This window comes from Primulina huaijiensis, chromosome 12 (genome assembly GCF_012295235.1).
Source record: "Primulina huaijiensis isolate GDHJ02 chromosome 12, ASM1229523v2, whole genome shotgun sequence".
NCBI lineage: Eukaryota > Viridiplantae > Streptophyta > Magnoliopsida > Lamiales > Gesneriaceae > Primulina > Primulina huaijiensis.
Window position 1 is genome coordinate 336,001 of NC_133317.1, and position 116,052 is coordinate 452,052.

The 116,052-nt window shown below is 34.5% G+C and overlaps 17 protein-coding genes, 5 long non-coding RNA genes, 1 other non-coding gene and 2 pseudogenes across 32 annotated transcripts; 12 read left to right on the forward strand and 13 right to left on the reverse strand.

Annotated features, from left to right (window-relative positions):
- Positions 1 to 691: 691 nt before the first annotated feature.
- LOC140990780 (small nucleolar RNA snoR8a) lies at positions 692 to 782 on the reverse strand. Its single transcript, XR_012177706.1, has one exon. It is a non-coding gene; the product is annotated as a small nucleolar RNA snoR8a (small nucleolar RNA).
- Positions 783 to 3,063: 2,281 nt separating this feature from the next.
- Positions 3,064 to 14,845, forward strand: LOC140990562 (pre-mRNA-processing protein 40A-like). 4 transcript variants are annotated; one of them, XM_073460298.1, is made up of 29 exons: positions 3,065 to 3,218; positions 3,530 to 3,596; positions 4,040 to 4,108; positions 4,190 to 4,474; positions 4,553 to 4,747; positions 6,110 to 6,183; positions 6,478 to 6,547; positions 8,378 to 8,430; positions 8,555 to 8,612; positions 8,687 to 9,021; positions 9,100 to 9,172; positions 9,510 to 9,617; positions 9,693 to 9,761; positions 9,832 to 9,909; positions 9,979 to 10,065; positions 10,318 to 10,352; positions 10,428 to 10,533; positions 10,634 to 10,714; positions 10,779 to 10,871; positions 11,063 to 11,116; positions 11,200 to 11,316; positions 11,443 to 11,541; positions 12,370 to 12,417; positions 12,513 to 12,605; positions 12,913 to 13,020; positions 13,135 to 13,199; positions 13,326 to 13,428; positions 14,059 to 14,403; positions 14,515 to 14,845. In XM_073460298.1, the coding sequence occupies exons 2-29, from the start codon at positions 3,564 to 3,566 to the stop codon at positions 14,650 to 14,652; spliced, it is 3,072 nt and encodes a 1,023-aa protein (XP_073316399.1). In that variant the 5' UTR covers positions 3,065 to 3,218; positions 3,530 to 3,563; the 3' UTR covers positions 14,653 to 14,845. The 4 variants fall into 4 exon arrangements, with proteins under 4 accessions (XP_073316402.1, XP_073316399.1, XP_073316401.1 ...); XM_073460300.1 differs by having other exon boundaries at positions 9,519 to 9,617; XM_073460299.1 differs by lacking the exon at positions 3,065 to 3,218 and adding an exon at positions 3,291 to 3,315.
- Positions 14,846 to 15,535: 690 nt separating this feature from the next.
- LOC140990690 (uncharacterized) lies at positions 15,536 to 17,166 on the reverse strand. The gene is made up of 3 exons (XM_073460525.1): positions 16,583 to 17,166; positions 16,356 to 16,470; positions 15,536 to 16,164 (listed from the first exon to the last, which is right to left on the reverse strand). Exons 1-3 carry the CDS (start codon positions 16,967 to 16,969, stop codon positions 15,710 to 15,712), a joined length of 957 nt encoding a protein of 318 aa, XP_073316626.1. The 5' UTR covers positions 16,970 to 17,166; the 3' UTR covers positions 15,536 to 15,709.
- Positions 17,167 to 20,518: 3,352 nt separating this feature from the next.
- Positions 20,519 to 26,650, reverse strand: LOC140990689 (kinesin-like protein KIN-7N). Its single transcript, XM_073460524.1, has 18 exons — positions 26,444 to 26,650; positions 26,274 to 26,363; positions 25,750 to 25,868; positions 25,530 to 25,643; positions 25,371 to 25,452; positions 25,210 to 25,277; positions 25,000 to 25,077; positions 24,545 to 24,687; positions 24,374 to 24,476; positions 24,207 to 24,287; positions 23,806 to 23,874; positions 23,679 to 23,738; positions 23,450 to 23,602; positions 22,804 to 23,082; positions 22,206 to 22,292; positions 21,891 to 22,049; positions 21,535 to 21,807; positions 20,519 to 21,344 (listed from the first exon to the last, which is right to left on the reverse strand). The coding sequence occupies exons 1-18, from the start codon at positions 26,586 to 26,588 to the stop codon at positions 20,925 to 20,927; spliced, it is 2,523 nt and encodes an 840-aa protein (XP_073316625.1). The 5' UTR covers positions 26,589 to 26,650; the 3' UTR covers positions 20,519 to 20,924.
- Positions 26,651 to 27,352: 702 nt separating this feature from the next.
- On the reverse strand, positions 27,353 to 33,320 carry LOC140990346 (uncharacterized). Its single transcript, XM_073460001.1, has 12 exons — positions 33,121 to 33,320; positions 32,447 to 32,636; positions 32,295 to 32,369; positions 31,778 to 31,884; positions 31,563 to 31,623; positions 30,619 to 30,678; positions 30,457 to 30,531; positions 29,543 to 29,692; positions 28,810 to 28,864; positions 28,335 to 28,457; positions 27,917 to 28,149; positions 27,353 to 27,640 (listed from the first exon to the last, which is right to left on the reverse strand). The coding sequence occupies exons 1-12, from the start codon at positions 33,150 to 33,152 to the stop codon at positions 27,617 to 27,619; spliced, it is 1,185 nt and encodes a 394-aa protein (XP_073316102.1). The 5' UTR covers positions 33,153 to 33,320; the 3' UTR covers positions 27,353 to 27,616.
- Positions 33,321 to 35,676: 2,356 nt separating this feature from the next.
- LOC140990698 (protein PHLOEM PROTEIN 2-LIKE A10-like) lies at positions 35,677 to 37,536 on the reverse strand. The gene has a single exon (XM_073460533.1). The coding sequence runs from the start codon at positions 37,265 to 37,267 to the stop codon at positions 35,981 to 35,983; it is 1,287 nt and encodes a 428-aa protein (XP_073316634.1). The 5' UTR covers positions 37,268 to 37,536; the 3' UTR covers positions 35,677 to 35,980.
- A 2,021-nt stretch (positions 37,537 to 39,557) lies between these two features.
- Positions 39,558 to 41,097, reverse strand: LOC140989343 (uncharacterized). The gene is made up of 3 exons (XR_012177478.1): positions 40,485 to 41,097; positions 40,086 to 40,134; positions 39,558 to 39,999 (listed from the first exon to the last, which is right to left on the reverse strand). It is a non-coding gene; the product is annotated as an uncharacterized lncRNA (long non-coding RNA).
- A 912-nt stretch (positions 41,098 to 42,009) lies between these two features.
- On the forward strand, positions 42,010 to 47,824 carry LOC140990510 (WD repeat-containing protein PCN-like). Of its 2 annotated transcripts, none has more exons than XM_073460237.1 (11): positions 42,010 to 42,294; positions 42,377 to 42,520; positions 42,950 to 43,256; positions 43,352 to 43,415; positions 43,551 to 43,664; positions 43,763 to 43,925; positions 44,406 to 44,553; positions 44,674 to 45,275; positions 46,160 to 46,341; positions 46,507 to 46,764; positions 47,343 to 47,824. In XM_073460237.1, the coding sequence occupies exons 1-11, from the start codon at positions 42,133 to 42,135 to the stop codon at positions 47,644 to 47,646; spliced, it is 2,448 nt and encodes an 815-aa protein (XP_073316338.1). In that variant the 5' UTR covers positions 42,010 to 42,132; the 3' UTR covers positions 47,647 to 47,824. The 2 variants fall into 2 exon arrangements, with proteins under 2 accessions (XP_073316338.1, XP_073316339.1); XM_073460238.1 differs by having other exon boundaries at positions 42,011 to 42,294; positions 44,677 to 45,275.
- Positions 47,825 to 49,204: 1,380 nt separating this feature from the next.
- Positions 49,205 to 49,823, reverse strand: LOC140990569 (uncharacterized). The gene is made up of 3 exons (XR_012177672.1): positions 49,731 to 49,823; positions 49,506 to 49,566; positions 49,205 to 49,397 (listed from the first exon to the last, which is right to left on the reverse strand). It is a non-coding gene; the product is annotated as an uncharacterized lncRNA (long non-coding RNA).
- A 1-nt stretch (position 49,824) lies between these two features.
- On the reverse strand, positions 49,825 to 50,238 carry LOC140990034 (protein SOB FIVE-LIKE 5-like). The gene has a single exon (XM_073459619.1). The coding sequence runs from the start codon at positions 50,236 to 50,238 to the stop codon at positions 49,825 to 49,827; it is 414 nt and encodes a 137-aa protein (XP_073315720.1).
- A 2,057-nt stretch (positions 50,239 to 52,295) lies between these two features.
- LOC140990036 (uncharacterized) lies at positions 52,296 to 53,416 on the forward strand. Its single transcript, XM_073459622.1, has one exon. It carries the CDS (start codon positions 52,296 to 52,298, stop codon positions 53,370 to 53,372), a length of 1,077 nt encoding a protein of 358 aa, XP_073315723.1. The 3' UTR covers positions 53,373 to 53,416.
- On the forward strand, positions 52,486 to 112,689 carry LOC140990512 (zinc finger protein ZAT10-like). Its single transcript, XM_073460239.1, has 2 exons — positions 52,486 to 52,496; positions 111,652 to 112,689. Exon 2 carries the CDS (start codon positions 111,705 to 111,707, stop codon positions 112,476 to 112,478), a length of 774 nt encoding a protein of 257 aa, XP_073316340.1. The 5' UTR covers positions 52,486 to 52,496; positions 111,652 to 111,704; the 3' UTR covers positions 112,479 to 112,689.
- LOC140990511 (exocyst complex component EXO70I-like) lies at positions 54,653 to 55,814 on the forward strand (annotated as a pseudogene).
- LOC140990037 (exocyst complex component EXO70I-like) lies at positions 55,581 to 56,952 on the forward strand (annotated as a pseudogene).
- Positions 59,564 to 63,049, reverse strand: LOC140990729 (uncharacterized). Its single transcript, XM_073460567.1, has 6 exons — positions 62,427 to 63,049; positions 61,784 to 61,925; positions 60,906 to 61,065; positions 60,472 to 60,666; positions 60,172 to 60,221; positions 59,564 to 59,780 (listed from the first exon to the last, which is right to left on the reverse strand). The coding sequence occupies exons 1-5, from the start codon at positions 62,932 to 62,934 to the stop codon at positions 60,216 to 60,218; spliced, it is 1,011 nt and encodes a 336-aa protein (XP_073316668.1). The 5' UTR covers positions 62,935 to 63,049; the 3' UTR covers positions 59,564 to 59,780; positions 60,172 to 60,215.
- Positions 63,328 to 66,061, forward strand: LOC140990519 (uncharacterized). Of its 2 annotated transcripts, none has more exons than XR_012177660.1 (3): positions 63,328 to 63,532; positions 64,856 to 65,081; positions 65,895 to 66,061. It is a non-coding gene; the product is annotated as an uncharacterized lncRNA (long non-coding RNA). The 2 variants fall into 2 exon arrangements; XR_012177659.1 differs by having other exon boundaries at positions 63,336 to 63,532; positions 64,976 to 65,081.
- On the forward strand, positions 67,012 to 73,955 carry LOC140989523 (polyadenylation and cleavage factor homolog 4-like). 4 transcript variants are annotated; one of them, XM_073458734.1, is made up of 7 exons: positions 67,012 to 67,804; positions 69,238 to 69,339; positions 69,432 to 69,695; positions 70,624 to 71,154; positions 71,494 to 72,279; positions 72,364 to 72,912; positions 73,735 to 73,955. In XM_073458734.1, the coding sequence occupies exons 1-7, from the start codon at positions 67,451 to 67,453 to the stop codon at positions 73,777 to 73,779; spliced, it is 2,631 nt and encodes an 876-aa protein (XP_073314835.1). In that variant the 5' UTR covers positions 67,012 to 67,450; the 3' UTR covers positions 73,780 to 73,955. The 4 variants fall into 4 exon arrangements, with proteins under 4 accessions (XP_073314835.1, XP_073314836.1, XP_073314837.1 ...); XM_073458735.1 differs by having other exon boundaries at positions 69,432 to 69,686; XM_073458736.1 differs by having other exon boundaries at positions 67,013 to 67,804; positions 69,432 to 69,566.
- On the reverse strand, positions 67,968 to 69,168 carry LOC140989524 (uncharacterized). Its single transcript, XR_012177501.1, has 2 exons — positions 68,879 to 69,168; positions 67,968 to 68,724 (listed from the first exon to the last, which is right to left on the reverse strand). It is a non-coding gene; the product is annotated as an uncharacterized lncRNA (long non-coding RNA).
- Positions 76,881 to 82,176, forward strand: LOC140989377 (calcium-transporting ATPase 1-like). The gene is made up of 7 exons (XM_073458584.1): positions 76,881 to 77,327; positions 78,147 to 78,201; positions 78,282 to 80,221; positions 80,659 to 80,817; positions 80,947 to 81,118; positions 81,184 to 81,482; positions 81,641 to 82,176. The coding sequence occupies exons 1-7, from the start codon at positions 77,154 to 77,156 to the stop codon at positions 81,944 to 81,946; spliced, it is 3,105 nt and encodes a 1,034-aa protein (XP_073314685.1). The 5' UTR covers positions 76,881 to 77,153; the 3' UTR covers positions 81,947 to 82,176.
- On the forward strand, positions 84,577 to 86,960 carry LOC140990038 (uncharacterized). Its single transcript, XM_073459623.1, has 3 exons — positions 84,577 to 85,007; positions 85,128 to 85,254; positions 86,013 to 86,960. Exons 1-3 carry the CDS (start codon positions 84,577 to 84,579, stop codon positions 86,757 to 86,759), a joined length of 1,305 nt encoding a protein of 434 aa, XP_073315724.1. The 3' UTR covers positions 86,760 to 86,960.
- On the forward strand, positions 88,320 to 92,584 carry LOC140990465 (uncharacterized). Of its 2 annotated transcripts, none has more exons than XM_073460170.1 (13): positions 88,320 to 88,608; positions 88,858 to 89,026; positions 89,227 to 89,307; positions 89,913 to 89,995; positions 90,082 to 90,197; positions 90,287 to 90,397; positions 90,571 to 90,680; positions 90,788 to 91,097; positions 91,187 to 91,264; positions 91,342 to 91,392; positions 91,484 to 91,573; positions 91,990 to 92,067; positions 92,319 to 92,584. In XM_073460170.1, the coding sequence occupies exons 1-13, from the start codon at positions 88,599 to 88,601 to the stop codon at positions 92,361 to 92,363; spliced, it is 1,332 nt and encodes a 443-aa protein (XP_073316271.1). In that variant the 5' UTR covers positions 88,320 to 88,598; the 3' UTR covers positions 92,364 to 92,584. The 2 variants fall into 2 exon arrangements, with proteins under 2 accessions (XP_073316271.1, XP_073316272.1); XM_073460171.1 differs by having other exon boundaries at positions 91,357 to 91,392.
- Positions 94,120 to 95,419, reverse strand: LOC140990372 (uncharacterized). The gene is made up of 3 exons (XR_012177641.1): positions 95,020 to 95,419; positions 94,356 to 94,510; positions 94,120 to 94,255 (listed from the first exon to the last, which is right to left on the reverse strand). It is a non-coding gene; the product is annotated as an uncharacterized lncRNA (long non-coding RNA).
- On the reverse strand, positions 96,344 to 98,077 carry LOC140990041 (uncharacterized). Its single transcript, XM_073459626.1, has 5 exons — positions 97,472 to 98,077; positions 97,000 to 97,248; positions 96,750 to 96,815; positions 96,590 to 96,655; positions 96,344 to 96,478 (listed from the first exon to the last, which is right to left on the reverse strand). The coding sequence occupies exons 1-5, from the start codon at positions 98,075 to 98,077 to the stop codon at positions 96,377 to 96,379; spliced, it is 1,089 nt and encodes a 362-aa protein (XP_073315727.1). The 3' UTR covers positions 96,344 to 96,376.
- On the reverse strand, positions 98,740 to 99,684 carry LOC140990042 (glutathione S-transferase T3-like). Its single transcript, XM_073459628.1, has one exon. The coding sequence runs from the start codon at positions 99,682 to 99,684 to the stop codon at positions 98,740 to 98,742; it is 945 nt and encodes a 314-aa protein (XP_073315729.1).
- Positions 112,690 to 115,132: 2,443 nt separating the features above from the next.
- LOC140990220 (LOB domain-containing protein 37-like) lies at positions 115,133 to 116,052 on the forward strand. The gene is made up of 2 exons (XM_073459810.1): positions 115,133 to 115,428; positions 115,528 to 116,052. The coding sequence occupies exons 1-2, from the start codon at positions 115,245 to 115,247 to the stop codon at positions 115,908 to 115,910; spliced, it is 567 nt and encodes a 188-aa protein (XP_073315911.1). The 5' UTR covers positions 115,133 to 115,244; the 3' UTR covers positions 115,911 to 116,052.

The following is a 116,052-nucleotide window of genomic DNA, read 5'->3' on the forward strand; positions in this document are numbered from 1 at the left end:
AACAGAATCCATTCCAGGTGCGAGGTAGAAATAAAAGCAAGCAGCTGAAGATCTTTTAAACCAATCGATTAGTTGAACAAAACACCTCTCTTGGTAAGATAAAATAGGTCGCAACTTATAGAATATAATTCAATCATTGCACATGCATAACTGCAATCACCTAAACTCAATCCCAGATTCAAATTTCTGGAGCATTTCAAAGTAAAATTGTATCAAAACAAAATTAAAGTGGTTCATTTCATTAAACAAGACAATTTTTTTATTATGTGAAAGGTGAAGAGGCGCATTACTTAAAAATTACAATGGCACTTAATAAGCTTTTTAGGGTCTACTATCATCCACCGCTTTCTCATGTAAATTCCCTTTGGATGGGTTTATTAGAGAGTAGAAAATTTGGAATCTTTCATACAAATCCACTGTTTTATCTGAAAAACTTATATATACAGAAAGTAGAGATCCCTTGTCCGCACGTATTTTTCCTACCACAACAATGGATTTTCTCAAACCAAAACCTCTTATCCAAAGGTTTCAATCTCGTTTTCAACAGCATTATGTTCACAATCACCATTCTGATTGTCAAATATGACGCACCGTATTAAAGGTAACAAGAAAACATACCGACAAAACACACATGATATTCAAATATTCAAGAAATAAACAAAATATATAGAAAACAGATATATAAAAGGGTGGTAGCTCATATTCTATGGGTGTAAAAGAGTCTGTCAAGCTGTGGCAACAGCATTCAGAACGAGGAATTACTTTATAATCATCGCTACCCACCCTTGTTTACATCTCTAACATTTAAATCAAAAAAATGAAATCCGAAAGAAAATTAAATCCCGTCAAACAAAAAACTGAAATCGGAGAAGCAAGAGGCAGTAATCGAGCATAAACAAAGCTCACACACTTACAGAACGATGGCTAGAAAGAGGCGGCGATTAGTTGATTTTATAGGGGGGGGAGAGCGGCGTATCTCAAAACCCTAACCCTAAACAAAAAATCCAATTTTGTTTGGACCGTTTTACAAGATTCGTGTAACAATGACAAATATGCGCGAAAATAATAATAAAATACTTTCCGATCTAAAATAAGCCCAACAATGACCATTATCATTATCAATCTTTAAAGATATAAATATTAAGTTTAACCTCTACTTTTAAATCAACAACAAATATATATAACGTGATAACTTGCAGCTCATCCCTTGCTGAAACAATCTAGAGAGGTAGTTCATTAAAATGAATTCGAAATTCAACGTAACAAAATTATTTAGACGGTAACCTATGGAGTGTTTGAGCTTAATTCAAGCTTGTATTACAAATTTTTTATGTTCTAATAAAAAAAATATATATTGAAATTACCACAAATTCCGAATTCAATATTATTAAGACACGAGAGGCTGATGATTGGATATTGATTGAATCCACCAAATTTTGATCATATAGTTTACATGACTACTTATTGAATCTATTGTATTCTGTTAATATGGGATATATGGTTGCTTTTTCTAGTGAATCAAATTCCCACAAACGTCTTGCTGGTTACTTTAATCTTTTAGAGATTAATAAATTTACGTGTGTGTGTGGAAGTGTATGTACAAGGCTTTATGATTTTTCTTGGTTGATTTAATTTCGGCTATGTATTTTCTTCACCCACGATCAATGAAACTATGTCATTTGTATCAACATGGTTGAGTAATCATCGAAACTTTGATCTGATCATTCTTTAAATTATGAATAAGCGTAATATGTTGTTCGAAAAGTACAGATAAAAATATAATTAAGAGGTACAAAGAACTAATTGAAAATAATGCGTGTGTATATATATATACACATACTTTTGGTGATGACTTCAATCATCTCTACCAAACAAACTAGTTGTGTACTCATAAATTCACAATGGCATAAAAAATTAATTTGAATTCTAGTTTTTAAATTTTCCTAAATTTTTAATCAAGAACTCAATCGTATGTCATAGATCAAGTAGTTCACACAGACAATTTTTCCACGATACAAATTTGGACCCGAGACAACAAATTGTTGCTAAATTTTGAAGCTTAGGAAGAGCAAAGGGTAGTTTTACGACAAACAAACCAAATCATGCGTATGAATTATTAATATCTATGCACGTTGCGTGCCTACATATTTTTTTTATTTTAAATTTTTTATGAACGATTATTGTTTGAGTTAAATTAATATTTAGATTATGAAAAATTCGCATTGAAAATATTTGTAACTATTTTGTTATAAATTGTAAAATTATTGTGCGAATATTCGTAGTTTTTTTAATGCTGTAATTTTTCTGCGAGATTTGGGTGGTCTTGTAATTTGGAAAATATTTTGTTTAATGATGTAATTGTAGTATTGTCATTTAGGAAATGGACTAAATAAATTATTCATATATAATATAATTGAGATTTAAAGTTTTGAGTTCTTATTAAATTATTCGAGCTAGCTTGGCTAGTAACTTATCTGTGCCAATGTGTTGGTAATCTTTATTTATGCTAACAAATAAACAAAACGTATTGTACGTGCATAATATTTATTATAGATTACTTAGCAATTTATTTATTGAGTAAATTCATTGTAAAATTAATTTATAAAATTTAATCGATATTTACACACCCATACATACATATACACATATATATATATATATACATACATATTTATTATTTATATAGTAGGTTTATAAATATAAAAAATTAATATATATTCTTATTAAATAGATGAAATAAGTGTTTATAAAATTGACAAAAAAAAATATTGAAAGTGGTTTTTTAAATAAGGATATTTCATGAAGGCAAAAACTTGTGTGAGACGGTCTCACGGGTCGTATTTGTGAGACGGATCTCTTATTTGGGTCATCCATGAAAAAGTATTACTTTTTATGCTAAGAGTATTACTTTTTAATATGAATATGGGTAGGATTGATTCGTCTCACAAATTAAGATCCGTGAGACGGTCTCACATGAGACCTCCTCTTTATGAATAATAATAATCTGTTGTTATGCGGGTCAGAAAAAGGCCCGAATTCGAATCCGCACCGGCGGCCCAATTCATCCTCTATCCCAATCAATATACCCCTATAATAATTCAGCGTTTCCGAGACAGCGAAATCGACCCTCTAGGGTTTACGATAATTTTACACCACAGCCCATTTTTCTTGAAATTCTAGCGATCTTTGCGGTGATTCCTTACTCTGGTATATCGCTGGTAATTTCCGAACTAAGCTGCTCGCTTGTCCTGTTGGAAATTGAAAATTTCCAATTCGTCATTCTTTCAGTTCAGTTTCTAGCGTCTCTTTCTCATCGTATGCACCCCCATGGTTTTTCTACATCAGTGGACTATTTAAAATTTATTTAAATTTAATCATTAATTTTCTAATTGCTTCGATGATAGTTCGAATCGCAACCCTTTGAGGCTATGATTATGAATAGTTTCATGTGTTGTGGAGTTCTTTATTTGTTTTCCCCCTCTTTTTCTATTGGATGGTTACGAGGCTAAATAAGTGTTATCTTTTGCAGGTTTTGTGGGCCCTTCTTGGTTCTTGTTACAGGCATGGCAAGTAACCCTCCCTCATCTGGTTCTCAGGTAGAGTTTCTTTTTAACATGTGCACTTTATCCGATATTGGACTATATGACCTTGTTTTTTGGTTTTGAGGAATTTCTCATGGATTTTACATAGGAGAAATGGGGAAAATGTAATCTTGGTCAGATATGGCAGCTTGGTACAACAGTGAATTATTGACTTTGGTATCTAATTCATACGAGGACTAATAATATTGAGGGAAACAATTTGGAATTTGAGTGACCAAGAATAATCGGTGTTACAATTCTTCCATGTTGATTGAGGTATCTGAAAATTGACAATACAGTCTGGCATCAATATTGTAGTGCCTAGTGTGTACTCTCCGTTAGATTACGAATTTGATTTTTTTTTTTGAGTTGGTTTTCTTCTTTCTTTTATAGCAGAATTTAAGATTTAAATTAAAATTTGAGGTTCTAATATGTTTTGATGCATTTGTTTTCGTAAGTCACTCTGGCCACCTCCGGCATCTGGATCCATGAACTCTCCGGGTTTTGCTTCTCCCTATGCTATGCAAGTATGTAATTTGATTTATATTTTCATGCTACATCATCACTCCCACAAAGTGCATCACAGACATACTTTTTTCTTGCTACAGTTCCGTCCAGCTGCACCGGCACCACAACTACCGCCATTTATTCCTGCATCAGCTACTCAGCAATTTCATCCTGTAGGACAAGAACAAAATCTTGGGGTCCCTCATGGTCAAAATCATATGCCTCCTTATTCTCAACCAACCCAACAGTTTCTGCCACGGAGCGGTCAGCTTGGACTTGCGACGCCATCTTCATATGCTCAAACAAATATGCCTATCACATCAGGGATGCCACAGCCTCAGGCTAATGCTCACAGCCATGGAATCTCATTTTCATCATCCTACACTGTAAGAAAATTGGCAGATAAATTCTTCCGCTCATGTTGTCAAGAACAACAAATTTTATCGTCCTTTCCTCCCTTTCAGTTTGCACCATCTTCTTTTGGCTTGTCGCAAAACATCATTAACACGCCGCCCCAGTTCCAACCTTCATCTCAAATCACCGCACCTGTTGGTTCTTCTGCTGGACAACCATGGTTGCACTCAAGTCAGAACACGCCTCTTGTTGCACCGTTGCAGCAAGGTAGCCAGCGAGCCTCGGCTATTGGTGCCCCAATCACGGTAATTGCCCTTTTCTTGTTTCTCTTTCATATTTAACTTCTTGTAGCGCAGATACTTTTTTTAATTAATAATAAGGTCAATGGATTCTGAAACATTAAATCGAATTTTATTGTTGTACTTATTTTTTAGAAGAATGTGCTGCTCGAGTTTTTCATTTATTTCTCTTTCACTTATCACTTCTCGTGTGCACGAGACTATTTTAATTATTATACTACTTTTTCCCTCGCTTCTTTTTAGTGATTTGGCTACTTTAAAATGAACCTTACACAGGTAAAAATGTCTGTAGTCTGCTTAATGGATTTGATTTTAAAACACGGTTGATGAATCATTCAATAACTAGCACGCTTCTGAAAAGTGACCATCCAATTTTCGTTTTACTAACTTAATGCCCTAGCTTTTTGTTTATGCAATTTTATTGGCCGGAAGAATATTTTAGTTCAATGTCTTGTTTGAATGTTTTACTGGAGTCAAAGGCATTGGACAGTTGCAACTTTTTCCTGTATCAGATATCTTGGAAGAGGATGAATAGCTGCTTATGTATGCAATTTCCTGCTTTATGCAGAAAAATCATAAACAAGTATGGCTAGACAAAAGTTTACCTTGCATTTGATACTTGTACAATAACATAATGCGGACAATTTGATTTAGCTCTACCGGATCATTGATTATTGAAGTTGTGTTCTAGGAAGAAGAGAGAACAAGATTGGAAGTACCTGCTACAAGATTACTGATATCAGTTGAAAAGTTCATGCCATTGTTGACACTGCTAATGTTAGATTTTATAAAAAACCTGGAAATGTTGTCAATGGCTCCAGAATTCTTGAAATATACCAGTTTATGAGAATGATTTACATTATTAGATGTTCAATTTGGTGTAATGGCTGCAAACTCTGGGAACTCTATCGAGTATGTGAAGAAATTTACTCAAGAGCTACTCGCAGCATGAATATTGTTCTTTTTTTATTTCTTTCCATGTTTCCTTTTACCTGAAGTTTGTGTGATTGTGTTTGTGGTCATTGTTGCTCTTGGACAGAGAATCTGGAGATTAAATATTCTCAGGGAGGATCTTATCGTTGACTTGTCCTTCTGTATGATGTTTCATGTGAATTTTTTAGGAAATGGATAGTTTTATTGTATTAATATTTATATTTGTTTTTGCGCTAAGAATTCATATATATTTTTATTTTTACTTGAAATTGCTGACATTGGGTTGTCATACATTCTTGTCAAAATCTGCTAAGGGTTATGTTCATGTTATTTGTTGATGTTTAGATTTCAAAATGCGGTTGGCACTACTTCTCCATTCTATGTCATAGTCATTTTGCATTTCCTTTGTTAATTCTTTACTCTCCTTGACCGCAGGCTATTAGTGGGTCCAGTTCTTCTCAGCAGATTGGTTCTGATTGGCAAGAATACGAAGCTGCTGATGGTCGAAGGTAAATTATAGAATTGATTTGATTTTGCAATCTTATTATTCGCCTGTTAATTTATATTGCAATGCCAAATGGAATTTTGAAGGCAGATATGGCTTGATCTACTTCCTTTCGTCAGTGGAAGATAAAATTAAACTACTGGTTAATGAAGTTATACTTGTACACTGAGAGTTGGATTTTTTTCCTTAGCGTCATTTGTTATTTTCAACCCTATGACACTGTTGTGTTTTCTGTAATTCTAAACCCCAATTGTGTGGTCACAAATTTTATAACAATACAATTGAATTTTCTTCTCAGATATTACTACAACAAGATCACCAAGCAGTCCTGCTGGGAGAAGCCTCTCGAGTTGATGTCTCCTCTGGAGGTGTGTTATTTTCTCGACATGATATTCTCAAGTGTTGAGGATCACTTGTTTCTTTTGAGGCATATATTTTATACTGCTCTTAAAATGTGCAATACTATCCTATTCTGCGGTTATTAAAAAACTGTCGACTCTGTTTTATGCATATTCTCATTTTCTTTGCATGTCCTTCCACTGGTTTCTAGATGTCATGGCAAGTCAGGAGAATATAACAACTTAGCGACTGCTCTTTATCCTCACTTTGAAGGAGCTTTCACTTTCTCGAGGCAGGCCAATTTGCTATTTACATTTCACATGTAATGTGGGATTTAAATTTTTATGAACTAATCACTAAATGTTGTTGTCTCGCTTTAGTACATCAATTTGTGTGGGGTTGGGGATTGTAAACTTATGTTTAATTAAGTTGTTTGTTCTCATGTGGGTCTTTTTCGGTTAGCGAATATTTTAGCCGTATTTCACTTGAGTTATGGGTACTTTTCACTTTCCTAATTTATGTCTGGTTTGCCATGCAATTTATACAATTCATTAGTTAATTCCGTATTTACTTGATGTTTCATAAAGGTTTGAGTGTGGAATATATGTATGGTGTTTTATTTACCTTTCTGTTTCATAAAAATATTATACTAGTTTATTGGTATTTGGTCTATCTCTTTTCATTTTGGTGGTTCTCTAAGAGTTCTACAGGCACAGATTCTTAATCTCATTGTTGCCAGTATGAAATGGTACATGACATCTGGATGGAAAGTAATGATACTGAATATTCACCTGCTTCGACTGCTTGCAGTTTCATTGTAAATAATTTTGTTGCAATCCTGTTTTTCTTCCGGTTTTCATGTTTTTATTTGGATCTACCCGTCAAATTTGATGCCTTTTAAGGTTTTCTATGAACACATTGCTAAAATAATTATTTCGAAAGGTTCATGGATGAGATTACCAGGCTATGTAATCTGGCTACCACTTGACAGGAATGAGAGAGAATCTGCCTCAGGCAGTAGGCTGGTAAAGAATGCAGAAAACAAGGCTTGTTTTGGGCAGAAGTTGAGAAGAAAATTAGCAGAAATTCTTGAGTGTATGGAGACTGACATATGTATGACTGAATTCTAAGTATCTATAAGTTCTTTGACAGGATTACCCCTGTTCCTATGCTCTCATAAGCGTATTAAAACTAGGAAAGCAACTTGATCCAAAAAAAATTGAATAACCTTCTAGGACACTTTATTTCAAAATCCTAACGGTAGTGGGATTGTGTGTGTCGATCAAACTTGCTAAGCTGATTTTGCCAGTTAAGTTCTGGATTGCCATAGACAACTAACATTTTTCTATGAAAGAAAGATAAAAAATTTCATATTATTTCTCAGAGAATAGGGAGGTGGAGGGGAGAGAGTATACATTTGTCATTTATTAAACATTAATTCCAATTGGTAACATTTTTTATCAATTAGGCGTAAGCCAGTTGAAGAGGCTACTGAAATTTTGCTTACGCTTGTACTTTGTATGATTGTTGTCTCGTTTATCTAGTATTGCTCATTTTTGCTGTCTACCTGACATATGGGAGCATCTTTTTGTTCTTATGAGCTCTTGGACAGCCTTGTGTGCTGCATTCTAACTTTATCGCCTTATCAATTTTTTTGGAATGGCTAATCTAGTCTTTATCTTTTTCCTTCCAATATTTAAAGATACATTCATCACTTACATTCTAGCATTTTTTGTTACATTGGGGTTCTAACATTTTCTGTGTGTATAAATTTGACATGATTGTAGAACATAGTTGTGTTTTTCTGCCTTGAAAAGTTGTAATTAACTCATCTAATAGAGAACTTGTGCTTTGAACAGAGAGCTGATTCATTAACTGTCTGGAAAGAATTCACTACTCCCGAGGGTCGAAAGTGAGTTTGCTTGGAATCCTTTATAATTTGTTAAATGTATCCTTTGGAACGTCCCTAAGATATTATTTAATCTGTATGTCATAATATATTGATATAGAATGTTGACCCAATTCGACTTCCTCAGGTATTATTACAACAAGGAAACAAAGCAATCTAAATGGACCATTCCTGATGAGTTGAAGGTTTGTTGGAAGAGAATTCTCATTTAGGAGTATTTTTCCTTTCCTTGCACTAACTCTTGCGCTTCTGCTTCCAGTTGGCTCGTGAACAGGCTGAAATGACCGTGGCCCAAAGAGCTCATTCAGAACTGAATACTGAACAACCTTCTGCTGCAGTCAATTTGTCCAATTCCACTACGCCACCTGCTCCAGTTGTTGCTGCACCTACTCCAGTTGTTGCTGCACCCATTGGCTCAGATGCTAATACGTCATCTCCCTTAATTTCTGAACCACTAGGTATTCCTGCCATAAAAACTTCTCCCACTAGTGCGATTGGGATGTCAATGGGAGAAAATGTTAATATATCCCCTTCTGAAGTTCCTGGAAGTTCTGGCGTTCCAATTATATTGTCAAATGCCAATTCAACACCAACGTATGGAACTCTTCAATTGTTTACTTTTAACTGTGTTGCATTTATTGTTTGATCGATTCCTACATGAAAATGATTTAGTGCGAGCACGGAGAATCCATCATCCCATGTTGTCTCTAGTTCATTAGGTGGAGCTTCTGTCCAGGATATTGAGGTATGCTAGCTTGTCAATTGTCCATTTTACAATTCAGCAGTTCATCCAGTATTGGCCATATCTGAAATTTTAACCCATTGACGTTACTTTTCAGCTCAAATATGTCTTCAAACTTTACTTTGCCTATGCTATTTCATTCATCTCAAACATTTCATTGGTTTATCATTTTATTCAGCTGAAACACTTGTATGGTGACGGAAGCTTTGTTTCTTGTGATTTTATTCTACTCATTAAAACTTTCTGAAACTATCTTTAGTTAAAAAAAGGACATTAAAAGACTTTTTGTTGGATGGGCTGCAAACGATCACAAATTTTTTTTGAAGTGACGAAGTTTCAGTTATTTCAGGAGGCAAAGCGAGGGGTGGCTGTTGCAGGAAAGACAAATGTTACATCAGTGGAAGAGAAAACAGAAGATGAGGAACCTTTAATATATGCTAACAAGCAGGTGCAAACTTTGAGATGCTTTGTTTCTTGTTTTAACGTAAGGGAAGAATGTATTAATCTCATTACTTTTGTTCAGGAGGCGAAGAATGCATTTAAATCACTCTTAGAGTCTGCAAATGTCGAGGCTGATTGGAATTGGGACCAGGTGTGTATTCATCCGATCTTTTATTTTTTGTCTTTGAAATGCTGAATGATGATGAGTCATGTCACATCAGGCTATGCGAGTAATAATCAACGACAAACGGTATAGTGCTCTGAAAACCCTTGGTGAACGCAAACAAGCATTTAATGAGGTGATTATTTTCTACAATATTTGGTTAATTNTTTGACTTGTTCTTTTATCCTTCTTATTTGCGTCACAGTACTTGATGCAAAGGAAAAAGGTGGAAGCTGAAGAGCGGCGTCTCAGGCAGAGAAAAGCAAAGGAGGAGTTCATGAAGATGCTGGAAGTAAGCATCAGGCTTCTTTCAATATCAAGTCTTCTCTCTCCGTGTATCTCTTATTTTGCTTTGTTTTACTTCTACCGCCATTTTTTTCTGTGCCTCATATACGAGCTGTGGACAGTGTTTTTGTTTTGTACTGCTACTTTGCTTTAGTTTTTTACTTTTGGTTATTATACCGCTGGCGATTAAATGTTTTGGTTTGATTCTTCTTTTGCTATATGCCTTGAATGAAAGCTGATTGTAATGTTTTTCTGTTAGGAATCAGAAGAACTCACATCATCCACACGATGGAGGTTTGTTGCCAACTCTCTTTTTAATTAAATACCAGGCTAAGATTTTCTAATTTAAACATCTTGTGCATTCACCAGCAAAGCAGTGACAATGTTTGAGGATGATAAACGGTTCAAGGCTGTTGAGAAGGATGCTGAACGTGAGGATATCTTTAGAAACTACTTGGTTGATCTTCATAAAAAGGTCGACACTTGTTTTGTGTCCTTATTTTCTGTCGTAGACGTGAGATATGACATGAAATATTCTTAGTTTTCACATCTCTGCTGTCTTTTGTGTTGTTCAGGAAAGAGCAAAGGCTCAAGAGGAGTATCGGCAAAGTAGGTTGCAATTTCGGCAGTTTCTAGAAGCATGCAGCTTTATAAAGGTATAATGCCTTCTAGCACCTTTTTCTGCAATGCAATTTTGATTGACTCATTCGCACTATGTAGGTGGATAGCCAGTGGCGCAAAGTTCAGGATCTCCTGGAAGATGATGAAAAATGCACACGCCTTGATAAAATAGATCGGCTGGATATTTTTCAGGTGAACTTCCATTGATGAACGTCCTCAGCTACCCACACAAGATTATCAGTTCTTTTGGTTTCCTTCTCTTTCACATCATATAAACCTTGGGTCAATTAATTTGGGTTCGGATTATTCCAACTTTAAAGGTCAAACCAGTTCAAGCATGATCATGTTTTGTTGCTTGACTTTTATATATTCTGTTACTTCAGGATTATATCCGTGACTTGGAGAAGGAGGAGGATGAGCAGAAGAAGAGACAAAAGGTGTTCTTGGAATCAAACTTATTTGGTAATTACATCACAACCGTAATGTTTTCTTGATTGTCACTGAGATTTTTTACATTCAGGAACAATTAAAACGAGCTGAACGTAAAAACCGTGATGCATTCCGCAAGATGATGGAAGAACATGTTGCTGTTGGAACTTTTACGGCTAAAACTCACTGGAGAGATTACTGTCAGAAGGTGTCACTCTTTTCTTTTCCTTTGAAGAAGAATTTCTCTGTTTGCTAAGTGTCGATTGCTCCTTGTTTTTTATAATTGATTTTTCCGCGATTGTGCTTTTCCTATTTTTGTTGCTTTGATTTTCAGGTCAAGGATTCTGTGCCATATGAGGCTGTTGCCGCAAATACTTCGGGTTCCACTCCCAAAGATTTGTTTGAGGATGTTGCTGAAGAATTGGAGAAAAAGGTAATTTGATCCTTAAGGTTTGACAATGAGACCTAGCTGTATGATTTAGGCTGAGGCCTTGGTCCGTAGAGGTCGGAGGTTTAAATTTGCACCATTGTGTCCAACTAATGTTGATATGATTTTATTATTGAAAGCAAAATCAAATTATCTGCCTTAGGTCGTTGGTATTGCCTCCATATTTTATTGTTATTTGATGTTGGCACCATTTACTAGTACAAGTGACGTTTGTTTATCATGAATCAAATGAGGGCTATGTGTTGCCTTTTACTTTTTATTTGGACTTGACTCTGAGCTTTTTAGGAAATATTTGTATTGTGTAATCACTAATCATCATATATGGTGCATTTTGTCACATGCAAGTTTCAGTTTAGATACTTCCTGATGACCATCATGCCAATTCTTGCTTTGCATGCCATGTTTTTAATTTTGTTGATTGTGCCACCTGACTATAGTCATGTACTTGGTAATTTATGCCCATACTTCTTAGCATCATGATAGGCTCAATTTTTAAATCTTTTTATAACGTTATTTTATTTATTTTGGTAGTACTTCATCTCTTAAGTACGTGCTTTCAATTATCATTCTGCTCGGCCTCATCTGTTTGTGGTGTTGTCTGAATGATAATATATCAATTACGTAGCCAGCATTTCAAGTAAGATATTACTTTGTGTACTGAAAGTTTTTACTGATAGAGTCGTTATGAGAAATGCTTGCACACACTGTTTTGCATCTCTTAGTTATTCATATTCTTTTATGTAATTCTTTATTGTTGAGGTTCATTTGGCCAATGACTTTTCGCGTGCTGCTAACAATTTTTGTATTATGCAGTATGATGAAGACAAAGTTCGCATAAAGGACATGTTGAAGCTGGAAAAGGTAGGATTCTTAACTTATTCTCTCTTTCATCCCATGCCATGATATATTTGGTTTTCTGTTTCTGAAACTAAATTGTTTCTTATGCATATTCTCAGATCACTATTTCATCAACGTGGACATTTGAAGTCTTGAAGTCCTCTATTAAAGACAGCATAGGTTCCCCCTCAATATCTGACATTAATTTACAGGTATAGTTTTCATTTCCTTGTCCCGAAAAATGTGCGTGAGATTCTTGTCCCTTTCTTGAAAATAGGAGATTTAAAAGTTTCAGGGGCAAAAGCATTTCTCACCGGCCAAGTCACCATTCCTGCTTGTTGGTTGAATAAATTGTCATAAGCATGATATTCCCAGATTTTATACCCTAGGGAGATTTCAGATTTTCCCATTTCTTTAATCCTCCATGTTTAAGTCATGTTAATAAGGTTAATGGACTTGAATAATGACATGTGGAACTTGAGGTTAATTGTTGAGTGTGCTATTAATTTGAAATTGCAGCTCATATTTGAAGACCTAATCGAGAGAGCAAGGGATAGAGAGGAGAAAGAATCTAAAAAACGGAAACGTCTTGTCAAAGATTTCACTGACAAACTGAGCACCATTAAGGTATGTGAAATCAATTTGAGGGTGGAACAAGAGCTTTGTTATGTGTTTTACAATTTATCCAGCAAAATATTTTGGAACTGTTGCCTGATCTGCTCTAGTCTGTGCTTTTATCAGGAAATAAATGCATCTTCAAGTTGGGACGAATGCAAAGAACTCGTCGAGGGCAGTTCGGAGTACAGGTTAAATCTTTTCTCTATTGGATATTACATGTATTACAGTGTTTTCGAAAAACTTGAATATATGTGCTACAAATATGACGTGTACTGAAATTTTTTGGTTTGTTGTCTGACCTTCATATATTCTAGGTCAATGGGAGAAGAAAGTTTCTGCATGGAGATATTTGATGAATATGTTTCTCGCTTGCAAGAGAAAATTAAGGAAAAGGAACGCAAGCGAGAAGAGGAAAAGGTAATGAAATTCTTGATTCATCATTTAAATATATCATATATTATTTTGTGGCTAAATATCTATTATCTGTCATTTGTTTTATGTGTAGAACAACTCAATAGTACTTTCTAGAACAACTAAGATATTGTGGGGGTCTGTGAGTCTGTCTATGTCACATGATGTATAATAGCAATTTATCCTTGCCTGTTTTATCAGTTTATTGTTGGATGTATTTTTGACATCTGAGAATAGATTACACCAGTTTGATACCCCACCCGGCTTTGCATGATTTTTGGACTACGCAAATTCTATGGGTGCCAATTTTTACAATGATTTAATAGGGTATTTTGGCAAATACAGCAGATACTTCTGTGAACTATTTTGTCTTCCGACTCTAGTTTGTTAGGCCTTCCATCGGATATGGCTGAACACTTTTAGGGTACTTGGCCTCTTTGTATGCTTTGTACTTATGAATACAATTGCTTATTATGCCGAAATAGCACAATTGTTTTTTTCCTGTTAATTTCTTTTTGTATTGATCTGTGGCATGCTTCTTTATATTCACTCCACTGGATTTTAGCTTTCCACGCATTCATTTTTTAGGATTGTCATTGTCAACTATATTTTACTTTTTCTATGCTACATTTACAGGCCAAAAAGGAGAAAGAGCGGGAGGAGAAGGAGAAGGAGAAGAGAAAAGATAAAGAGAGGAGAGAAAAAGAGAGAGACAAAGAAGACCGAGACAAAGATGCTGATCGTGAGAAAGAAATGGACAAGGGGAAGGATTATTCCAGAAAAGATGAAGTCGAGAGTGAGAATATGGATGTTTTTGAAAGTCATGGACACAGAGATGACAAAAAGAGGGAAAAGGACAAAGAGCGGAGACATCGGAAGCGGCATCAGAGCCAAGCTGATGATGCCAGTTCTGACAAGGATGAGAAAGAAGAGACAAAGAAATCTCGCCGGCATGGTAGTGACCGTAAAAAGTCAAGAAAGGTGATTAAGTTCTCGTTTTAGTTTCTCCTATTTCAATGTCAACTTGTTCATTCTTTAATCCTAAACTAAGCCAGATGCAAAAAATTTACATGTTTGCACATTTCTTTTCAGCATAACTATTCCCCTGAATCAGATAGTGAAAGTAGACACAAGAGACACAAGAGAGATTACCTTGATGGATATCGAAGAAATGGTGGGCACGAGGAGCTTGAAGATGGTGAACTTGGTGAGGATGGGGAGATCCAATAGTTAATGCCATTTCATTTTGTTGTGCATCGATTTATAAGTTCACACAAGTAAATCGTGGTGTCTTGCGGCTCTGACAACTTTCTACATGCCCCTTCCCTTCCCCTGACCATAACGTGATATTTATATCTAGATGTCTTAAGAAAATTTTTCCGGAGGATTACTTCAAGATATGTGGTCTGCGTCAGTGTTTTTTTACATACCTGTTGACCATTTGTCTGAGAACACCCAAGTTTATTCTCTCTATAATCGCAGCAATTGGTAAATTCTTTACGTCAAACTGTTTTCACCAATCCGATAAATTTTGTTCTTCGGGACATACAATTTTATTTTGAAGGTATGCTCACATTTTTTCTCTGGACTCGAGTTATTTTCCTTCTACACATACGCCCGAGTCTGGTTATCGCATGTTCTAAAATGGCTAGGTCTCTGCCTCACCAAGTAGCTGCTGTCTTCAAAATCGTTTGTTTACAATTCAAGACCAATTTTTAGTTATCATAGCAAATGGTGATCCAAAACAATTGTAGGAGAAGGCCCCCATCACTTGACATGATAGCGACATTGAATTCTTGTTTCCATAAACTGTTAACAGAGGTGCGTGTAGTTTACAGAATACGTTCGTGCTCTGATTGATGAATTCCGTGTGTGTGTCTTCTTCTTGTCTATGTGGGGGACCCACTATGCACTAAACAAACTTTTTGAAAGATACTATATTATACTTATTACTCAAAACGCTAAATTATTTTTTCGATTCTTTATTCATGCACGAATCCCATAATCGCTCGTTGATTCGTCTCATTTCTTTCAAACTCGAGGGATGGAACGTATAAGCAGCAAATGGAATCTATGAGATAGATACTTGCCTAATTCTCGAGCAGTTCAAACATCAAATGTCATGCATTTAATTTTTCCATCTTGCCACTCTAAATACACTTGATATGCTAATGACATTATATTACAGTGTTTGAAACGGATAAAAAGGAGTGTTAGCTCTAAAATCCAAAAGCATATATCCTATATGTGTGAATTTTTGGAACTTCCGTAGTAACCTTCCCATTTTCTAGTATGCGACAATCTCGCTAATGACATCCTCCAAAATAGCATCTCCAACATCCATCCAAATTCCCTCTTTCTGTACCTCAAAATCAGCACTCCATTCTTCTGCAGAGGCCAAGAAATCATAATGCAGAAGATGAATTATGTTTGTTTCATGTATCGAATCTCGACTCCATAGCCATACATTTTCACAAACAAGTTTCCAAAGCTCCTCAGCTCCCAAGATTTTTTTCAAATGCTCTTGTTTTCGGTAGTTTTCAGTTACTTCTCTCACACAATCGATCAAAAGCTGCTTTGTTTGTCGCAACGCCCTCTTGTTTATGATGTGCTGGGTATACGGATTCGAGGCCGGTATCTGTCGCAATACTTGAGCACTATAATTTATTGGCTGCTGTGATATGAATGGAGATGCTGAAGTTGAGGATTCCGCTTGTGTTGTCATCTTGATATTACTTTGTTCTGTTCGAAGTTGGTCAAATAAGTGGGAGAAAAACGATGTCATGGTTCAATAATTTTAAATCATAATGGAATGACAGATACGTATAAATTACCTAAAAATTAAACTTATGGGATCCTTCTTTGTCGCCAATTAGATTGGTAGATTCTTTGTTATACAAATTATTTTACATTTTCAAGAAAATTTAACTTACTATAATGAAGTGGTGAAATTTCATCCAATTCTGCAACTTCTAGAACTGAGACAGGGCTGAGTTGCTGCCTGTTATCTTCCACACGTCTCCATTTCAACTTACCATCTGCATCAACCTGTTAGTGTCATGAAAATCGACACGTGAATCGATATTCCTAAATTTCTGATATTAGAAGAACGACAATTACATTTTGAAACTATTTGCTCATCAGTAAAAGGTAACTTCACCTCTTCTTCCAAGAAAAGTTTGCTGCTTTCTTCTACACAATGCGGAGAAGAATTTAACACGATTCTGCTACTTTTCGAAACGAACTTGTCCCTGCTTGCATTCTCTTCAGTAATAACTTGATCTCCATTGCTCAAATTCTTAATTTTCAGATTGATTGATACCGAACCGAGCTGTTTAAATACAGCCTTCACAAAATTCGAACAATTTGGTATCAAGTTTCTTCTGTTCTTTAGGCCATATCTCTTCAAGATTTTGTCGGAATTGAGAAAATGGGATCTTGAACCGAATCTTGGTGCACCTTTAGTACAGCCTCTTTCGAGAAGATAGAGCTTCAAAGAAAATGGCTCTTGTTCTTCTTGAAGGAATTCCGAAAGAAAATTTGGCATGGTTTCAACAAATGGTAAGATTTGGATGTAGCTAAGTTCGATGGATTTGGATGAAAGAAACGGGAGGGATTTTAAATTCGAGGACAAAGAGGTGTAATGATGAGAGAAGACAGAATTCTTGTTAGTTTTGATCTGAACAGTGGCAGTGGATTGGAGATTCTAATGACTAGAGATATAATTTGGAGCATGGGTTTTGTTGTATACATTTTTTGGAAGTTTTGGTGCTTAAATATAACATATGTACATACTCAATCGTTCTTGATTTTGAATTTTTATTTTTCATTATATTTTTATGATCTGGTACATACTAATAAATTCAAAGTACAAAATTTATTAATAAAAAAGAGCTTTTAACATAAGAAATTCACCACGTTGATTATGTGTTTTATTGTTGATATATTATTACATGTAGATTTGTTTAGTTCACTATTCTTAAATTGCCTCATTAGATTCCTGAGCCCAGCCCCCAGACATCCCAATTAGTACATAATCGTATGTTAAAAGGAATTTAATTTGTGTTTGCCCAAAGTGTGTGTTTTTATAAAAATAAAATTAAAAAAAAATTGAATAGATATATAGATACGTGCATGAAAGATGAAGTGTGGGGACCCGGGCTCTAACTCAATTCGTTTGGGAATTAGTTGGATCTTTGCTAGAAAATGTGGGTCAAAAATTTTCTTTTAACATACTACACATACATAAAATTTATTGCATTTCATTAAAAGCAAATACATATCTTATTTCATTCATACAATCAAACTAGTATTTAAAAGTATTAATACATGTCTAATACAACAACTAGTTATTCTGCTACGCCCGTGATCACCACGCTATCAACTCTGAATCATCCTTGTCGCGACCCTGATCCTGCCCCACCTGTTGTTATGCACACATACAGACACAACAACAGCCGGAAACTCCGGTGAGAACAAATCCCAGTATAAAACATGTATACATGCATGTCATGCAATTAAATACAAAATCATAACACATAAATCAGTAATTATGACACACTAGTGAATACAGATAAAACTCTTCGACTCTTATTCTTTGACTCGACTCATATCTAAGTCTAGGGATCCCGGTGTGAATAAGACGTAACAAGTCTCCCACCTACTCTCCCAATCGGGGTGGCGGTACGTCTTATTCCTAGACTTCGGTCCTGTCTGTATCGAATNCGATGTCGAATCTGTCAATATCAACTCTGAAATGATACATTCAAGATGCATTCTATCAATCTCTAACTCAAATCAACACATATATAAATCACTAATCAATCTCGATACGATTCGACGGCATAACGGCGTGATCTTGCAATACCGATCACTTCAAATCTCAACATATATCAATACTCAATAACAATCAATCCACAAGGCTCAAAATCTGTATATTTTCATACACATATAAACTGGAATTTCATAACAATCACATATCCTATCCGTTCTTCGATCCGATTGCGAACAACCTTTGCTTATAATCATAAGAACATATAATCTCAATCATATCCAAATTTCCCCAACATCTAAACTTCAAACCATCTAGGAAATGTATAAAACTTACATCCTCTTGAAGTGCTTGATGAGAGGACCACAATTCTTAACTCGGATTCAAATTCGGTTGGCCGGATCTTGCGAAACCATCAATCTAAGCTAGGATGCAACTTGAAGGAAATTCTGAAGCATTTCTTGTTTCTCTCTCGTCCATCTCAAGCTGGAAATGAAGATAACACATTATATATGCATGGCAAGGACACTTGGCTTATTTTTCATTCTGCACGTCTCGCGCATATGCGCGACCTCAACCGGCGCATATGCGCGAGACCTATTGTCTCGGCACTTAACAATTTTATCTGCTGGCGCATATGCGCGCCCCTTCTCGGCGCATATGCGCCCACTTCTCTGGACATCATATGCGCGAGACCTTCGTCTCAGCATATCTTGGACTCACTCAGCTCGCGCATATGCGCGTCCACCAGCCGCGCATATGCGCGAGACCTTCGGGTCTCACACATAATACTTGCACATACTCTCAACTCAACAATTCCAAGCCCATCTCGACATGCTCTGTCTATAACCATATCAATCAATCAATTAATAGTCTCAGATTAACAGGATAAAAAATCTCGGGCATTACATGAAGTAAAATGAATAGTGGTGGTACATGGCATAGCTGGATTTGTCTCTACTAAAAATGCTCGTACACTGTTTGTTACTTATAATTTGCAATGGTCCCTCCATATTATTTGTCATCGTATGCAAAAGGCCCTCTCTCATATTGTTATTGTGGACCAATGTTGGCTCCGGAAAAACTATTAGGGTTCACAAAAGGTATAAAATAATCCAATATTTAACTAATCAATACACAAATTTTTTTTTTTGGAATGATACATAAAATTTTGGGATACTTTTATTTGAACCAACGAGTTTCATTATCACTACTTGTCACTTTTGATCTATTTGAAATTGATAATGATAATTGGTACATCAGCAATATGGACTCATTCCAATATAGTGATATCTAGCACAGAGCTAGTTAATAAGTGGAAAGTCGATTGACTAATGCATAGAATAGGTTCATAATTTAAAATTTTTAATGTATGTTTTCTCAACAAATATAAACTTTGCTCCTTACACCTTGATGATCCTTCTCACCCTAAGTTTTGGATTTGGTTTTATTATAAGCCTACTAATTCAGATTTAAATGAACATCAATCAATTACAAATTCAGATTGTTTTTACAAACAATCGACAGCCTAAAAAAGATTAGAAAGGGACACCTTCCTATAAAATATAATATATTTCCCGTATTTTGCTGCAAAAAATTGGAGAATAACTTAGACCCTACTTTTCATGTATGGTAGCCTAATAAACAGTTGTATTATTGGAACGGCCAAACCACTTTTCTGAAACCTATCATGTTCTATATTTAGTCTCCATCACCAAGATTGAGAATTATCATTGAAGTCTTGTGGTTGTTACTGGATAAATCTTTTATCTAACAAAAAGATCTGGTGTGGTAATAATAACTGAGGTAGGGTGAGATTCTTCTTTGCTTATTGGCAAACTACTAAGCAGTAATTAATACCACCCAGAAGGGTTTAATATATTTTGAAATATAAAATTCATATGTTTTTTTTTCTAAAAAGAAAATCACATACAAATATATACACACGAGAAATAATCACTGTTACTTGTTGATACATTCACCATTGCTAGATTGTCTAAAAACTTGGAATTTTTTTAGTAGAAACATTCCCTGAGCAGATAATTTCCATTCATAAATAAGGGGTTCTGCTGGTTGGATAGGCCATGTTAAATAACATGGGGCATTTGTCATGACAAAAACAGCACAGGCCATGCCAATACTGTGGTCCTTTCATTTACACATAAAAGCATTCAAACAAATAGCCTACAATTAAGTTTCAATGCAGGCATATGTCTCTGCAGGTGCAGTGACATTTCAAAGAAAATGATAAAATAAAAAGAGATACATGCTTCAAGAAAGCTACATCGCATTCAAAAACAGAAAACACAGGCGCTCTGCTTTTGTCGCCATTTTCTGGCTTCCTTAATGAGTAAAAAATTTAAATAATACGAATATTTTTCCTATAAAATGTTGAATTTGTACTTCGAATTTACACACATAAAACTAAATAGTAAGTAGTAACAGCAGAAATCCTTCAGCAAACCTTCGGATTTTAAAATCTTTTCTACCAAAATACACACCCCCAACTCTCACATGTACCAAGAGACGCATCACCACAATTTTAAGTACTTGCACATTCCAATTCTGTGGGCATATCATAATCACATTCTATCGTACACTAAAATATATCTCTGGGTCTCCAACTATGATACAGAAGAAACATAAACAAATTATGTTGCTATATGACAATGATAAGTAATTTAGAACATGGAAATTGTACATGATACCGAAATATTAAATGTCTTCAAGATCAACGAGATTTGGATAATGAAGACTTCATGGTATCAAGTAAAGCTTTGAAGTCACCGTGGAAAGAATTTAATGACCGCTGTCGACCTGCAAATGCAATGCTAAACAATCTGATCTCTTCTTCGAGATTTTTCCTCCTACGAACTTCTGTTTTCAAATCCTGAAAAGCGTTATCCTTTTGTCCTGTTACTAGCTCGAGCATTTGAGATAAATTTAAAATTCGTTGAAGCAGCGCTTCTTTATCTTCTTTCAGAAGATGGAACTCCCTTTCCAAGCTCTGATATTTACCCTCAGAAATCTCAAGAAGCTTGTTGCATATATCCCTCTCATTTTCCAAGTCATTGCGCTTTTGTTTGATTGTTGCGACTTCATTTTCTACCGCCTCCTTCCAATAAGCAATTTGCTCTCCCAAGGTATTTAACTATTGTAAAATGTTGAGAGGGAAAACGGTAACCAAGAAATCCATCGTGAAAATATGAGAGACAAGAATTTGAAAGTCAATTGAACCAAAGATGGCAAGCAAATGAGAAAAAATAGAATCCAACTGTTAAGATAGAGAAAATTAAGAAAATTGGCTAGAGAAATCTTGATATAGATGCCAAGGAAGTTACCTTGACTGTTCTACTGCTAAGGGAACCCGTTGTATGTTCATCCTTTAGAGTTGATCCATCTGGTATTACCAATTTTGATATTGTGCTATTCAACCTCTTACAGAGCATACTGCATTGCTCTTGAACCGACAAATAGTCAATTGTGGGGGATGGTCCCTTGCCATCCGCAAATGTTGATAGATGAAATTCTAAATTTGAGAACAGGCACAAGCCAAGTTCACTTGTTGTCGATAGTATTTGTGCAGCCGCAGATCTCTCATCTGAAATGAAGTCCTGATCATGCCAAAGACAAATATTACCATTTACTGGAAGTATACAATTAAATGAATGATTTTAGAATTTTACGAAGGCATCACCTGTAAAATAGAAAATACGTCTTTGTAAATATCTTTACAATTCGTCATGAGCTCACACAGGTTCTGTGGAAATTCTCTAATATTCAGTACCTCTCGTTGAAGTTCAGATACCTCCCTTGTCACTTGGTTATTAAATGAAACTTGTTCAGCATATCTTCTCTGAGAAGCATGTAGTGAGGCATAAGATGAATATGAATTATACATACAATCAAGGTAATTAATTATAGGAACAAATTAGAATGTTATTTTCAGTGCATTCCATTTACACAGCCCTTTCTACAGATTTAGGACAAATTTACAGTTGCAGAAACGCACCTTAAATTCATCTCTTTCCTCAACCACAAGGTTTAGCTGTCTTTGGAGATTTTGAATCTCTTGACTGTAATTGTCCGTTGATAGATCCTGTGATAGATACCCAATATAAGAACATACTAGCATCTTCCCTAAGTTTCATAGATAAATGAGTTAGAAAGGTACATTTTTTTCAACTATAAAACATTATCAGCAATGGAACTCTCAAAATCAAATATGATTTCACAGAATTACATATACTCTTTCCAAATCCATATTCATGAGAAGCTCTAGGGAATAGGAAAACTCACTATATATTTAAGATTTAATACTATTTATTATATGTATTAGACCTTCAATCACAAGTTCTGGACAGAAATATGTCCTTACATATAAACTAGGTGTCGACCGATGATTAAAGTAGCCTGCCATCAACAATGCCCAGGACGGCTAATAGAATTAAAACACAGCATTGGCAAAGTTGGTGGACAAACACAGTCCAATCACTCGAGTCACATTTATTCATCAATTACATAACAGAAAGACAACAAATGATACGATAATTCAGAGCGAAACAATGACAATGAGATCAGAAATTAAGGCAGGCATATGAATACATTACCTCACTAGACGGAAATGATTGAACTTTCCTTGCAGGAGTCATGTGGAGTGAATCAAGGTCAACTATGAAACCTTTATTCATTTTCATCCATGTGTCTTCATCAGCAAAATTACTATATGTATCTGGAAGTGGGCTAAACTCGGATTCCGTCAAGTATTGTGACCTCTTAGCGACAAATACATTGGGAGCTGCTTTATAACACGGGGTACTAAAACCTTTTTGTTGGCTCATGCTGTTACTATCCATGCTTCCAACTTGAAGGCATATTGTGACATCATTCTGTAACCATTATTAGACGCTTGTTTGAATCAATAAGATTAACCAATGATGGGATCAATAGAAGTAAGCTAGAAAAAGAAAACAAGTAGACTGTTATGTGTTCATAATTACAAATAGAAAAGGAACAAGAGTATGTCATGAGTTCAAAATGACAAAAGACATATTTCCTAGGTTTGTGGTATATAATTATTATTTTGGAGCAGCTTCCAAAATTAATTCATTTAATGGCAATCAGAACACCTGCCAGGTGGATCTGGGGTGTGCTTGTGATAAATAACAAGGAGTAAACCAAGAAAAAAGTTAAAATAGGGAAAACAGAGAGGAAATGTTCTGAAAGTAAAACCTTAAGGGCATCTCAAAGTTTCACCTGGAAAGAACTTTTCTCCGAGTCTGACAAAGAAGCCAGATTGCTTAGATTTTCAATTTTCATGTACTGTTCCCTAGTGCACTGATCATGCTCTTTATGTGATCGCCTTTCCTCCTCCAACGCTGTAGCCAGCTTTTCCCTCTCCAATTCATACTGAAAAACGGTTAATGAATTTTATTGTGGGAAGATATTAAAATGTTTGTAACTCCAAAAAATGCAAAAAAGTTACCTTGAGCATATCGTTCCTCAGTTTCAGAATTTCTTGCTCCAAGACTCCTGCATGAGATCCCTGAAAAAATAATTTTACAGAGATTATTTGTCAGTCCACGTCAAATATACAGCAAAATCATAGCTACCTGAAGTTTCCTCCTTAGTTCCTCAATTTCTAGTTTTTGTCTCTTTAACAAGGCAGCATCTGTCAATATCTGATATACATCAACGAAAGATTAACTATACCATCAGGTTCAAATAAAGGATCCCAAATCAATCCGGGGTACTGCAATCCTGCGAAAGGGTACTTTATACAAGGGTCCTGTATACTAATATTTGATTCTCAGCCATATAGCACCAAGCAAGGGTCAGACAGAATCTTTCATAGGCAGGAATGAGAAAACACTAATTTGAAACAATAAAGCCATTATTATTAAGTAAAAAACTGATAGTCTATTCTGACGAGCCATAGCTCAATGATGGAAGGAAGGAAAAAAGACCACTGAAAATATTAATATTACCACGTTTACAAGACGTCTTTACATACCTCATTCACTTGAACACAATTGGTGATCCGTTTTGCTCTACTGGCAAACTGGAGAGTTCCTTTTGTTTCTTCTATGTGAACCTAGAGATTACAGTCGTTTTCCACAAGCAAAATTGATATCAAGTAGATGTAATAGCAACATGGGAGGAAAAAAAGCAGTTGAAGACCTGTTCTGGTGCAACTGTGCAAATTATTGAAGTTTTCGCATTACCACCTAGAGCAGGTTGAAGAATACGAGTTAGCTTGCTGTCACGATAAGGAATGTGACCTCTGCACGTGAAATTAGATGAGTTAATAAACATTTATCACTATATTTATTGACAGACGTCTTTGGCTACCTTAGCTTTCCATCCTCACTTAGTTTGTTAATAACATTACCAAGAGCCATTAAGCTCTTGTTAATGTGTTTTCCTTCTTTCAGACGAACCCCTCCAGCCTGAGTTTTAGCAACTCTTTCAGATCCAGCTAAGTCAACCAAGTTCTACATCGCAAAAATTAGACAAGAAAAATGGCGAAAATTAAGATACAATCATGATATATATCATGGGATATGAAGATCAAAATAAGTGAAAATTACCTTCAATACATTAGAAAAACTTCTCAAATAAGTTTGAAAAAAGATCGTAACTTCTTTTAAAACATTGGTAATAACTAGTTTGTGTACATTGGTAGTATGTAGTCAGTACTGAGGGAAATAAAGAGAAACCGTTCACTTTAGTAGACCAATATGTTTTGTCTCAAGTGGTATAAAAAGTTGATGCCTTTTGAATAGTTCTAGTTGAGGATCACGAACCAAGACCGAGACTCGAATAGCATCATCTGAACTTGAACCCTTACTGGAGTTGGTATCCTTTTGATTGCTCTCAATTACCTAGTTCATGATAAATATTTAAGATGATATAAGTGGGAATTGGGAGATACAAAGCTTTCATTTTAAGAAACAAACACGACAAGTAGCTACTCATAGACACAACGTCAGGGAATTCAAGAGCATAATACTTACCATTCTAAAAATAGTGTGTGATCTGCTACTGCGAGCATTCATGTTAGTATCACCAAAATGCCTACTAGCTGGAAAAATAAAAATAAACAACATTGGATTCGGATAAGTAAAAGGACCAAATTCAGTTCATTTTAAATCACACTCTGATCCAAAAGTTAAACCTTCTCCAAGTTGGATAAGACTAAGAACTTGATCGACGCTGTTTACAATTTCCTCCCTAAGTCCTGCAACAAATACCCCACGCTGGAGGACAAGAAAAATTAAAAACCATCATGTATTAAAAAAGTTGTTATGATATATGTTTTGTATCCATAAATCACCTCTAAGCTCTCATGAATTTGAAGTTTTTGATTCTCCACCGCAAAAAGGTCAATTATGTCTTCATTATAAATTTCCATGTAGGAAACTCGTATTAGAAACTCTCTATCAAATGTCTAAAACACAAAAGAAAATATTTCGTTAGATAATGGGAACAATTTTTATTGTTGAAAAAAATTGATTGAAACAATTTTACTGTTTGAAAAAATTGATCTTTATCACCTGCTGAATATTAGCAAAAATATCTTTTACGGCCCTATGGATAATTCCTGGATCATTTTCTGTGCCATTCATGGTAAAAGTCTTCCCACTACTTGTTTGTCCATATGCAAATGCAGTTCCTAAATTACAATTCGATTATCGTTATAACAGTAAGAACTTAAACTAGAGCAACATATCATAAACCACACTTGAAAGAAAAAGAAATTCAAGTTTGATGCAGTATAGCAAATCACGGCACAACCTAATAAAAGGAGGTGTGTCTATGATTGGCTTTATTTTTCATCCCAAGCATTTTTCTTCATATAAAAACTTTCCTTAAATTAGTCCACATAGCTTCAACTAGCAAGAATGCCCAAGTAAAACAGAACATTTTAATTGAACTGACACCGACTTCTTGTTTGACAAACATTCTTTCATTTTTCTTTTATTCAGCATATCGTATTCCTTAAGCAATTAGTCTCAAGTAATTATCCAATTTGACCAAAAAACTCAAAAATAAATAAATAATACCGACAAGTGCTTACCGTTGAATCCTTCCACGGCAGAGTGGATAATGTTCTTAATGAGAAGCTCATAAACAGTACCATTGCTGCAATCCCGGTCGAATACATGATCTGCGGAAAAGAATAAAATTATGCAAACAGTCGACAGATCCAACTCAAAATACTTCAACATAGTTCGTAAAATAGCTCACCGAAAGCAAATGACATTCCAGAAATTGGAGTCTTGTGAACTCCATGCAGAGAAACGCAATTATTTTCAATTTTCCACTGAAAGGCATTTCCCGATCCCTCTCTTGATGAAGGTCTCACTCTCACGGCGACGCAAATCTTCTCCATTTTCAAACGGGCAGCCTTTTGGCGGTGAGGTAATAGATTTTGTTTTGAATAATTCGGAAACTCCAACGGGCGGCATTTTGTATTCGTGATGTAAAGAATAAAAGGCAACGAGTTTACAAAAATGCCCTTGTATCATCCTCGGCTTAGTTTGTTTTGGGCCCGTTAGATATTGGGCCTAGCCATTGAATATTTTCGGACACAGCACAGTAAGTCACCCATACTGTACCGTACAGAATATCCTATACCGTATATCGTATCGAAAATTACGGTATAAAAAAATTCATATCGATACCGTACCGAAAATTTCGGTACGTATAATTAGCATATCTATTATACTGAAATTGTACGATATACCGAGATTTCAATACGGTATCGATATATATCGTTTTTATACCGAAAAAAACCTTACATTTGAAAATTTTTATAAATTTATTGTTTTCAAATATTATATATTTTAAAATTTTTGTATATTTTTTCGATATATACCGAAATTTTCAAATTACATACCATTATCGTACCGAAAAATTCGGTATTGTTACCGTACCGTACCGAAATCTTCGGTATACCAAAAATTCGGTAAATTCGATGTTTTTTCGATTCGATAATCTCGGTATACCGTACAATTCGATATTTTTTCCCACCCTACCCGTGTGTTTGCATTCAATTAATTGTTTTTAGTTTAGTTTATTCAAGTCATGTCATTTTTTAAATGCGTAAATCAAGAAGTAGAGATCCAATCTAAAACACGCTTTGAGAGAATATGGTCAGTTGTTGGGTGGTAAAAAAATATCCTTTAGTCAGGTGAACTATTTCCATGGGAATAGTCACTCGGTTCTATTTATCTGGTTGTATGCTGACTAGAGCTTTTAGCAGACATGAATCATGACGATGAAAGTATTATTTTGGCAAACTGCAAATGTATTCCAAAAACACAAGCTATATACAAATGAGCTCCATCGTCTCTCTCTAAAACATTCGATCTGTCCTCGCACCAAGTCAATCAATCTTACATTGAGGTTCCTTGATGTCTACAAGTTCACTGGAGGACTCCCCTGCATTTTTCGCATCGAAACAAAAGTGAGGATCATTTCAAGCCGAGTAGATCTAGTAACTATATTTCATCATTCATATGAAAATAATTCTCACCGTAATGGTAAGAGTAAACGCTTTAACTAAATTGACTTAATGTTATGACTTTTTCCTTGAAAAGGAAAATCATGATTAGTTCCACAATTGGCTTCCGGCATCATTGAGCTTAACAGTCATTTTACTGTCAAGATTTCTGATTATAATACCGGAATGAGATCGGGAAAAATAAATTTTTTCACCTTGAATAAAAGATCTTGAGCAATGTGTTCCCATGGTAATGATATGGACATTAGGCAGCACTTTAGGGGAAGCATCTCTTCTTCAGAAGGTCGATTGGCAGATGCTGCTGCATACGCATGTTTTGCGGCCATTGATGCAACTGATGCTGCTGTACGGACAATAGTCCCTATCCCAAGTCCTTTTTTAGATATTTGAACTGGTGAGTGAGGACCTGATTCCATTGTGCTTTGATCTATCATAGGAAAAACCCAAATTATAAATGTCTAGAGCTCTAGCCAATATCTCTAGCAAATTTAACTGAATTAACCCAAGTAGGAAAATATACATCCACAAGTACCCCCACAGTGTTGAATAGAACTCAGACCAATGCTTCTCAGCCCACAGAACATAAAGATAACAAGAGAGAGGTCAACTTACCTAGAACACCAGACACAGCTACTTCAACTTCCCCACGCCCTCCAGGGCCTTTCATGTAAATCCGGTCGGTTTTCCCAGAAGAATGCCCAAGAGAGAGAAGGCTTCCAAAACCACTCCTCCCAGCTGGAACATTGAAAATATGAAGGAAATGAAAGGTGTAATAGCATTAGAAAAAATTTTCAACTGCAATATAATTGAGCATAACAATTATTTAATAAAAAACTCTCAGTTTTATACAAGGAAACTTTATAAAAGACACAAACCCAAGGGCAACCCAATAAGGTGCAGAATGGATCTAAACACTTGACAGGTCTTCCCTAACTCATTATGAAAGCATAGTTCCCAGATACTATCAAATTCAAAATCTAAACCAGTAACATAAACATCTTATAGAAGACAACATTATATCGTAGAAGTAAATACAAAAGTTCAAAACCACGGGTACAATGCATCAGATATGGGCGAAGTAAATTACCATCATATGCTTCTCGGACCATTTGATAACTAACAAAGCCTGAGAAAAGAGTGACCTGCAACCACAAGCCATACAGCTGTCAAAATGATCTTTTAAAATGTATCTGAAAACCTTGCGGCAACCAAAAGTTTCACGAGGCTGAGATCACTTTTCACATGAGAGGCTTCAATTATCTCCAACACATGCATGAACTTGCACTGGGGCGAATATTCAAGGTACAAATGCGATGCAACTAGGACGCGAGTGCAATTTTGTGCAGCAATGGCTCACGTGAGAGCAGAAAACCTTAAAAACTAGGTGTAATTCAACATGGAGTATGGAGTTAAAATACTTCCGTAGAGCAGGATGATGGCGTGTCAAGGCATCAGTCTAAACACCAGTTGGATATGAGAGGAGAGCTCCTCTGAATAGTTAATATGTGTATTGCTAGGTCGAAGTCGAACCTTGGTCTGCTTCATTTTCGAGCCTACGGACCTGGTCACACTTTAGTACTGTTTAAACTGGGTTCGGCCTGAACGTTTTTGGCTTTTCGCTGATTAACATTTGTACATTAATATTTTTTGCAGTTATTGATGAACAAAAGTAGGTACTATTTCACAACGCCTCCCACTTGATCAAGCCAAGTTAGACCGAGGCAGACAACTAGGATGGCTGTTATGGTTTCACTCAAGTGCAAAAGAATAACTATCGTATTGCTTACAATAAATTGTTTACATGATTTGCTGAATGATACCTTGGAGTTTTTTTTCTTTCCAGCACTGGTGACTGTCCCTGAGGAAGAAATGCCAGAACCACCAGATTGCTCCATATTTTCGCTGGGAAATGCTGCCCCATCATGAGCATTAAGCAGTACACAGTAGCAGTGGTCTGTATCAGTCAAGACCTGTGGGATTAATAATTTAAATTTATATCAACAAATTTTGTAAAAAATTAAAATGTTTTCGCTTTAAAAGATGTAAAAAACATCATAAGAGGTTAGCCATCGTTCATTATTCAATAATATTGTGATGATAGCCAACTTCGTCATGGAGTATTTAGTTGATTTTGTAATTTTGTGTAAAAAATAAGAATTTTAATGTGAAGAATCCTGAGAAATTTAAATAATATCAAAATATTATTATTTGATAAAGTATGCTTGTAAGATTAACACAGTAAACACCAGAAAGACAAAGCTCAGAAAAACCAAATACATGTAGAAACAACATCCCGGCACCGCCTACAACCCCCATCCTATCCCAAAAAAAACATATGATATCCCTAACTGATAAAAGTAGGGGCTAATCAAAAATCCTACTCACTCAAACACATATGAAGGGAAAAGATTAGCAAAGTCATGATCATCTCAACATGAATCGGATAACAGCACCTTTCAAGGAACAGCCAAACTGCTTGCCTGAAGGAATCTAACTTGTTATGTGTTACTAACTGAAGTGCTCAGGAGTTTTGAGAACCAAAAAAACAAAAACATAACCATACAAATATATGAGATGCACTGGAGAAAGGCTGATCCATCATAATTTTCTTAAGGTCTATATGTATCAACATGGGGCACAAAAGACATTCTTTAGAAAATAGAGATTCAAATAATGGCTTATAATGCAGAAGCAGTATGAAATATCCAGATTACATAAAAAAACAGCAACTTACCACTGCATCAAAAGTGGAATCAAAGTCATCAACCGCAAAACATATATCTGGATAGGCAGACGTTGTTTCTACTTCCTGATTGTGTGCGTAAGACTGTCACTATAACCAATAGGGAAAATACATCGATAATAAAGCCAATTTACTTTAAAGAAGAGGACTTACCTTCCTTGAATCCAAATGAAAATTAATGCGACTCGGAGATGCATACACAGTCTTTACGACCTGTAAAACAAGATATGTTTGTTTTAAGTTCTCCTGTCTTATCAATGAGGATGGAAATGAAATCCATAAAAACAAACATTGATATAAATTACATCAAGTTAAAGATATAATTATGCATGATTTAAAATACAAATATTTTGACAAAATATACATCCATAGAGGTCTTGAGAATAGGATACTTGAGCAATCTGATTGATCACTACATATTTCCAGTGATAGATCTACTCGTGCAATTGGAATCACAAGAGCAATCACAATATTTGCAAGTAAAGACATGTTTATGAACACAAGAATATGTTTTCGAGCTTCTTGCTTAAGTAGCAAGCCAACATCTAAAATGAACTCCAAAATATCCACACAGGCTATGAGCAACCATTCTTCCCTCTGGTGGAGCATTTGGTTTCTTATGATATAGGTCCTAAATTTGAGATACATGGCATACTTAAATATGTGAAAAATAATTAAAAATAACCCAAACAAGAATAAGAGAGAGAATCTGTACAAAAAAAACATCAATTTAAGATTGACTCCAAAAAATTCAAAAACACCGAATACATAGTACACCAAATGCAAAGTTTCCTTTTAAGTCGCAATTCTTATCACTGGACTTGACCAGTTTATAACTTTTTACACGTAATGGAAGGGTATCAAACTTTGTTATTGACTTATATTGGTGTACAAACACAAAAGAGGAAGCAGCAGTTCTTAAATACATAAACCCTGACCCTCCCAACACGCACATGCACACACCAACACAGTGATAATTCAACAAGGCCAAAGACCTAAATTCAGATCCCTAAACATAAATGAGGACACATCAGCACATGAGAGATGAGTTTAGATTCGACAACAAGCAGATTTCTATCCTGAACAATAGAATATACCTTATAGATGGGAGACAAAGGTTTGCCTTGGGCAGATTGATATTGTTGAAGGACCTGATGGCTGCCGTGGAAAAGAATATAGTAACTTTTATTAAAAAGGAAAAAAGGAAGATAACACTGAATCATTAAGCAAATAAATGGATTGATATACAATCAAATCTGATAAATTTTACCAATGAAAATTTTTACAGATCACAATAAGATTAAAATATTACCTGCAAATTGCTACAGTGACACTGAAGGAAGTGTGAGCGATCAAATTTAAGTAAAACGATCGTCTCCAATCTACGTCCACTGAATTATCTCCAACTAATTCATCTAACTGGTAGATAATAAAAGATTAATTTCATCTAATGGCAAATTAGCATCATCCTATCAAGCAGAATGTAAAACAGATCCAAACACTGGTATTGGCCAAGCAATTCAATTCAGCTATGTAAATAATAAAAATTATTTATTGATAACCAAAAGTCATTTTGTAGATGTGTGCATATAGAAATACATGCTCAAGATATAATCAAATAATTTTATTTTTTTAAGGTCATATACTCTCATGCCCCACACCCACACACACACACACACACACACACACACACACACACACAAATATTCTATACTTAAGAGCCTTGTTACTTTGGCCAATGTCCAGAAGGCATAGTTTAATGTCAGGATTTAAAATAGCAGGACACGAGGTACAAAAACAGGCACCAACGTATTTTGTTCTCGATTTACCTTAGAGGCCCACCTGCGCACAAAGTAGGGAGAGTTGCCTTCCACATTTCCGTTGAGTCTTTGTCCCAACAAACTCTTCACAGATAAATGCATTTACCACCACTAAAACAAAAAATGACTGATGACAACATATTATAAAGATCAGAAAATACCATTTTCCGAACAAAGAATATCATATCATCATCTTGACGACCCTGGGACTCCCTACCACGAACAAAATATAAATCAATGATGCCCCGCCAGAATCCTGAATCCATTTCCACATCCGATGTCTCTTCCTCCTCCAAAATAGTTTTCCCGATCAACTTTGAGTGTTTCCTCACCATACTCAATAATTCGTGCCTACAAAAAGTTTTAATTTCAAAGTATTATTAAGTAAAAATAATGATAACGTCCAATTAACTAGACAACATCCTCTTGTCAACAAGCGAAGCACAAAAAAACTTTTCGAAAAAGCCACAAAGGTTAGTTGTGGATTTGCACCCAAAAAAGAAGAAAAAACAGACGCAGAATTTCAATTTTTCGACTTCTTAATACAAGAACTAAACAATCAAATTTAAAAAAAAAAAAAAAAAAAAAAAAAAAAAAAAAAAAAAAAAAAAAAAAAAAACCGAATTAACTCAAAATTCTTAGAAAAGTTTACAATCACGCCGAAATAGCTCAAATTAGCAACTCAATTCCGGAAGGCACTATTCGATCCACAAAAGAAACTTGTCCCATTTCATTGAACTAATAAACACTTGGATAATCACAGGACTAGTTTAATTAGCTGATCGATGCCCTCTACACGTAAAATCGAATGAAGTGAAGTAAAATTGCAGCTCACCGTCCGGGGGTTACGGATTTATCATCTAGCATGTTTGAAGCTGGGTTTTGGAATCTTAATCCAAACAAGTAAATTTTGGCAATCGAGGTTGAATTATGATAGGTGTCGGATTACTGTTTCAAAATTACCAACGTATGCCGCGTTTGGGTTTCTTCGAAAAAAATGAGAAGATCGAGAAGAGTTGATCTGAGTTATTTTGTTTTATAAATAATTATTTTTGTAATATTTTCATTATTTTAAATTTGGTAATTTGCTCTTCGAATTTTATCGTTTACATGTGATATATATATATTTTTTTTATGAGTTGATCAATGATTTAATAAATATCCGGTTTAATTCTACCAAGTTACCCTGGGTGGTCCGACTTGGGTCCGATTGGGCTTTTGATTGGCCCAATCTTCTTAAAAGTCGACCTGATCCATTATAAATTTGGATAGGCCATCTATTTTGAGTACATTTGAATTGCATAACTCGAATTTCGTTCAGTCAGATTTTTCATTTGCCATGAGATTGACTCTATTTTTTTATTCAATCGACAATAGATTAATGAATTGACCATTTTTATAAACTAGCTAGTACAAGTTATATCTATATATATACTCGAGTAATTCAAGCTCGAGATAGTGTCGAAATAAATGTTGAGACCAAGTATATGTAAGGCTTCGGTATGCAAGATACATAAATATAGGAGCTAGATAGCTAGGTAAAAGTGGTGTAATCCATGATTAAGCGCACTTGCAAATTGGGTCTCATCATTCCGGCAAGGGGGGATATGATGCCTGCTACTTTTTGACACACACACATTAATGTGTAAGAAGAGATGCGGTTCTAGTTATATATAGAGAAGGAATTTTTTTATTTTTTTTTTTATATACTAGATTGAAATTTAAATCATTATTTTTGTTCAAAGCACGTTCTTTCTCGTAAAATTAGTTTTGGATCTAAAATCATTCGACACTAAGCAGAACACTTTTGTTTAAACAAGTAAAAGTAAACATGATCGATCATTAATTGAGTCATATCTAAAAGTTACTCCATGCATAATATGCACGCGTGATGCATTAACGTTACAAAATGAATGAGACCCCAGCCAGCACTACAAACTTTTACCTGAAATTTAATTAATTTTATAAGTTAATACTTTTCTCCTCTCTGGAATCATCATTGCATGTAATCTAATCAACCTTTAATAAAATCTCCATTCCTCCATCTCAAAAACTATGGCTGCCACCGCTTTCAAACTCAGAGCCAGCACCTCAAACACCTCAACCAGGCGGAGTCAAGCTTGTGCGGCCAAGCTCGATGGTGTGGCCGCTTGGCTCATTAATGGCTTGACCGGGGCGTTTTTTGCCTCGTTGGAACGGTGTTCTTGCATTCAAGTTTCCACGCATGAAGATGATGAAGCAACTGATATACCTTTGATCTTCGATGATGCCGGTCATCATCTGCAACCGCGTGATAGAAATCTGAACAGGAGACGAAGAATCGGCAAAGGTAAAGTACTGTTTTGATTATTGTAATGTAATCGATTTCTGAAAAATGTATGGAATATTAAATATTTATCTTCTTTATCTCCTGGTTTTGCAATTTATTATAGTAATTATTTATAAAGTTGAAGCATGCATGGTGTAGCATACATGTACGTAACTGAGGATGCTAAATAATTTCAGTGGCCGTTGTGCAATTTACCAATATCAAAGAAAAAAGGTGTCGAATTATTAACTTTCTTTTTATTGTTTTTTTTAATCTACGACGATAGTTCTTCGTCAGGTAAAAGTGCTAATATTCTATATATGGATAATTGACAAAGTGTTTAAAACTTGGGCAAAAGAAAATTTAGGGATATCATGTCCTTGGTCTCTCTTTTTAGCTTTATATATATCACTCCGTTTTAGGTTAAACGAAAAAGGCAATACTAAGACCACGGGGAAATAGGAATCATATATAAGAAAAAAGTCCCATCGAATATTAATATATATTCAATAAGCGATGGGAGAAGTGATTGAAATACATTAAAAGTGAATGAGCGAGATCAACGTGCCTTTATTTATTCAAAGGCATATTTTGATACATATATTTTTTAACTAACCATATATATAGCACATTAGAGTTACTTGGACACACTAATCCATTGCATTACATGAGAAAATGATATATATATTTTTTACCTAACCATATATATAGCACATTAGAGTTACTTTTGGTTATCTTTGATATCGTTAAGAAAAAACTTGCAAGTTGCTTACATAAGCCATGGATTCGCCTGTAGTAATTTGCTAATAATGACTAATACATATAATTTATTAGACAGGCATCCGGGTCCCTTATTACTAATAATGACTACTACATATAATTTATTCATTAGTTAATGACGTTGAGATGCAGGCAAGCAATATAATTCAGCGCAGAGCATCTTGATATCAAATTTAACTGAACCAGACACGTTCGGAGTTAGATATCTACGACACATGATACAGGATCGATCGATGTCAGGGCGTGATCAAAATCATTGAAATTTTACGAAATAGGAAACAAGACAGAAGCTGATGCGGTATAGGAGGACAGCGCAAATCTGTAAGATTCAATATCATCCCATAACTAAAAAACAGGATGATTAATATCGTAGCTGCAATCGTGAATCTGTAAGTATTAAGTATACATTCATTTCCAGAGGAGCCAAAGAACTCCTGCAACACTAGGCACGTGAAGAATCTTCATGTCCTGAGTTGCTCAACGAGTTCAAATCTAAACATAAAATTTAATGGCCATCATTTCAAGAAGCTAATCTATATACAGGCATGAAAACCGCAGAACACCTTATCAGCTCTTTGGCATACTTAGGGGAAGTCCATCAATCGTTTCAGGCAGGCAGTATAGCTCCAGTGGTTCCCACAATGTGTAAAAACAACATGAGACACATGGTGAGAATCACAGAAGATTTTGAACCAAAATATCTCACCACTTCAAATCCCCTCTCCACAACCTCATCTTGAACCACATTAAGACTTCTTTTCAAGAACTCCATCACTCTCCACAAGAAATACTCGATCACTGATCTAACCGTTTCAAATGTCACCCTACCGGTCACATCGAGAAGAAACTTACGATTGCTAGGCACTGCTAATGTTGATGACACGCTACTAATCCACCCACTTTGTTGAAGATCAATCAACCCATTCATCTCTCCCACTTTACCCAGAGAGGCCTCCGACTCAAAACCCTTGTAGCTTTTCAAGCTTGAAGCTTCACTATGGTCAACGATGGAAGAAGAATCATTTGATCCCAATCTAGGAGCTGATTTCGAACTTGTCAGTACTTGGTGAGATGTCTTAACAAGAGTTTCAACCATCCCATTACAGAGAGAAACCAAGATACTCTCCATGTCATTTTGATGTTTCGGATTAGTCAATCCTGCGAACATTTCATCGTAAATATTAACATCCATGGTTTTATCGAGATAAACTGCAACTGCAGTGCCAACAAAGGTCTTAATACTGTCTGCTACTAAAACCTTACATCTATCATCCGAAATCATATCTAACCATCTAGACGAGGTAATGGAACTTGACTTCATACATGGCGCATCTAACTGACCACTTTCACTTGATCCTTCCCAGGAACCATTACCATAAAATCCCAAAACCAAATTTCTCGCAAAACTACCAACAATCACAGAAACGAGACCAGTTCCAGCACGTGACATCAATTTATCCATGATCCTATCAGGAAGACTCAGTTTATCCATTTCTTGCATCTCGACACCACCGTTCCCTACCTTATAACCTCTTAAAATCCCTACAGTCATAGCCTGTAAAACACGGGTCACGGATTCAGAAAATTCCTCTGACCGAGAAATTTTCGACAATTGCCTTAAACTATTAGGCATTTCATCTGAATCAGATTTCAGAAACTCCTTTAAATCCCTAGATACGACAGTGATGGTCTCAGCAAAATCAGTAGCCATATCAGCCATTGAAACCAGAGATCCCAATATTTTCATTATTCTCTCTCTTTTCCTAGTCACAGAGGGTATATGGTACACTTTGTACAAACCATAAGTCGAGATTCCAACCAATCCCAGCGAAAAGATCCATTTTTTCTTCGTCAGAGCAAAATTTAATCGGCTTCTCGCCAACCTACTTTCCATAAAGCTAAGATGGAGGCAAAATAAAACCAATTCCCAAATAGCTACAAAATTACACGTCACCAACAAAAATCAAGATAAAAGCAAAGAAAACGAAAACAGAAAGCGAACACTGGAGCTCAAGTTAATCGAACCCTAACCAGAGAGGGAAAAAAAATCTTAAAAGGTTCTTCGATAATGTAAGATATGAGCGATTTCGAATACCGAGGAGCGTTTTACGGGATTCGTGCCTTCTGATCGGTGAAATAATGGCCACTTTATGATTTTTTGTAGCACTCAGCGAGAATACACCACACATGTTGAAGATGAGTCGTCGTATGTGGGCTTGTTTGTTAATTTCTTGAATGAATATTATAGCACAATTGTGGTGACAAAGGGAAAAACGGAAATGAAAATAAAATGAAATTGGTTGAGGAATGAGATGGATCATGAATATTTTCTTTTTTATTAAATAATAAAATCACAAAAATTCTTGTATAACGATGTCAATTTTACGAGACACATCTATCCTTCCTATAGGCAAGTAAAGTAAACTGAGATATATGAGCAAACAAAAGAATAACAATCAGGAATTGAAGTCCCATACTTACAATCATCATTACCGTCAGATGTTAATAAAGAAATATACAATCTTAATAAATCGACTAAATGCACATTTCTCGAAACAAAACATGCTTCGTGACTCAGTTGAACATTTGGGTGGTGTGCCACAAAATATAACATACTTTTGATTTCAAGGAATTTAACTAGTATTATTTGAGTATATGCACACAATAAAATAACATTCAATATATTTTAACTTTAAAAATTCACATGAAGTTTAATTATTTTAAAGGAGTTGGCCATAATTAATACCTTACCAAAAGAAATGAATTTCAAGTCAGAGCATGTTTCATGCAGCTAGCTCACTTCAAAAAACATCGAATTATATATTGTATTCGAAAATTAATGTTTTATTTATCTTATATTGTAATACATGAGGGAATTTTAGTATCATGACTTAATCACATGCAGAGCTACTATTTTACATCGATCTAAGCTAAATAATCAAAATAAATACAGAACAACAAAAGATTTAAAGTAAAATAAACATCATACTACTTATAAAATAAACATTTTAATTAATTATGAAATTTTTTTTATTAATCTTTGAAGTTATTAATTTTAATATAATCTTTTTTACACCAAAAAATTTGTATAAAAAGTTTTAGACTTAGCGGATTATGAAATTAGGATGTTCATAAAAAATTAGGATGTTTTTGAACAAACAAGAATCGATCATCGATGTTTATAACATATTTTGTTTTATCGCTCATGATTTAAATTAAATTTCAAATATCTACTTCACCGGAAGAACATACGAAATTTATGATCTCTCGCCATTTATTAATTTTCATTACCCATCCAATAAATACATATGCAAAAGTACCATCGAAAAACAAAAATTTGGAAGGCGGATTGTGGATAAAGTTGACGAACCTTAAATCATTACCCCCACGTACGTAGCTGCCATCCGAACTAACAAGTTGAAGCCACATGCAGCCTTCCACGTGTCTAAGTCAACTTTGATGTCATTCTTAAATGGAAACAGTATTCGATAATAACACACGAGGCATAAGTTAACTTGATGATTGCAATTGATTCATATCACATTTAAAGTCTACATTACACGTCAATATTTTGTGTTCATTTTTCTAGCGTGTTGGCAATCTTATCTCCTTTTTTTTTCTTCGTACCTTCCCATAACTCTATTGTAATATAATATAATCGTGTGTAAATGACGGACAAATCTCTATACACCAGGTCAAATTATAATCTCGTATAGCTTACGTTTAATTATTTGTTTAATTATTTGAATAATGATATAGATACAATCAATATATTGTTATATCGATATTTACCACCATTATATCGCGAGATTTTACTGTTATATCATAGTGAGATTTTGACAAATTGAATTTTTACATTGAATTTTTTGTGTTGTACAAATTGACGTACAAATATGGACGTACATGTAACATCACTCTAACTATTTACACTATCGTCTAAAATCGATTCATGCATATTAGATAATTCAACATGGTATAATGTGTGCTTCACCAGATTCCATATAAACTTAGTATTAGTGTACAATTAAGTATATTAACAAGTAACATATATGCAGATATTGAATTATGTAGATGCTTATTAATTGCATAAAATTAATTGGCGTGAATTGCTGTTTAATTTATAAAGGGGTTCATGATGTCGATAATCATGCCGGATCAATATCAATAGTTGTATCCGTCTTAAAAATCTTTATCATCTCACATTGCTAGCTATCAACTTGATGAATATGAGAAATCCAGACCACCCTATATTTTCTGTGTCGCTAAGCTTTTCTCGTCAAAGTTACCATCTACTCGAACACGACCTTTTACCAAACTTTTGACTCTTTTAAAGTTCCACATGATGTCCCAAAACATTCGAGATCTTGCTCGTTTCTTACAACGAAACAAGACTTTTAGAGCTTCTGAAGCTCCACTTACCTCAACAAATCTCGATCTAAAAGTTGGCCATGACTCCTCAAGTTAGTCTATATATATATGTTCATCTTCCCAAGCCAAGCAGCAGGAAGCACATTAATATTCCTCGACGTAATCATGAAGGCAATATAATTTTCTTCCATCATTTGTCACAAACTTCTCTTTTAGGAAGTAAATCCACTCTCCTGAATCTGAAATTAAACATAATTCCTGTAATGAAATAAAAACTGGCCAATATCAGGACCGTGTGGACTACAAATTTCACAATTACAAATTGCAATCAGAATGATCATTACGAATTGCATTTCTTGAAAGAAACTTCAGCATATCATCAATTATTATCACCTGCAATAGAGAGATGCACTATGTGAGACGAGGAAACAGATTTTATCCAAAGCCAAAGACGTTTCACCGTCAATACTTAAAAAATATCAAAACATCCATTCCACCCCTCTCCAAGTCGCTTCAAAGTTGAAGCAACCCACAAGCTTACAGGAGAATTATGTATTTAACTTCATCGGAACACATACTCACAGGAAAAGACAGATACAAAACAACAATCCACTCTGCCCAATTTAGTGGTGTAACCCAGGACAATATTCAGCAACGTGAAAAAGACAAATATGGTTCTCTGCTGAACCCAAAAGGGGATAAAACAATATAGATTTGCTAAAAGAAAGAGAATGTAAACTTACAGAGAAAAGGGCAGAAAGTGGTTGCACATAAAGGATGACTGCATGAAGCAGCATTGTCAGGACGTACAATTGATCCGAGAAGTCATAAATTGCTCCAGGGTGGGATAATCCTACCAGTTGAACACCCAAATACAGTAAAATCTATTGAGCGCAAAGATAACAATCAACTAAATTAATTCTTAAGATAATTATTGAATTTCAACAAGAAAAAGGAAGCCGTAAGCTCATTTGTATGGATTCATATAGTAAATGTGGCAAATCATTTACGTGTATATACACAACAGTATCCCCCCTGTGCATGTTTGCGTGAAAGAAATTATGAGTTTTCTGATGTTGGACTGGACAGTTTTCAAGTTACAGAAAAATAGAAATACTCTTAGGGAGCGACTGATTTTCACTGAGGTTGTTCAATGCATTGAACATCTCGACAACCTCAAGTACAGTAATTGAAACAGTACTTGACGGATGCCGATCACTAAACACTGTGCAAGGATAATCAATTTGCCTCGTTGAGCAACGTCTGTCGAAATTTATGTGGGTAGAAACATAAAGAAGTATTGGTCAGTTATTGCTGAAAAATAAGAAACGGTAAAACCATATTTGTCCCAAACTGTGACAATTATGGGCAGGTCTATCAACAGATCGAACACACAAATCAACTACAAAGTTTATAGTTACAACAATAAATCATTTCAATGTAGCTGGTCCATGAGCTTTAGCGAAACAGTAAGTTAGAAAACTCAACTCAACAAAAACTCAAGAATCATCAAATATTTGATTTCACTTGCAACTGAAAATAGGTTAAGGAAATACAAAGTTCTCAGGAAACACATGACCACGATACACTTTAATACAAAAGAGAGAACAGTTTTAACTAACATCTGTTACGTTCTCCTAAATATTATTTAAATTATAGTATAATATTTATTTTATTATTTTAATAATTAGAAATTTAATCATAAAAATTAAAAAAAAAATAATTGTTGATTTTTAAAATATTTACTTATTTATGTTAATTATTAATATTTTAAAACTAATTTGATTTAATGATTTGTAATTAATATAATTTAATACAAATACAAAAAATTAATATAACAATACATTAAATAAAATATAATAATTAATATAAATTTATTAATAATAAGACATTAGTCATAACTAAAAATATATTAAATAAAATTTTATAATTAATATATGTAAAATAAAAGAAATATTTCGAGAATATTTTTTTAGTGTAAGATTTGAAGTAAATGGACTGGAGATGACTGTTGTATTTGGTGCAGAAATCACATTATTTTAGTGTAAAATCTGTATCAAAATAAATTTTGTGGTAGTAGATTACATGCAATATCTCGAGCTTCACCAACTTGTTGTATTTAAAAAACTAATCATTCATTATTAAAAAATAATAATAATAATTCGGTTGAGATGTTATTTATCGATAACAAAATATATATTTTCCAAAATTTCTTGTAGATTAGACGAGATCCGAATAGATGATCGAATCAAACCCGACCCATTGTTTACTAATAAAAACCTACAAAATATTTCTCCTCCACACTGTCGCCACCTCTCTGTGACGCTTCCTTCAAATAATTGGGAACCAGTCAGATTCATTAAGAACACAGCTCAATATCCCAACACAGAGATGCTTAAAGTTCATCGGAGCAGCTCAGTGGAGTGGAATCCATCCCCTGTCGTTGCCCTAGCCACCAGCGCAGACGGCTCTCAGGTCGCCGCCGCTCGCGCTGACAGCTCTGTAGAGATTTGGCTGGTATCCCCAGGCTCCGTTGGTTGGCACTGTCAGCTTGTACGTCACACCACTCTTTTTTGATGAATTAAAGATTTTTATGGCTTGGAAAAATGGTTAAATTATTTTTTTTTCTGTGTAGACGATACATGGGGACCCTAATTCGAGAGTTTCATCTCTGGTGTGGTGTCGTTCCGAGCCGACAGGTGCATCTCTGGGTCGACTGTTCTCGTCCAGCATCGATGGTTCTATTTCCGAATGGGATCTGTTTGATTTAAGACAAAAGGTGAACCTTACACATGGAAGTTAAATGATGTGTCAAATACAGTTCTGTGTGTACATCATTTCAACGTACGTGAATTGGAGGGAATGGAAAATTTTCAGCCATTAATGATCTGAGGAACTAAATGTGAGTGGGAAATTTATGTCAGTAGTCGGAGTTGGAGAGGGTAGCTAGAATTAACTCGTTCTGCCGTAGCCTTTTTAAGCTGCGAATTCATTGGTCGAACGCATTTGCATGTAAATAGTGCAAAACTGGAATCTTGTTGAGCGAGGTTGATGCAAATACATTTGAAGTTATTTTTTGGAACTTGATAAATTATTTTAACACCATCCCCATCACTTTTATGGATTTTTTTTTTTTTATCAAGTTCATGTATTTGAAACTTTGAATATGCTATTGACTGTCTATGTGTCGTTCTGTGCTTGACTACAGAGGGTTTTGGATTCAATTGGGATCTCGATATGGCAAATTGCTGCCGAACCATGCTATGATCTGCTATTCGGCGTCAACCAGGAAATCAATCCTCGTGAAAATGGTCATACTAGTTCAATCAATAGTTGCCTCGATGAAGAGGAGAGTGTTGAAAGTGAAGATGACGAAGTTGCTATTGAGCATCACGAGGATAGTGATGCTAAGAATACCCTTCTAGCAGCTGCTTGTGATGATGGCTGTGTGCGAGTTTATAGTGTTTCAGGTGCAGAGAAACTTACTTACAACAGGACACTGCCTAGGGTCAGTGGTGAGACAGCTTCCCTATTTTGTTATTATCTATTTTTAATCCTTGTTTTTGGTTCAAAAACCTGACAGCTTTACTTTATTTCACATTTCTTGCAGGACGCACATTAAGTGTGGCATGGAGTCCCGACGCGAGCAGGATTTATTCAGGGAGTAGTGATGGGTATGTGGTACTGTTTACGTTGTATTATGTTGATAAAGCACATATGGGTATTTGTATTTACATAAAGATGGAAGTTTAAAATGCCTTTAATACATTCAAGTTCGTACAGTTTCTCAGATTTCCTTTTTTAATCAGATTCATAAGGTGTTGGGATGCTAAGCTGGCTCATGAGATCTACAGAATAACTGTTGCAATTGGAGGTCCTGGGAGTGGAAGTGATCTTTGCATATGGTCTTTACTTGCATTGAGGTATATGTCTATTCATGTACATCATTCTGCGTATGCATGTTCAATATTTGAATGTTCTTTCTGTAAGATTATTTTTCCAATGAGATTGTTGGTTTTAGATGTGGAACCATCGTCAGTGCGGATAGTTCTGGTAGTGTGCAATTCTGGGACAGTCAATTTGGGACGCTTTTGCAGGCACATACTTATCATAAGGGTGACGTAAATGCCTTAGCCGCAACTCCTAACCATAACAGAGTATTTTCTACTGGTTCAGATGGTCAGGTACATTCTGATCTGATTTTTTTTGGTCTGGTTATTTGTTGCCACATGCCTCGGTGAGCTTTCCACTGTATCATTCTCTGTCATTGTTGAAGTGATGTTTGCCACCAGATCATGGCTCTTTTCGTAAAAACTAACAATGGATTTATATGGTGTAGTCTGGTTAGTATGATTGATTGTGGTTAATTATGATTGGAATAAAATTAATTGCCATCACTTTTTTTACCCGGGTTTCTTTGATGGGTGACCACCACATTTTCTCTTTGCTGTGATGGTTTAGGTGCTCACTAGATCTTTGGTTCTTCAGAGATGGTTGTATATATTTGATAAGCTGAAACATTACTTCTGAATTACTTCATTATCTTAGCTATTCCAACTGTGATTTTTATTAGACACCTCATGATGCGCAAAGCATATTTTATGTGTCCTTTTTTTGTGATATGTTTTAACCGAGCTGGAATGTGAACCTGCTGTTTTTTGTAGGTCATACTTTATAAAGTTTCCAATGGCGTTGTTGGTTCTTGTGATGGAAAGTCCGACACTGTAAAAAAATGGACATATATTCGCGGTGTAAGGGCTCATACACATGATGTAAAGGCGTTGACTGTAGCAGTACCTATAAACCATGATGGTAGGTTTGTGCTTTGAGTGATTTTGATAATTTCAACTTTTTTGACTTTGTGGTTGAATATGCATTTCTTGTTCCTCTATATTTTGCATATATCAAATCAAATGGATCTCGTTTCATCAGCAGATATACATCCTGAGGAGAAGGTTAAAAGGCCACGAGGCAAGGAAAAGCCGCTTGATTTCAGTTATCATGAGTGGGCCCATTTGGGTGTGCCCATGCTTATCTCAGCTGGTGATGACACTAAACTATTCGCATACTCTGCTATGAAGTTTGACAAGTTTTCTCCCCATGATATATGCCCTGCTCCACAGAGAATGCCCATGCAGCTAGTGATGAAAACTGTTTTCAATCAGATGTCGTTGCTTTTGATCCAGGCTGCTCACTGGTTAGACATTTACTGTGTGCGTTTGAAAAATGGTTATGTCTCCGACATCAGCCCTGGACCGTCTGGTGGGCTTGCAAGCACAGATTTAGTGGCAAGAGTTAAATCTAAAGCTTCTCGGAAGATCACATGCAGTACAATTTCCTCATCAGGCACATCATTTGCCTACTCCGACCATGTGAAACCTAATTTATTTGAATTGAGAAGAAGTAAATCTGGCAGGAGATTGTGGACAGTAAATAAAAGGCAGCTTCCTCTGAAAATACCATTTGCCCATTGCATGATTTTTAGTTCTGATTCTTCACGTTTGTTATTAGCTGGGCAAGATAGGAGGATATATGTTAGTGTTTCCTTTCTGTTTTTTTGGTCTTACTTGCTGTGATATTCTCATGTTGTCTTTTTTCCTCTGTCTGTGAGACCCATGAGGATGTTGTTCCGAATGGATGTTTGATATATATTATTTAATCTATTTCACTCAGCCAATGATGAAATTAAGCTTATCACTTGATACCACAATTGGAGGCATCTATATTACCTTCTTGATTTGGGGTAGCTAGTCTTCCATGTATTAGATAATACCGTGGTATCTTGGATGTTCAAAAGTGGCACATCATTGTATGCTGTTAGTGAAGCGCATTGTATATGTTTTTAGAAAAGTTGGAATGTCACTGCCATCAGGAATAAACGTTCTACTTGGATGTTAAGTTCGAAAAACAAAGCGGTTCCATTGTAAGGACTTTCCCGTTTTGACTTCGGGACTCAGTAGCCAGCTGTAATTATCTGAGTGTGCTATTGTGCATTGGTCTTTTTGGAGATTCGGTGCTAAACGGCCTTGTCCTGTCCTTATGTAATGTTCATGTTAATCATTAGGCAGCTGTTTTCCATTTTTTGGCATTCTTAAAAAAAATAAAATTAACTGTATCATGTGCTTTTTATTTGTTAAACACATATTTTGGCATGCTTGTTTATCCTTTTTTATGTAACTTCCAACTATATTTTGAACAATAGATGAAACTCATTAAGATTTTTTTAAAAATGAAGCTAAGCTTAGATAATCACATTGGTTTGTCTGGTCAAATGTGATGATGTGTTCTTTTGTCTAACCAAAAGTCATCACGGAAGTGTCTGTTGATAATTGATGTAGATTAAGGCCCTTAGATTTTTTTAGCTGTTTGTTTTTGTATTTTATTTTTGTTTGCTTCTTAATCTTTTTATCTCTTGCAGGTTGTAAATGTGGGAAGTGCAGAGGTTGTTCATGTCTTTACTCCTTGTTCCAGAGACGATGTTGAGGAATTGCCGCCTTGTGAACCTCCCATTACAAAAATGTTCACGAGTATTGATGATCGGTGGCTAGCTGCCATCAACTGCTTTGGAGATTTATATATTTTCAATCTTGAAACATTGAGGTACATGGGATCCCTTTTAGTACTCTTGTTAAGATTTGTTTATTCAATATGTCCTGTTCTTGTAATCATAACTGCATGGACAGATATTTTAATAAAAATCAGTGCCATACAACTGATCAGTGGCTACGTGGGAAATTTTTTATGATTAGTTTTTTTTAACCTCAGGCAACACTGGTTCTTATCAAGATTGGATGGGGCCTCTGTTACTGCTGGTGGTTTTACGCCTCAAAGCAGTAACATTCTTATTATTTCCACCTCATCAAATCAAGTTTATGCATTGGACGTGGAGTCCAAACAATTGGGAGGATGGTCCATTCGTCATACATTTTCTCTCCCCAGAAGATATCTGGAATTTCCTGGAGAAGTAATTGGTCTTTCCTTCCCGCCATCCTCTAGTTCTTCTGTTATTGTCTACAGTCCCAGGTGATTCAATTATCTTTGATGGAAATGGTTTATATACATATTGCACACACATGCATTTGTTTTCTTATGCTAAATTTCCTTATGCCTTTGTAGTGTGACTGGATTCGACAGTTATGTATCTTCTTTTGTTTCTCCATTTGTTTAATTACAGTCAGAAGATATTCACATTCCACAGTAGCTACTGAAAAGGGTAATTTGTTGTCAGTATTGCAAAAACTTGGGTGCTGTAGTGTAGAAGCTGCTAAAAGACTTCATCTTGGGAGCCAATATCTTTAAATTCCTTGTAAATATGAAAAGTGACGTGCAACTAGGTGAAAGCTGTAGTTGGAATTCGCTGTCCTTGAACAATACGATGACAGTGCTGTTTTTTGAACAATACATTGACAGTGCTGTTTTTTGATTCAGAACTAATTCGTTATGATACTGTAGCTTATAGGTCTGCCCTTAAATGGAACTGTTGTATCTGGAGTGAATTCAAGACATTAGTAGCCATTGAACCTCCCATTTTGTTTAAATATAGTTATTTCTATATGTACCCAATATTCCAATAGCAAAACTGATGTCTTTTGATGCACCAGGGCGATGTGCTTGATTGATTTTGGGTTGCCTGTTGGTAGAGATGATGATGTTGAGTTTGCAAATGATCAAGGACTAACAAGAAAGCTACACAGCAATGGTGTTCTGAAACATAAGCGGAAAGTTAACGAATTAGAAACTAAACATGGTGGTAGAAAGAATTTTGAATTTTGTGCTTTCAGGGATCCTGTTTTATTCGTTGAACATCTTTCTAAAAATTCTCTCTTGGTCATAGACAAGCCGTGGATACAAGTTGTTAAGACTTTTGATACCCAACCTGTTCACAGACATATTTTTGGGACATAATACACTCAATCCAGGTAGGTTTTTTTTTTTTTGCACAAGGTCACAAATGCTGCCTTCTATCATTTTTGCTCTCTTTTTCCTCTTCGTATTGTTTTTCTTGGTGGCGTTGGGAGGAGGCTGTGTACCATGTTGTGCAATGTATCTTGATAGTTATATTAACGACAGGAAGTTTAATATATTCATTGGTTGAGACATTTTATTTTTTGGGTGTTTTGGATATACAATTTTGTAAACGAGTGTTTTTTTTCTGGTAATTAATACGAGTATATATATTTAGTCAATATCTCACCCCAAAAAAATCATAAAAAAGAATAATGGGTCATTAAAGAAGACGAATCTTCTGCTTTTGTATTTTTTGTGTTTGTTTATTTATTGTTGTAGTAGTTGTCTTCGCACATATTACACGTATATAAAAACTCTCTTTTGTATTCATAGTCCAATTGTAGGAAGACTAGTAATGATTTTTATATGCTACCCGGGCATTTTCTTTTAGATTTGACAAGATTTTCCACAAAAATATTACATATTATTTTTTTTAAAAAAAAACGAACTCGATTAATATTTTTCCTCTTTTCCTAAATTCGTGCTACATTATTTCGCTGTATGGTAATTTGTTTGATATCACTCCATTGTGATATTATTCTCAATTATTTGGGTACTATGAAGTGAGCTTGTTAGGACTAGGAACACAGCTGGGAGGCATTGTCTTTTTCCTAAAATTTGAGCAGTTGGGCTCTAATTTCTAAGGATGCAAGAACTTCAACACATATTTGGAAGAATCCAATCAAAATCAAATCCATTCAATATTCGCATCAATAATATTAATAAACAGATAATTGAATCAGTGTGTAGCTTAAGCTTACCATGAGTTGTGATGTGGCCTAAAAAATATTTATAAATATGTAAAACTTGTAAATCAATACAAACCCTTCCCTACCAAAACCGTAAATTGTGACATTTCTGTTTTGGGGGGGCCAAAAATTGAGTTAAGTGGCACCAATTTTACTGACTTCATGATCATGAGAATTGTCCCATTTAAGTTGGTAAAGTACACGTCAATAACTTCTTGGCTAGGCTGGCAATTCTTACAATAGAAAGGTTTTATTCTCTAATTATAAGCATTTGCTCTATAATTATCTATATATGTGGTCAGCCCACAAGTACTTGTAGTAAATATTAATGTTGTTATGGATATTATATTATGTGGTCTGAATTAGGGAAAAAGGTAAAACAATGATTCTACTATATATGTTGGTCATGCGTTTGTTCTTGGATGAGCGATAATTAATTTTATACCTCTATTCATATTCATAATTATGGATTCTCATTTTGAAATAAAAATTCATAATTAAATTTAATTTTATACCCCTTTTTTTTTTCTTTTTCCATACCACTAACATTTCGGATGGTTAGGGATAGGATTTTTTGCTTTTACATGAGTTTGAATATTATATCTCTCTCTTTAAGAGAAGAGGTTTATTTCACTTCATTATTTGTTCATGATCGCAATGAAGTCTTAAAAGATTGTTTTTCTCCCTTTTTTTTTGGGGGGGCGTTTAATTTGGCTACGTTTTATATTTCAGGCTTGTTCCCTACTGAACGGGCAGGAACAAATAGCAGGTAGAAATTAAATATTTGTTACATTAAATAAATGAAGGAGATACAATTATAAAGATCCTTAAAATTCAACTGACATTCCATCAACATTGTTCTCTCCACTTCTTACTGCTTCTTTCTTCCAAGTAAAGTGCCTGACATGTTACAAAAAGGACGCAGTGTATATAAAACAGTATATATATTGTTACCTCCCAACCTATAAAAATATTATTGACACCAAAGAATCGGTGAAAATTACGCACTTGATTTCCCTTTTGTAGAAGATTTGAAGAACCCCGTGTGCTTCTCCGTAATTGGTTCGCCCTGAATGATTTTTAGAAAACGATGAAAATAGTTATGACAGAAAATAAACTAAGAGTGTGCCGCATAAATAATATATATATAGTTCAGAAAAGTAACTTCTTACCAATAAATTTCCTATTCTAATCAAGAAAACGTTCCTAAACAACAAAGTGAAAAGTTATTACCTCGGCAGAAAATTCTTGCAAATGACCAGAAGGAGCCAGATTGTCCTGATATTCAATCCCAACATGGCAAAATTTCAAAAGGGCAGATAGAAAATTAGCAAAACATATTGTTTCGTCTATTTCTTGAACTTGCCTGTGCGAAATGAGGAAGTGGAGACGTGGCAGTGTCATCCAGGCCAAAACTCTCTTGCTTTTTAACCCTCGTTAGCTCTTTAGCTATACTCTTATTCTGCTTACTCTTTCTCTTATTTTCAGGAATTGAAGATTCATCATAGCCATGAAACAGCTGCAGATTCTTGCCACCGGCATAGTTTTCGTGTTCTTGGAACTGTGGAGGGCCTGATGATGCATCCGAAACCATGGATAAATCTTCATCTTCTTGATCTGGATTCACATTTTTAACCAAAACCCTGCTGTATTTTTCAGTGAAATTTGATGTTTGATCCAAGTACATCGTCCAACCTGATTCGCATCCAGTACTGCTGCATTCAGAATTCGATACGTTCATTGCTTCATTTAAGTGAAGAAGACTGATATTCATATATATGAGCTAACTGTGCTTCTTCTTCTTCTTCTTCTTCTTTAATATGTATTTATAAGAAGAATTATATACACACACATCCACATGTGAGACCAAGTTAAATGAATCACACCCAAATCCTAGATTATTTTTGTCTTTGGCTCTGCCCTTCTGCTCTGACACTGTATTATCTAATTTGAAAAGAATTTGAAACTTGCCAGTTGTCTGGGTCATTGGTGGGGTTTGGGGTGGCCTTTGACATTTTCTGGGAGGTAAGTTGTAACTGTACTGCTAAGCTAAATTTTAGTAAATGTTAAAAACTGTTAATCGCTTTTTATATAGTTTTGTCAACCTGGCCTACTATAGGTTTTGTAAACCTATCATAGGTTAACATAAATTTTGCTTCATATTCTATTTTATTGAATTCAATCTTAATCATTTTTTGTAATTTTAGTTCTTTTTAATCAGAAGTGGTGATGTGACATTACATACGTCAACGTACTCTACGTCGAAAAAACTAAAATTACAAAGAAAACAAATATANAAAGTCATAATCAAACACCAAGAACTAATTCATTTACCATATGTTTAATTTGTATTGCGTCAAGTCAAAAATATGTGTGGTGGTAATTAAATAGGTTGCATGAGATATATAATCCAATTGACGTAATGTTTGATATTGCTGACATTTTTATGTCAATACGATCCAACAAAATATAAATAAAACTGAATGACGAAATTTTTGCAATGAAAACAAAATATAATTACTTATAGGACTAGTATCACAATGTGAAAAATTTATGGGACTAATTTTGTAATTTTAAATATTATATTGGTTGTGGGTCGATTGTGGACCTCACTAGCGAGGAAAAATATCATATCTTACCAAATATACGTACATTTGTCTCATATAAATTTAAAAATATGTACTTTTCACTTTCACATTTTTTAGCACGTGTATGTGATGAGTGTCATAATTCAGTTTGGCCCCTCAACTAAATAAGAATATATTATCGGACCCTTTTTTATGAAGAATGAGTAAAATGTTTACGAGATTAAAGGTAAAGGGGTACGAGACATATATATATTATAAACCCGTCATCTTTCCGCAAAATAAAATGTTATATTGTTTATTGTAATAAGAAAATTTTGATCCAAGTTTAGAAAATAATGAAAGTTATAGACGCATCGAAAATTTATAATGTAATTTTAAACGTTGCTAATACAATTGTTAGATTAATGTTTTTTGAAAAACATGAAACCACGACATTTTGATTACTTAATTGTTTAATATCTATAGATTTTTATCAATTTTGAATAAGCTACCCCAATGGTTACGTACGTGTAACAAGCTGGGCATAGCAAAACCAAACCAAGGGGGAATATCGTGTTAGCCAACCAAATCGTTGATAGGTGTAGGCATGCATGCACCCCAATACCCACACGCGTTGCTGCATCTCCCCTTTTCCTTAATGGTGCAACAAAATGCGAGCCACCGCTTCATTGGTAAACATCAACTCTTTCTTTCTTTTTTAAACAAACGGCCCCTATATATATATATATTTATTTATTTAATTTATATTTATATTACTCACCCGAATCAATTATAAAATCGAACAATTTTTAGAGTGATCGTGATAATAATTTATAGGTAGGATGAAATTAATTATTATGTTAAGAAACCACACCCCCTCTTTTCACTTATTTGTCAAAGTTCAAACCGAGGAAAAGGCAGTTACGTTCCTTAATTTTATTTGTTCACTTTCACACACAAGAAGTAGACAAGATTACGGGGGTGTGATAATCAAGTGTAGTATTGAAATCCCACATGGGCTTATCTCTTCATTCTTAAACACGTACCCACCGTATACCTCCAAGTGTCGAGTTTACTTGATGTTGCCGCAATCTCATTCGCCGATATTCTTCTTAAAATCCCCTCACACTGTTCATCACTACACACCCAATTCATTCTCTTATCTCCTCCTTTCCCTTCGAGTTGCATACACAAGATTAATTTAATTATTTGGTCATTTTTCGATTAAAAAATGATTCAAACAATTAATCCTTATGCTTCTGCAAGAACTGCTGAAATCATGTCTAGGTATAGGCCTATCGCTCCAAAGCCTGAAGCCCCTTCTATAGCTGAGAATAGTGATATTCAGAACGGAAGTGAACAAGAGAATTCCGGCATGCCTCAGAGTATAAGAAAGTCTGCGTATTTGAGGGATGTGTGGGCTCATCTCCAAGCCCGGCCGACGCGGACGCGGAAGAGGGGCCGGAGTGCCGCCTTTCCGCCACCACCTATGAAGAGATCGAGGAGTGGTTTCCAGGGCATCTCTACTCCTTTTAAGATTACAAATTCACCCGCTAAAAACTTGGCCATGCATGGATTTTCTCTAGTGCCGATTAACTGCGGCCTGGACGCGGCCGTGACCACCTTGGCTGAGTCGGTGGCGCTTCCTATTCTCCACTACACCTCCTCGGACGAGACCCAGATCCCGGATACTGGGAATGAGGTAAAAGATCGGGTTTGCAGCAAAGGAATAGATTTGAACATGGAAGCCGACGAAGGTCCTAGAGAATTAGATTTCATGCCACAACTAAAGCAGCCTGTGAAGTCAAATATCATCACGCCTCAGCCAGTTCGACCCATCGGCTCCATCATCGTCGTGAAGAACATCGGCGATTATACAGGGCTGCACGCCGCCACTGTAAAGCTACCGGAGGAGGTGGAGAAGGAGATCGAGGGGGATGCAGTACCGGCCATTATATCTGATTCTAACAATAAAGTAAGAGTCACAAATGCTGCATACAAGGAGATGGTAGGCCAGCCCGAATGCTTCTGGCTGGACTGTGTGGCGGCGTGCGGCGGCGGGTGCAAAAGAATTGGTGGCGATGTTTTGCTTCAATTTTGTGGGGATTCAGAGGTGAAGATTATGTCGATGCATGGGTTTACAAGCCAAGTTGAGATTGTGTGGGAGCGTGAAGGGAAGAAGATCTGTGTGGATGGTTTCTGTGATGTAGTGAAAGTAGGGTCTGAGGAGAAAAACTGCAGGTTTTTATGGACGTTTCATACAAGTGAAGCTACTCCCAAAACTGGTTCGGATTCCGATAACATTTGAAATTTTTAAATGTAAAAAGTATATATATATATATATATACCTACCGTGCACACTTATGTGAGCACCGATGAGGTGTCACTCACNCTAAAAGATTTAGTTATTAATATAATATTATATATGTAGCGTTTGAATTAATCTTCGTCCGTTATTATATATTCTAAATTAAAATTAAGCATTTCATACAAAATTGGATTTATTTAATTCTCAAATCTGTTGTAGCTAGCTTTGTCTCTATCTTGATGTTTAATTATGCAGATATAATCTAAATAGGGAAAACTAAAAACAAAACAGTTTTGATGTTAAATTTTACGTAGGTGCGTACAAATCATTTGTTAATTTCTTTTAATTAAATATCTAAAAATACCGGGACGTATAATTTTTTCTATTTGACGAAAATTTGAAACTTTGCTAAATTTTTGAGATAAATTGTGAATGATATTAAAATGTAGGTTTCTTTGTATTTTATTTATACATAAGTGATTGATAAAAAAAATATTTAACATTTACATAAAATAAGATGAATAAAATTAAAAATTAGTTTAATAAATAATATTTTTAGTTTTTTTTTAAATATTTTCTACACCACATACACTGATAGATTAATTTAATAACGAATTTAATTTTTAAAGGATTTACGTATTTTAACATGAATTAAACATTATTCCTAAAAAACATCATAGGCGTCGCTTTGTCCTCATCTGCATCGTCTTAAAGCGGCAGACTCCTGATACTGTATTTTTCTTAAATATTTATTATTTTTGTTTTTGGTATGGTAATTTATTTGTGTATAGGGTAAATTCTCGCAATCATGATCATTAATTGTGCTAATTGTTTAGTATTATTTGATCAAATTTTATTTTATATATATATATATATATATAATCCAGCTAATTCTTTAATTAATTGTCCTTTTCAAATCACACAATAGATGCCATATGCTCTTTATTTGTATCGAAACCGAGAAATCCATAGGAAACATCATTTCATCCTCTTCCAATTAATATTATAAAATCTCCCTAATACACGAATAACTTTATTGGAGAACTTTTGATCTTCTAGTCATATGAATGCCGTCCATCACAATACATCATTCTCGCTAAATTTTGCGACTTTGGAGGTGAAGTGCAAGTGTTTCCCGAACAAAACAAAAAAAAACAAAAAAAAACATGACTTTTGTACATCAAGAATAGAGTCGACGTATAATTTTTTACGAACTGCATGACTTGTAACCTATAACTAAGGGTCAAAGAATGCAATTTTAACCAAAACTATGTCCTGTCCTCCCTTCCATAAAACCAACTTTCACGCATAAACCTGCGCTTCCAGTCAATGGATCCAAGAAGCGAAGATGACCCAATTTTAATCAAGCTCCAAACAGCTTGTTCTGATCTTAAAACGATCCTCAAATCCTCTGAGAATATGGATTCAACTTACCAAAAAATGGATGAGAAAAATGAGTCAATTCTAGAAGACCTAAACATGGCCTCAAGAAGAGCAGCTCCACTCCAATCCCTCTCCATTGCCACCAAAGCACTCGATACCCGTCTAAACCGAGCCGTTTCTCCAGCCCTATCGCTCCTAGAGAGCTTCAAACTACCCGAATGCCTCCCAAGAAACTTTCAGAAATAGCCTCCAAACTGATCGTGGAGAAAGAACCCACAGAAAGACTAGAGAAACTGATCTAGTATGTGGACTGTGTCGATAAGTTGAACGAATCAATCCACTCCATCAGCCAAGAAAGTGAATCTTCCATTCAAAACTTCAAGAAGTTGTTGAATTCTTGAGCAGGACTAAGGCCACAGATCATTACAGGATGCTTCGGTTAAGGGAGACGTTGATCACCCTTAAGGCGCTATATGAAACCAAGGTGGATTTGATGAAGTTCGATGGTTTGCAGATGAGGCATTGTTGAATTTGCAGGATGAGTGCGAGAGTTTGCTGCAGAAACTTAGCCAACAGAATTTTGGCGAAGGAAAAGGTGACGTTTAGAGCAAAATGGAGGTGAAGAATGGATTGGGGAGTGATTTGGATATTCCGGTGCTCAGATGAATTTCTGGGACTTTGGCTGCAAATGATTGCTTGGATGTATGCATCGATATATTTGTAAAGGTTAGAGTAACTTTCTTTCTTGTTCATTTTCCTTTGACAACTTTCGCATGTTTGCTAAGAATTGGACGTTCTCATTCTTGCTTGCTAGGTTGAGGGCGAATGTTGAAGTTTACATAAAAAAATTCTTTTAAATCCTGGTATATATGATAAATGTACTGTAGCGTTCGATTATTATCTAAGATTTTATCATAAAATCCATTCTAAAACAACCCTTTTTCCGCTACGGTTGACAGGTAAGATGTAAGATATAGACGGGCGGCCAAGGCATTAATGAGACTAAGCCCAGATTACCTAAGAACATACACACCAGAAGAAATTGATCAGTAGAATGGGAGAGTTTAGAAACAGCAATTGCTTTTTGGATCCAACACTTTGAACTTGCGGTCGAGGTAGTTTTCGTATCAGAGAAGAGCCTCTGCAAACATGTACTAGGAAACATCATGGAAGGAATGGTATGGCCAGAATGCTTCATAAAGATTGCAGACAAAATCATGGCAGTCTTCTTCCTATTCGGAGAAGGTGTTGCGAGAAGCGACAAAGGACCCCAGAAGCTGTTTAAGCTATTAGACATGTTTGATTCATTAGAAAAGCTCAAATCTGAATTCTCAGAGATTTTTCAAGGTGAATCCGGTGCAGATATATGCTCACGATTTAGAGAACTGGAAAAACTATTGGTTCATGCTCCAACAAGAGTTTTTTTGGAGTTCGGGCTTCAGATAGAAGGGAATGGTGATGGTTTACCTCCACCAAAAGATGGATCAGTTCCTAAACTTGTTAGATATGCCATCAACTACCTCAAGAATCTAGCAACGAATAGTTACAGTTCGCCGATGGCTAAAGCACTCAAGACTGGGCAGTTATGGAAAGCAGGCATACCATCAAATCCAGAAAACGATCAAGAGTTACTGAAAGATGCCATTTCTAATGTCATGGAGGCCATCCCACGAAACATCGAGTCCAAGAAATGCCGTTACAAGGACAAAGTACTTGCTCAAATATTTACTATGAACGCCTATTTTATATCTACATGAGGACTCGAAATGCGGAGCTTGGGAAGCTATTAGAAGAGCCGTACGTGAAGAAAAGATACCGACAAGTTGCCGAAGAATCTGCTTATTTGTATCAAAAGCAAGCTTGGGGTTCTTTGATCAAATTGCTGGACATAGAAGAAATCCAGAAAATGGATAAAAAGGATGGAATTGGAGTTTTATTGAGGGGCAAAATGGAAGCTTTCCTGGTGGGAGTTAATGAAATGTATCAAAGGCACAGGAATACTTAAAATATCGTTTCCGATGCTGATTTAAGGGATCAAATGAGGCAGGCTTCTGTCAGGTTAATAGTGCCTGCATACTGTGACTTTTTCGACACTTACTCGTCACTTCTGCTGCAGGTCAAGTCTTATCTTTCCCCAGATACAATACAAGGATTGCTGGTGCACATTTTTGGTGGACCAATTAAAAAAAGAGATTGAAACATAAAAGATGTAAAAATTAAGGATTTTTACTTTTTTTAAAAAAAAAGAAGGGGTTGACTCTTGATTATTACTTTAAGTGTAATTAAAATCTTTAACTTAATTAATTTTCTTTTTCTTTTTCTTCTCGGTCGACACAAAATTTATTTTGAGAAAAAATATCAATCCATCCAGAAAAAATAGTCGACCAAAATTAAGTTAATTTTCTTGGTCGACCAAGAAATTTTCTTGGTCGACCAAACATTTTCTTGGTCGACCAACATAATTTTGGTTGACCAAGAAGAAATTGTATGTTTTTTTTTTGTTATTTTTATTATTTATTTTTGTCTATTCTAAGTATCTTATTCTCTTAATTTTTGTTGAATTTTGTAGGATATACCTTTGGATCGACCCAAAAGCAAAGCAACAAGGGTCGACCAAAAAAAAAACAAGGTCTACTTTGTGTCGACCTAGCTAAATATGTGATTCATATGTTAAAACATGTAATATTATATAACATAATTGTGAAATTATGATTCATATATTAAAAACATGTACATAATTGTGATTCATATATTAAAACATATAACATAGTTGTGAAATTGTGATTCATATGTTAAAACAACATGTAACATAATTGGTTTTGAAATTATGATTCATATGTTAAAACATGTAACATAGTTGTAAAATTGTGATTCATATGTTAAAAAATATAACATAATTGTGAAATTGTGATTCATATGTTAAAAAATATAACATAATTGTGAAATTATGATTCATATGTTAAAACAACATATAAAATAATTGGTTGTGAAATTATGATTTATATGTTAAAACATGTAACATAGTTGTAAAATTGTGTTTCATATGTTAAAACACACATGTAACATAGTTGGTTATAAAATTGTGATTGATATGTTAAAACATGTAACATAGTTGTGAAATTGTAATTCATATATTAAAACATGTAACATAGTTGTGAAATTGTGATTCATATGTTAAAACATGTAAAATAGTTGTGAGATCGTGATTCATATGTTAAAACAACATGTAACATAGTTGGTTGTGAAATTGTGATTCGTATGTTAAAACATATAACATAATTGTGGCTCATATGTCAAAACACATGTAACATAGTTGTGAAATTGTGACTCATATATCATAACATGTAATATAATAATGTAACATTATAGAACATACTTGTGAAATTATGTGATTCGTATGTTAAAAAACATGCAACATTGATCAAAATTATGTAATTATCCGTCAAAATTAAATAATTATCGACCATATTTATCAAATATATGGATTAGAAAAAAAGCCGACACAAAAACAACCTTGATGGTGGTCGACCACCTCCAAGCAATTGCTTGAAGTGGTCGACCAAGACCAAACGACCAACTCTTGGTCTTGGTCGACCAAAAGACCAAGAGACCAAAATTTTGGTCTTGGTCGACCAAGACCAAGTTGCTTGGAAGTGGTCGACCAAGACCACTTTCAAGCAATTTNCTTCCCTAAATTTCCCAAATTTTTGAAGATGGTGATCAAGGAATAGATGGAAAGTCTGAACTTGCACGTCTTCAACCGAGCAGGTCTGATCGAAAATTCCCGACGTCCTGAACTTGATAACAGTGATTTATAAATAGAGTGGTTGAGCATATTTATAATTTCTACCAACCAGCCCTTGAGATATTTTAAAGAGAGAATCTCACCGTGGGAGATGATGAATACGTACTACGTAATCGTGTCCGCAGGCATTGACAAACAAACTCTAACCCCAGGCCGTTGTTGACTTGTGTTCGATGATCCGAATCCTTTCGTAAAACAGGACATGCTTTAGAATTAATGGAATGCAAATTTGTTGGATTTCACTTTTTTTTTTGTCATTTGGTATTTTTGAAATAATTCGATATTTGTAAATAGTTGTTTTCGTTTTAGAAGGATTATCATTATATGATAACGATCTTTTCTCGTTTGGCGTTCAAGCTATATTAGCTTCGACTAGTATCTATAGCATAGATTATGAGCCATCTCATCGAGGCACGTCAAATACATTTTTCTCCAAGTTTTTATCGTTTTCAATCAAAATAAAACCGAAACATGTTCAATCCAATATTTTAAAAGATTTATTGTCGCTTTATTTGTTCTTTGTGAACACTCTACTCGCACGCACAATGTGCGTGGAGAAGGCTAATAAAGTGGCTATAATTGTTATCGCTGGAATATCGATGGCTCGTGGAGCTAATCTTTGAGAAAGACTGGACGGTAATTTTTTGACCAGTAGCTAGCCACCACCCTTTGCCGGCTTCAATAAAGATCCCCATATTATCACGCCAGATTGATGTTCCACTCCAAAGGGAAAAAACGAAGACGATCTCTTCAAAAACAGCCCAAAAACACTTACGTAGGCAGGTTCATGCGAATTCTATGCTCTTTTAGCATACTCAAAAGTTAAGAAACAGAAAGGGAAAAAATCTCTTTTGAACTTTATTTTGTTGCTAAGTTTTGCATCACTTCGGGGTTTGTATGTAAATTACCTCTTTTTCTGGTTTTTCCAATTCTTTCTTTTGCTAAGATCTATGGGTTTTTTGAACTGTTCGATCCATTTTTAGCTTCTATTTATCTGAGTAAGTTGTGTTAGCTGAATCTTTTAAAGTCGATTGTCATTCATTATCACAAACAAGTAATTCTACCCCCACAGAATATCAGTATTGTAAGGATGATCCAACGACACAAAATAAAAGGTTGGTCGAATCAGCGCAACGGCAACACTTACAAATAATCACCTTCTGCAGATGTTATGCTTCATGCATCATCTTCTCAGTAGCATAAAACGATATCTCGACCACTGGCACAAGAAAAAGCAAACTCTGCTTAAAGATCAACATTGGCCTAAATTATAGAAAAGTAGGGTTGTATCCATGGATGAGCTGTAAAGCACCACTTTCTTCGTGGGATGGAATAATAAAGGATCTATAATATGAGGTTTATAAATCGAAATATATGGATAATATATTTTTTTTTAAAACAAGAAGTAGTTGTAGAATTCGAGCCAAAGATAAATAAGGAAATAGACCAAGCTGTGCCTAGAGGATGTAACCACTCCAATGAAATAAATTGTCATGCCTAATGAGTGGTTTTAATTGCTAAACAGTAGGTTTTATCCCTAAATTAAATCGGCCTATAATCTAAATTTCCAGGTCCGCCACTGCATACAAAAAAAGTGATTGTTGCTGACCTTTTTAGCTTAACCAGGAAGGATTCTGTGAATTTTAAATTATTCTTCATTCCTGCAATCAGTAAAAAGCATAGTAAATTCTTAGCTTGAGTTCAAACACACAAATTTAAGTGACTCGATTCGAATTGGACAATCAGTCAATGGAATAGGTACTTGGGTGTTCAAGACAACATTTATACCATGATGACCTTTAAGATATGCTGGACACTACACGAGGCATATACATTAAATGTAATGCCAAGCGTGATTTTTAGTTTCCTTAGCTAGGCCTGGGATAAAAGTATGTGTCCTTAACTACCAACCTTGAAGCGTTTCCTCCGCGAATCATCAGAGATAAACCGAGAGGCTTGAGACCCATGTCCATATGCTTGATTTCTATTATTTCTTGATCCTGTCACTGGCATCCATCTTCTATCTTCCACTTGGCCTTTAGAATTTTGAAAGAATCCATTCTTATCCCAAACCACTTCATAATCAGCCCTCAAGCGTGATCCTTGCTGCACTAATGACCAACTCCACGTCACAAATAACTTATTCAAAATAACTTATTCAATCCTCTTCACGTCAATGTATCTTAATCCTAAAATTGTCTGGATGAGTGTAATGACATATTTTACCATTCAACAGTCACCCAAAAAACTGTTGGTTTGATTGGTGCTCACGGAAGGGGAATGACATCAAATAAGTACAGCAGAGGTTGAAAATAATACATTAAAATTGGAAGATAGCAGTGTACCTTGACTAAGGACCGGCCGCATAAAACCTTTAAAGCATTGTAAAACTCTGTGTGACCTTTGAACCGAACAACAATCTTACAATTGAGGCCAGAAACTAGGTCCCCACCGTCTTCAACATCAACCTCAGCTCTATCATTGTCCTCAGCAACATCAAGATTTCTGTAGCAAATACAGTTAAAGTCATCGAAATACAGACATAGTTTCCATCACATAAAAAAATAACATAGCCGTCAAAGAGAAGATTTGAACTATAGCAAACGCATTCATCTTTCTGTATATAACTGATACTTTACCTCACAGAACTTTATCTTTCACAAATTTCATTCTTAAGGGAAATCATTGTGATCACACTAGACAAAATCTAAAACAGATGATACAAAATCTAAAACAGATGATAAAAGAATGATATGATAGGATATTAAAACAATACACTTTGATGTTAGGCCCACATACAGAATTCCGCAAGCTTGTGAAGAATTACAATGACGCCTGAGATTGAGCTAAACCTGAATTCAAGTTATTTGGTGCCTTCACCATTTCTTTAAACCCATTTTCGACACCAAAACATTGGAATTGGGGTTGCGAATTTTCAAACTTCATAACAGATTTACTCGAATGAGAAATTTATTAAAAGTTAAAACTAAAAAGTGCTAATCAAATCATCTAGGTGAATCGTTTCCAAATACACCCTTGAGGTTTAGCCCAAGTACAAAACTCCTAAGAATTTTTGCTTAAGCATGCCATTTACCCAAAAGATGAACAAAAATATATTCATAATTTCATTTAGAACATGGTAGGGGAGTCGTTTACACGACCTCCGAGAGGTTTCCATGTTTGAGCCAATGCTATTAAACCTAATATAAACACAAACACACACCTTATCTCTCCAAATGCCGAGAGAAGTGTGTGAGTAACTAGCATTGAAGGTTTGGATGAAACTCGCGGCTCGGCAAACCACCTTGATGGTGCACCTCTCATTATGAGGGTATCAGGCTGCTGTCTCTCAGCCATTCGGTACCCTACCATAATACACTTGCGTCAACCGTATTCAGAATTGATTATTGTGATCACACAGATAAAAATATCCAGAAAATACGAGGGTAGAAAAGTAAAAATGCAATAATTATTTCAAAGCAACTTATCATTTAAACAGTACAGATAAATGTAACCTAGAAGATAACTGCATAAATCAGAACCATTGAATTTCAAGATTAAGGAAAATTTATTTATTTTTACAAGTATGATTGCTGAAAAATTAAGATCCACACAGCAAGAATGCACTAAGATGAGATCTTGATAATTTAACTGAAAGCTCCAGTACAAACGCAAGCTAACTCTGCCAACTTCGTCGAAGAATAGATTCGGTGTAGCTGTAATTTGGCTAAAAGTCCCAGTACAGTTAGTTACTTCCCACATTTCTCTTGACAAATTCAGTTCTTTACCATACAAATGCATATTAATACAGAAAAATCAAACTGAACAAAAGCATTTCAAGAATAAGCAAAAAAAAAAAAACTAACTCGAATGTCCAAAGGCAGCAACTTCCTCCCATTCTTTCTTCATCCCTTCAAAATCATCGGACAAGGGCAACACAGCACTCAACTTAAACTTCACCCCCTCCAAATTCAACTCCATTCCATCCATCTTCTCCACAAAGCCCTTTCTCCACTCCAGAAATGTGTCTTCCACGCCATCTCCTTCGCTCAAGTCTCCAAACGCCCCCTTCGAAAAAGACCCAAAATCTAAAATAAATATACTCCCACGAGCCACCGGATCTTCACGCTTCCTCTTTTTTAAATCCTTGTACTTGTGTATTCTTATGTCTTCTTCGGCAACGGATATTGAGTGGGAGGTTTTGAAGTAATCGCTTAACGAACGTTTCAGCTTCCACTCGTCGATAGGGTACACGGATTTGTCCGCACGGTGGATTGTAAGATTGAGTTTTATACGAGGGACTAAAGAAAGACCGGAATCGAGTTCAAAGGTCTCCGTTGGGAGAACGCTGTCAAGTGGTTTCCGGTGGCTCATGGCGGCTCTTGTCTGATTGCAGGGAATTTGTTGTCTCCTCGGCTCAGAGATTAAACCTTGAGAAAATATAAAAGTTCCTTGCTGGTTCGAGCCACGTTGGAAGAAAATTATAAGGTTTGGATTATGCCGAATCAGGTTTATTCGATTCAGGTCCACTTTTTTCAACTTGAACATTTTTACTAACTATACTTGAAAATAAAATAAAAGCTCGATTAATATTTATTTAATATATAATTTGAAAAAAGTCGGATTTCATATTATAAAGAAGATTAGGAAAACGTTTTAAAAAATGAGTATTTATTTTTTTATGAAGTTTTATAAATTTATTAAGAAAAAATCCATAATTTTATTTGCTAACATTATTTAATACTTGGAAGATTCTCACCTCACATAGCAATTGATGGTAATTAGATTGTTGAGAAGGATGCACTCGAAGCAATTCAAATTATTCACGTCCGGACGTGCTTCTTTTTCCTTTATCTTGGGAACTTGAGAGATGGGTAGCTTCGCTTGCTTCGATGGAGGGGGCAAGCAGAGGAGGAGGGAAGAAGAGCGTTTGGCCTCTGAAGAAGCCCGTGCTAAAGCCAGCACAGAAAAGGTAAAGTTTTTTTTTTTTTTTTTTGTTGATTAGTTTTCTGAGATTTTATTGAGAAGGCTGATTATTGCTAATATCGAATCGAAATCTGTTTTGATGTGAATTGCGCCACAGTTGATCAATACCATTTGTATGTCTCAGGGCCCATTTCGGTATTGTCTGGTTTGTGGTTGTATCCGTGGCATCTAATTAAAATATGCAGAATTTTATTTGTAATTTATCCAAAAAAAATTAAGTTTTGATTTTCAAGGTACTCAAACATTACGAGTGTGCTCCTCGTGTTGTTTGTTGTTAAGATGTTGCATTGATGACAAGGAACTGATACTACTGAGCTGTTCTCAAGCTATTGTGAAGGGAATAAGACCAGGCTTAGAGAACATCACCAAGTCAGAGATACTTCTCTCTCCATGCGCTTTTGGAATATCTAATGATCTTTTTTAAGTTTGCATGAAATTATCCTAAAGCAATAATATATCCATTTTGATCTTGGAATTGGTACGAAAAAGGGGAATACAGTTGACATTTTATCGAGGGCAGGTAGAGCTACTAATTTCAACTCAAAATCAAACTAGATGCTCTTATTAGATCTTATTGTCTGTAGAACTCACCTAGAAATCAATCTCGTGGAGCAAATTAAAGAACCTTTTGGTTTGTCCCTTGGCAAACGATCTATATGGAGGAGATTCATCCTACAATAGATGACAATTCTAATAAGCTATATTTCGATGGTTATGAAAATCTGCGAACTTACATGACCTTCAAAATCACATGCATAGTCTCCTTACTCAATAAACTTAAAAGAATTTTTACATATAAGAGATAATAAAGTAGATGGAACGGAGAATGAAAAACCTTCAAGAAGATCCACTTCGATGCGTTTTGTGGATTATATGAGGAAAGAGAACAATTGGGATTTTGTAGTAACTGAGAAGCATTTGTAGTTATACATGACTGTTTTCGGTACGTTATGATGGCAGATAACTCTGTATGTTTGTTGTTGACATATATGTCTATTTCCCAAGCCCATGTACTTATTAATAAAATTGGAAATCATGCATATGTGAAGTTTGATGATATGTATCTGAAGATCTGAAATAGTATTCTTCTTTCAGCAACTAGAAAATCATTGAGTTTGGATAGGTTTTGAGTTTCGTAGTCATGTTTCTCAGTTGGTCAGCTTAAAGAAGTGAAAAACCTGGCAATCTAGCATAATATTTTCCAGTTTCATCTGTTATCATTTCTCTCCAACAATGGGCTCTTTATATTGCAGCTTCGTCTATAGTTCTATTGGCTTCTTGATTGTAAACTAATTGTGCTTGTAACCAGCTCATCAGCCAGCTATCATGCACGTCTTTAAGTTCCTATCCTGCACAACCAAGTGATTCGAAGTCTACGGTATTCTCTTGTAAACTCTGCATGACATGCTTGTTCCCACCATGACTGCAGGCAAGAACAATTTTAGCAATCTCCAGCAGGAAGAGCTGCAAAAGCACAGCTAGCAGCTGCCGCAAAACAAAAGGCTAATACTAATCAAGGCGAACCAGTTCTTAAGGTATAAATACCTATATATATCCTTTTGTTTTCACTGTCATAGTTGCATGGGCTACACTGGAGTTTGTCCTTGGTGTGCGCTTGTTAAAGAATAATGGTGCTCTGGTAATGATACACCAATTTGATCTTATTTTGTTGCATTGGCAGATGGGATGTATAGGCATTCCTAAATTACAACTGAGTGGGAATGTGTCATATACTAGAGTTCTTGACAGTGATAATTGGATGTATAGGCATTCCTAAATTACAACTGAGTGGGAATGTGTCATATACTAGAAATTTGAGCATATTATATATTAGTACAAATGCCAATTCCACATAATTTTCAAATGTCAGGAGACTTTCTGAAAGGCTTGATAAGCAAGTGATCTTACTATCCTCTGTGACTATATTGTTTTAGAGTGATAGTGTTCAAGTGAGGAAGAATGGGACCAAAAATCTTATTCTTTATTCATTAAAAAAGAATATCAGAGAATTACATGGTCTTTTATCCAGCTAGCTTGGACCTAACCAACTAAACTAACTGCATGAACACAAAATAAAAAGCGTAAGTACAAAACACGATTTATGACCAATGTAAACTAATATAACAAACACATCCCCTTCAAACTTGGTACAAGTCTTGGCACCAAGCTTGGATATCAATAGTGAATGTTGTACCTCGCTCGATCCCTTGGTGAAAATGTCAGCCAACCGATGAGAAGTAGAGATATGCAGTATATGCAGAATTGTCACGTAATTAAGCAATATGTATATGCATTGTTAGTACATAGTTAGAATTATACAAGGGATTCTTATTGTTACAATCTTGCAGAATCTGGAGCAAGTGCACTTCAACTGGAGATGATAATCGGCGTGAAATGTGGGCAAATAGCTAAAAAAATAAAGCTGAATTGTTTGATTTCCTCATATATGTATATTATTTTCATAAATGTAAACCATTTCCAATTTTGGTGCGTTTGATTTAATCAACGATGACAGTCATTTGATTGCATTGTGTGTTTATACAGTTCGAATAATGATTTTTTTTTTAAAATCTAAAATTATTAAAATAGAGATAAAAATAAGATTGAATTTGAAAATTTTAAATAAAATTATAATTGAGATATTTTAAAAAATAGATTATTTTAGGAAAATAAAAAATCATCAATTTAGTTATGTAGTGATGTTATCATTGTAATTTTAAATCAGATTTCAACAAATTAATTAGAAATTATTTTGTCGAGGGATACCAACTTTGATTATATTTGAAATGATTCTAGAAACCTGAATCCAAACACGTCCTCTTAAAATGTAGTTTAGTCTGATTTTTTCAATGATAATTTTCATTATATTAAAATTTTATTAAACATGCTTATTCGTGTGTAAAATAAATGTCGTTTGTGGAGGTATCTATTTATTTATCTTCAATTAGAGATTTTATCAAATATTATATTTATAGGCCGCTATTTTATCACAATATATTCAACAAAATTATCTTACGCTAACTGATTTTCGTTGTATTGTCAAATAGATCATTAAATTTGATCAGATTAGATGAGTTTTGATAATAAATAAAAAGTCGAGGTGGTACTAAGCAAGCTATGGTATTAAATAAAAGTCATATCGAGATATCAATCTTTGTTTGTACAATAGGTCGAGTTTTGCGAAAAAATATTTAAACATTAATTTAATAAATCAGATAATATTAATTCTTGATTGATATTCATATGTTTGCCCCAACAATAAAATATATTTTGATAGTGTACATACGAATTCCAAAAAAAAAGAAAGAAGCGTATATATTCCAACACTACAAATCAATTTTATTTTATTATATAAAAATTAATAAAATCCTAATATATATTAAATGTTAAAATTATTTCTAAAACGATTACACACATAATAAATAATAAATAAATAGGTAAAATGTATGTATTTATGCGTGTATGTTTAAATACATAGAGATTGTCGATCTTCTCACATCATCCCTCCCATAAACCCCCCTGCTCTGCCGTTCCGTCTTTGTAGTATTGGTGGGAATTCGGTGCAGATCTCACGCGTGCTCCGCCGCTAGCCACCACATTCGCGCCCCCCCTTTCGTCATCCTTTGGTCCTCTTTTCTTCTTCATCCCTTACGGTACTTGTCTCATATTCGACGACGGCACGCCCTAACGCTCACCACATAAAAAAGTTGCGGACTTTCGGTTGTTGGAATTTCCGGTTGTCTGTCCAATTTGTTATTGCCGGTTTTTTTTTTAAATTATCGTTTCCTGTGTTTTTGTTGTTTAAATTCGAACGCTGATTCGAAACCCTAATTTTAATTTCCGCGAGGACCAAAACCCCATTTCCATTTTACTCGATTTTCTTCTCTTAGCGTCTTATCCGTCGATGGACAATCTTTCAAGATTTCAGAATCCTATGGCTATCAGCAACGGAAGTTTTAACAAGATACCACCAAATCGAAATGATGCCGTTGGCATGAGACCCTCTCCGCAGATAATTCTGGATCGATTTAGGGAAATGGTGAGGGAGAGGGAGGAAGAACTTGGGTTTTTTGGTGGTCTTGGCGAAGAAGCAGTTTCACCTTTAAGTATGGATGAAATTGTACGGTTTTATGAGATCGTTCTATCAGAGCTTACATTTAATTCCAAGCCCACAATCACTGATCTCACAATGATTGCGGGTGAGCAGAGGGCGCATGCAAAGGGGATTTCTGAAGCTATTTGTTCCCGGATTATCGAGGTATAGCATCTAGGATACTTTTGGAATCCTCGACAGCCTTTTGGAATTCTTGTAAATATGTTGATGTGGTAGTCTTGATTGTATTGGAGTTGTAGCGATTGGAGTTGTAGAGAATAAAGAGTGTGAATTGAAGCTTCGTTTTTATTTCTTCCTCTGTTTTTCCGTTGAAGTTTTATTATTTTTATTATTTCATTTTCGTTTTAGTTTACAAAAAATCATGAGCCTGGTAATCTCACGAATGAATGAAATACAGCAAGTAAAGTGTCTGCTAGCACAGATTTGAAGATTTGGGGAATAATTTCTAGCAAGTTTTATTTAATCACGAGGTTACTCCGTATGAGAACCAAACCAAGCTACCAACTTTGACGTAACTAAATTTACATGAATTATCTCATTGCAAGAGCCATACACCTTCAGATCTTCAAATTATGGGTTGAAAATACGGTTTTAATCTCATTCTGAGCAAGAAATAAAATTTTCTTTTATTTAAAATATGAATTTGAATATATACGCCAGGAGAGCGGAGCTCGAGTAGTACAAATCTTTACCAATTTTGGTTTCCTTATAGCTGTTGACGCTGTAGAGATTGATCATGTATGTATTCACAGAGTTTCATTTCACTTGAGGAAGTGCTGTTTTCTTTTGTTTGATACTGTTTGGTGATCATAGCTTTATAAAAAAAAAATTTTCTTATTTTCTTCATGTTTCCATGAAAATTTTCCTGGCAACACTAGCCTGTACTGAATTTAAGGCATTGGCTTGACAGTTGTCTGTTTGTTGGGGAAATGTGATTGTGTCGTCTTAATGGTCACATACCTTTGGAATGCTGTGGCAAAATGGAAATATGAATAACTAGAACTCTGATGGCACTTATTCACGGTGAAACATCTAATGAAAAGGTGTTGAATTTTGTTGATTCTCTTCTATTTTGATTATCCTGGTAATGTGATGGTTTAGGCTCACACAATTTATGCTGCTGTTGGCTCTACTGTGATTTGCCCGTTACCTGTTGTCCTCCATGAATCACTGTGTGTACTCTGCCTTGTTTACAAAAACTTGTTTCATACTTTATACACTTGATGTTCCAGATGTTCGATGTTGACAATAGAAAGGGCTATTACTTTTGGAAAGATTAGCACCACTGCTCAAAACTGTTTTTGGATTATAAAAAGTAGTGCTTCGATATTCTATCTCTGCCACTCATTGGATATCCCCGAGTCAATGACTTAATGCTCGTGCTCCCAATCAAGATTTGGTTTCTATAATAGTTAGGATTGTCAACATTCATATGTGTCTGTTTCCTGTAATCATGCACTTTTATTATTTGAATTAGTCTCTTTTTTATTTTCTTGTCTCATCTCAACCTACTAATTGTAGGTTCATACACTATGTGGCTTAAAGACTTCCGATTCTCTGATATTTATCTCTTCCAGGTTCCTGTCGATCAAAAGCTGCCTGCCTTGTACCTTTTGGATAGTATTGTGAAGAACATAGGTAAAGGATATATTTCATACTTCTCTGCCCACTTGCCTGAGGTGAGGACTAAAGAATTGAATATTGAATAAATTTGTTTTCTCATTTGCATTTGATATGCTGTGTTTTCTCATTTGCGTTTGATTTCCAAAAGGTTTTTTGTGAGGCCTATGCTCAAGTCCACCCCAATATGAACCCTGCAATGCGCCACCTTTTTGGTACATGGTCAGCTGTGTTCCCTGTGTCAGTACTTCGCAAGATTGAGGAACAGTTACAGTTTTCCCCTTCTGTAAGTGGTCAATCTCCTATATTGAATTCTTTGAGAGCTTCTGAATCTCCTCGACCTACACATGGAATACATGTGAACCCTAAATATTTGGAAGCACGGCGGCAGTTTGGTCATTCAACTGTAGGCTCCGTAAGCTTTAATGAAATTATCTCTTCTTTTAACTCTCTTACTTTGTTGTATTTTGTCTTGCTTGCCATGATTCACTCGTTACATTGTGCATGCATTGCATTTTTATGATTCAAATGGATTGATCCTTGGTTCACCAGTATTAATAGCCTAGAAAAGAGTAAATTGGATTGAATGCTACGATCTCCTCTCTTTGTTACATATTTGTGTAATAGAGAAAGCATGCGACTCATTCACTGAAGTAGACACGTGACTATTTTGAGGCCTAAAAACTCTTTTAGGCTATTTTTATATTACTGGTAGGTCTTTCCAAGATGTATTTATTGAAATTCATGCTTAGCCTTTCTGCAAGTAAAAGTTGTGTACATCATTTGAGGAACCTTACTCTCTATACTGGACTGGCCTTTTCATTTGAAATAATATTTGACAAGTGGACATATCGTTTTGAGTTCTTTTAGACCTCCCCTTTGATGTGGTCAATGTTTCCAAGGATTAATACAGATACTTTTATTGCAACTAGCCAATTTTACACAAAAAAATAGTTTTACTTCTTAAATTTAGCAAAAATATTATAATGCTAATTTGGAGGCTAAATTTCACGAGCACGAGTTGTTATAGTTTACTGTTTGTGCCTTTTGTTTTACATAGTATGGACTTCATCTATCTCACTTCTTCAGATTATTTTCACTACATTTCATTACATTTTTTGTTAATTTTCTTTGAGATATTCTGGTCTTTTTTAATTGTTTTGTCATTTCTAAAATGAATTTATTGTTAAAGCTTTGGGAGTGTAAAGCTTATGTTTATGAGAACACTGGGAAAGTTCATATAACTGATGACATATGGAGGGACTAGTACCTGCGATATTATCAGGAACATTCATGGAGTACAGTGATCATGTTTTTACAATTTTGAGTTATTCAATTTGCAGGTTGGAGCTGAAGGTGCAAGCTCAACTGGTGGTGCAAACCGTGCAACTTCCGGTGTTGATGCGATAAAGAAGTCTCTGCCATCAATGGCCAAGATCATACGGTCCTCTACTTATAGAACTGGGCATACCGGGTCATTAGTGCCTTCACTTGATGAATTTAGCATCGATAATTCTCCAAGGAGAGTTGCTGTTGGGCCCTCACCATCTAGTTTGGGGATTAATTATGGCCTCAGTGAGGAGGAAAGCAGTGAATGGAAAATGAGAAATTGGCAGGGAAAATCCAATCATCATCTTAAAACTTCTGCTGCGTATAACCATAATAATGATGTTGATCTTCGAGGTCCTAGAGCTTTGATTAGTGCCTATGGAATTGATGAAAGGGAGAAAAATATGAGCTCCAAACGTCAAAGAGTAGAGCAGTTGGACGCCAATGTTATTGATTCGAAGGGAGCTCTTAGGACGTGGCAAAACACCGAAGAAGAAGAATTTGATTGGGAAGATATGACCCCGTCAAACACTAGTGCTCCTTTGGTGGGTGATTTCATAGGAAATCAGTCCAACGGTCGATTTTTTTGATTGCTAATAGCCTGATTAATTTTTTAGGATGCTTCTTGTATCTGCATGTGGTTAATAACTAGCTAGCAACTTTGAAGATTATCCTTTTCGCTATGATATGATTTGTTAGTTTATGACCTTTTCTGTAATTATATTATCATGTTTTTGTCGAACTTTTTCTCATGGCTATTTACTTTTTCGATACCAGGCTTTAGCTCCACGCCTAAGCAGGCACACCAACAATTAATCTTTTGTGACAACTTTGGTGATTTTTGAAAAATTAACTTGTTATATTTTCTTCTCTTTTTTTTGTAGCTTGGTCATGGAGCAATGAACAAGATTGCTGGAGTCCTGCCAAATGTTGCTGGCCCTACTGATTTGATAGTCCATATCCCCCCTCCTAATTTACCACCACAGCATTCTCAGAGTCGTCTATATGCCAACGGAGGTGGTTCATTTTTAGAAAATAGAAGCCATTTTACTTCTAGTTATAAAAGGCCCCCGATATTAGGTGATTTCCCAATATCAGATGGGATTTCTGGTGGGTCCTCAAATGTTGTATCCAAGCTTAGTTCTACTCGTGACTCTCCAGCTTCTGAGATTCGACCTGATGATGCTGCGGCTTTAATTAATTCAACATATCCTGTGAGGTTGTCGAGTTCACACATTGTAACCCCAATTTTTGCTCTTCCCCCACAATTGCAAAGCAGGGGTCAGTTTGGCACAGTTAATTCTGGGACACATTTGAGTGGCATTACAAGCATGTCACATTTGAACATGCCTCAAATTCCCAGTCAGAGTCCTGGATTAGTTCCTTTAAATCTCCAACGTCATGCGCCAGTTTCTTTTCTACAACCTAATTTTTTACCATCTCAGGAGTTTAGACCAAATTTGCTCCTGCCTTCTACTGCCTCAGTCCCATCACAGGCGAAAGTACCACCTCCAAACTATGGATACTTACAAGGTCATGGTCCTTCTATTGGTTTGGCCTCTTCTAATCTAGTTCCCGGTGGGCGTCCACCTAACTCTGGAGCCGTGGGGCCGCTTTCGACGTTATTTAGTTCTTTAGTGGCTCAAGGTGTGATATCATTGACAAAGCAGGTTTGTGATTGTGTCATTTATATCGTGTTACATAGTATCATCTAATTGGACAAACCTCTCACATCCTTTGTACACAACAAATAGGATTCTGTTGGAGTGGATTTTGATCCAGACAGTCTCAAGATGCGGCATGAATCTGCGATAACTGCTTTATATGGTGATCTGCCCAGGCAATGCACCACATGTGGTCTTCGATTCAAGAGCCAAGAAGAGCACAGCAAGCATATGGATTGGCATGTTAGCAGGAATAGGACATTAAAAACCCGTAAAACAAAGCCTTCTCCCAAGTGGTTTGTAAGTGTAAGTATGTGGCTTCATGGTGCGGAGGCATTGGGGACAGAAGCAGTTCCAGGTTTTTTGCCTGCTGAGAACACCGTTGAAAAGGAGGAGAACAAAGAACTGGCTGTTCCTGCTGATGAGGACCAGAATGCTTGTGCATTATGTGGAGAGCGTTTTGATGATTTTTACAGTGATGAGATGGAACAATGGATGTATAAGGGGGCTGTGTACATGTATTCACCGGCTGGGTCAACAGTAGGAATGGACAGATCGCAGTTAGGTCCCATAGTGCATGCTAAATGCAAGTCTGACTCTAATGGGATTCCACCTGAAGATTTTACAAGCGTTGAAGGGGTATGCTTTTCTTCACTGTTGTAATATGTTCTATGAATTTTCCTCTCTGCTCAATGTTGCCAACTGCTCAAACATATCGACTTCTCGTGAATATCATATTATTGTTAAGGTATTGAATGATGTGTATTATTGAGGAAAAATTGTTTCCAAACCTTTTCAAAATTATGATTATTTCGCGCCTTGAGTGTGTGTAATCTGCGTTAATAAAACATTTTACAATTTCTATTTTGTGATTTGAACTTGTGTTCTTTCTTTTGATGTCACCAAACCTTCATTTTTCTTCTTTCGCAGTCGTAAGCATGTCACCATAATCAGGGAAGAATTTATAATCCCTCCCCTCCCCAAAATAGTTCTAAAGTCTTTCATAGCCCCAAAAGTTCTATAAATGTATCATCTGGCTGGTTGTAGTTTCAAGGCTAACTCTGTGTGTTTGTGTGTAGTGAAAAACTCTAGGCATATCAATCTCTAGAATCTGAACTAGAGATCTTTCATCATATTTGAGACATTTTTTCTGGTTGCTGGTTACAATCAAGTTAAAATCGCAAGTGAATATGTTGGAATATTTATCATACTTGGCAACTGTTGTTGCACGTTCATGAGCAACTCCATCAGCAGAAATGTATTGTAATAATAAAATATTGGCAGCGTGCATTGCAATTGACAAGCTTTCATGTTGTGGTTTACAATATAATCTTTGGTTTGGTGGCATGCTTGTGCAAATGAAAAATATTCTATTTTATATCAGCCTTGATAACTTGACTCTTGTGGATAAATCTGATTAAAACAATCATTCAGCCTTCTTTTAATTGTGTCAATGTTCAGGAATTGGCTGAAGAAGGTGGTCCAAAGAAAAAACTGAGGAGCTAGCCTTCTTAGGAATGGTTGGATAGTTCTTTTGTAACTTATCAAGCAGTTGTCAAGTGATATTTTATTTTTCCCTACATTTTGTAGCCTGCCAGATTCTTGTACATATATACTACAGTTGGTTTATTCACTTTGTCTTGTTCGCATGAAAAGGAAAAGTAGAACCCATGCTGTTACAACTTTGTTTCTCTGGAGTTGTTCACTCTCACTTCCTTAAAGAATTATTGGGACAATTTTTAACTTTTTATAAGTTTCCAACGGCATAGGGGGCTGGGTTGGGGCTTGTTAAAGGTTTTAGTCGAAAGTTCTCTCTCGCTCCTGTTTTGCAGGAGGTGGCTTGAAATAGTTTCATGACTAGAAGACCAGCATGGGGATGAGCACATCTTGGAGCCGACTACAATATTTCTGGAGAAAGAGTATGTTTTGCTGCACATGTTGAGATCACATCAATTAGTCTTCATGATGGAGTTTATTCTTACGATTTGGGGGTCAAAATACGAAATTGGCTGGTCTGATTATGTTAAAGTTGTTAATGACACGCATACTCTGTTATAATAGTGCTGAATACTTCATGCATTAGGGAAAATGATGCTCGTGTTCGAAATTTCCTATGTTTTGGAATCTTTATATACACTGTACTATCTAATGTCATTGTTTTAAGCGAAGTCAGTGTAGGAATATAGGTATGCTTGTATTTGTGGAGACGATTTAAGACAATTCATTCGGCCTATTTTTAATCGTTCAGGGTATACATTCGCCATCTCTAGAATATGCTACTTCAGTCCTTTTTCCTTCAAGTTCGAATAGAGGCATTTATTTACACTTTTACAAGGTTGAATTCGGATGGATCGGTTTGATTTTGTGTGGATTTATTTTCATGATTGTATAAACTAGTAACGGATAGAATTTTAAATTATATTGAACAGTGTGGCCGCATACCGCCGAACGCACCGCCTATGAATGAGGCGGATGTTTTAGGCGGCCCAAGCTATACGGCGTTGGGGAGGTGGGTCGAGGCGGCGAGCAGATGGGTCGAAGCGGGCAGTCAAAATTTTTAAGTTGTAGTCAACACTTTTAAAAACCTAGTCAACATAGTCAAAGACAACTAATTTTAAATATTAAAATCCTAGCACACATCACTTTCTTTATTTTATTTTTGATTTTCACTCTCAATTCTTAACTCTCAACCACCACACACAATTCGTCCGTCGCCGTCCGTTTTTTGGTTTGCACATTATCTAGATGATATTATATTTTATGCTTAAACATTATTTAATTGCACATTTTGTATAAAAATGATTATATTACATGATTATCTATAAAAAAAATTACTTAAAAAAATTCAACCGCTTAGGTACCGTCTAGGCGGCCGAGGCGGTAGGCGGTTGAATATGTTTGATATATGATGCAACGAATCTTTTGATTTGCGTTTACCGATGTATTTTGTTTGTACAAATGTATTTTCGAAAAAATTATACGTTGATATTTAATTCTTTGATGTGGCAATTATCCTTTTTCTTTGAATCCTTGTTTGTTTTCAGTTTGGAATGTGTGGGTTAAAAAGTAGGTTGGTAGATGTTGATTTTGACAGTGTCACCAAACATTGTTTGAAATTTGTTGTGAATTGCAAGGTCTAGTTTATTTTGTTTATGTATTCGTGGAATGAACAGCAAGGTCTAGATTGTTGTCTCAATGGAATATCGAGATGGTAATAGAAGTTGTATAAGTTAAGTGTGTGCATTAATTCCTCCCACGAGTATATATGGTTTAGGAGAGATTAATATTCCAATATACAAAAATTAGGAAAATGTTGGTTCATGTTCAGACTTATATATTGTGCAAAAATATCCTTGAATCCAATTAGATCTCAATTATTTTTTTTTATTTTATATTATCTTTATGATGAAAAATATTCATATTGTGTGTCAATCTAAATGTACATCTACCATGCTTTCAAAAATTATAATAACCAAAATTCAAAGGATGATCTATATTTATTTCTGACAATGCACTCTCGATATAATGTGATAACAAGATATTAGTGCTACTAATATGAATTATGAAGAATTCATAAAAAAATAAAAAATAAAGAAAGAAAGAAAGCGAAATTGTGACAAGTGAAGTGAGATTAAGAAAGCGAAATTGATAACAACTTCTCGTTTGCATTGTTTAAAGCCCAAAATGTATTGGTTCTGTCTGGGCAGAGGGTTATGATAACTAACCTAGAGCCCATAATAGCCCAAAACAACAATATAGACTTCTATTGGGTTTTAACAATCAAATTACCTTTTATTCAAATTTTAAATATTATAATGATTTGTATATAAAACTATAATTTCTGCTTTACAAAAACAAAAGGGAACATTTTTTAAAAGGTCTACTATGTGTGTGTGTTTGTGTTTCTTTGAATTACCATATCCTTTGCATTTCATTTCAATACACACAGAAAGTTTATTTTTAAAAATAAAACAAAACATATAATGAATATATTGATGGCCCACAATCCTCGAACTTGTTGAATCAGCCAATTTAAATGTCTCCGTAAAGCAAAAAGCTATTAAAAAGTAAGAAAGAAGGAGAAAGCAAAAGAAAAAAAAGTCATAATAAGTGCAATAATAATGAGAAAGCAAAAAATTGGAAATTTGGTGGTTAGGAATGGCAAACATTTTAAATTTTAGTGAAGAATAAATTATTCATTAATTTCAGGAATGACAAACAAGTACTTATTCTTTTTTCTTGGTGTCCGAAAAGATTCAAATGACCCAATGAATAGTAAAGTATAATAAAATGAATTTTGAATTTTCTAGCCTCCCAGCGAAGTTGTAAGACGACAAATGTGAAACCCGATCCGCTACGTTGATATTTGTGGTTAACTTAATTTGACAACAAATATATATTTAGATTTATTGAAAATTATCTTTGAAAATAAGTATTTATATTATTATTATATATATATATAATAATAATAATAATTTTTTTTTTAACAAGTCAGGATATGAGATTTTGGGTATAAAAGAAACAAAATAAATTAATTAAAAAAAATCACAATTAATTTCCATGAAACTTCGGGCCGGACACGGTTTCTATATATATTGTTGAAATGAACAGTAAGTTGCTCGATTCTGCTTGCCTTCAACTCCTCCATTATTATTTCCTCGGATTCATCCGACAACTTGCTCATACTCATATTTTACTCTGTTTGCAGTCTTTGATTCTACTTTTCTTCTCAAGAACGGGGAAAACTGACGAATTATTCAGCTTCCTCAACTACTCTGTGCCAGTAGCTGTATTGTTGGACATCAACTGCGATTTTTTGTGATCTGTTTGTGTCACCTGTGATTTGTGGAGCAGTACAGATAGGAATAATTAGGCGTAGAATGGGGAGTCTTATGAAGGATTTTTCGGAAGTGAAGGCGAAGAATTCGTCGGATGAAGCGTTGCAGAGATGGAGGAAAGCGTGTTGGCTGGTGAAGAACCATAAAAGGAGGTTTAGATTCACTGCTAATCTGCCGAAACGTTCCGAAGTTCGTGAGATCCAGAAGTCTAACCAGGTTTTGAATTCTTCCATCTTTCTTTGTCCAGTTACCTCTAAAATATCTTCGCTATTGTGGAAATATCTTTTTTTGAGTTGTCGTTGACTTTTTTTATCCGATGATTTATTTTTCCTCTATTTTCTGTTATTTATTTTATTCTCTTATTCTTACCTCACGGATGAAGCGTATCTACGGATTTACTCTATTTTTGGTAAATCAATTCATTCCTGTTATGAGATTGAACTAAAATCAAACAATATAGTTGACCAGCAAGAACCGATTGGTTTAACGTGATAACAAGTTATGTATTTTGGATCAAGTAGGATCTCTGACGCTGCAAACAAACTGGAAGATTCTAACTATTAATCTATCATTTATCGTGATTTGTCAATTCCATACTATTTGTCCAGTTAGCAATTTTTATCACAAACTGAGCTTCTTGACAATGCCTGTCTTATCTTGCCGTGTGAATTTCTGGAGTTGTGATATCGTAATCCACGTGAAACTGTAAAAGCAACGTTCAGCCAATAATTGAACAGTTTATCAATTGCATTTTAGCAAAGGATTTGCTGTAAACATACTTATGGAAAAGAGTGCGCCATATTGAATTCTACAGTTTATGCATATCATTTAGGATAATATGATTATTAAGACGTCGTATACTATAGAAGTTGCATGATTTTAGAAAGTGTGTCATGGGGGGAACTTCGTGTCATGTCCATTTAGCAATGTAAAGTTGATTCTTCAGCTGTGAAATATTCTTCCTTTATATGTCAGAAGAATCATTATTGTTCTGTTTAATGGAAAATTTAATGTGATTATTTTATCATGTTGCAGGAAAAACTTAGAGTAGCGGTATTAGTTTCCCAAGCTGCTCTGAGCTTTATTCAAGGTCAGATTTCAAAAACTTGTGCAACCTAAGATTTAACATTTGTTGTTACTTTATGCTGATGCTCCGTTTAATACCTCCAGGTATAAGCTATACAGTACCAGAGGAAATCAAGAAGGCAGGTTTTGAAATTTGTGCTGATGAATTAGGATCAATTGTGGAAGGCCATAATTTGAGGAAGTTGAAAGTTCATTCTGGCGTGGAGGGTATTGCTGGCAAGCTCTCAACTTCTCTCACCGACGGGATTAGTATTTCAGATGAGTCACTTGACCACAGAAGAGAAGTTTATGGAATTAATAAGTTCACAGAGAGCCCGGCAAAGGGGTTTTGGCTTTTTGTATGGGAAGCCCTTCAAGATACTACCCTCATGATACTTGCTTTTTGTGCGCTTGTATCATTAGTTGTTGGCATTGCAACTGAAGGATGGCCCAGGGGCGCTCATGACGGACTTGGGATTGTTGCTAGTATCCTTCTTGTAGTTTTTGTCACTGCTACAAGTGATTATAAGCAATCATTACAATTCAAGGATTTAGACAAGGAAAAGAAAAAGATTACAGTTCAGGTCACTAGAAATGGTTTCAGACAAAAAATTTCGATATTTGATCTGCTCTCAGGTGACATTGTTCATCTTTCCATTGGGGATCAGGTCCCAGCTGATGGACTCTTTGTTTCAGGTTATTCATTGTTGATAAATGAATCTAGTTTGACCGGAGAGAGTGAACCCATAAATGTGACATCTGCAAATCCTTTCCTCTTATCCGGAACTAAAGTGCAAGATGGATCCTGCAAAATGCTAGTTACTACTGTTGGGATGAGAACTCAGTGGGGTAAATTGATGGCTACTCTTAGTGAAGGCGGTGATGATGAAGCCCCTTTGCAGGTCAAACGGAATGGAGTCGCAACCATTATTGGAAAAATAGGTCTCTTTTTTGCTTTTATTACCTTCGCTGTTCTGGTGCAAGGGCTCTTTAGCCTCAAGATGAATCAAGGTTCCTACCGGAGCTGGTCTGGAGATGAAGCCTTGGAAATGCTGGAATACTTTGCTATTGCTGTTACGATTGTTGTGGTTGCCGTTCCTGAAGGGTTGCCTTTAGCTGTTACTTTGAGCCTTGCTTTTGCGATGAAGAAGATGATGAATGACAAGGCGCTTGTCCGTAATTTGGCAGCTTGTGAAACTATGGGATCTGCCACAACTATTTGTAGTGACAAGACTGGGACCCTAACCACTAACCACATGACGGTTGTGAAAGCATGCATTTGCGGAAAGCGAAAAGAAGTTAGTAGCTCTATGAAAAGTTCAGCTTTCTGCTCCGATATTCCTGATTCTGTTGTGAAAATGCTTCAAAAATCTGTATTCAACAACACTGGAGGAGATATCGTCATAGATAAAGATGAGAAAATTGAAATCCTTGGTACGCCAACTGAGACTGCACTTCTGGAATTCGGTCTCTTTCTTGGAGGAGATTTCCTAGCAGAGCGACGTGTGTCAAAGCTGGTCAAAGTCGAGCCATTCAATTCTACGAAGAAGCGCATGGGTGTGGTATTGGAGTTACCTGGGGAAGGTTTTCAAGCACACTGCAAAGGAGCATCTGAGATTATTTTAGCTGCCTGTGATAGGTTTCTGAACTCAAATGGCGAGGTTGTTCCTCTGGATGAGTCAACCACCACTCATATGAAGGATACAATTGATGAATTTGCAAATGAAGCTCTTCGAACCCTGTGCCTCGCATATAAGGATATTGGAAGTGACTTTTCTGCTGAAAATCCTATCCCATTTGAGGGTTATACTTTAATAGGAATAGTTGGGATAAAAGATCCAGTTCGCCCTGGAGTCAAGGAGTCTGTTGCTATTTGTAAATCTGCTGGCATCATGGTGCGAATGGTCACGGGAGACAACATAAACACGGCTAGGGCAATAGCTAGAGAATGTGGTATACTAACTGATGATGGTATTGCAATTGAAGGACCAGAATTTCGGATGAAGAACGAGGAAGAGTTGCAGGCGCTCATTCCAAAACTACAGGTATTCCTATATTGGAAGTCATATTTGCTTCTTTTCATGTTTACCGTGATCAATTCTTTGTTTTCTTCCAATTACCGCATGAGCATTATTATTTTTCAACCACTTTCAAAATCAACTCTGAAAAATATACGCGTTGCTAACACTGCCTCAGTTCCAATAAATGTACAGCTCTAGAACAATTTCAAATTTTAAATTCTCACACTGAACTACACCCTTTTCTGATAAAATTATCCCAAGATACTTTCAAAAACTGACTTAAAAAATCTTTAGTTTGAAATAATAGGAAGCCCAATAAATGTCACCGAAGTCTCACTTGGTTGTTGGTTTACCATTCATATGGTGCAGACAAAAGTTCCTTCAATTTAGTATTTATTTGTGCATGTGGTTCAATATGATTTAACTATTTTATATTGATTTCTGATATTCTCATTTGGAAGGTGATGGCTCGTTCTTCACCAATGGATAAGCATATCCTTGTGAAGCATTTGCGATCCACATTTGAGGAGGTTGTTGCAGTAACTGGAGATGGAACAAATGATGCTCCTGCACTTCATGAAGCAGATATTGGTCTAGCGATGGGAATTTCTGGGACTGAGGTGATGATTTGTGTCAATTAATAGACTACATATAATATCATTGCGAGTTTTTGTATATTTTATACTTCTGTGTGCATTTTGTGAACCAGTGTCGTTGAGAAACTTACTCCTTGGTTTACAATTTTCCAGGTGGCAAAAGAGAGTGCTGATGTTATAATTCTAGACGATAATTTCTCCACCATTGTTACAGTGGCGAAATGGGGTCGTTCGGTTTACATTAACATTCAAAAATTTGTTCAATTCCAGCTGACTGTCAACGTGGTTGCTCTTATTGTCAATTTTTCATCAGCCTGCCTGACAGGTAACATGCGTTTAATATGTTTGCAAACTTGGATTGAAAATAGTCCTCACATTTGGCCCTTTCAGGCAGTGCCCCCCTCACCGCTGTTCAGCTTCTTTGGGTCAACATGATCATGGATACACTTGGAGCACTTGCCCTAGCCACTGAACCGCCAAATGATGACTTAATGAGGAGACAACCCGTTGGCCGAAAAGGGAACTTCATCAGCAATGTCATGTGGAGGAACATTCTTGGACAATCTATCTATCAATTCGTTGTTATATGGTATCTTCAAACTTCAGGAAAATCTGTTTTCAATCTTGATGGCGAGGACTCGGATACCATTCTTAATACACTCATTTTCAACTCATTTGTCTTTTGTCAGGTAATCTTCAATATGAAACAATGACTCACATTCCTAAATCAAGTTATTCATAAACATATGCTAATTGACGCTTTTTTTACTCTTCATTGCAATAAGTTTTGTTTACTTAAAAAGTCGTCTACTCCAGAATTTCACGGCAATCTTCACCTCTCTCACAGGTTTTCAACGAGATAAGCTCTAGAGAAATGGAGAAAATAAATGTTTTCAAAGGCATACTCAACAACTATGTTTTTGTGGGCGTTTTAAGCTGCACGGTTCTCTTCCAGTTTATTATTGTCCAATTCCTGGGCACTTTCGCCAACACCTATCCTCTTACGATTCGACAATGGTCCACTAGCATATTGCTTGGGTTTCTCGGCATGCCTATTGCTGCTGCTATCAAGATGATCCCTGTAGGATCGACCGTAGACTCCTCCAATTCGCGTAGTATCTATCTGTCACCCGCCACCGATTTGAAGCCTTAGAATAGGAACTGGGAACACTTGCGTGGTTCAGTTTCAATTTTATTCTGACACAGGCTGTGTTATTTATTTGAGACGAGGCGTCGTTAGAAGGATCAAGATTTTGTAAGCTTTGTTTAGATTTTCTTGTATTTGATTTGATGCACTAACTTAAGTAAAAGTGATACTATGCTGCTGCCCTGGCTTCGATGTAAGATTCTGATGATCGTCAATTAATTTTATTTTTTCCCCGATTTATTTGATAATTTAGGATTTTGATGAGTATTATTTAGGAGTATGTCTCTAGTGAGACGGTCTCACGAATTTTTATCTGTGAGACGGGTTAACCCTACCGATATTAATAATAAAAAGTAATACTCTTAGCATAAAAAATAATAATTTTTCATGGATGACCTAGATAAGAGATCCGTCTCACAAAATACGACTCATGAGATCATCTCACACAAGTTTTTGCCATTATTTAGTTAGGTATAGAGTATATTATGATAGTTATTTGAAATTCAATTAAAATTTTCCACTTATTTTATCAACAAAATTGAGATGATTTAATTCATGACATGTATGCATACTACTGTAATGGGATGATAGATTATAAAAATGATGAAACGTGGGATATGATTGCATGAGATGATAGATTATAAAAATGATGAAACTTAAATAAATGATAATTAATATAGAGAGTTCGGTATGCACGAATTATCATTAAAAAAAAGTGTCATAATATATATCTGAGATATAGATAAAATCAAATTTATATAATTTTCTTTTATAATTTTTTTAAAAAAGCATTTAAAATTATTTTTTTATTCTTAATCTCTTCTCACCTTAACCGAATAATATCAAGCTCGATCTCAGCTCGTTTAAGGTATATATATATTAATAAAAATCTAAAATTTTAATGTAAAGTTACTGTGATAGAATCTTTATTAGTTTACGGTTGTAGCAAGATAATATCTATGAGTTTCGTGCTTGATTTGATAAAATTACACCTGTCTAATCTTTTTTTTTTTATTTCTCTTATAGAAGATACATATTATAATATTTAAAATTTTGATATTATATATGTAATATCAAATATTAAGGTATTTAATAAATGAATCTTTCACTCAATATGTTAGCATATAATTTTTAAAAACTCTTTCCTGGGGAGAAAAAAATAAATTAGTTTTATATATTTTTCAAAATTTATCTGCTTTATTACCTATCTGATTTAATAATATCTGAGCCCAATATTTTTGCTTTTTGAAATAGATAGCAAATTAATATAAAACATGGGCAAAAACTTGTTTGAGACGGTCTCACAGGTCGTATTTGTGAGACGGATCTCTTATTTGAGTCATCCATGAAAAAATATTATTTTTTATGCTAAAAGTATTACTTTTTATAGTGAATATCGGTAGGGTTGACCCGTCTCACAAATTAATATCCGTGAGACGGTCTCACATGAGACCCACTCAAAAACATAACCTTCTTTTGTCACGAGTCTAAATACTTTAGGAGTGGGTCTCATGTGAGACCGTCTCACAGATCTTAATCTGTGAGACTCGTCAACTCTACTCATATTCACAATAAAAAGTAATACTCTTAGTATAAAAAGTAATATTTTTTCATGGATGACCCAAATAAGAGATCTGTCTCACAAATACGACCCGTGAGACCGTCTCACACAAGTTTTTGTCTTACTTTAGACCCTCTTGACCACTAATCTCCTTGGACTTTTTTTTCGATGAGGGGATCTCCTTGGACTTAAGTTCCTAACAATGATGATAGATGATTTTTTCTACCTAAATAGCCCGCACAATTGGGATTATAGGTCTCACATTTGTCACTAGATCAAGAAAGCTATGATAAAAATAATGATTTTTCGAATATATAGAGAACTGTAAAATCATTACGCAAAACAAAAACATATATGTTCGTCATTATAACTAACCAATACGGTGTTGTTGAATTAATTATAATTATAATTATAAATATTAAAATGCATGAATTAATTTTTAGAATTGCTAATTTGACATCTATTTTCATCTAGAGTGTTAATCTGATACAAACACATCAGTGCTACGTCAACATTCTATTAATGATACATCAGCATCATGTCTGAAAAAAGATTAAAATTTGACAATACAAAAAATTAAAATCGCAAATAAAGAAACATAAAATACCAAAAACCAAATTTAAATAATTACTAGACCAAAACACAAAATAACCAAACTTAAAAGACTATTTTGACTTTTATTTCCAAAGAGATTATATATACTTTGTAAGAAGATCAGGAAAGCATATAAACATGGTTAGAATTGGAAAATAGGTGTACTTTCTTTTAAAAGAAAAAACAAAAAGCTCATAATTAATACCGGTATTACTCTGCAATTAAATAATAGTATTTTAATGACGACCCCCTGGTCTCTCCATCTCTTTCTTTGTCTGCTCAAATTCTCAACCCTTGGATCGTTCTCAAATCAAAGGCTGGAATTGCATGCAGCTCGGTATAAGGCTTATTGAAAGCTCAATTCTCCCACATTTGCAGCACTCCAAACCAAATTCTTGTGTGTTCAAAGAAAACACAAACTTTCCTTTGAGAAAAGCTATTCTGTTTGCATAAAATTAGTTCTTGATTGATTCTCTCGTTCATGGAAGGTGGTGGAAGACGGGATTTTTCCAATGGAAATTTGGGAAACATTTCATTTTCTTTGATTCAACCAAGACCTCCGATATTTACTGCCATTGATAAGTTTTTGTGGGATCAAAATAATTTTTCTAATCCAGAAACCTTGTTCAGCACTTGTATAAATAATCTGAATGTTTCGTCCAACTTTTCTTCTGGTTTTGGTGCAACCATTAACTCAACAGATGGGGTTTTTGAGCCGAGTTTTGGACAAGACACCGGATTCGTGAATGACTTTTTTAATCAATGGAACCAAGATAAAGATCTTGATCACTCAAATTCTAACATTGTCGAATTAGCAGAAGAGAGTTCAGATCATGTGAAAAGTACGGATAAAGGTGGCTCTTCTGGTACACCAAAGTGGATCAAGGGTCAATGGTCCGAAGATGAAGACAGGTAGAATTTCATGATCTTATCTTGTTTAAAGAAATATATGGGTTTTGCATAAATATAATATTAGATGACCATAAGCTAAAGTTATTTTAAAAGGAGAAATTTTGGATTGGATCCATGCAGGAAACTGATTAAATTGGTGAAGCAATATGGATTGAGAAAATGGGCATCGATAGCTGACAAAATGGAGGGAAGAATAGGGAAACAGTGTAGGGAACGATGGCACAATCATTTGCGTCCCAATATCAAGGTTAATTTTTTTTTTTTATCCCGAGAACATTTCTTGTTCTTCTTTTTGTTACAAAATCATTTTGTCCTATTTTGTTTTTTCCAGCGATTTTTTAGTCTTGTTTCTCCTATATATATCATAAACTTCAAATTTAATTATCAGAATTCGTGGCAGCAGTCTAACAGATATTTCTTATTTTAGGCAGGTAACTCAAGTCTATGTAGGATTTGCGTTTTTAATAGATTTTTGACAGCTTGTAACACAGATCTGAAATCATTTTACTGGGCATCCTTGAATCAGATCATGGTTCTGAACCATATATATAGATTTTTTATGCATAGAATTCGACGTTCTTGTTCATGAAATCTTAAAATGATGCTGCAATAAACTGATGTTATTATATCTAAGAAATTTTTGGGGTTTTGTGTTTACACATACGATGTTCTACCTTTATATACACCGTATATAAAAACACTAAATCGAACATATTTTCAGTCAGTCTTTTCCGTGAATGTAGGGTTTGAAGCATGCATTTTCCAGATACAATTCCATGTTCTGCTTCGTTCTTAAAGTTCATGGGACTGTAAAAGTTTATAACCGACAAGGAACCAAAGTTTGTTAAAAAGGGGGCACTAACTTTAATATGTCCCATGTAGAGATTTTCTTGGAGTCCGTTCCCTTTTATTTATAATTTTTTTAAAGATATTCCCTTCATTTCCTTGTTTTGTATTTCCTTTCACAAATTCATTTTAATAAAAATATTTGGTGAATTTATACAGAAAGATATTTGGAGTGTTGAAGAAGAGAAACTATTCATTGAGGCTCATGAAAGAATTGGAAACAAATGGACAGAAATAGCAAAATGTATTCCTGGAAGGACTGAAAATTCAATTAAGAATCATTGGAATGCCACCAAAAGGAAGCAAAATTCAAAGAGAAAACTCAAGAGATCAACAGATCAAGGACTTAATGGGAAAATGCCCTCAATTTTACTTGAAGAATACATCAAGAAAAAGTACTTCAACAACAATGGATCCAGCAAAATTAATATTGTCACTATTAGTCCTAACAGCAATGACGATCCACATGAAATATCTCCCCCGGTTGGGACATCTAGTACTTCAAATGAGGATGATGATTCGTTATCTTATTTCACGTTCGAGACCTGTGATGATGAAATGAACTTCATGAAAAGTTTGTTTGGAAACAAAGAATCCAGAGATTCAATGGTCGAGAATGGTAAATTGATGAGTTCAGATAATGTTAACGTTGCTAAAAATGATGAGACTTCACTCGAAGTCCCAAGATCTGTTCATACAACATTGACTGGTGCTGAGAATCTTGTGGAGAATGTAGGATATGGCACATTGGCATCTTCCTGGGAACTTAACATGGAACAAATTGGTGATATTATGGGAATTCCAATACAGAACCAGGTTCATGGTAGGAATCTCTATCCACAGATTTTTTTTCGTTCCTACATGTTTGAGGAATCTATGGGAGACATAATTCAAGCTTGGCCATGAATCAAGGCATGATTACGAGTAATGGATCATGATTTTATTTGGTGGGCTAGCTAGCAATTTTCTGGAACAATTTCCTTGTTTAAATACAATATGTAAATGTTAGATTGTGATGTGTAAGAAAGACTTCTTGTCTCTAATATATGACTACTAATTACTAAACATCAGACGTTTGAACTTTTTGTGATGACTATAGGGATTGCATTCATCTGGACGTCATGATTCTCCCAGAAGATGCTGGTTTTGTGTGTTTTTTTTTTCAGTTGCATGCATTGCCAGTGTGATTAATGGGGATGTTTTCTTTCCTTTTGCATCCGTCATCAGTCAAATGTGCTAAATTCTTATGAAGCTTTTTTTCAACAAAAGATTTGTTTGTTTGCACGAGCAATGCCAAAATAAAAAGATAGTCTTGCCTCCCAACTGTTTCAACTACCCATGCATTACGCAGTCTTGCTTCCTGCATGGGGTAGTGGTGATGGTTAGCTTTATCAGTCATTAGTGATGTCACCTTATTACATGAAGGAGCCAGCCAGCCAGTACTCTTGTAAGAAAAAAAAAATACATGACTACTCGCCAACTCTCTTAAAAACTATATTTGAAATTTAATGAACTGTTAATTGGTCTGGTTGCAAATATATATTAATCAGAAGTTATTTTTTCCCTGTCATAGTTATAAAATTAACGGTATTTTTCGTTACACACACACAAATATATATGTATATAATTTGATTCCCACAAGCTATGAAGCATTAAAATGTATATTAAATCTACTAAAAAAAGTTTAAATTAAATTTCAACAGAGATGAGCTAGCCTTGTACGTATTTTCCACAGCAGTATGCTTTAATTTTACTCAAAGTAATTGTAAAACAAAATGGACTTGTAATATATATATATATATATTCACATAATTTAAGAACCGTTGAACAATAGATAAATGTAAGGAATCTCATTTGCCAAGTGAAGACACGTTTGACTAGGAGCACTTTATGGATTGTGATTTTGGTCATTCAGATACGAAACAAAATCGTGTTGGAGTGCAAACGAGCACGTGTCCAAAACAAAACGCATTTTCCCTACCGCGACCTGACGGCTATCGAAATCAACGGCCATTATTTATCCACGTCATCACCTCTCCAGCATATTTCCTTTCCCCCTCTACACTTAGCACGAATATTCCAAACCATTCCCTAAATCCGCGTTTGGCACCAAAAAAACAGGATTGTATCTTTGCAAAAATCACATTCCTTTAAAATCATTTTTTTTTAAAAAAAAAAATCAAATTATGACTGTGTAGTTTACCTTATTTTTAATCTGTAAAATGGGAAAAATTGAAATGACTTAACTATATGCTACTCCAAGTGCTTCCTACACCTCATAAATTGGATGCATGACATGTGAATTGTTCAAAAAATACATGTCAATTATCCAATACATTTAAAATTTATATATAAAATATTTCCTCCTTTTGTATTTATGAGTGGAGGAAAAACTTATTGTAATTCTTGAAAATATTAAAACGCCAAACAGGCCCTAACGAGTAAAAGATGTATATAACCTGTTTTCTTTCCGTTTTGCGGTATTTCCTCCGTGTATCTCTACGCAACAGCAAAAATTCTCCCAAGACAAGAATCCAACGCCCTCCCAAATTCGCCGAAAATTATTTAATGGATAAATTGGTTTCCGGTTCCAATAATCAGTTGTTGTTTCGCACAGTGTATTCGTGCTCTTCCCAATTTAAACTCGCCGATTTTCTCTTTTCTATCGCTCAATTTCATCGTTTCATTTTTTATCAATATTGTATTTCTTCTTTCTAACGTCGATTCGAGTAATCTCACTGCATCATGGGTAGAAGTAAGTTTTTTACAGTGCTCCCCTGGTATAATCGGGTCGATTTTGTTCAAAAAGTAGAAAATTAGGTCTTTATCGCTGTTTTCTGTAATTGTAATATGGATCATTATTTCGGATTCGTTTTTTGTTTTTAGTTATCTGGTTCTGGTGTAGTTTGTCATCCATTGACTGAAAATTTGTGTTTATTTTTGAGTTAGCCAGCATATGGAAATCGAAAATTTATTTTTATGTGATTAATTTGTGGATATTTAGGAAGTTCTCAGAAAAAGAATGCTGCTATGCTGGATAGTGATGATGCCGACAGTGTAAGTTCATCATCAACTGTGCAAACAGATAACATGTTGATGTCTAGGGTTGAGGAAGTGCAGGTGGGTACAGAGACTTTCCTTGATCATTGCTTGGACGCCTTGTATGAGAAGAGGTAGTTCGACAATTTTTTTGTTATTTGGTCATTGTGGTATTAGATAGAAATAAAATGGGTGTGAATACATGCAAATGCTATCTTCTTCTGCCTTTTGCATAGATTTAATGATTGGTAAATGGATTCGTTGAAACACATCAGTTGACCAAAGGAAGGAGATAAAGAACACTAACAAAAATGTTTTTTAATTTTGTTTTCAGAGGGTCTACGAGAGAAAAGGCGTTGGCATCAATAATTGAAGCCTTTACCAACAGCTTGGAGCATGAGTTTGTTGAAAAGAAGTATGCTTATTCTTTGTTTCTGGTGTTTTAGTAGTTAGCTCATTAGCCCATCTAATATCTTTAATTTTTTGTACCTATTGTCAAAAATTGAGTGTTCCATTATGAACCATCTTTTGGTGTTGTTGATTGGTCAATGAACGCAACAATTACTAGCACATTCAACATTATTTCTAAAAGGGAAATAATGAGTGGTATGTTGAACTTATGTAAAATTTAAATTGATACTCTAATAAATAATATGTTGCATGTAAAGATTTGAAGGTGTCATTGTATCTAAATTGGCAAGGAATCTATACTACAAATGAGTCGAGTTTATAGTTCAGAAAAGGGAGTGTTCATTGATATGGGACATGACACTGAGTTGATGATCAGATGATATGCTTTGAACCTTTTTTAAACTTTTCGTGTATTTCTCAACACTTCCAATTTTGATTTGCCAGATGAACTTCTTCCCTATCTTGATAGTTTTCAGCAATTGGTTAAGGGTTCATACATGTTAAATGTCGAGGGATTGAATTTTGATTTTTCATTGAAGTTTTAGTGTCCCTTCTTTCTTATGAGGATTGTCATTTAGGTTCAAGAATATTATTCTGACTCTCTTTTAGGTTTGCTACATCACTGCACCAATGCTTGAATTCAATCAAGAAGGGTTCGGCCAAGGAGATTGCTTTGGCATCTCACGTTATAGGTGTTTCCCATACCCTTGGTACAATCATCCTTAATCTGGGAGCTTATTAGTAGGCTAACTTTTATTCATTGTGCATCTACTTCTAGGACTTTTAGCCCTGACCACAGGTCAGGGTGGGAAAGCACAAGAAATATTGGAAGAATCAATTTCTCCTATATTAGAGGCTCTTAAAACTCGGCCTGAAATATCTAAAATATCTTCGGTAAGCAAAATGTTACCGCCCACATTGTTGTCTTACCGTGTATTGATACCTGAACTAATGTTTTGTGGAATCATGCTGGCTTATTACAGTTGCTTGAATGTTTGGCTGTTATTACATTTGTTGGTGGTGAAGAACCAGAGGAAACAGAGAAATCTATGCAAATAATGTGGCAAATGGCCCATCCAAAATTGGGTACCAATGTATGTATGTGTTTAATTAATTTGGGTTAGATATCTTTGCTTATGCTGCATTGTGTTGAATGTACGCACACACATTCATAAAGTTCAGTAATTACTGGATGCAGTTCAGTTGTTTCTCAATTCTCAGTCATACTATCGGTAATGTTTCTGTTTGTTGCATTTGGAAACTTTAGGTTGCTGCTGCCAAACCTTCTCTGGCAATGATAACGATGGCTGTCTCTTCCTGGTCATTTCTTCTTACCACCATGAGTGGACGAACTCTGAACCCAAAAATTTGGCAAGAGTTAGTGACATTTTATGTTTAGCTTGACTTTCTCATCATTATGTATGCTTGTAATTAAGTTCCAATGCTTATTCTAGTTTGTGAATGTTCTCTTGAAAATAATGCAGGTCAATCACCTATCTCTCTAGTCTGCTGGACAAGGATGACAGATCACTACGAATTGCTGTTGGTGAAGCACTTGCTTTAATTTTTGAGATAGGGAGCCTGGAGAAATTCTGTGGTGATGCTAAAGTCTCTGGCGACGCCTCTGTGGATAACGTGAATGATTCTCGAAAATTAATGTCAATACATGGGTTAAGAAATAAAATTCTTAATCAAGTGAGAAGCCTCTCTTCTGAGGCAGGTGGTAAAGGTTCTGCCAAGAAAGATCTCAATAGTCAGAGGAATATATTTCGAGATATTGTGGATTTTCTTGAGGTCATTTATTTAATCTAATATGCTTTATATTGGAACTATTGTTGAACAAAATAAGTTGAATATCAGCTCAAAAATTAATAATGTATCAGGATGGTTATACTCCTGAAACATCAATGAAGATTGGTGGAGATTCCTTAAATATGAATACATGGGCTGAATTGATACAGGTCTTTATTATCACCTAGAATATTTACCAAGGTGATATCTTTTTGGGATTGATCTTTCTAATTTTTGTAACTGATAGCTAAACTTCTTGAAGCATTTTCTTGGAGGAGGATTTCTGAAGCACATGCAGGTACAATTCTATCTAGATTTTTGAAGAATGGCTACTATTCACTATGCTTTCACAGATATTATCCATTTGTTTCTTTGTCCTGTTTTTATAGGAAAATCAATTCCTACAAGATACCCTTGGTTTCACTCCTAAGAAAAAGCTTCTTGCAGGAGTTGAGAATCGTATGTCAAATGGTGAAAAGGTTTGTCTGATATTACATTCCCAAAGCTGTTTCCTTTTGTTGTGGTTAAGTATCTCTCTCGTCTTATCTTTAGATTGGATGATAATGTTTGTCGTAGAATGTAATTGTTACGATGCAGTCTTATCCCAGTCTCGCGGTTTGCTAATAACCTATGTATTCATATTTTGTTAAAGAAAGTTTTTGACACCAAAGTCTGGAACCCTTGGATGCAGACGTTAAATTTTTTATTCAACTTGATGTTTGATTATTTTCTTCTCTTTGTTATTTTACTTAATTTAAAATATATTATATTGTGGAGTCGGGCTGTCATGATATGATATCCAGTAGTAGAATATGGTATTTTGCTCATCTGTCAATCCTTGTCATTTACTTCTTTGTCCTTTTAAAAGTTCTCTTTACTGCTCCTTGCTTGACAGAGGATGTACAAGTCTCCCAACTCTGCCCTTAACAAGGCAAGAACACAATTACTAAACAAACAGCGGATGTTATCTCAGGTATTTCATTTTCTTCAAGTCTTATTTTCGCTGTGGATGATATTTCACATTCATATGCGTCTCTTTCCCCGGGCAATTAATAAAAATTAAATTGGCAGCATGCACAATGTAATATAATTACATCTGGTAATCTTTTTTGTTTACCTGCTTTCACATTCACCTTTTTGTTCAACATGCAACTTCAATACTATGCTATGTTATCTAAGCGTAGTCTCTTCATGGATTTGATCAGCTAGTACAATTATCTGCAGGATATGAACTCTGGCCACTATGCAGTTGCCTTTGCTGATGAATAAATCACCCTCTTCTTTTGCATTTTTATATTGAAGAAAGCGTTGAAATATTTAATTGCATTTTTAAGAACTATATTTCCAGACAAAAAAGAGAGGCTATCCATTGCCAGAACATATGTAAGCAGACCACCCAAAACCAGGTGGGTATGGGACTATCTGCCTCTGTTCATCATCGGGCTGTTTGCTGTCTTTAATGTTGGATGTTACAATAAGTTTCAAGTTAACGTTGAGTTTGTAGTAGTGGCTACATTAATGGATAAAATATTTTTATCCATTAATATTAATTTTTTTATCGATTTGATTTTTAAAGAATAAGTCAATAATTTGTTGTAATTAAATTTTAATTATTTAAGTTAATTTAATATATATTTTTGATTAAGTAATATATATTTAAAATTATGGAACAATAATATTTCAATATGAATAAAAATAGTTTCATTATTTTAGCAAAATGTTCTGGTGATAATATCTTAATTTTGTTTTTACAATATGTTTTACTACAAAATAAAATAAAAATTAATTTGTACTTCAAAATATAGTCGTTTAAGTATTTGTAATTATATAAAATTTTAATATATTTAATTTTATATAATTATCTGTATACATGTTCATAAATTTTTAAAAATATAGAATTAGTTACACAAACTATATTTTTGAGTGAATAAATTTTTTTATTCATTATCATATAGATGGGTTTTAAGTTCAATCAAAATCAAGTCATATATGAACATAATATAGAAAATAATTTGCATAATAATTAATAAAATAAATTTTAATTATTAAAAATAATTATTTCTTTACAGGAATCAAATATTCTAATTGTTTTGTTATTTAGTGTAATAATATTTTTATTAAAAATTAATAAATATGATTTTAAATCTCACAACTTTTGTAATCAGAAGTCGAAAATAAACAAATATTTCTAAAAGAATTGGAAAATATACGGAGAAGATAAGTATGAATTAACTAGGATTTGAATAGAGATTAAATTTAATAGAAATGAAAGTGAGTACATGTGAGTTTGAGACATATTTCATTTATAAATTACATTCATACATTTAGGTTGAAGGAAATATAATTTTTGACATTTTAGAGTTGTATTTTAAGCTTTGATTCTTGTACTTAATTAGAATTTTATGTAGTCATTAAAAATCTATTGACATATTGAATACCTATAGATTTTTGTAAAATTTTTAAAAGTTAAGTTTGAACATCACGTAACTTTTCAAAACTCTACAAAAGTTTACTTTGAATATTAATAACTTTTTTAGATTATATAAATGATTAGATTGAATACAACTGTACTTTTAAACTCCACAAAAATCATTAAAAATATATAAACAATACGGTCTCTAATATTCTAGAGGTAGATTTTTTATGAAATCCAAAAATATTTTTGTAGATTGTTAAAAAATCAATTAGTATTCAGTCTCGATTTTAGAAATGATATGTAACTCGTCAATTCAAAACTTCAATAGATTTTTAATAACATCATGAAATTCATTAAATACAAATATTAAAGCACAGAACACAATTATAAAAAATAAAAAAATGGTTTTGATTAGTTCAAAAATTTGAGTGGATTTTTAAAATCTTTGAGTTGCTAAGATATTAAATCAACCAGCTTCATCTCATTCGAATTTCCCCTGCTACATGTTGTTATAACCAGACAAGAAACCTGATGAAGTTGTTTATGTCATCATTCCTCCCAGGAATTGACTGCTCATGTTCCAGATTTTATTATCAGGTGGTTAGCATCAAAACTGAATTATACTATTCATAGATAAAGTAAATAGAACTATATCTAAAAAGGAGAATGAAAAATAAACAGACCAGTATGATCTTTTGGACTCAGGGTATCAGCAGATTTAGCTCCAGGATCCCGATTTGAAGATCTGCAGCGAAGGAAAATGATCATTAGATACAGAACCAAACAAACATCTCAGTGTAATAATAGATGTACAGAAAATAAGAATGGGCTCCATTGTAACATACAATCGTTACAAGACCATGAAGACCCTCCTACATAGCTCAAATTCATCTACAATCACTCCTGCAACTATTCCTAGGACTCCATGGTGAGGAAAATCATACAAACGACTTCTAAATTTCAGAAAGCTTTCAAGGAAATCATATAACATCTGTACACACTGAAAAAACAGGAAAGTAGTTAAAAAGACTAAACTGTGGCTTGACTATCAAGAAAAAAGCCAACAACAAAAATAAAGGAATAATTAACCAATACCAATATCTTGAGGTATGTAGAGAAGACATGATGATCACGATTGAGTTCACTGTATCACAAGGAATATTCAAAATTTTCTAAATCTCGATTACATTAGTTTTCAACAATTCAAATTGTGCACAAAATTTAGTAACACAGTCTTTTAAAGAATTTCATTTGAATAAGTAACATGCAACAAGAACAGTCCCTCATGGAAGCGCTCCCAGGAATCAACACCCACAAAGTTCCGTAGCAAAAGTTTAGAAAATAACAAATTTTTGAACAAACCAAAATATGTATAACAGAAGAATCCAGTCTGCGCGATCACCATGCAACTAAAACCATCGAAACACAAATTTCAATAATCACCATTCACAAAAACAACCTTCTCTCCAAAAAAGTTTTGGACCCAGTTTGAGCAAACGAGACAACTACCTATTCAGAAAATCAACAACATGCTGTGACTCCACAGGATCCAATCCACCCTCGTCAGCCCGAAGTCCCGCAGCAACCGCCTCATCTTGGGGTAAATAAAATTACAAATCTACAAGTTGCAGAGCTTTTACTCACCCATTCCCCGTTTCACCCATCGTAACTCTGCCCGTCGACGCGATTTCAGCATCCCTGCCGCCTCCTCCATCTGCAGCGGCGGCGGAATCATCACGGAGAGAGCTAGAGAGTGTCGTTTGACGAGTGATAAGCTTCTGGAAATCCGTCTTGGGAACAAATTTTTTCTGGGGTTTAGAGTTAAATCAAATCGGAGCAGCTGAAGCGATGGAGGAGGAGTTGGGTAACGGTTTGGATGACCTCGTTTCCGGTCATGTGTGCTGATTCGATATGGTGAGGCCCAAATTATAACAATATCGGGCTTACGCCTTGGGCCAAAATTTATCATTAATAGTTGACTAATTAATTTAACTCTACGTGGTTTGACTATGAAATCCACTATTTATATTAGTTATTATGCACACGCGATGCGTGTGTGTACAATCTTTTTTATTATTATCGATGGATTAAAGTAAAATTTGACAAATTATGGAGGGACTAAATTGATATTTGAATTGTTGAAATAAAAATAAAAATGTGTGTTGAAATTAAAACAAAAAAAACAAAAAACAAAAGTGTAATATTAATATCATATAAGAGTAAAATTGGAAAAAAAGTTGGTGTCCTCTCTAAATAGTTATTATCATGTCCTCACACTTAATATAATAGTATAGAAGTATAGATTTCTTATCTATATTTTACTATATATATAATTATCAGGCGCAAGATCTCTATTTTTTACTTAAAATTCATCAATTTTCTTTGGCTAAAGTGAAGATAACGTACAAAGTGAAAGAACTCATCAAACATAAACCTTGAAGAAAATTTATTATTGCAATATCATTGCACCTTTAATATATGAAGAAAAGTTATATATAGACGTACATATATATATCTGTGTTGTGTTGTGTTGTGTGTTGTGTATTTTTGATCTCCTTGAGGCTCCACAATATACAAAAATCTACAGTTCATATAGTCATGTCCAAAGAGTTAAATGCATCCGATCGAGATCAAACAATATACCAATTTGAAATATTTTAATTCTTTAACTACTCAATTTATTTGAGTACTGCATGTGCAATGATGCAACAGAGTATAATTAAGTTTACACTTGTGCAGAATAATTTGAATAAATAATCTTATTGTTATTTCATTTTACAAAAACATTAAATTAAAATTTATCCTCTGACGCCGAAACAAGATTAATATCCTCATGAATTTGATGTTTGTTTCAGAAAAGGTAATATTATAAAGACCAGAGATTTGGAGAAATCTTGTGATAAAGGCCAATGTCCATTCCATGGTGTGCAATTGGAGCATACATCCATAATTCATCGGAGCTTAGCAACTGCAAACATCAATCGAACGTTAAAACAAATTAATTAGCTCGATGGTCAATCAAATCGATCGACATGAAACATATCTATTGTGGCAAGAACCAACTAATATTTAAGCTTACCTTAATTTGAAGCTGTAAGAACTTCACGTAGTGAACAGCCTCTTCCAGCATTGTGCTAATGTCAACCTGATGTACGTGTTATTAATTCCGTAAGTCTTAATCATATAACTTTAATGTAATTCGTACAATTTACATTTTTACCACCTTTGTTTTAATATACCTTGGTTCCATTAGGGACAAGATTTTGCAAGATCCTCAATCTCTCATTGATTCTTTCTCGTCTTCTCTGTAGAATTCGGAACAAGGGATCATTTCATGTCAAGATACATCGTATCAAATAGAAGATGCTGGATTTAGTGGTGTCGAATAGGAATCGTCAACATTTTTATTATATATAAAAAAAGAAACAATAAGTCAGACCCCATTTATCAATATTTTGAGCAGATTTGAAATGCGGTCAAGTATTTTACCCTTGCATAAAGGCTTTGGGGATCAGTTGCGGAACCCCTGCTAGCTCTTGCTTTCCCTTTCGAGGTTTTAGCTTCCGAATTCGACCCTTCATTCAGATCCTGAGAAGCATTTGAATCATCCTCAGAGCTGCAACTGCTTGAACTCTGTCCATTTACACTGCCATTGTTCTCTTCTTCAACAATATCATTATTGTTTTGGACAGCTTTCTTGTTCTTTTTCGACTGCATATTCCTCTTATTTTTCTGTGCCTGTTCCAAGAATGTATCACCATTCATGGATTCAGAAATATAGAAACGGACTCAAAAAAGTGGAAAGTTAGGGCGGAACTGATATTTTCAAAATAATAATAATATATGCATGAGTTCGAGTTGCCATTACCTCCAGCTGGATCCGCCTTAACTAATTAAGATATAATGGTGCCATAGAAACACTGTTGAAGAAAATACAATTGATCTAAACTCTTATACTTACATCTTTTGAAACCCGAGATCTTTTCCTGGGACTTTCGGGTGAACTATCCACAAATTTATCCACACAGGATTGATGAACAGCAAAACTCTTATCCTGATCAATCAGAACTTCGGATCTTTCATACTTTATCTTGAGCTGCATTTTATCACAAAGTTCAGCGTTCAGCATGTCCCGAATTTCTGCATTTCCCACTTGATCGTTGCATAGCTGTGCTTTCAGCTGGAGAATTTCTTCCACCATATGATCAGACGTAAAAACAGGCACGATCAAGTTATCGTTTTTGCAATCCATCGGATAAGTATCTACGGTAATATTGCTGGTAATTACATCTTGAAGAAAGTTAACACCATTAGCGTTGAAAAATTCATGGCCTGATCGGTTAAGTAAAGGGGCACTGCCAATTTCACCGTTGTTACTATTAGTATCAGTTGTAAAAAACAAACCTTCGTCATTTAACTGATCGACCAAGAAATTTGATGGGATCTGGCCATTATTGGAGAAAATATTGCTGACATTGAAATGAAGAAATAATTGATTAGAATGTTCACAAGAAAACATTTTGCTCAAAGTTTCCATTTCTTCGTCAAGAAAACCAAATGACTCCATTCTTTCGTTATCAAAAAAATAATGAAAGAGGGGAAAAGAGGGTTTTGTTTGGATTTGAAGAGGTCTTTTTGGTGTTATGAGTTAACAAAATCAGTTACATGTATTTATATTTGGGCAAGCAAGGGAGCATGTATGGGAGGTACGTAATTAGGATTGACTTCATGAATTTTATATTAGTTTAGAGCATCCGCATTGACACCCACCACCTCATCAAAAATCGTAGGTTCCACATGCCACATACACATTACATTAACACATTTATTCTCCCACATTCATTTTAACATTCACACTCATTATTTGTAGGTCTCGTTGTCCACTCATTCATGTTACTCTTACTTTAAATTAAATATATTCACTTTCAAATTTTTTAAGAAATTTGAATTATTATTATTTTATATTAATAATAATATGTTTTTATATATTTAATACGTAAAATCATTTAATTTCATGAGTGTCATTTATTTAAAATTAAAAAACTATTATAAACCTAAAATAAAACGGTACAACATAAAATAATAAATACCAATTGCATAAAAATATTAGAAAATAAATTAAACTTAAGAGAAGATGCAAAATACTAATTGATCGGAGAATTACATTAACGAAAATGAAAATTATAACAAATGAAAATTACAATAATCGAAAATTACAATAACTGCAAATTAAATATTCCATCTCCCCCTAATCTCTTGACATAGACGTTCGTGGATGATAAGTTGCTCATATGTCCTTTGCGAAGTATCCTTCGAAAGGATTGCATATTCCTTTAGTTGAACTTTGGCCATAGCAGCTTTTGCTTTCATCTCCTCTACTTCGAGTTGTTTTTGTTTCATTTCAACTTCAACTTTTTTCATGCTTGTATATTCAGTAAACTTTGCAAACATATTGTCCAAGTTTGTTGTCATACACTCCATGGCCGATCTCGTTTTACCTTTTCCCTTTCTTTTTGCTGCCTTCTGACCCATTGGACGATTTTCTTCTTCGATTAGGTCTACATGTAGACTCGCATCTTGGTTGGATGAGGTGTTGCTTGCTCCCGACTCCGAGGTCCTTGCCTTCTTCGTGCTAACAAGGTGATCAACGGACTGTGGAGTAAACATTGGACGCTCTTTTGCGATCCTCCACACATGCTCAAGATTACATGCGATGCCGTTATTTTCCGCACGATATTTTTCATACACAAGTCGTAGTATATCCTCATCACTGTGGCCACTACGATATGCACTATAAATACTATTGTAATTTGCATTGAAGCGATATACTTTTTTTTGGATGGTATTGTGCCAGTGTGATCGTATGACACTTGCACTTCTATTGGGTGTACCTGCGGGACGATTGTCATTGTAGTAGCTTGCAACACGTCCCCAGAAAGCTTCCGCCTTTTGATCATTGCCGATGATTGGGTCATCGCTGATAGTGACAAATGATCTCGCTAAGACCTCGTCTTCAACCTTTCTCCAGGTTGACCGTCTTTTTCTACCCTCAGCGCCAGAATCCACATTCTCCAAATTTACGACTTCAATTGGGGATTCACGGTCGGACAATTGAGTCTCTGGGACGAAAGTCGGAGTGGCCGGTTCATTTTCCGTCGGAGAAATAAATGGCATACTGGTTGCATGTGGATTAGATGGAAGTTTGGTGGATATGAATTATATGGATAATTTGGTGGATATGAATTGTAAGGATAATTTGGTGGATATGGATTATGTGGATAATTTGGTGGGTATGGAAAATATGGATATTTTGGTGGAATTTCTGAATTTTGGGAAGAAGTATTTTCTTCCGGTTTTTTTGGATAACTGACGAAATTTCTAAAAAACCCTCGGTAATTTTCATCCATTTCGGAACAAAGTAGGATTTAAGAAATTTTTGAAAAAAAAAAAATGAATTTGAGATGATAAAAATAGAAGAGAGAAGATTTTTGGAGTGAAGAATAATATGTTTTGATGTTTGAAATAATTTGTGTAGTGTGTGAATATTTATAGATGAATATATTATTTTTTTTTTATTAAACTAGCCGTTAATTAGCCGTTAACACAATTTTTAAATTTTAAAAACAAAAACAACCGTTAGTTTTTAATTTAACATTATTTTTAATTTATTTTATTTTTCGAATTTTTTTTTAAAACACACAAATTTGAAATTTAAATCAATATTCATCACGTGTGTGGGGCTCGCGTTAGCAACGATTTTTGAAAATACGTCGCAAATAGCGACGGTTTATCACAAACCGTCCCTAATTATCGAATTTTTAACACTTCAAGAGTGGGTGTTAAAAGGGGTGTTAATGTGGGTAGCCTTTACGTAAAACCAAATTATTATTATTATAAAATGGTTTAATTCGTACTTTCTAATGTCACGGGTCTAATGTGGGGCCAAAAACAACTCATTATGGAGACCAACATATATACATGCAATGATGGCCTTAATTGTTAAATTTGCAACTCTTATTTAGCTTAAAAAAACATTGTACTTAAATTATGTTTACGTTTTATTCGGTAATTATGGGTAAACAAATGGCCTAGCTGTTTATAAGCAACACACCTCAGTACGTACTTGGGTTAGAATTAGTCCCTCTCTATGTGAATTACTAACTAATTTATTAGAACTCTATAGTATGATCAGATCGATCCACGATAAGTTTTGTTTTGATGTAATTAATTGTAGAATTCCTTAACGATTAATTTAACCATTTGCCAAAGTATCAAATACAAAACCATCAATTGCAATCACAAGGATGTCAATCTAAAGGAAACAGAAAGAACTTCATCTAATCTAAAAATTGAAGTATACATACCAAATACATAACGTAATTTACAAACGTTCTCCGATCCGCATATATTTTACATATGTTCCGTTGGATTTAGCCTTAAAGCACATGTTAAAATTTTTCTTCAAAAAAATTATTACAATTTTCAATTAAAAGAAGATGATATATGATCACTCTATTATTCTTTCTAACTGATCTAATCATTTGACGGAGACTAACAATGATTTATGAAGGCGAGGGTTAAGATTAATTAAGAGTATAAGGAAATTATAAAAACGTTGTACATGGTTATTGGTAGAACGTGGAATTATTGGTGTATTTTATAACAAATAATTAGAGGGAATTAATGATGTTGATATAATAAATAATAAAATAGAAGATAAAGGCGGCCTTTTCATGAATTCGTGGGAATAATTAGTTCAGAATTTTTAATCCGACATTATGTCCGTAACGCCTGCTCTTTGTCCCCATCGTTATAACCTAAACCTAACCTATGTTTGTGATAGTTAAATCACATTCTAAGATAATTAACATCAAACAGTACCAAACAATTTTCAAGTTAATCAATTTCATCACCAAAAACAATTAATTCTGTGCGTGGTTTAAAGTTGACATTTTACCTTTAATTCTTCTTACAAAACTGAACATTCTCTCCATGTCTTACATTTCATTTAGCATCCATAACTTGATTAGTTATGTATTTAATTAGTGGTTGACAATTGGAGTGCGTAAATCGGAATAAAGTAGATTTGAGAGGATAATGATATTTGTGTATATATTATATACATTTCGATAAAGCGTTGATCATATTCATCTTCGATCGTATGTCTCATTTACCTAAATGCATAACTTTGGCAATTTGATATAAATGTTACGATAATATATTTAAAATTAATATACGAATAGCATAATTATCAATCCTACCATAAGCGTTGAAATTCATTCATCTTCGTAAAAGATATATATACATGAAAAGGAGATTAGGCTAAAACCTCTTAATAAAGCTCTTGAAAAGATACAATTTGCAAGAAGCTACTTGGATAATTTATAACTGGCTAGTCCACCGGAGATATGGAATTCCTAATTGCCAATCCTACCATAAGCCATGAATGTGCCAATTAATCATGCATGCATACTCTCCATGCGAACCTCGCCTTGTCTTCTGTCGAATGCCATATTCGCTACAACAATATTTCCTTCTCGATGGATATGAAAAACGTCCCAATGTGTACTTGAGGGAGAGGATTGAGTACTCAGGGTCACTAATATCATGTTAAGCAAAAGATTTTCGTGGAATTTATTCACCTAAATATATGAAATGCCGTTGTGGATTTATAGATTATAGCATATATATCATCGCATGCATGTAACTGTCAAGCTCATTCTGTGTTTTATTTTTAGTTTAAATTAAAGTTTGATAACTGAAATTTGTTTACCCAAAGATGGTGATTATTTTGCTAGAATTATAACATATTCGGTAATTACTCCAATATATTATATATGTATTATTCTCTATATCTTTTGTCTTGACAATATCTTCTTTTATACTAATGTATAGCAGATAATTTTAGAGTTTGCTCAAAATTTAATTCTATATGGTTTAAAAATTTTGTCGACAAGATTATTTTAACAGAGCAATCAATGTTGCATATTGAATAATAGTTTATGGAATCGTAAATTTTTTTCTTGGAAAGAACAATATAATAATATATCTGCGATTTTCCAGCTAGCTGTGAATAATAATAATTATTAATTATAGGGACAAGAACATCTCCAAAACAATGGAAATTAGATTCATCGAAATTAATTAATACAGATGACGTGAACTTAGTCATTAATTACCAGTTTGTAACCTTTTCTTCCGGCGTTTTTCCCGCTTAACCCACCATAGCTAAACTGGTTCCATTAACGCACAGTGGAATTTACTATTTTAGGCGCATATATAAGAGTGGCCTTGTAATTTTGTAAATGAAAAATAACTTTAAATTTTATGAATAATTTTATTTAAAAAATAAATTATACTGAACATTAAATGAATCTACAATCATTTTGTAAAATCTCTAATACACCGCTTGCTCTCGTTTAATATATAACTATTGAATATATCTCAGCGTATATAGATTAAGAGTGTGTGTGGTTACAGAAGTCAAAAAACTAAAATTACTTATTTTTTTAAAATAAAAGTACTTTTCTTAAAAAAAAACATATTGTTTGGTTATAAAAATTGTTTAAAAACTAGAATNTATATAAATAAAAGCACTTTAAAAAGGTGGACTTATTTAAGTGTTTTTTTGATTGACAACTTATGTATCCAAACTCACGTCTATAATATAATTTTATATGTATTAAAGTGTAATAATATTAGTAATTTTTTATTTCAAAATTTATGTTTGTAGTTTTATTTTGTTATTATATTTATTCTTTATAAAATAACACAGTATTACGGGAAAGGAGCACTTAAGAAAAGAGATTTGGGTGCATTGTGGAGATTAAAAATACACATTGAAATTAATTATGCTAAAGAATAGAAAAATTAGAATATAAATAAAAAAGGTTTGACCTTTTACATTACCATAAATGAAATAGTAATTATGTGGTGATAACAAGCATGGAAGGTATTGTACTCAATTCAACTATAATAACTAAAATATATTCGTTAACCAATTTGTATTAAATATTCTCGAATAATTTCACGTAGTTTGAAATTTTAAAATGAGTAGGGTTTTAGTTTTGGCGTGGAACTCACCGAAGTTTTCTACATGTACAAGTTTTGCCTTGTTAAGGCACATGGGAGCAGCGGGAGCTTAAAATTGATCAAGTAAACTTTTTTAGGTTCCAGTCACGCTTTAAAACTGACGCTCGCGTCAAATAATAGGTTATGTATTTCAATTTTTCATTCATAAGGAGAGTTTTTAAAAACTAAAATTGTGGATTATAAAGTCAAACATGAAATATTTAAATGGTGAGTAGTTAATGAAAGGATGTGAGAGATGTCCTGCGTTTTTGAGCTAAGGATTTGGACCCCAAAGAATACCAAAATTTTTTAGAAAAGAGAAGACGCTAATAGACTAGATCTTGGTAAAACTCACGCGTGCGGGCCGGCAGGCCGACCCGGTGTGGTGTGGTGTTTTGGACAAAATTTATTTGAAAAATAATTTTTATTTTCGAAACAACTACTTGCATTAATGCAAACTAGGATTGACCGTTTTCTTATTTATTAAAAATTATAGCTAGCAATAATAACACAACTCTAATCTATTGTATTGTACGACAGTCGAGCAACACGTGTGGATAGCTTTCCGAGCAGAGGCAATCGATTATTAACATACCCCAACAGGAATATTAATTAACTATTTTTGCCTCGTTGAAGATCAAAACATAAATGTCTAGGTAATATCCCGCCAATCTCAACGTAAACATGCGCAATATAGTGCATTGTTCAATACTATATTTTGTAATGTAAATATTGTGGTTAGGATTAAGAAACGTAGTAAATTTAGAAACACTAGTGTATATTATAATATAATTAAATTCAAGGTCGCTAGCTTGCATGATTCTCTTCAACCCTAATCAAATATAACCTTAAAGATTAACTTTTTAAAAATGGAGTTGCACCGCCCATCCCACGATCTGAGCTGCAGAATGTAAAGCTGTTAAATTTGGGAATAAAATCTACTCGGTTTGGGACACGGTGACGAGATAAAATTACGCTAAAAATCAGATATTGTTCCTTCTCTTGGATGAGCTGTGGCCGGCTTAGCGCGATTGGTTGATTTGATTAATCTATGGGAAATAGAGAATGACAGCCAATCTTTGTCTTCGAACTAACAAACATAGCTAAAACCAGGTGAAATTTCACTACATTTAGCGACGCACGTATGTACTAGATACTTTTTTAGTGGGGAATTCTTTGGATATTGATCATCTTGTTATGATCACTAAATTGAAAATTTATGAAAATAAGTATTTTTAGGACGGATAAATTTTGAACCGGTTTGAACAATTTTAACATAGTCGGTTTAGGAGAAGGTATATGTATTAATTTTGACGCAGATGGTCGATTTAAACTAGAGTATGAATATTATACATATAAAAAAAAATTAAAAGTTAATAATAAAATTTATTTTTTAAAAAAATAAAAGAAATTTGAAATGATTTTAGTTTGAAAACAACTTCTCTTCACTTATTCATTACTTGATGGTCCAGCTGGTTTGAATCAAGTGATTTATGCATGCATTTAAAAATGACAGTTGATTGGGGGAGACAATAAACTAAAGGAAAAAATACAATATAATATAAAGTTCTCCATATATGTATCCGTAGAAATTTTTATTAAAATACAAATAATAAGATTAATATGCATCAATAATTAATGAGTCAACAAATTCCGACTAACACGTCTTATATTAATCATAAACTTGTAATCGTGCTGCATGCTATTGAAGTCTACTAAAATAATAATAAAAAAATTTAATTGTTTGTCCCTCCTATATATATCAATAGAGCTGGAATAATATATATATAGTCTTAGCAATAATCATTGAAATGGATTAAATTATTTTTAAATATCAGTAATTATCGTGTGATGACACCAATCGTGCAGTAGTTCTTCGACTCAGCCAGCAGCGTGCTCGTGGCTTCTCAGATAAATTTTAATCTATATAACAAATTTTGGCATAGCTTGTGTTTACACGCATTATTTATATGAAGATTTTCTGAAATGAATTTACAGTTGTCTGAGAAAATTAAAGACTGCCAAAAATATTAATAGAATTTATGTATACCAATTAAATACTGTTAGGGTAGATCTGTTTAAAACTTGTAGTAATTGAGCTCAATTAAGTACGTACCTCTCGAATCTATATATATACACGGAATTCATCTGTGATTATTTATAGCTTAAGTTCCAACCATGTTAATTGATCACAATTTTCTGTGACTTTCCTTCCTTGTCTCATAGGTTGTTTGCATAATATAAGCATTAAAAAAAACAGTGAACGAACTACTCGACATTTAGATAACGATAGAGATATTTCAAATGTAAATGTCGAAAGTCTAAAATTTAGTGATAAAATGGGTCAATTTCATTGATTTTCGAAAGTATAAACATTACAAGAAATTCTGCATACAACAACGCACATACGACAACGGTTTTTCACAAAAACCGTTGTCGTATGTTTTTTAACAACGGTTTTATGGAAAACCGTTGTCTTTTAGGGTTCAAAGACAACGGTTTTAAAAAACCATTGTCTTTTTGGGGTCAAAGACAACGGTTTTTGGGATCAAAGACAACGGTTCTATAGAACTGTTGTCATTGAGCGTTTTTTTTTGTCAACGACAACGGTTCTATGAACTGTTGTCGATTAGCGTGTTTTTTTGGACAAACAACAACGGTTTTGGAAAACGTTGCAATATTTAGCGACAGTTAATTCAAAAACTGTCGCGAATTTTAGCGACGGTTTATCAAATCTGTCGCTACGTTTAAATTCCCGACGGTTTTAAAATAACCGTCGCTAATTTTAGCTTGGTTTTTTTTACAAACAACAACGGTTTTGGAAAACGTTACAATATTTAGCGACGGTTATTTCAAAAACCGTCGCAAATTTGAGCGACGGTTTGTTAAAACAACCGTCGCTAAGTTTAAATTAGCGACGGTTTAAAATAACCGTCGCTAATTTTAGCGTGGTTTTTTTGACAAACAACAACGGTTTTTGAAAAACGTTGCATTATTTAGCGACGGTTATTTCAAAACCGTCGCTAATTTTAGCGACGGTTTGTCATGACCGTCGCTAAGTTTAAATTAGCGACGGTTTTGAATTAACCGTTGCTAATTTTAGTGACATTGTTTCGAAACCGTCGCTAATTTTAGCGACAGTTTAAATCCAAACTGTTGCCAAATAAAAATATGCGACAGTTTATCATTTACCGTCGCTGTTGAAACCCGTCGCAAACTGTCTATAAATATCTCCATTTTTGTTCCATTTTCCTCCACAACACTTAAAATTTTTCTCTTTTACACCATTTTATCACTTCACACAACACTTAAAATTTTTTTCATCACTTCATAACACTTAAAATTTTTCTCTCTTACACCATTTCATCACTTCACACAACAATTAAAATTTTTTTATGTTACACAATTTTATCACTTTCACACAACACGTAAAATTTTTCTAACCACTTTATAACACTTAAAATTTTTCTCTTTTACACGATTTTACTACTTCACAACACTTAAAATTTTTTTCTTTTACACGATTTTAGTTTGGATTATTAGTTTCTTTTAGATTTATTAAATTATTAAAAGTATTTTTTTTATTTTTTGAAACAAATTAGCGACGGAACTCTTGAAAGATGACCGTCGCTAAAATTAGCGACGGTTGTGATTTAATTTCTACCGTCGCTGATTTAACTAGCGACGGTTTATGTAACCGTCGCTAATTTTAAATTAGCGATGAGTAGAAATAACGACCGTCGCTATTTTTATTTACGACGGTTTTAAAAACTGTCGCAAATTTGATCTACCTCAGCGGTTAAAAACCGTTGTCGTTTAACGAACTTTCAACAACACCCTCAGTTACAACAGTTTTTAAATGGCTACGACACATCTAGAGAATTTAATTTGACGTTTTATTTCCAATATTTGTCTTCAGTAAACTTTGATACATTGACCTAAATTGCAAGGTCATATGTACATACATTTGGATACATGCATCGATACAGAACTTACTTAATTCCATTCCCGTTGGCTGAGTAGCCTCGATATTTTGATTAAATATCATAGTTAGTTCGAGAAAATAATGTTAAAAGTCTAGGACAGCCAAAAATAAAAATAAAAAACATTATCAGTTGACATATATATATATTTTACAAGTTGAACTTTTTACTTTGAACTCTTCGAGATTAAATTTTTCATTTACAAGTTGAACTTTTTACTTTGAACTCTTCAAGATTAAATTTTTCATTTTCAAATTATATATCTATATATATAGAGTTCGTTCTTAATGTTATTTAATTTCCACTTTTTGAAAAGTTGGGAATTTCAACCGTGAGGAAAAAATGATAGTAAGAAGTAATATTTTAATGTTTAAGCTCTATAGTAAAATTAATTTTAAATTCTATATCTTAAAGACCAAAAACATTGCTAGAGGGATACAATTTTAATTTTTACAAAATTATTGACGAAATCTGGGTAATTTTAATTAGTCTGAAAGAAAACAACTGTTATATATGATCAGATAGAATAAATTTTATGGATCTAAAATAATTAATTTCTGAAATTCTGGAAACGGAAGGAGGGCTTTATAGTTACTCAATGTCTGTTAGATCGGCTAACAAGATACTAAGAATTTAGAGTGAGTCTCACGTAAGACCGTCTCATGGATCTTAATCTGTGAGACGGGTCAACCCTACCCATATTTACAATAAAAAGTAATACTCTTAGCATAAAAAGTAATACTTTTTCATGGAAGACCCAAATAATAGATATGTCTCACAAATACGACCCGTGAGACCGTCTCACACAAGTTTTTGCCAAGAATTAAATAGAAAATAAGTTTTTGTTTAATTATAGATTTTGATCTATTAAATTATCAGAATTTGATTTTGATATATTGATTTTTAATTTTCGATTATTTTAATATAATTAATGACTACATCCTTAAAAGATAACTTTAGCTTGATATGGACCCGAACTGATCCAACACGTGCTGGTGAGACTCTATTGTTTTCTAAAACGAACAAAAAAATGGGTATGATCATACCAACTCGATAAAGGAGGCCCAAAACTAAAGAATTATTTCAATGGCTCTCCACATTTGTATTTTTAATTAATATTAATATTCTTTTTAATTTTATTTTACAATTTGAAAAAGAACATACCAGGATCCAAAATTATTTTCCTTAAGTAATATATATAGTAATTAGTAAGTAGATATATCATATTTTATTTTTTTAGTGAGCCTAATGAAATTAGGATAATCCGGGAAAATAAAAAATGATGCGTGAATAATTCATTATATGCGTATGTCTTGGTGTGACCGATTTTAATAGAATTATATATATACGTTGATTTCATTACAATAAAGCAATAATAATTATATTAATTAATCGGCGATTCATCACTAATAAAAGCTTCTCGACTTTTAATAACATTTAAAGAGTGTTTGTAAGTATTAATTAGTTGGTGGGCCTTGTGTTGAATAACGCGTTAGCAAAACATTAAGAAAATATATGTATCGACTTTGAATTGGCTACTATTAAAACATTATTAACGTGGATGTTGTGCGTCAAATGTCATTTATCTGATCTAAAAAATAATTGGACTGGAGGTACGTCCTTGCTTACTTGTTGGTGAAGTAATTGATCAGTTTCATCAAATTGATCATCGCACAAGCTTCGGACCGCGTCACCTTAGAGAGGAACTTTGCTTGATTTATATCGACAACACTTTAAAAACACGTTAAAAAGATCAGTATAACCATTGGCCGGTTTACGACCGGTCCAATACAATCAACTGTATCTGTTCATAAAGTTTATAATAAAGGATGGCTATTATTGCCCATACATCATCGTTTTCTTTTTCTTTTTCTTTTTCTTTTTTTAAACGTGAAACTTATAAACTATGTGCAGTTTCGTCTGATACCACTTGCGTCGCGAATTAAACCAGCCCCCACCAAACTATGAATATGGTGCACAATAGTATTATTATTAAATTATTACTATCAAATATAAAATATATCATAATACATTTAATCAGGATTATTTTTCATATATATAATAAGTTGAAAAGTAATGCTCGAAAATAAAATAATAATAATTATACCCCTACAAGTTGCATATGTATTTCCAGATCTCAAAAGGCGACAACCTCCAATTCTTAAAAAGCATAGCCACAGAAAAAAAAAAGGTTAGAGATAATTGTGAAGGTCGATAAAAGCCAGAAATATATGAGAAATTTTGAAAGTTCACGAGCATACCTAAAATAAAAATCTTTCTAGCAAAGATTTGACAATATTTGGCACATATTTACATATGTGTGTGTGAGAGAGAGAGAGCGACATATATCAGGGCATGTTTAATTGTGTGAGGAATTTGGGATTTATGTTTATGTTAATAACTTTCTTACACTGATGAGATAATGTTGAAATATGATTTTATTTTTTTTATTCAGCTTAGTAATTTGATTTTTTAAAAACAAAATAATTAAAATATAAATAAAAATTCAATTACACGTAATTAAATTTTAAAACATACTTAAAAATTACGCATAATTAAAAATAATAATTAATAAATTACGCATAATTTCAAAAAATACACATAATTGCAAAATTACAAATAATTAAATGTAACAAACTATGAATTAAGTAAATTGCTAACAAAATCATTTAAGAGTTTTTTTTATTACATCTTCATATAATACTCACGTGTTAAATGTCGCTCAGGTTTGAATCGTTAATATCTTTATCTGTGATCGGATTTTCTTACTTCATCTCTTTTCTTTCTTGCTCCATTAACCTGATCATTTCTCACTTCTTCTTTGTATTTTGCTCAACTTTTACAAAATATTTTTCTGCTAGAGCAATCTGTACATCCTCTTTTTCGTAGTATTGTGTCTCTTCTTTTTTGCATTTCTTTGATCAAATTCATAACCTTTAGTGCTTTCGATCTTTCTCATGTCATGGACTTTTAATTTGAAGGTCTTTCTTCCTATTGGCCTAATGATTTTGCCCAATTCTTGAACGACATCTCCTTCATCCACTGTGTGTGTAATGAAAGGCGTGGAAATGAAATGAAAGACGAAGAAACTTTTATTTTTGAATGAAATTATAAGAAACTTTGATTTTTTGACGGCGTAAGTAACGTCAATTTATAAGAATATTATTGGATTTTCAAAATATGGTTTGATTGTTTATAATTTTTATAAAATTTAGAATTTTATTTCAATTTTTCCAATTTTTGTGATTTATAAATTTTTTAAATAAGGATGAGATTGATTTGGTCGTTGATCTACAATGGTCAGATCATCTTAGTCATTTTTTTAAAAAAGTATTTTTTAAACTTTCATATTGATTTCATTTTATAAAAAAATATAAAAATAAATAAATTAGAATTCATCGTGCGAAGACTCTATGCGCGAGACCCTCCGTGAGTATCACACACTAATGCTTCCTCGTGCTTCATCTTCGGTCATCGGAGGTCGAAGAAACCATCAACGAGGAAGCTGCGCATCCATTGGGCATGTTCTAGAACAAATAGATGTTAACTTATGCTATATTGAGATTATTTATTATCTTATTTTAATATCATTACATTCATGTGAGTCTCACATATTTTATAAAAATTAACATATATGTTAATGATTTAATAATTAATATTCGATATAAAAATATTCTAAATATATCATTCAATAAACCAAGAAAACAAGTGGACCGTTGTAGAATGGAACGCGTAGAAGGTTTGACTTGGACTGAGTCGGCTATCCACACGTCCCTCACTCTTCACTTACTCTAAACTCCACGCATCTTCCACTTGGCCAATCTATTATTATTTTCTTTATTTTATTTCCTATTACTTTTTTGGATAAAAATAAATAAATAAAGCTGACACTCAATATATTTTGTATAAAATTAAAAAAACATAATAATAAAAGTGTCATATATATATATATATATATATNCGTCTTTCTTACTTTCCTCACACCTATCACGCAGCTTCCCACTCCTTTTCCCTTGTCTCATGCTCTTCATATACAACAGAAACTCTACTCTCACACTCGATATATTCATTCATCCACTCATCTCAGAACACAACTCCCTTCTTTGTATTCAAGAAACTTGTTGGGTTTAAGATCTTGAAATGGCGCTTGAAGCTTTTGACTCACCCACCGCTCCTACGACCTCCACTCACTTCGACACCAACCCCACTTTAAGCAATCTTGAGTCTTGGACCAAAGGCAAGCGATCCAAGCGTCCGTGCAGTACTGTCGACGAACGTCACGAGCCCACCGAAGAGGAGTACTTGGCTCTTTGTCTTATTATGCTCGCTCACGGCGGTGGCGGACCATCCACGGCTTCTACTTCTGCCGCTGCATCACAGAGTAATAAGAACTTACAGCCTCTGACTCGGCCTCCACCGCTTCCGCCGGTTATTAATTCCGCCGGACCAGTTAAATTGGTCTACAAATGTTCCGTCTGTGACAAGGCATTTGGATCCTACCAAGCTTTGGGGGGGCACAAGGCCAGCCACCGCAAGCTCAGCGGTGGGGATCATGAGCAATCAACTACCTCCGGCACCACCACAACTAACTCCGCTGCAGGAAGCGGTAAAACCCACGAGTGCTCGATCTGTCACAAGTGCTTCCCCACAGGGCAGGCCTTGGGAGGCCACAAGCGCTGCCACTACGAAGGTGGTGCGGCAACCAACCACGCCACCGCTCGCACGGGAAGCAGCGGGGTGACGTCATCGGAAGGTGTGGGCTCCACGATCACTCACAGGGACTTCGATTTGAACTTGCCCGCTTTGCCGGAATTCTGGCCGGGTTTCGGCTCCGGTATTGAAGACGAGGTAGAAAGCCCCCACCCCGCCAAGAAATCCCGCTTATCGCTGCCGTTGAAGTTGGAAATATTTTGAAAGGATGGACTTAGATTATCCGCAGAATTCAGGAAATTACATTGAAGATTCTTTTTTATTGATTTAATTTTTCTTGTTAGCTGGAAAGTTATTTTGTGTTGATATACTTTGGAATAGATTACAGATGGATTATTATTTGTAATTGAATTAATCGCCGACTTAGTAGAGATGTTTTTCATTATGTTTAAATAAAAATTTTAGTATATTATCATTTCCGCAGACTGAAGTTTGATAATCCATTATACATTTATTTAATTGGATCACGGCAGTTTAATACTCTTCTATATCAATCAACATGTTACACGTTTTTTTACTTTTAGTGTAATAATGATCCCTCACCGTGAATTTTCTCCGTCCAAACAAAAAACCCAGCGTCGGATATGTGTGTTGAGTCAATCCCAGGCTTAACTTAAAAAGTTTCGCAAACCACATCAATAAAAATTCAATGCCTGACCGAAAATAAATTAATAATAAAATAATTTTAAATTTTCGATATTTGACTACGCTTAATATGAAAATATTGAATAATTTAATAAAAGAATTCGGTGTGTGTATTAAATGAAGTCGGCTGCCAATAAAAAGTGGTTCGGCGCGGTTCGTTCGGTTAATATAGTCGACATTTCGAAATCTGCCTATTACACTACATGGGATAACCATTTCCTAAGCTGATCCGGAGCCATATATACTCCAGATTCTGATAAGCTTTTGTTTTGTCAATACTATTCATATTTTTTTTAAAAAAAAATCGAATTACTTATTATAATTAATAACTATAATACAATTCTTGTGACATTTATTGGGATGCGGTTATTTAAATTTATTTGGAGACAATATTATAACATGGAAATTACTACTTTCTAAGGATCCATGAATTCTTGGTATTATTGTTAAATTTTCATGTAGGCCGAAGTAATGATTAAGTAATAAACAAAAATGGGTGGAGAGAATATGGGCCAGACTTCAACATAATGTAAACGAAGACAATCAAGCCCAATAATAAACACTGAAATACATAAAAAATGAATCGAATAAATAAAAATGACATGTAATAAAATAAAGTCGATAGCACATGAAGATTTATTTTGTGCATATATTTATATATGTAAAGTGGAGGAGAGCAAAGGGAGATGGGGGACAAAACTTAAAACTTTATAAAATTAAAAGGTTGGGAAATTTGAAAATAAAAAAGTTGAGAAAATGAGTCAACGACACATGAATTCGAGGATCGAAAATGTTTTGAGTTAATAATGGAGTGTGTGCGTGGAAAGTATTAAAAAAAGCAAAAGAAGACAAAATATGAATATCCAACGGTGGAGAATCGATCCACCCATTTCTGAAAAGCCGCGGAAACACGGAGCCGCTCGAACCCATAGTTTGGAGCAAGATATTCCTTTCCCTTTTCTCATCCCATCCCTCCACCAACTTATGAGCAAGGAATGCGTTTGGCTTCTTCTTTTATTTGGGCCAATTTATGTTACACACACGCACACTATATTAACTAATAGTTGAAGCATTGATGTGTAAAAATTATAGTTTAAAAGGTTGTCTATAAAGTTATCGCTTCAAATTAAGGAGAGATCATTCATATGTAATTCGTTCTTTAATATAAATGAATGGTTAGCATGATATGGAAAAGTGCATTCACGCTAAAAACAATTTCTTTCACTCAATTGGAATAAAAATTTTGTTTTTATCGAATTGATCCTTGTGTGGAAACTGGTTTTTACTCGTTTAATTTAAGATAAAATTTATTATGTGTTTTACAATATAAAAATTAATCAGATAAAAGTTATGATATTCGTGCTTATTTAGAATAAATTGATTGATAAGAATTTAGAATAATATTTTGATTTCCACATATTTTGAGAGTATTATAGATTTATAGATTGAAAACGAAGACATGTTTGAATATCAATGCCTCCAACTCGAGTACTCTGTCTAAAATCTGAGATAGCTCTTTTTGTTCAACCACAAAGATCTCATGCTAATAAGGGTAAAGGCCTGAAGTTTCTTCTTTTCTTTCACACATGTTAGATATTCATAATGTTGGTTTCTTAATGTACTTGATGGCGTACATAACATGAGAAAATTTTTCATCAATCATTTATTGTCATGCGTCATATTTTATAAGTTTAAAAAACTACCATACCAATAAAAACTCATCACATGACAATTAATTGCTAATATAACAGACAATGTTACAACAATTGACACAAATGATTTTTTTTTCCCACCATAGAGCCACATCTTGTTCGGTCTATTATAGTATTGAAAGCAAGTTCAAATATCTTGTTTTGTTTCATTTTATTGCTCATATGCATAAAACAAACATAGAAAGTATAGTAATACGTGAAAAAATAACTTATTGTATCAAGTATTTTTTGAATTTTTAATTACTTTATATATATACATAAATTCTATATTAGTAACCATCAAATTTTATATAACTAATCGATACAATTTTAAATTTTATAATACATAAATTTTCGAAAGACAATGCTATTTTAATTTCCTATACACTCAAGAGATAGAACTTAGAAGCCTCAACCCCAAACACACCCTATTGCTTAACCCAACCAGGGTTACTTTTAAACTTAATTCGACCCTAGTTCAAACTCTTTAGACCACTAGTCTTATAATTAACTCCAAAAATTCACTCCTTTCGCTCTCTCTATTCTTCTTTTCCTTTTTCCTTTGAGTTCAAGAAATCTCAGAGGAAAACGAAGAGATTAAACAGCAAAACTAAGATTCTCATTTCCTTTCAAGATGAGCTGCAATGGATGCAGAGTTCTGAGGAGAGGGTGCAGCGATCAGTGCATTCTGAGGCCGTGTTTGGATTGGATCGAAACCCCACAAGCCCAAGCCAACGCAACCCTTTTTGTTTCCAAATTCTTCGGCCGCAGCGACCTCATGTCCTTCATCTCCGCCGTCCCACAACACCGTAGACCCGGTGAGTACGTATGTATATATTGATCCCGATAGATGAATAATTTGTTTTGTATATCTGTGTTCATCAACTTTTCGAAATATTATTTTCTTGTTTAAACAGCTCTGTTTCAATCCCTGCTGTTTGAGGCGTGTGGGCGTTCCGTGAACCCAGTGAACGGGGCGGTGGGGCTGTTATCCACCGGAAATTGGCACATCTGCCAGGCGGCAGTGGATACAGTTCTCTCCGGTGGCTCTCTGAGGCCGTTGCCCGTCGGAGTCCTGCCTTTGAAAGCTGACGAAGAACTGGGTGTTAAGCTCATAGTGCATGGGACCAACGGCATCTCCATCTCAGAATATCCACCATGGGGTGGCGGCGGGGAGAATACGGCGTCGTTCGGGTCCGGATTATCGGAAATATCGCCGGAAACAGGAAGAGATAAGGTTAAGAAGAATATTGGTAACAAAGAGCCAAAGCTACTCAACTTTTTGCATGATAAAAATTGACAGAATTAAATGGACTAATTTAACTTTTTGGAGACTGAGCTTAAATGTAATAAGGAGAGTTTATTGGGGGCCTAGTCCTATTTTGACTATTTTAAATGTTTAGCTCTCTTTTCAAATAATAATAATAATAATAATAATAATA

What these genes read in the sequence shown, in the direction of transcription:
- LOC140990562 (XM_073460298.1), top strand. Translation starts at nt 3,564, where the DNA reads ATGGCAAGTAACCCTCCCTCATCTGGTTCTCAG. An exon ending in GCAAACAAGCATTTAATGAG is followed by an intron (nt 9,910 to 9,978) that starts GTGATTATTTTC and finishes TTTGCGTCACAG; the next exon opens with TACTTGATGCAAAGGAAAAA. An exon ending in AGTTCATGAAGATGCTGGAA is followed by an intron (nt 10,066 to 10,317) that starts GTAAGCATCAGG and finishes TTTTTCTGTTAG; the next exon opens with GAATCAGAAGAACTCACATC.
- LOC140990690 (XM_073460525.1), bottom strand. Translation starts at nt 16,969, where the DNA reads ATGCCAAATTTTCTTTCGGAATTCCTTCAAGAAGAACAAGAGCCATTT. An exon ending in AACTTTTCTTGGAAGAAGAG is followed by an intron (nt 16,471 to 16,582) that starts GTGAAGTTACCT and finishes TGACACTAACAG; the next exon opens with GTTGATGCAGATGGTAAGTT. An exon ending in AATTTCACCACTTCATTATA is followed by an intron (nt 16,165 to 16,355) that starts GTAAGTTAAATT and finishes AACTTCGAACAG; the next exon opens with AACAAAGTAATATCAAGATG.
- LOC140990689 (XM_073460524.1), bottom strand. Translation starts at nt 26,588, where the DNA reads ATGGAGAAGATTTGCGTCGCCGTGAGAGTGAGACCTTCATCAAGAGAG. An exon ending in TTTTTGCTAATATTCAGCAG is followed by an intron (nt 25,644 to 25,749) that starts GTGATAAAGATC and finishes TTTGTGTTTTAG; the next exon opens with ACATTTGATAGAGAGTTTCT. An exon ending in GCACAGTTGCACCAGAACAG is followed by an intron (nt 24,288 to 24,373) that starts GTCTTCAACTGC and finishes TGTAATCTCTAG; the next exon opens with GTTCACATAGAAGAAACAAA.
- LOC140990346 (XM_073460001.1), bottom strand. Translation starts at nt 33,152, where the DNA reads ATGCTAGATGATAAATCCGTAACCCCCGGACG. An exon ending in CTTTGTCTCCCATCTATAAG is followed by an intron (nt 30,679 to 31,562) that starts GTATATTCTATT and finishes CTTGTTTTACAG; the next exon opens with GTCGTAAAGACTGTGTATGC. An exon ending in CTCAAGATCTTTTATTCAAG is followed by an intron (nt 27,641 to 27,916) that starts GTGAAAAAATTT and finishes CGAAAAATGCAG; the next exon opens with GGGAGTCCTCCAGTGAACTT.
- LOC140990698 (XM_073460533.1), bottom strand. Translation starts at nt 37,267, where the DNA reads ATGGAAAGTAGGTTGGCGAGAAGCCGATTAAATTTTGCTCTGACGAAG.
- LOC140990510 (XM_073460237.1), top strand. Translation starts at nt 42,133, where the DNA reads ATGCTTAAAGTTCATCGGAGCAGCTCAGTGGAGTGGAATCCATCCCCT. An exon ending in TATTCAGGGAGTAGTGATGG is followed by an intron (nt 43,416 to 43,550) that starts GTATGTGGTACT and finishes TTTTTTAATCAG; the next exon opens with ATTCATAAGGTGTTGGGATG. An exon ending in AGTACCTATAAACCATGATG is followed by an intron (nt 44,554 to 44,673) that starts GTAGGTTTGTGC and finishes TCGTTTCATCAG; the next exon opens with CAGATATACATCCTGAGGAG.
- LOC140990034 (XM_073459619.1), bottom strand. Translation starts at nt 50,238, where the DNA reads ATGAACGTATCGAATTCTGAATGCAGCAGTACTGGATGCGAATCAGGT.
- LOC140990036 (XM_073459622.1), top strand. Translation starts at nt 52,296, where the DNA reads ATGATTCAAACAATTAATCCTTATGCTTCTGCAAGAACTGCTGAAATC.
- LOC140990729 (XM_073460567.1), bottom strand. Translation starts at nt 62,934, where the DNA reads ATGAGCCACCGGAAACCACTTGACAGCGTTCTCCCAACGGAGACCTTT. An exon ending in TGCTGCCTTTGGACATTCGA is followed by an intron (nt 61,926 to 62,426) that starts GTTAGTTTTTTT and finishes GTATTATGGTAG; the next exon opens with GGTACCGAATGGCTGAGAGA. An exon ending in GCGGCCGGTCCTTAGTCAAG is followed by an intron (nt 60,667 to 60,905) that starts GTACACTGCTAT and finishes TCATTAGTGCAG; the next exon opens with CAAGGATCACGCTTGAGGGC.
- LOC140989523 (XM_073458734.1), top strand. Translation starts at nt 67,451, where the DNA reads ATGGACAATCTTTCAAGATTTCAGAATCCTATGGCTATCAGCAACGGA. An exon ending in TGATATCATTGACAAAGCAG is followed by an intron (nt 72,280 to 72,363) that starts GTTTGTGATTGT and finishes CACAACAAATAG; the next exon opens with GATTCTGTTGGAGTGGATTT. An exon ending in ATTTTACAAGCGTTGAAGGG is followed by an intron (nt 72,913 to 73,734) that starts GTATGCTTTTCT and finishes GTCAATGTTCAG; the next exon opens with GAATTGGCTGAAGAAGGTGG.
- LOC140989377 (XM_073458584.1), top strand. Translation starts at nt 77,154, where the DNA reads ATGGGGAGTCTTATGAAGGATTTTTCGGAAGTGAAGGCGAAGAATTCG. An exon ending in AGATCCAGAAGTCTAACCAG is followed by an intron (nt 77,328 to 78,146) that starts GTTTTGAATTCT and finishes ATCATGTTGCAG; the next exon opens with GAAAAACTTAGAGTAGCGGT. An exon ending in TGCTCTGAGCTTTATTCAAG is followed by an intron (nt 78,202 to 78,281) that starts GTCAGATTTCAA and finishes TAATACCTCCAG; the next exon opens with GTATAAGCTATACAGTACCA.
- LOC140990038 (XM_073459623.1), top strand. Translation starts at nt 84,577, where the DNA reads ATGGAAGGTGGTGGAAGACGGGATTTTTCCAATGGAAATTTGGGAAAC. An exon ending in TGGTCCGAAGATGAAGACAG is followed by an intron (nt 85,008 to 85,127) that starts GTAGAATTTCAT and finishes GGATCCATGCAG; the next exon opens with GAAACTGATTAAATTGGTGA. An exon ending in ATTTGCGTCCCAATATCAAG is followed by an intron (nt 85,255 to 86,012) that starts GTTAATTTTTTT and finishes GAATTTATACAG; the next exon opens with AAAGATATTTGGAGTGTTGA.
- LOC140990465 (XM_073460170.1), top strand. An exon ending in ATCCAAAATTGGGTACCAAT is followed by an intron (nt 90,398 to 90,570) that starts GTATGTATGTGT and finishes TGGAAACTTTAG; the next exon opens with GTTGCTGCTGCCAAACCTTC. An exon ending in AACCCAAAAATTTGGCAAGA is followed by an intron (nt 90,681 to 90,787) that starts GTTAGTGACATT and finishes AAAATAATGCAG; the next exon opens with GTCAATCACCTATCTCTCTA.
- LOC140990041 (XM_073459626.1), bottom strand. Translation starts at nt 98,077, where the DNA reads ATGGAGTCATTTGGTTTTCTTGACGAAGAAATGGAAACTTTGAGCAAA. An exon ending in CCCAAAGCCTTTATGCAAGG is followed by an intron (nt 96,816 to 96,999) that starts GTAAAATACTTG and finishes CGAATTCTACAG; the next exon opens with AGAAGACGAGAAAGAATCAA. An exon ending in TTGTCCCTAATGGAACCAAG is followed by an intron (nt 96,656 to 96,749) that starts GTATATTAAAAC and finishes CACGTACATCAG; the next exon opens with GTTGACATTAGCACAATGCT.
- LOC140990042 (XM_073459628.1), bottom strand. Translation starts at nt 99,684, where the DNA reads ATGCCATTTATTTCTCCGACGGAAAATGAACCGGCCACTCCGACTTTC.
- LOC140990512 (XM_073460239.1), top strand. Translation starts at nt 111,705, where the DNA reads ATGGCGCTTGAAGCTTTTGACTCACCCACCGCTCCTACGACCTCCACT.
- LOC140990220 (XM_073459810.1), top strand. Translation starts at nt 115,245, where the DNA reads ATGAGCTGCAATGGATGCAGAGTTCTGAGGAGAGGGTGCAGCGATCAG. An exon ending in CCCACAACACCGTAGACCCG is followed by an intron (nt 115,429 to 115,527) that starts GTGAGTACGTAT and finishes TTGTTTAAACAG; the next exon opens with CTCTGTTTCAATCCCTGCTG.